General features: G+C 39.7%; 1 protein-coding gene across 2 annotated transcripts; it reads right to left on the minus strand.

Moving 5' to 3' along the window:
* Nucleotides 1-15736: 15736 nt before the first annotated feature.
* On the minus strand, nt 15737-103655 carry Cnksr3 (CNKSR family member 3). 2 transcript variants are annotated; one of them, XM_063232924.1, is made up of 14 exons: nt 103127-103655; nt 102098-102208; nt 51781-51944; nt 44598-44800; nt 43989-44076; nt 38711-38752; nt 36028-36147; nt 33999-34058; nt 30161-30229; nt 29130-29276; nt 22836-22960; nt 20478-20686; nt 19911-20000; nt 15737-17189 (listed from the first exon to the last, which is right to left on the minus strand). In XM_063232924.1, the coding sequence occupies exons 4-14, from the start codon at nt 44774-44776 to the stop codon at nt 16912-16914; spliced, it is 1407 nt and encodes a 468-aa protein (XP_063088994.1). In that variant the 5' UTR covers nt 44777-44800; nt 51781-51944; nt 102098-102208; nt 103127-103655; the 3' UTR covers nt 15737-16911. The 2 variants fall into 2 exon arrangements, with proteins under 2 accessions (XP_063088994.1, XP_003468538.2); XM_003468490.5 differs by lacking the exon at nt 102098-102208.
* Nucleotides 103656-144179: the final 40524 nt, after the last annotated feature.

Here is a 144179-nt window from a genome sequence, read left to right on the forward strand (position 1 = left end):
GTTAACATGAGAACTGCTCCCATAATAAATGTCTTGAACCGCAATATTATTGACTGCAGGTACAATATTATAAGCGAGTTTTAGAACTTAACTTACTTGTCATTTCCCATGTCAGCCTCTGGCAGCCACCATCACTCTGTGATTCTAAGAATTTGACTGTCTTAAGGGTCACATATAAATAGAATCACACAGTGACTCTGGTTTATCTAACTTAGCATAATGCCCTCAAGATTCACCCACGTTGCTGCATACTGCAGACTTTCCTCTTTTGGAGCAGAATGGTGTTATACCATATCTAAACACACATTTTCTTTATCTAGACATCTGCTGATGAATTTATGTTGTTACTGCGTCTGGGGTATATAACACTGTTTACCACTGTGACTAGTGCTGCAATGACATGAGAGTGAGATCCCTTCAGGATCCTGATTGTAAGTCTTTTGGATAAATATCCAAAAATAGGATTGTTGGCTCACAACACTCGTCTTAAATTTTTAAGGATCTTCCATATTGTTTTCCATGACTGTACTATTTTGCAATCTTGCCAGCAGTGTACAAGAGTTCCAATTTGCCCACATCTTCATCGTTTCTTGTCTTGTTTTCTTTAAGAAAGGGTCATCCTGATAGCTGTGAGTTGATATCTCACTGAGGTTTTGATTTGCATTTCCCTGATCATTGTTAAGGATTATGAGCATCTTTGGAGTTTGTTTTGCTTTGTTTTGAGACAGGATCTCACTATGCAACTCAGGCTGGTCTCAACCACATGGTGATCCTCCTGCCTCTGTCTCCCAAATACTGGGATTTTAGGCCTGTGCCACCACACCAAGCTGATTAATGAGCACCTTTGTACATAACTGTTGCCTTTGTGTATCTTGTTTGGAAAAATGTCCTTTAAAGCCCTTCTTTGTCTCATTTATTAACCAAGTTTTTGTTGATTGCTATTGAATTGCTTGTATTTCTTGTATATGTTAGATGTCAGCCTCTTATCAGGTAATGGTTTGTAATTATTCTCTCCGGTTCCGTAAGCTGCCTATTGTTTTTTTTTTTTTTCTTCTTTGCTCTGCAGAATTTTTTAGTTTGATGTACTTCTGCTTATTTCTTTTTGTGTCTTTGGTGTAGTATACATACAATCATTTCCAAAACCACTGTTAGGAAGCTTTTCTGCTACTTTCTTATAAGCTGTCACAGCTTCAGGTCTTACATTGGAATATTTAATGCATTTTGAGTTGATGTTGTGTATGCTATAGCTAAGGGTCCAGTTTGATTCTTTTGCACAATGTTTCTTACTGTGTATTCTTGGCTCTCTATTGAAGATCAGTTTACCTTATATATGTATTTTTTTTCTGCGCTTTCTAGTCTGTTCCTTTAGTTGCTATGTCTGTCTTCATGACAGTATATCCCTGTTTTGATTCTGTAGCTTTGTAATATCTTTTGATATCTTTTGATATGGTGGCTCCAGTTTTATTTTTCTTAATATTGGTATGGTTATTCATGGTAATTTGTGATTCCATATGAATCACAGAATTGCTACATCCCTGTTTGCAGATGACATGATCTTGTACACTTCATTTTTTAAAGCTTAAAACTAATAAGTGAAGTAAGTAAAACTCCAGGATATAAAATAAGCATATAAAAATAAGTTGTGTTTCTGTCCACAAACAATAAAGTATCTAAAAGGGTATACAGAAAATCACCTCATATGTAAAAGTGCTAAGAGAACTAACATATTTAGGAATAAATTTAGACAAGGGGGTAAAACAATTATGTGCTGAAAGTTCAAGACTTTAAAAAAAGAAATTAAAGGATGACATTTAATGTTCATGGCATGGAAGACAACATTGCACTCAGTGGGAAAACAAAAGCTCGGGTATAAAGAACTGAGTCAAATATAGTTTAATCTTTGATACGCTAGGTCTTATGCACCATCCTCCATTTATCCATCCACCTGCATTTGTCCTTCTAATGTATTTGTTTCACTTTGAAAAGAGTAAAATGAACACCCTGATACTTCCTACCCTAATGAGAACTAGGAAATTATTAGGCTAGTTGGTCACATATTTCTTATGCCTCTTTCCCCACATCTACTGCTTCTTTTTCTGAGAGTGTCCCCAAGAAATGATCTCCGGTAGATCTTGCATGTGTGCTGCTTGGCCACCTGAGTTTGATCAACAACACAGCCCAGTGGCAGCCTGGCAACTGTGTGAGGTTAGTGAAGCCCTCTGCTGAGGTCTGATTAAGGTGCATCATCCCTTGACTGTTCACCATGGACCCAGGCTGGCCAATTGCACATCTAGAATTTCTAACTCTGTCATTTCTAGGCTTGAGTGAAGGGCTGCACTATGACATAAAGATTCTGGCATCCTGAGTGGTCACCACAAGAGGCAAGATGACATGAAAATACAGGGACATTAACTCTCCAAGAGCGAACTCACCAACATGAGACAGGAAAAGGGAAGCTATGTCCTTTTCCTCCTCCCTCTCTCCTTGTAGACGTCCAGAGAAATCCCACTGGTAGAACACAGTTACCTGGAGACCTGCTGTGTCTCTATAGGCCTCCTTCTGAAGTCATACTCCATAAGGCTGTGCATTATGTTGTGTATTTGTTTGCTACAGCTACCATGACAAAGTGCCATGGACTGAAGTATGGCTTTAAAAAGAAATTTATTTCTCATTGTTCTGGAGGCTGGAAGTCCAAAATCAAGGTGCCAATAAGGCTAATTTTCTCTGAAGTTTCTCTCTTTAATCTATAGCTAGTCATTTCTTCCTTTTCCCTTCAGGTCTTTGAATGTGCACCTATGTATATACAAATAAATATTTGCGCACCAATCTGTACCTGTATCCTCCTCTTATAAGGAAATAATTGTATCAGATTGAGCCCACACTAATGATTTCATTTTAACTTATGTACCTCTTTAAAGACAATCTCCAAATGTGGTTACATTTCAGTTATTGGATTTAAGATTTCAGCTTACAATTTAGATCTCAACACTTTTCTTTTCTCTTCTTTTCTTTCTCACCCTAGTTGTCCTGAGTTTGTATCTTCCAAGTAAAGCATCAATAGTTTTATGCTAACACCAGCTCTGGCTTTATACATTTGGACTTATAAAACTACCCATTACAGATTGGTGGATTCCTTCTCACTGGCCGTTTCTGTCTCACTATGGGCATTAACATCCTGAATATGTTCTCTCTCTTACTTTTTGTATCTAACTAATACACGTTTTCGGTTTTTAAAGTTTAAAAAGAATACAGCAAAGCTATATGCTATCTTCTGGCACTTATTCTTTCTACACAACACCGTGGTAACACAAGTCCTTCACACAAGCAGCTATGATTCATTCATTTTCTCTTGCTGTGGAATAGTCCATTATAACAATACACCACAAAGTAATCCTTTTGTTCATGGACACTGGGCTGTGTTGTGTGATCAAACTCAGGTGGCCAAGCAGCACACATGCAAGATCTACCGGAGATCATTTCTTGGGGACACTCTCAGAAAAAGAAGCAGTAGACGTGGGGAAGTTTCACTGTGGTCAGTGTCATCTAGGACACTAAACAGAGGTGTAACAGGGCCAGCTTCAGAACACAAGGAGTCCCTAAACCAGTAGACATTTTAAGCTGGGTGATGTAGGAAGTACCACCCTTTCTTCTGGCATGATCTGGGGTTGACTTTGTGAATGAATGGTACGGCCAACTAACAGGAGTGTTTGCTTTATCAGCCTATGTAGTTGGGGAACGCCTAGCCCTTCATTCCCCCTGAGAATATCAGCAAAATGGGGACTAAGCTAGGTAAGCTTTGCATTGGATCAGATTTGATAATCTGAAGTAATAAATCACAGCTGGTTTCCAAGGGGCTCTGCAGGAGTCCACCTCCTTCTCTGGGAGACCAGTTGTAAAAGAACTTAAATTGCAGCATTTATGTTTCACTTTATTTTGTAATATATCTGTACCTAGAAGTAAGATTGCTAGGTCATAGTGTATTTGGATATTCAACGCTAGTTTAACCTCAGGCCTGAATAAGAGGTCCCACGAGGCTTCTAGTACATCCTAAAAGTATTTTCAAATCATTTAACTTTTTCCAGTCCGTTTGGCATAGAATAGTATCTCCCTACGGTTTTGATATAGATGTAACTCTCTAAATGCATATGCTCACCCATTTTACAAAATGTTTTTGGCTTAGCAAGGCATGGTGGCTCATGTCTGTAATCCCAGCACTCGGGAGGCTGAAGTGGGAGGATCGTTGGGAGTTTGAGACCAGCCTGGGCTACAAAGTGAGCTCAAGGCCAGCCTGAACTGCACAGTGAGACCCTATCTCAAAAAAGACCAAAAAAAATTGTTTTTGGCTCTTTTTCTTTTTGTTTTCAGTGCTGGGGATTGAACCCAGGGTCTTTGTATGGAACTATATCCCACTCCAAACCCATATTTGAAATAAGGTCTCACTAGGTTGCCCATATTGGGCTCAAACTTGCGGTCTTCCTGCCTCAGCTTCCCTGAGAGCTAGGATTACAAGCACGTGCCCAGCTGTTTTCTTGTTTTGTTTTTTTTTTTTTAGTACCTGGAATTGAACTCAGGACTGCACTTTCCAGGCAGGCGCTGTGCCGCTGAGCTACATTCCCAGCATTTGCCTCACTTTCGTATTGATTTGTCTTTCTCTTGTTTATTTGTAAGAATTATTTAAATTGGTAAGAATTAGCTACACAGTACATTCTTGATGCTAATCTTTAGGTTGTTTATCCCCTCACCTTCATCCCACACTGCGGCTTTACTTTCATTTTCCTTCAGGTTATGTTTTGAAGAAAAGGTTAAGCAGTCTTTTCCACTATATTCAGCCCTTTTATTGCCCTGTATTTTTTAAAATTTTTCGCTATCCCAAGATAATAAAAAGTACAAAACTTTTAAATGATGCATAAATCAAAGAAATCATAATAAAAATTTAAAGTTAGTTAGAATGCAATGATAATAAAAACATTACAAACCAAACTTTATGAAATATGATAAAAGTAACATATCAAGGGAAACTTGTAGTCTTGGGTATTAATACTGGGAAAGTAAATCCATATATTAACGGTTAACTATCCAATTTAAGAAACATGGCAGGGATGATTAATCCCTACCAATATCCCTTTTCCAAACTTCCTTGCAGTTAGATAAGGCTGTGTGCTTTGGTTGATATTGTGTCAACTTGAAAAGTTTGGAAGTTCTAACTGACTCAGCAAGAAACCAGAATCTTTACTTTGTAAATATTCTCACCCTGTTCAAGAGGATGATGCAGAGATTTTGTGAGCTCTGCACTCACCCTGAGAAAGTGAGTGGCCTGTGACCAATACAGGGGAGGAAAAGAGGTTTGTTTTCCCCCTTTTGGCTCTGGCTGCTACCTTAAAGTGCTGCCCCAGTGCTATGCCATTCTGCCTTGCAGTCAGCTGATTATTGGAAGCCTGAAACTTCCAAAAACTGTAAGCTAAATGAACCTTTCCTTCCTTCCTTTTGGGTGTCAGGTGTTTGTCCCAGCAATGAGAGAAAAGTAACCAAGACACCAGGACTGACATTTCTAAGCCAGGTTGACTGAGTTCTTACTTTCCCATCTAGTTGACTACACGAAAATCCCAGGGTAACCTTGAAGCCTCAAACTAGAGAAATCATAGGACAGGATCAACCCAGGCCTCTTGGTCACTAACTGAAGTATGGCCACTTCAGATATACAAAGTGGAAACTGCCTAAGGAGCCTGTGACCTCCCAGTGCGTGAAGCATTGAGATTTTGAGATGCTTTGTTATAACATGAGCCAAATATACAATGTTTTTTAAAGGAAATAGATAAAAGGGAAATTAAAGCACCAAAAACAATGAAAGAAAAAACAAACAACAGAGAAGCCCAACAAAGGGACAGCTGTGCTTTCCTGAACTTCGGGAAATCATCGGATGGCTGCGCAACGCCATTCTTGGTGGTCCCTCTGCCAAGCGTATTTTCTCTCCCTGTGCTACTCAAAAGAACAGAAGAAAAACCTGGAAAGCTCCATCCTAGATTCTTTGTTCTTATTCCTCCAGTTGCCAAATAAAATTTTTCCATCAGACAGCCAAAGGTAAAGGTGACAGATGCTTTGCACACAGAGATCATATTTTTTGCAAATGGAAAGAAGACCAAGGGATGGAGGGATGGAAGAAGGAGAGGAAAGAAAGGGAAAATAGGTAGAATTATGATCGATGTGTCATACACATGTACCAATTCCCCTTGTGAATGTAATCATTATGTACTGTAAACATGTACTAATAAAAAGTTTAAAAAGCTTTAAAAAGAGAAATAGAAGTGGCTTCTTTGAACTGCATCAGGAAAACAGAAAGGCTAAAAAACAGAGTAAAAGACCAAACATCAAGAAGCACAGATAGAAAAGGACAAATGGAATACAGACACTCAGAACAGGGTGTGTGATGCTTCCTAGGAGGTTTAGGATGAGTGTTTCCCGTTGCATGCACCAAGTATTTACCATTGCCAAGAATAGAATTCAATCTCATTTCCCACGTAATGAGTGAGGAGTAGTCTACATTTTCAGTTAATTCTAAAGGAGTGCTTTTGATAACTGTTTTTCTTCCAAAGTATTAATTGGGAGAAAATAACCATATGGAGCCCCAGTAATAGTCACCATCATTAAGTGCTGTTTGCAAAGCAGTCTCTTTATTATCTAGCATCTCTTCCTTTTAATTATTTTTCTTTGTTGAACTGCAATATTTTTCAACATCTCCTGCTACTTGTCTCTTTTGGAAGCAGATTTATTTTACATCAACAGAATCACTGACATGGAATCATTCCTTGTAAAACTGCCAGGCCTTGAAGGCTTAGGCAGAGAGTTTTACGGGGTTTGCAAGCAAGAAGCAGAGAACATGGGTATCTTTGTTTGGTTTTTACGATATGCATCACAGTGACCAGCTGTTTCTAAAAAACAGAGGTAACAGGAACTTGTAACAGGAGCTGTTACCTGGGCAACCAACAGAAACAGAAGTATACTGGCTGGGGGAGGCATTTTTCTGCCTCCTTCAATGGTTTTAGCACTCAGTCCCTCAAGATAAAAGCTTAATGATATTTCACTGTTTAGCTTATATTTGTGCCCTTGGTTTTCTTGGGATCAAATTGCACTCCTTCAGCTGAACATTCCACCACTGGAATTGTACTCCATCTTGCCTAAATTTATAAGACCATTCTTTTTCCTTAACTCGATCATTAATTTTTCCCCAGCTAAATTGAAGCTGCCTACATAAACCTTAAACTAGCTCTTTGTAGAGTTCTGAAACTGCTTGATCCTCAACAGTTAGTATAGTCCTGCAAACAAATAAGTTTTTGTTGATGGTGAAGGTTTATTCTAACTAAAAATATAATTGAGTTCTGATTGCTGTTATAATATTTTCTGTAAAATGACAGCCAATATAATGAAATTCTACATGTAGTCATTTGCAAAAATCTTAAAATTAGTATTTTTGTCATAGAAACTTTTTTTCTGACTACACAGTCATTAACTTCATCCTCTAGTTACTTCATTAGTTCTGCCTACTGTATGAGTAGAAAGACTCATAATTCAAGTTAGAATGCTACATAACAGGATGTGTCAGTGCTCTGAAAAAAGGAAACCATTTAATAATTCTATGCAAGCAGACTCAAAGACAATTTCAGAGATAACCTTGGGACTCACTCAGTGACCAGAGTCCATCATTCAGATGAGTGCATCATCAGGATTTAATAATCCAGAGATGAGTGTTAAGTAATGGTTTAAGAGGAAACATCAGCTAAAATTCATTAGTGGTACTTAAAATTAATGCCAAAACATACACCCTTATCTAAAAAGTATAATTCAGTTAAAATCATTGAATCCCCTTTACAGTGGCTGCAGGAGCATTCCCTCATTCATAACTACCAGCCACACTTCCAAGTAAACTACAGTACTCTAAGCAAGGTTAGCTTGTGTTCTTCCATTTATTTAAATGCCCCTAGAGTAAAAGAGAGAAGTAAAATGTTGAAAGTTTTGGTTTTGTTTCTTCTTTTTAAAAACAGCAGAGTTCTAGCTGTGAAAGAGTTTTAATGACACTTCTGATCTAAAGGCCACATGCATCCTATGTTTATCCTTGCCATTGCATAAGCAGAGATAATACAAAATGCAAATTTAACATTCCACCATGACTGTTCGCTCTGAGTTTTGGGACTTAACCATTGCAGGCCCAGAAATGAACAGATAAACAAGACTAGCCTTGAGATCATCATTACATGACTCTGGGACTGAGGATTTCATAAAGGCAGACAATTAGTACAAAATGCAACTGGAAACAGAATGCAGAACACATGTGGCTCGTGCTGAAAGGTCAAAGAAAAAAACATGATCTCCGTCCTCAGAGCATTTGTAATCTGTTAAGTAAAATCACCCAAATTATTGATGGTAGAGGTGATTTCAGTGTTTGAATGTGCTGTTAGGAGTCAGGGCCTGGTTGAAAGAGGTGGGTCACTGGGGGTTTTGTGGACCAGATTATGTAAGGATTAAGTTACTGACCACAAAGGAATCTCTGATTGTGCTGGAAAAATTCATATTCACATTGCTCTGAAGTCAAGATGACACCACAGCTGAGACAGCCAAGGGCACAGGCTGCTGATGCTCCTTATTCCAAAGCAATAAAGCTGCCAACCCTAGAGATTAGAGTTCTTTTAACTGGCAAGACTTACTGCCTTTGTTTCTCAGGCCCCTGGTCATTTTCATGGACTTTTGCCTCCAATGTACCCTTCTCTTCCCACACTGGCACCTCTCCCACCCAAAACTGAAAATCTAATCAATAAGGGTGACCTAGAAAACGTGTGGTCTTTACATCCAGAAAGTCTCTACTCCCAGAGTGCCGGCCTTCCTAGATCCCCCAGAACCACACCACTTGTCTCTTTATTCAAGCCTTTGCTATAACTTGTCTTAGGCAGCTGGGGCCTGATCAGTCTCCAGTAACTGGGAAGTGTCCTGAAAGAGTGTGCTTTCGTCACCTGCGCTTCCCTTCTCTGCTTCCTGGATGCCACATAGTGAAAAACTTTCTTCCACTATGCTGTCTGCCACACTGCTTCTGCCTTGGAGCTAGCCAACCATGAACTGAATTCACTAAAACTGAGAGCCAAAATAAACCTTTACACTGCAAGTGTTGGGTATTTTGTCCTAGTGACAGAAAACTAACAAATGTAAGTACTCAAGCATGGAAGGATTGAGAAATTCACCCTTTAAAAAAAAAAAAAACTATATCCATGGCCCACCCAAGACGAGTAGAATCAATAAACTACAATTTATGAGCGATTCCTGTTCATATAAGTCCTTGCAGAAAGATCTATAACCACTATATCTGTATCAGCTAAGCACTGGAGTGCTCTGTGCCAATCTGGCTAATATCCTTCAAGTGCCTAAATGTTTGAACATCACATACAACCCAGAGCACCAAAAAGCCCAATCTAATGGCCATTTCTCAGTTTCTTTGTCTCTTTCATAGTTCTTCTTTCCCCACCTTCTCTACACTATTCTTTTAAAAAAAAGAGAGAGAAAAGAAAAAAGAAAACATAGAAATTACCTGGTGCTATATCTATCCAGCCCTTGGGAAGCTGAGACAGAAAGATCATGAATTTGAGATCAGCCTGGGAAACTTAGTAAAACACCATCTAAAAACACACACACACAAACAGAACAGCAACAACAAAAATCAACCATAGACATGAGTTTTGGCATGCCACTTTAAGACAAGGATAAAGGGTAAAAATATCTTTCAGTCCACTAGGAGATGGGAACCCACGTTCAGCTTTGTTTTCATTTTGCTGAAGGAAAGTGGGGACAGTAAAGATAGAAGTTATACTAATGATAAGTCAACCCAATGTTGAAATAAAACTCTATTATTCTGCAAATGTCCAATCATAGACTTTCATCATTTTTTGGATTCTGACTCACCAAAATATCTGAGTAACTGAAATTTACAACAGTAAAACCACATTGGCAGGCCACAGATTCCACAGCATTCTTTTGACGGTGGTATATTTTGCTGATTGTGGACAGAAGAATGTGCAGCTTCCTGTTGACCAGTTCTAGAGGCTTTATTTAGTAGAGGTCTAAGTGGAGTAACTACTGCTACTGTTTTATGATAAGAGTCAGTGTCTATTACGTGCTGTGCTAGGCTACAGTGAAGAAGGGTCTTCCATTCTCCCATTTGGTCACCATGAGCCTCTATTTCTCCATTTCATACATAACTGAGTAGCAAAGACTTAAGTCACTTGCCTCAGACCACAGAAATGGTAAGCAGATTTCAAAAGCTCAGTCCCAATTGATCTAACTACTTGATGCTAATTTCAAAAATCAAAGACTTCCAAGTCAGTACTAATTCCCCAAATCTCTCCTCTCTGATCCTGACACAGCCTCAGTTGGAATGACAGAGAGTGAATTTATGAGTAAGAAAACAGAACCTGACATTCACTAAATTAAAACAATCTCCTCCTTCAGAGACAATATTACTTGGTATTGAACTTCATTTTTAATGTTCTCTCATGATTCTCTAAAATAATCAAAATGTTCCAACCAATATATGTCAAAATGATGGAAGAAATGTCTTTAAATAAAATCCCATCTTCCTCCACTGAAAATAAAGTTGAACTATAAATCCCTTCTAACAAGTCTAGTCAGTAAAACAATTTCCTTCATTTTAATCATGTTGCTCTTGATATTCTCCCTCCTTATCATCCCTTCACAAAAATTTCAGTGTTTGCAATGCTCTGGCCAAAGGGAGAAAAATAACAAGAATATTGTTACTCCTAGATGCAAGCAGCAATTAACCTTTTTCCTTTTTTAATAGCCTTGAAGTTGATTTCTTAATTTTCTTCTAGAACTTCAGTTTCACAACTTTCCGAAAAAACACAAAGCTCAGAAAAGGAGACTACTGTATAAGAAGCTGAATGCAAGTATGATCAAGAGCTCAAGCCGGGAGCTGTCTTCCTCAGGGTATGAAGTCCAAGATGGCCTGTGAGGGGTTAACACTTACCTCCTCCACACGAAGCCTTAGGTGTTTGCATCCCTACATCAGCTGTCAATTAGGAGTAAAACAACAGGTAATTGGCTCAAAAGATGACCTTTATCAAAGGTACAATAGATTTTAGAAAGGGCTGATGGACAATCAGGATGCACCTGGAACCTAGTACTTTATAACTGCACCAGGTATATTTCTTTTGTAAAGGGAGTAGAGTGTGCACCCAAAAGTTCAGAAGACTCCACTACTGCCTCTCACATAAGGGATTTGACTTAGTTATGGAAAAAAGTCTTTCTTCTCTCTAAGTCTCTAAGGTCATAGACCATTATCTCTGCAGGACTTTGTACTGAAAATTTTCTTGTGTGCATGAGCACATGAACAGTTTGGGACTCTGCTCCCTAAAAGAGAGAAAAACAAAGAGCTTCAGCGAGCCAGAAAGTGGCGCATTTTCCTTTCCATATGTTAAGACTCATAGTGAGAGTTCTTTTTGTCAAATCAGCACACTTCAAGCAGTAACTCTGACCCAAAGTAAAGAGAACCCCTGAGGCAAAACAGCAAGTGAAAATGTTCCAAATAACGATAAGGTAAATTTCACAGTAGTGATTTTGTTCCAGCTACATAACCTACAAGTTTAGGGAGCCAAACAATAAAGCCCAACCTAACAATCACTTCTCAGTCTGAAACACAAACGAGTCTGAACCACAAAGGAGTCTGAACACGGTTCCCTACCTCCCAGAGGGTTGAAAGATGTTTTTACCCTTCATCCCTGTCTTAAAGTGTGTGCCAAAACTCATGTCTATGGTTGGTTTTTATTGTTGTTTTGTTGGGAGTGTGGGGGGGAGGGGTTAATTTTTGTTTGTTTTTAGATAGGGTCTTGGTATTTCCATAACCTACCAAGTTTATTTTCTAAAGAAGTCCCTGTAAGTCACCAAAAATGAACTGCAGTCATACTAGGTTTCATGCATCATATAAGACCTTCCACACGTTTTCCATATATTTGAACCAATACCAAAAATGTGAGTATTTGAGTATTTTCTAGGCCAGGTTTTCAAAGGAAAAGACTTTAAAATCTTTGTCTTCTGTTTGATTACCACGAAATAATAAATATGAAAGGAGAGTAATATAGGTTAAATGTTTGAGTCCTTCCAAAGTTGTAGGTCCCAGTATAAAGGCACTGGGAGACAGAGCTTTGGGGAAGTAATTAGGTTATAAGGAGGGGGTCATCATGAGATTATAAGAGAGCTCCCTAGTACTCACTTCTCTCTTTTTCTCTTCTTATAGTAAGATTGTTACATGCAAAGATAAGACCTTCCCTAGGAATATACAGCCAGCACTTCAATCCGGACCTCTCAGCCTTCAGAACTGTGAGAAATGTTTTCAACATTCAAGTCATGGAGTCTACTGTATTTTTATTATAGCAACACAAGCTGATTAAGCCACAGTGACTTCAAAATTTAATAAACTCGGGTTGCACTGCCCAAACCAGTGTGACTATACTAAAAGCAGTTTAATTCTTTTTTTAACATGCAAACAATTCTTGTTTAACATGTTCACCTTTCACATAATCTTCAAGGAAGTAGCTTGTGGTAGTTTCATCCCAAAGGAAATGATGTCATGCACTTATTATCAAGGATGGGAAGAAAATGTGAACCAGTGGTCTGTGAAAACTAATCACATTACAAGAGCTAAGAACACCCAAGTGAGGCCTAAATCTCTACCCCATTCATGTTCACTGTGTAAAATGCACTGTGAGGTTTTTCTTTGCTGGTAAAATTCCAGTGTTACACAGAGATTGATTTATTTCAACTCTTGAGGGATGAAAGCTATAAGTGTTTACCTCCTAAGATTTTTTGAAGTCAATGAAACTTGGGGCTGTTGATGGTCATTAGGCCAGAGGAGGCAACAAGTACCAGTGGCAGTCACGGGGAATTAAAACAGCAAAACCCCACAAAACAGACTCTAAAATTTCAAAGCTTAGTGGGGTAAAAAAAAATCTGAACAAACAGAAGTAGTGACAGGAAATGGACAGTATATAAATTGTAATCCAGCTTAAACTGACACAGGATTTCTTTCAGAACATCTGTTCTAAAATAGATGATACAGCCCCCTAGAGGCAGTTTTGGAAATAGAGGCATATTGGAGGTCAGGGTAATGGGAGGCCACTACCTGCATTTATTAGGTGGGGTCAGGGGTACTGCAGAAACCCTACAGATTAGACTCATCACTGCAAAGAATTAGCCCAATTAGTCAGGAATGGTGACACGTGCTTGTAATCCCAGCACTTTGGGATTCTGTGCAGGGGAACTGAAGCCCAACCTGGAAAACTTAGTGAGTCCTTTTTTCAAAATAAAAGGACAGGAACACACACACACACACACACACACACACACACACACACAAGCACAGCTTTCAACTGTCCCCAAATACTCATGAAGATGGAAATCTAGTTTAAAAATATCTAAATGAGGTATACAATTCCATTTTTATACAAAGAGAATTTTTAGATCCCTTTCAAAATGCTTCGGATTTTTCAGGAATGCAATCAGTGTTCCTGTGCAGCAGGGGTGATGAGCACAGAAGTCAAAACCAGACTCCACCTTCCTCCAAGCTTGGCTGCTACCGTATTAGCCGTGTGGCTCGGGATAACTCCCTCTCACGTGCAACAGGCAAACAGCAGTACTCATCTCATGGAGACAGCACTGGAAACACTGCTAAGCACACAGCTAACACTGTAAGTGAAGCAATCATGGACATCTGTTTTGTCTTGAGTTTTATCAGGAATTAACCACATTTTAGAAAATCCGTCTAGGTACAAGTATCCAGTACCATCACTCTGGATACTGTTACCAAATAGCAATGTAAGCAGGTCTGCATTGGTCTGCATTTATAGCTACCATATGTGTGTGCTACATACAGCTACCATATACATGTGTAATGCACACATGTGTATACACATACACACATATATATATATACATGTATATATACAGTACTTAGTTATATGGAGTAATTACAAGTGTTTACATTTTTAAACATTTATTACAGTAAAAACATGGCCATTCATCACCCTCAGACTACCCCCCCTTGCTGTGCACACCCATGCCACCACACTTGCCTCGTTCTGAAGCAGCTCTGGAAGTCTTTTTGGTATGATCAAAAATACAGTGAATGCTGCTGTGGAGTGCCATCCAACAGAAAGGCAGGCTTATAAAAAGACAGTGATTCACTTTATTCACTTGGTCTGGCACTGTGCAACTTCTGGCTCTTGCACTCAGCATCAAAACGACCATGAAAGGAAGGTAAACAGTTTGAGGCAATGTAGGACATAGAGGAAGTCATAACAGGACAACTAAAGATACGAAGTAGGTTTTCCAGAACTGCTTGAAAGTGTCAAGAACAGCGGGGTATGTTTGAAGCAAGGGAGAGTACTTAGAAGGTAACGTGTCTTTCACTGTAATATGTCTTTTAATTTAAAAACACCATATTAAAAAAACACTGTATTTTTATGACACCTCACATATACACACTTGTTTCATTATTTCATAACTTGTAATATAATATGCCAGAACATTTACATATTAAAATAATGTTGCTGTAAATCCTTATAGTTGTTTCTGTCTCAGTTAGGACATGACATTGGTGTAGGTTCTATTACCTGCTTTTATATGTGAATATCTTATCACCGAATTTTCTTTTGATGATAAAGAGATGTTATAAAACATTTATTATTTTTAAAAGTGAGACTCAAATAGGGCTGGGAGGTTTGAAAGACCTCTGATTTAAATTATTATTTCATCCTGCATCTTCATATGTTAACATGTGTACACCATTAACCTGGACTAATACTGAGCAACTTCCACTCATCTCTAAGAAACTCATGTTAACTATTACTTACGTATTTCAAAAATAGATTTGTACAGATTTTTTTAGCAGCAATATATTTTTCAAACACAATTCAGGAAAGGATCCCAGCTAAAAGTACAAATAAAAACAAAACTAAAGAGACTAACTATAGATAGATGAAGTCAGAACCTTCTCGGACCTCCTTTCCCGCAGGGCTTCAGGAAAGGTCTAAGTACGATTTGATGCTGTACAGAGTTAAGAGTGAGTTTTGAAAATTCAGCTTCGATTTACAAGTGGTATTTTTCCCACAGACAAGGGACACCATGCCAGATAAGACCTCCAAAGCTTTTTAGTCATCTCCCCTAAATCCAGGAGCAAAACGCAGCGGGGCCACTCCACTTGTTGGGCACAGAGCCAGCTCAGTGAACAGTAAAACTAGCAAGCGAGGCTCCCCTTTTCCACAGCTCCCTTCTCACCACCAGTGTCCTGTGAGTACACTCTGCCCTGTCACACAGAAGGCACTCAATGAATCTTGCCATCAGATTTTCCTTCCCAATCTGCATAGCACACTTGGGTCCCCCATGGAACACACTATCTTCCCTCCGAGGCTGACAGGACAGTAGACTTTGTGATTTTAGTCACACTCACGTGAGTGACTGCTTGCTCCTTGAACCCCACTAGAGTAGACGATTTTTAGAGAAAAGAGTTTCACTAACCAACATGAGTTTCTCATGGGCTGAATTTCAGGAATGTTAGCAAAACAAACAATTCCATAGTGTGAGACAGTGTATTTAAAGTAGGGGATACCAGTTATGCTTAGGAATATACCTTGGAGAATTCCCCTACTGTAATTTTACTTTATATATGGTTCCTTCAGCTCCTCCACTATTAATTCATAAAATCCCAAAATGCTTGGGCGGCTTTATTATGTTTGTTTTTTTAATATTAGTGCCCAAACTGGTAACCACCAGGTTGGTCACTTGTAAATCTGAAAACACCTTCAACAGTCAGTTTCATTAGCTTCGCAAATGACGCAAAACAAATATTTCAATTACATGTGACTAAGAGTAAGAAAAATATACAACTATATTTAAAACACTTAAATTAACAAGATAGTACTTTTCCATTCTAACAAAATATCATACATTCAGTTTAAACAAGAGTTAATATTCAGATGCACTTTTTCCAAATACCTGAAGCTAGTTGAAAGTTAGTGACCACAAGTCTTTCCAAGACATTTCTAGTTAGCAACATGTGTCCAATTTTGAAGAGCTGTGGTTCTTTCTAGAAGACAGACATCGAAAAGGCCAAAAAATGCAAACTGATGTGACTCTCACAAACTTAAATCTGGTTGCTTTAACTTTTCTGAATGATACTTTGGCTTTCAGCAAATCTTATAGCTTCTTTTCCCTTAAAGACAATAATACATAACGACTACGACAATTCCTCTCACGAGTAACCATAAACTGCTTTCCTGTCCACACACGCTCCTGCGTCTCTGCATTAATAGACACAGGCTAAGCTTACAAGCAAGGGGATTAACCACATGGAACAGATTCACACCTAAACCTCTGCTCAGAAGAGCACACACTTACCACGTATCCTTTCCATGCCAAAGCCTCTGTGCTTACAAATAATGGTACATACACTTTAAAAATCTTTTCTCCAACTGGCTTTTTCAGGTAGGTGGACCACAGCCACATATCTGTACAACAGCCACCCAACTGAGTCCCCTCACTCAAGAAAACAACAGCAGTAGATGTTGCCAGTTCGGGAGAATGACCACCATCTGTCTGGCCAGCTCCCAATGTATAGATGCGCCTCCACGTGCTGTCCTGGAAGGGGTGGACCATGTCCTCTTCCTGCTTCCATGAGTGGCCCCTAGGATCCCCTGGGTCTGCTGCCATCCAATCATGAAGGTCCAAGAAGGGCAGTACACAACTTTCTAGGAAATACAAAGGAAATGATGCAAGGTCACTAGGGAAGCCTGCGGTGAAGTCCGGGGAGATTGTCCCCAAGGACAAGGCACTTAAGAGCAGGCGACCGCAGGCCCTCGGGCAGCCTCAGTGAGTCAACAGCTTCAGGCGCGTGAGCCAGCTGACCAGCAGGGACGGCTCCGCGGAGGCGGCCTTCTTCTTGGTCCCTTCCTCCGGGAACGGGATGGTGGCGCTGCTGTGCAGGTCAGCATTGATGTAGCACCTGCTCCCACGGATGTAGTCAGCACCGCGCACCAGCTGCCTCTCAGCTGCAGGCCTGGAGAACCTGCATCCTGCAGAAGCGCTCTCTTCGATGATGGGTGGGATCCGCTCGTTACTGAAGTACCGGCAAAGGGCATCTTCCCCTGTGTCCAGACAAAGCCCACGAGTCCGTTAAAACAGCTATCCACAGCAAGTCATCATGTGGGAAAAAACAGACACCAAGGCCACAGGCATGCATGTGGCACCCAGCTCATGCTTGAAAACAGAAGAAAGAGGTCTGACATGATTCAGGCTGCTTTCACACTTAAGCGCTAACAAAGAGTCCAACAGATCCAGAGAACCTATGCTTCTTTACCAATGGAAGAATTTTCATAATTCACTTAAAATAAAAAACCAAAGACAGTGCCCTGTGGCATGGTGCATGCCTACAATGCTATAGCCTGCCTACAGGCAATATAGGAGGCTGAGGCAGGAAGACCACAAATTTGATCCCAAATTGGGTAACTCACCAACTTAGGGAAAACCTGTCTCAAAATTTAAAAACTTAAAATAGGGCTGGGAAATGTAGCTCAGTATGAAAGCCCCAAGTTCAGTGCTCAGCACAGGAGAAAAGAAAATGAAAACCACAAAGAGAGAGAAAGAGGTATGACTCTATCACTCTTTCCCCAGCTGTTCTTGCTCAGAGCTGCAGCACCAAGTGTGCGCCCCCAGGGCAGTGTCTCTCGTCATGGATCATGTGTCCAGGGACACTTAGGAAGGTCTGGGCCATCAGGCAAAGATTCAAAGATTTTAATGTCCCGCACTACGGAGACATTCCTGAAAAGAAAAGGGATCTTGCTTTATACAGCAGCTAACTTTCCAAGGAATTTGTGATATTTATGAAACTGAATCAAAACGTAAAATGCAGGACACACTGGTAACATGTGGCCTTCTTTGGAAATCCCACTCCCCAAAATGTGCAAAGATCTACAAGGGTGCTTACTGAAATGTTATTCATACTAGGGGGAAAGGCACAGAAATAACCTAGCAGCAGCAGCAAACTGAATAGATACATGCTCCAGCAAAGACATGCAAAACTATTACAGCTACATTAAGAAATTACATGTTCTAGATAATGTTCCCATTACATGGCGTTTCTGAACCTCTATTTCTTCTACTTTCCATGTTTTTCTTCAGTGTGTAATACATAAATATAAGAACTGGAAGATGCACCAAACATTCACAGTGATTGTTCCTAATTTTTAGAAGCACATTTCAGCCAACTTTTGTCTTCTTTCCTTTTTTGCCTTACTGTGAATGGAATTCAGGGTCTTCACACTGAGCCACATTCCCACCTAACCCCTTTCAAATTCTGAGGCACTGCCTCACTGAGTCCTGAGTCTCGGTTTGTGAGACTCTATCTCTGCCTCCCACACAGTTGACAGGACAGGCACATGCCACCAAGCTTGATCTAAGTTTTACTTTCTCTTGTCTTCTAGATGTTTTTTTTAAAATATATGTTTCACTTTTGTAATCAAAAGAGAAAACTCACCTTTCCAAAGTGTTCCTTGTCAAAAAGCTAGTCAAAAAGCTATTCTATGAGTCTATTTATATGAAATGTCCAGAATAGACAATGGACATAAAGTCAATTAGTGACTGTCAGGGGAAGGCTGGATTTCAGAGTGCCTTGGTGACAGTACAGAAGATGACGGAAATGTTTTGAGGTGATGAAAATGTTTGGAAATAGGTCATGGTGACTAAGGTATAGCTCTGAATAGACTAAAATGCATGGTACATTTTTAAAAGATGAACTCTATGCTACATGAGTTATGTCCCCAAAACACTGTTACTCCTTTAACATGGCCATATGCAGATAAATACCTTAGATTCTGAGGCAAGAAATGCAGAAGAAAGAATAGAGGGACAATCTTTTTTCCATTTTCTTCATTCACCCTCCCCCAATATATTCCATCTCTCAATATATAAAAGAAGGAAATTCATACTCAGAAGACTGGCAGTGAAGATGCTACCATTTCTAACTCTAAACAAAGGACAGCCCTGCCACCTGCTGACTGCTCCACAAATTTTCATGTGTAACTAAGGGTATACTGAACTACAGACTGGCATCCTGTCCCTCTGTCACTTTAGTATATTCAAGGTGAAACAGGTACTTGAGTGCAAAATTTATCAAGTCACTAGTAGAGGTGAAGGACTGATCACTTTGGAGGGGCAGGCCTCCAGAATTTTTTTACTTTCGTTTACTACCTAAGAGTTATTGTACTTCATTTAACTTTTCAAGTGCTCTTTGCTTCAACTCTGCAGAAGCAATGTTATATCTTGCCATGATAATTAAATTCAATCTGGCAAAAAAAAAAATAAGTATTCATAAGCACTTCTCTCTGGACTAGACAAGTAACTAGTAACTTTGGTTACAGGGTGAATGAAACATATATTTCTTTCAGATAGTAGTTACTCAAATACTATTTATCCTTTAACCCAAGAAGGACCGGGGAGGAAAAAATTCATGTTTGTAATCAAATGGACTCTACTAACAGCTACAAAACTTAGAATCAGATTATTTAATGAATAATTTATTTCTGCTTGTTTAAAATCAAGCCATTTATGTCTACAGCCTTTCTACAGTCTACAGTGTTCATTAGGAGATTTACAAGCACTAACTCTGATTACATAATTTTGCCATTCTAGATCTAAACAGGATCTTACAGTTCTTTAGCAGGCCTAATCTAACACATGACAAATGGCACTCAAAAAAGTTAAATTCTCTCTCCACTTCTTGTAAACACCTCTAGGAGCAGAATGGAGGCATGGAGCTGGATCTTTTGGCTTTGCATGGCACTTTTTTAATCAGCTTAGATGAAATATACCTTTCCTCCCATGCCCTCGAGGTCTGGCGAAAGGGTCCACAATCCCCATCCAGTTCCCATCCGCAGGCATGGACAAAGGCCGGGGTTTGCCTACAGAGTGAGGAAAAGGAAGACAACTCAGTAAGTCTGCAGACTGTACACAATCTTTTCCTTTATTTATAACTTAGATCCCATACTAACACACTCACTTATGCAGAAGCAATAACAAGTTTTAAAATAAGGAAAGTATTTTAATGTACCATGTTTCCATAGCAATTAGGACAGAAGCATGCCAAACCTGAACCTTTGGTCTATAATTCCACAGTTAAAACCCAGGCCCTGAAAGTTAAAACTGTAATGTGAGCTCATCCAGCTGGGCTTTGATGCCAGGCAGAGTAATGACTCAACAAGGCTTTGCTTTAGAGAGAGATGAATAAAGGTCTCATACTTAGAATTTCATTGTGGTTTATGTTTTCCTCAGATTACCCCATCAGTCTGCCAAATTCACCCATCAGTTCCAAGCAAGGAAGGGGGTGGGGAAGAGAAGTAAAAGGTAGCGACAGAACAAGACAAACACAGGGAACTTACCGTATGATGGTGTTTTCTCTCTCATTTTTGTGGGTAGGACATTGGTTTCCACTGAATACCCAGGCAACTGATCAGAATCAGCAATGGTGAACCTTCGTCTTCGGCTCTCCTGATCCAAGAAGGAATTTGGGGACTCTGAACCCTTAGGTCTAGGCAGTGGTTGTTTACACTTACTGAATCCTCCATAAACAAAACTCCCATTCTCGTCCCTGGAAAACAATGTGCAGTAAATACACAGCTCATAAGCATTCTCTCCTACTGAACAATTCTAGGACCCGTGCTCCTTGTAACACATGTAACATTTACTTTCTCCTTTTCCAATGAAGGAAAAGCATTATTTTAATTCAACCCTAATTACTACTAAATTATATACAGACCCTGTTAACAAAGAGCAAACACCATCACTCTATTAAATCAAAGGAAACGCAGACTTTCCACATACGTCTCAATAGTAAATATATGCCTCGGCAAACACAGCTCTAGCTTTCCTTTGCTTAATCTTGTAATTGAATCTCATATTTACAACAGGAATCAGACACTAAGGTGTGAGTTATTGAAATGTTTTTCTCAAGCCAAAGCAGCACTTTTGCCAAGATCCAGTAAAGAAGACTTTTGATGCATAATGAAGTTGGATTTGAAAATTATGCCAACTATACAAAGGGCTCTTTATAATAACCAATGAAGAGTGATTATTGCTGAATTCAGTAAAGAAACTGGAGAAAGCTGGATACTGATTCCATCTTAATTCTATATAAATGTCAGTTTATAATAAAACCTAGTATTTGTTGAATCCAAGCTACCAGATGTTTGTGTTGGGTTTTTTGGTTTGTTTTAGTTTTTGCCTTTAGAAAATTCCATTAGGTAGTCACCACAAACACTGCTGGACCAAACCCAGAATGAAGTGAGTCCCAAAGCGATCTCCTGATGAGCTCTGCCTGTGTAGCAATCCCAGGTGCCCAGTGTCTTCTTATTCCTCTCATCCAAGAATCGATCTCATGCTCCACTTTCTAACCTGGCATCTAACTTCCCCACTCATAAAGCTTTCATGACTCTACTCATTTCTCTCCAATCCATTTGCATTTTTATTACTCAGAAAATATCCCTCATTAATGTGAGTGTATGTGAATACACAAGTACAGTCTCCCCAGATGGTCAAAAGCCCCACTCACCTTGTCCCTTTTCCTTACTCTGTGACCTACCAAAAGGCCCAGAGAAAAATATTCAGGGTCTCAGAGTCTCCCAAGCGCTGGGCAAGTGTTCTCCCACTGAGCCACATCCTGGCACACCCTACAGTTTCTGATACAACACTCCACACCTTGGCTGTCAGTGAAACTGTGCTATGTACACAGCCAGGGTCTACCTTGCAGCCTTAAACTTCCTTCAGGTGCTGTGGCCACATGACTCTGGCTTGTAACTTCATGGCAGAGGGCTGTCTACAGGCAGAATGCCCCTGGTCACTTAGGGGAAATCCTCCACATGCTGTCATTCATTCCACATAAAACCATGTGAATCTTCCCTGACTCCAGGCAAGAAGCGCAAAAGAAACAAATAGCTCAAAACAAGTCAATGGAAAATTCCAGTGTGGAGAAAAATGCCACTACAAAAAAATGCAGCCTGAACTTGTCTTATGAAATATAGCACGTATTCCTCAATTTCTTCTTAAACAGCTGGATGACACACTGGCAGGTTTGTGGGGCGCAGGTGTGTTCTGTGGTTGGTGGTCACCTAGACTCCTCTATCATTAAGTGTATGCTGAGGAAATGATCCAGACTGTCTGGTCTTATCATGTTAAGATATGTGAGTTGACATAAATAAGCCTAGAGTGTGCATAAGTCATCACCTATCTCCGCTGTACCAACAGTATGACCACTCTCAATGTGCAATATACATTTAAGATAGCCAAAAGGAAAGAATTAGCTTTAAGTTATTACCCCTCATACACAAAAACACATATTTACAGACTAAACTACCCTCATCTAGTTTTGTGAAAATGCCAGGAAGAACACCTTCCTCAGCAAAATCAAGCTACAATATTCTTGATGGAGTTCATGAAACTGCAGAGTTCTCCAAACAGCCCTTTCTGAGGTCCCAGGAGGAACACATACTTTTGTAAATTTTTCAGAAGTAAAATATTTCAATATTCTTTTCTGAAAAGGTCCCTTTCCAGCAAATTTCATAATGCCTTGTAACATAGGCCTCCCACTACATTTCCTGTGCGTTTCCTGCTGGACTCATCCCCTCCTCCTGCAGCCCAGCAACCTCCTCCCTTAGATCTGGAGGGGAGGGCGGTCTTCACACCACCATTCAGAATGTACATGCACAGGAGCTGCACACACCATGAAAATGGGAGTGACTTACCGGGGAGAGTAGGGGACTGTGGGTGGAGGAGGAATGTACAGATCCAAGATGGCTGGCTTCTCCTTCTTCAGTGAGGCATCCATGGTACTTTCGGGGGACTGGGTTGTCATGGGTGGGGATGAGGTCTGCAACAGGACCACACAGAGAGCAACAGTGGAGGTCAGCACAGAGACTATCTTGAGTGCAACTTCACCTGCCTAGATTCAAAACCAGCGCCATGCGAAAGCAGAGACTGAAGTCATTCACCTCTTACAGCTACTGAGAAGACTCAACATGTACACCTCTTGGAGACATTCAGAGTTAAGTAAGGGTGTTCAGGAGTCAGGTGGCAAGATTACAATTCTAGCTCTGGGAGCATCAACACTCATGCTTCCCTTTTCTCCTCTACAATACAGTGATACTGACAATAGGGCTTGCAGATAGGTGCAGCATGGATCTAGTTCATGAAAAGCACTAATAGTACTACCAGAAACAAGGAGGGTAGCTTGTCACTCTGTCCAGGGTAACCCTACAGATCCTGCTGATTAGTTCTATGTCACTGAGCCACTGACTCAGCTCCCCTGTGCCTCCTCTGCAAAAAGGAAACTGATGGAAGCAAGAATAGTACTCAAGAGCTTAGCTCTGAAAAGTAAGTGACACCATACACATAAAGGGCCGAGGACACTGCTTTTCACATAGATGAACATACAACCTTCTGCTACATTTAACTTAGAAATGCACATGTAACACACACATGCTATAGATATAGACTCAAAACCACAAATTAATTAAAACATTTTAAATCCATACAACTTAATTGCAGTTGAGTTTAGTGGTCTCAAGTGACCAGTTTTTAAAATCTTGTGTGAGACCTTCATTCTTACTCTTGTACAGTTGAACAACAGTAATGACGATAACCTTTCTCCTGATTGGTGAAAGGCCAGCACAGAGGTTACATGAGCATTTGGCAAAGGCCAGTGAGAACTGTGCTAGACCTGGCGCCTGTCTGCCCGGGCAATGACAGAAGCTCCCACCAGAGTGGGACCGTGAGCTGCCTTCCAAGCACTGGAGGTAGTGCCAGGGTCAGAAAGCTATAAGCAGCTCCAGGATAGTCACAGAAAGACAGCTACTTTCATGAGATCCCTTGAGGAACAAGGAGATGGGGCTCAGTGTTCAGTCTCCTATAACATAATCCCCACATTGCTGCTTTTGGCCCCTAACACATAAATCTGTCACTTCCACTCCAGATGGAATGATGACCTTCTCCATATGGCCATCTTAGACGCTACCTAAAGGCTCAGGGCCAGGATTCAGCCCCTCAGAACCTTGGAAGCAAAATGAATTGGAGCATTCCTACAGAACAGTTATTCCCTAAAAACTCCAACAAAGATGACAACTTCCATTTCAGCAGCATTCATTTAATAGTACTGTGGTGTTAAAAACAGAATGATCACTGAATGTCCTTTCGGTGACAGGACAATACTAAGAATATTGAAAAGAATGAAATAGCTCTATGGCTCACACTTGGACATAAAGAACACAGAAAAATGACAGACAGAGAAATGCCCAGGGTTGGGGGCTGAACTAGTCTATAGTCTTTGCCTAATAGTGTTCATATTTAGAAAATATCATGGACACATTGAGAACATTTCACAGCTGAGCTGTACAGTGACCTCTGTGGTAGTTATCACCCTAGGTCAGATTCAGAATGAGGTATCCCTGTGTCTCCCTATCAGCTCTTGACGAATTGCAATTAGTGAAATTTGGCAAGAAGGTAGGCAAAAGCAGAAAAAATGGAAATGTGTCCCTTCCAAAGTGAGCTTCCAGAGGTCAAGAGATAAACCGCCCTGTTACGAAAACATAATCTTCTCTTATGTTTTGAACACATCCAGGTGGATTTTCCTCTGACTCAATCGGACTGAAGATGCCCTCCCTTCCTTCCTTCCTGGCTTCTATTACCACCAGGTTGCCCATCACATTTGATCACCTGCTTCTTCTTCCTCGCTTTGCTGGCCTTCCTTATTGCTTCCCCTAAAGCCATCACTAGTAGGACAGTGATGCTCAGGGAATCCAATGCCTGGCCAGAGGTCCACTGCCAGCAAGTGGCAGAGCTGGGATTTGTGCTCCAGTGCCCCAGCTTGTACCATCCTCATAACCACAGGTTGGGTTGTTGTGTGAGCCCTTGCTAGGCTTCCTCCCAGTAGGCTCTTGCATTGTTAGTCTTTCATCTGTTCTCCCCAGCATCAGTGGGGCCACACAGGCCACATCCAACTTACACAACAGTCTCCCACCTGGTGCTCTGGTATTGTTTCAGGCTCAACTGGATCCCCTAAAATTCATATGTTGAAGTCGTAATCCCAGTACTTTTGAATGTAACTGTATTTCAAGATTAGGTCCTTAAAGAGGTTAAAATAAGGTGCTCAAGTAAGACTCAATGCAGCATGACTCGTGTCCCCTAAAGAATAGATTAGGATACAGATATAAAGTGAAGAACGTGAGAAAAGAGGGGAGAAAGGCAGCTATTCTTAAGGCACAAGCATTTGGGCTGCCAATTCCTTGACTTTATTTTTTTTTTTTTTTTCTTTTTGGTATTTTGAGACAGTCTCACTATATAGTTCAGGCTAGCCTTGAACTCATTATGTAACCCAGGCTGGTCTCAAACTCATGGCACTCCTCCTGTCTCAGTCTCCTAAGTACTGGGATTACAGGTGTGTATCACCATGCCTGGCTGTGGTGACCATAGAAAAGTACACAGATGCTAATGTGAAACCAGGAATCAAACTGCCACCTATGGGACGAAGTCCACACCCCTTAGCCTGCCATTCAGGATCTCCAGGGAGTGTGAGTTCTCATGACTTGCAGTAAGAGCTTGGAGCCTACCCAGAACCCCATTTCACCATGACACCCCTAAATGCCTTTGATGTTGCTACGGAAGGCTCAGAGCTGCCTCTTTCTCCAGAGTGTGGCGCTCCATGGACATATGCCTCCCTTGAGCAGGAGGCTACCAAGGCTAGCCGCTGTTTGACTATATCAGGTCCCCTTCAGGATAGCCAGCTAAGGCTAGACCTGACCTGAGGTCACTTATTCTGCCTATTTTTCTCTCTTACAAATTTATTTGAAACACACCCTTAAAAACTGCTTTTGTAAGACTCTCAGGGCTGCTTCCAGGAAAACCTCACCTAAGACACTGCCCTTCCCTTAAGGCAGCACACCCACACTGCGTGGGGTAAGAGTGTTTAAAGTACAGCATTATTCTCCTTCGCGGAACAAATGCTCCTCTGCCAATGTAGCTTCCACCTACCCTTCCACGCTACAGCAGCACAGCCCATATTATCTCTTCTTCCCAAAAGCTCAACATTTCCTGTGCATCAATTAGCTGGCAGAGCTAACAAGTGGTAGGCAGTGCATCAATGATCTATAATGAATTAAGCACCTCTAAGATGAGATCATGCTTTGAGAAGTCAAGAACATTCAAATTTAAATGTATCTAAATTTTAGCCTAAGCAATGCAAACAGTGCAGCTGAGATCAATATTCTGAGATGCAGAGAATGACTTCTAGGCTATGACCCCCATAGCATACAACCAAAGGTAAAACAGACAACAGGTTACAGCAAACTAAAAAGCTTCTACACAGCAAAACAATGAGTATAATGAAAAGACAAACTATATCATGGGAGAAAATATTTGCAAAATATCTGATGAAGGTTTAACATCTAAAATATAGAAGGAACTCAATGCAATAGTGAGAAAACAAAGAGATCAATTTAAAAATGGACAGAGGACCTAAACAGACATCTCTGTAAAATCAGACATACAAAATGGCCAAAAGGTGTATGAAAAAAGATCAATATCACTAATGATCAGGTAAATGGAAATCGAATCTCCAAGGATATAACACCTCATACCTGCTATAGTGGCTACTACCAAAGAGAAGAAAAACAACAAGGGCTGGGAAGGAATGGAGAAAAGGAAACCAGGTATGCTGTTAGTAGGAATGTAAATCAGTATCTCCATTAGTTGAAAACAGTATTGAGAGGCCTCAAAAGTTTAAAATTAGAGTTACCATATCATGCAGCAATCCTACCACTGGACATATATCCAAAGGAAATGACATCAGTGTGTCAAAGAGACATCTGCACTCCCATAATCATGGCAGGATTATTCAAAAGCACCAAAATATGGACTCCTCTTCTGTGTCCACTGATAGATAAATAAATGAATAATAAAATGTAATGTACACATAAGCTAGAACACTGTTAGTCTTAGAAAAGAAGGAAACGCTGCAATTTGTGACCAGATGGGTGAGTGTGGTGAACATTTGGTCAAGTAAAAGAAGTGAGACACAGAAAGATAAATACTGCATGATCTCACTGATATGTGGAATCTAAAAAATGTCAAATACAAAAGCAAGGAGCAGAGTAATAGTTATTATCAACTCAGGAAAAAGGAGGATTGAAGAGATGTTCACTGAAAGAGAAAGGTTCAGTTAGCCAGGAGAAAATAAGTTTGTGAGTTTGATCCCTGGTACCAAAAAAAAAATAAATAAATAAAAAAAAATAGTTCTATTGTGCAACATGGTGACTATATTTAATAACAATGTATGAAATGCTCAAACATTGCGGAGAAAATAGATTTTAAGTATTCACACCAAGAAAAATGTATGTCCAGTAGGGCAGATTTTAGCATGATTTAGCCAATCCACAGTGCATATATATTTCAAAATACTGTATTGTAACCATAAATGTATATGTATTTTAGAAAATTAAATGTAGTATATAAATTTTAGAAAATTAAAAGTATGCTCACTTATTCTTTGAAAAGTGAGTTTAATTCTTGCCCTCTACTTCATGCTCTTTAACTTCTGCCTTCCTGAGCTGTACTTTGGATATATTTATAGTACTTTACAAAGTGTCCACATTGATGGTCCGAAACCACTACAAATTCCAAGTGAAGATAAATTATAAAATCACAGACAGCTACTTAGAGATTAATTTTGATAAAAAGGGCCTTAAAATCACCCTCGTGGCTAGGAAGTAACACTAAGGAGCAATGGTTGTAACAGGAGAGGCAGTCAGTGAGCACCACAGGCCACGTGGAGACAAGGAGGACATGCAGTGTTTGAAGAGAAAGTAAATGGAAAAATCACTTCCAGATGGTTTGCCTTTTACTATCACCAGAGACTGGCAATTCCAAACAACGCATAAATCATGGTAGATACTATTACCAAATAGCTGAAGTCTCACCTGACCTCCATGTGCTTTGTATTCCAAACAAACAACTGAACATTTGTGTAGGACACACAGAAGCAGCAAGAAATGCAAAGACTCACTAAAGGAAAGTATATTCGACAGGTCAGGATCAGGCAGATAAAAAGAGTGACACAGAGTCCCATCTGCTGCCGGTTCTTAGGTATAGTATTTATTTAGACCTTTCTGAGGTCTTGGAGTCTGGGGTAGCACCTAAGAGAACTCTGACTAATTAACAGAAATCAGGAGGGAGCATTTTTACTGATACTTTATATGAGCCTGGACTCAACCAGCATGGCTATCAAAGGCCATGGTGTTGGGTGGGGGGTCACACTGCAGTGATAATGACATTGTAATGACTTCAGAGTTACACTCAGTCCCTCCGAAGCAACTGGTGCACATGTTCTGCAGCCTCATGCCAGAGGTCAAGAAAGTATGATATGGGCCTGAGCATATTTCCCGGGCTCACGATGGTAAGGAAACATGAGGAGACTAGGACACTCTTGTGGTCTCGCAGAGCTAGAAAGCACCCTGCCTGTTGGGAGCCTAAGTTCAGGATGTCACCCACACCATCTCCTGCCTCCATGTGGCTCTCCACTGGCTGGGCTATATCCTCCACCCTTGCCTCTGCGCTGCTGCTGAGAACTCAACCCCATGCGGACTATATATGGTGCTGAGGTTGTGTACAGTTACACAAGCCTGAAATGGCAGAAGACCCAGAGTGAATGTTGTGCAGTGATGGAAATGTCTCTACCTGGCTGTCCACTGTGCTAGCACTAGTGACATGTGGTCATTCAGCACTGAATGGAGGACTTGAACTTTGCATTATTTTACTGTTTCAAACAGTTATCTACCTAACAGCTATCATACAGTTCACTGTTCAGACCTTGGTTATCTTTTCATACAAGCAGGATTATGGAATAAGCATACACAAACCAATTCCTGAAACCAACCTCCTTCATATTTTAATCTGAGTTTTATTTTGCTTTCTCTTCTTTTATGAGACAAGCCAAGTCCTGACCCTGTTTACACCCTGATGCTAAAACATCCTACAAAAATGACAGGTACCTGCACGAGAGGTGGCTTCCACCGCAGGTTCTTCAAAGGGGCAGGGGTGAACTTGAACGAACCCGTAGGCCTCTTCTTCAGCAGTAACACAACTCCAGTGGGATTCTCTCTCAATTTCCTCACCAGGTTCTTTAGCTGCCATCCCACCTACACGGGGAGGTAACAAGTTAGGTGGGCTTGTTCATGAATAAAGAAAAATCAAGTCTGTGTATTTATCGCAAGGAAATGAGAGTTGTGAGCAAATAAACAGGTCGTACAAGTTTGTCTTGGCACTTCTGAAGATAGCAGAAAAATCAGACAAAAATTGCACATTTGTATCAGGTTCGAAAGTTTAGGCATCAGCTGAGAAGATAATGAGATTCATTATAACGCCCATTCTCGTTGACTTTTATCTACTTTTGAAGACCTACAATGTCTCCAATGTTTTGGTTTTGTCGGTTTTGTTCTTTACTGTTTTGTTCAATTGTATTACAACTAATGATATAGGCAATTCTATTAGAGATAGCGGGAGGCATTATGGTAACCATTGTTGATCACCTTGTATTATGTTTTTATATTATCTATTATGTCCACCCTTTTGACTTGACCGATTCTGTTCTGTTATGTCACATTTGGTTTTACTCTCTTCCAAAAAAGCAATAAGAACCGTGGGAGCAATGAAACCCAAAATGTGTAATAGTCATTGTACAAAAGAGAGGAAAAGAAAGTGCTCTAAACTATATAACTGCATGTATATTTAAGTGTATAAGATAGAAAATGATATCACAGAGTTTTATTGGATCATTGAACAGAACTGTTTGCAGTATCATTGTTGGAATGTCCACTCTACAAGCTTTAATTTTGTGACTTGAACAATTATTTCTAAGATGGCAATATGTAATCCATTAACTAGTGATTTCCTACTGCGCATTTTTTTTCTTCTGTAAATCTGTATAACTTGTTAAAAAAAATTGCACATTTTAAAAATTTCAACCAAAGGATTTTAGATTTAGTTAGAAGAGGAAAAGTTAGGCCTCAAGAAACAAACTCACCACAGTTTGCCGATTAACTTGAATGACTTCATCACCAGCATGAATTTTCTGAGATCTGTCTGCAGGAGACTATATAGAAATAAAGACACTTGTTTTAGTTTTTTAAACCTTCTATTACTTTCTGCTTCTGTTCTTTCTTCTGTAGGCAACTACATAAACATTTTCTCAGAAAAAAATAAGATATGTATTAGTCTCTTGAGATTACATAGTCCATGGAAATCAGCATATAAAGACTGTGTTCTCTATTTTATTGGTGTCTGTTGTATTAAATAATCTGCTGTTATAACAGTTAGGTTTATTTAACCTAAGGAAAGTCTACACACTCTGCTGAAATGGTCAGTTGCTAAAAAATGGTCATTGGATCACCCAAAAATATGTCTCAAAAATATCTCTGTCAGAATTAATCATGTAAAAGCTGACATACTGTTTGACATGTAAGGATTATCTCTGTAACTCTGCCATCTCGTTTCCTTATTAAACTTAAATCTTCTCTTCCTACAGCCCTTTACATGTTATCATAATGCTATTAAAATAGAAAGTTGATAGCAAAGAAGAAATTTGAAGAAAATGAATATAATTCTTTAATTTCCAGCTAAATTCAATGTGAATGAGCATTCAGTATCAAGACAAAGTCCAAACATTATTTCTCCCCAACAGTACATTGCTATTAATTTGCAACAACAAAAATACATACAAAGGGTTCTAATCCATTTGCCAACTATGTTGCTCAGAGAATTCCTGTGGAAATAAGCAACCTAGCATTCTTCATGTCTAAGAACTCTCATATAAGACAGAGAAAGGAAAAAACTTTGATTTCAGAGATTCCAATTAAATATTACATAAGTCAAAATAGTTAATTTTTTAACTTTTATAAATGGATAGAATCATCAAACAATGTACAGCTCTCCTAAAACAAAAGAGCACCTTTGAATATGGGGAGAGGGTCAACAAGAAACAGGCTGAATGTTTTCATGCCACTGCTATACTAAGCTCCACCAGAAAAGAACAAGCAGCACCAAACTGCAGAAAGGTCTGCTTTGCCTAATCCAGGCTCAGCCAACACAAGGCACGGCTAGCAGTGCTGGCTATATTTGAAAACACTCAGTTCCTCATCACAAAACCAGCACTGCCTTACCTGAGACTCCGAACACAGGTACCAGAGAGAGATGTCAATCTAGAATCTCTTCCTTATGAGTCACTCTTCTAAAAAATATGAATTTATCTCTGCTGCTTTTTGTGCCTGTGTCAGATACTTAACCCAGTTCCTGATGAGCACAGTGTGTTTCATCTTTCTAAGCAGAGTCATTTAATCTAGGTACTATTAAAACATGGCCCCAAGGCCAAGAAGTCCCGGTTAATAGACCTATAATCATAAAACACAAGCACTCGTGTCCTCAACTGACTTCCTTCCTAAGGACATCCATGCATTCATGTCTCAAATGTTCCACCAAGCAATCAGGAGTCATGTATTGGCAGAACACTGGTAAAGAGAGAGCTTGATACCAATACTCCCTAGGGCAGTTACTTCTGTTTATCTTCACTATGAGTTGGACTGCTGAAAAATGATGCTTGTTCTGGTTTGCTGCAGAAGGGTGATGACCTGAAGAAGAATGCCGTCACTTCAGAAGCTAATCTATTTTCCACCTCATCTCAGAGTGGAGGATAGGAATACGGATAGGGTAGTGTCATGACTCCATTCCAGATTCAGAATTACATCAAAAAAGAAGTCAGGTAGAGAATCACTGTGGAACAATCCTGACCTCTGAAGTAACCTCCAAAAAACTAGACTGGTGCTCTGAGAATGGTCTGCTGGAATTGTGTATCAGTCTGGAGCCCAAGAGAAGGACATGGAGATGATCCAGTTGGGAAAGCAATAGGGGACTTCTGCTCACTGCCATTCATCCTTTAAAACAGTCTGATTCTGAAATCCTAAGTATAAAATGTCTACAAGTAAGTATAAAACATCCAGGTTAAGCCCTAGGAAAATGGCTCTTCCTACTTCCCAGCCTCAGCTACAAGATTTAGCTCAGTGTCTAGCACATGTCAGGCATTCAAAAATGCAACTGACAGACTGAAACAATAAATGATATTTTAAATGGATTAATAGATAAAAGACACACTGCCTTTTTTTAATCTGTAGCAACATGTTAACTTCTTTTTGGGATGATGTCCATACAGTCCATACATGTGAATGCCAGAATGGACTACATCTAGGGGAACCCTGGAGCTGTCAACTGAGTATTCTGATTCTTTTAGGATTTTTGGAAGATATATATCATCGATGATATTTGACATTGCATTTGAATAAAAGGCAATTTTGTTTCATTCTCTCATCCATCTCTCATCTTAAAACAAAAATGGGAGGAGCAGAAGAGAAGGGCCTATGCCGCCTGGTGGTAATGCTATAGTGTTTCTTGTGTTTATTCGGGAATGAAATTGCTTCAAGAACACCAGGTAAGGTTAGAAACCATGTCTGGTTATATCAAATGGCACAGTCACCAAATTGCATGATTGTAAAACTCCAACTCTTTAAAAACTGAAATGACATTCTCTATCCTTCTGAATTCACCCAACTCCAAAATGAAGTGCTCAGTGGTACGTGAAAAAGCTGTTACTGTGGTGGAGCCACAGCCTCCTGAGTCTCCAGCATGAATTATGCAAAGCATCGCACTTTTCTTTAACACCATCCCTAACCTAAAAGCGTGAAGCTCTCTTCCTGTGTTATTATTACCTGTTAGGTGAGATGGTACAAAAATTCTTAGTGATTCTCAGTGTTAGGTCTCAATCTAGAATGCTTAAAGACATTACTATCTTCCACTCACCTGTCTACAAGAACCACGCGATTGATTTATAATCCAGTGATCACCTTAAACAATGTCATTTTCTTACATCAAAAATCAAGCACCTATTTCAAACACTCCCGAAACATTATGCCACTTTCTTTGATTAAAAAACCTAACAATTGAAGCATAAAATGAGACACGCATTGCACCAAACAGATTAGAAAGTAGTCATCAAAATTTCTCCTACTTTTTGGAGTTATTCTCTCTTCCCTTAATTCTTAGATAATAAATTAATTCATCAGACACATGCTACTTTTACACAGACTGAGGGGAGCTATTCAAACATTTTTAGCTTCAGGTCAAGGTCATTCAATCATTCAGTAGCTGGCCATGCTGTAAGGTGCAAGAAGAACAGGCAACTAGCTCTCATTTTTTGCAAATTCAAAACACTTGAGGCAATAAGAACCCTCCTACATACAGCAAAATTTCCAGAATAAACAGTATATAAAAGTCTGTTACAGTAGAAACAGACCTGCTTTTTCTATTCAAAGGACTAGAAAGGCGGGACTAAACATCATGACAATTTCAGTATCATGACAAATATTATGAAATGTAACTACAGAAAGAATTTGGCTCATGCAAGAAACTCAAAATGACTACTCTGGAGACACATAAAATTTCTGTTAAACAAAAAATAAATTTTACACATATAGCCACCAATCCCTTTTTTTATATGAGCAACTCACAATAACAAAGAGAATAGTGTTTATGTATTTATGGTTTAACATTTCCATGGTGTAAAAGTAACAAGTAACACAAGGGTGAAGGTAAAAACTCAGCATGATATCTGAACAGGACTGATAAAAGACAATTTAAATAATAAATTGACAACAGCTGGTGATAAGCAGTACAGCAATCTATCAATAGACAAAACAGGCACCCACGCTGCTTCTCCCTACAGATGACAGCATGTACATATTTAAATGAAAAGAACAAAGCCTGTGTCAAATTTGTTTAAATACACAATGGCTTCTACATTTAAAGGATACACTTACATTTTCTGTTGTTCCAGTAATCACATGCAATCCATCATACGTTGATTTGATGTACATGCCCTAGAATGAATCACAAACACATTAACTCATTACATAGAGAGAAGAGCCACAAGGGAGACTTGAACTTATGAAACATTCAGTACAGTCCCTTCATAACAATGCTCATTTTTAATCCTCCTGAAACACCCATGAAACAAGATCCCAGGGCCAGTGAAGGAGAACTAAACAAGCCGAAAGCTCAGGGAAAGAAATCAGATGTGCAATCTCTTTGATATTATAATTTGTGTACAGGGTACATAGAAATTTGCCACAACTCTTCAGGATGTAGGAATTTTCTCAGACCTGTTCAACAAGTGAGGAGGTATTTCAAACAAGGACTCTACTTTTCTGACCATCTCTTTGTCTAGGGACACAATACAGTCTGTTAAATTTGGTATCAGCAGTAATTGTAGGGCCACTTATTTAAGCCGACAGTAAGGCAGTCTGGGATGTACAAATGAATACTGTTCTATAATACAGTTCAGTTGGCAAATCAGAACAGGCAGTGTTCCATTTTTAGGGAAGGAGGAGGATGAGGCTGTCTCTTCTAAAAAGCCTGTGGGCCAAGTCAGAGGTGAACACTGTATCATTCAGGAAATATTCCTGCAGTTGGACAATCACGTGGAAAATATTTTTATTAAGCTACTATAATATGGGGAAAGAACCAAAAGAGAAAAAAAAAAAGAGTTGCTCATCCCAGTCTCTAGATTATAATACTAAGTCATTTTGACCCTGATCTTGCACTGCTCAGTAAGCTAAACCACTCTACAAAGAGAATCTCATCTGACACGAAGGCTCTCAGGGTTTCTCCCACTCCTCTCAAATGGTTATGTTCATTTGCAGAACTATAAGATCCCCACACACAGCAATTGCCTCTTTCCAGACCACACCTACATACTGGGAAAGGGCAACCCACCATGACCGGCACTGGGAAACCCATCTGCTTCCCTCTTTAACTATAAACTCACTTCCCAGAATGTCTCCCTGTTCACTCTGTTATAATCGTATCACTTACACTGACTCCAAGTGTCATATATAGATTTCTGCTCACTAAGAATTTGAGTATATTGGCATTTGATTTTTTTTTTTTAAATTTCCAGGCAGGGGCTTGCTACATGTCCAAGGCTGGGCTCAAACAGCTATCCTCCTGCCTCAGTCTTCCAGAGTGCTAGGATTTCGGCACTACTACATCAAGATTTTGTTTTCTTATCTAAGGAGAGAGACTTAGAGACTTACTGATGTCCCACATGGCTGTCTACACCCCGGGCACCTCTGCCCTCCTCTTCTCCTTCCTTCTCTTCATCATTTGCACCATCACCAGCAATATAAGTAACTCAAGTTACAGCCACTAATTAATGGACATTCTCTATGCTTTCAGCATTGGACATCTGTCATTTACCATCTAATTCAATGTTTTCAACAGCCTTAGGAAGAAACTGACATGTGTAAGCTCTCTCTGACTCAAAAGCTCTAAGCTAATTCAGTGGCCCTACTGTTGTTTAAATTCCAGCAGATTAATCCTATGGGATATATACTGCAAACTGAGAAATCACATATCTCAGAGTCATATCTTACACATGGCTTATAAGATACTTTAAATGGGAATCATTTCCTTCCCCAGTCTCTTCTCACTTTCATCATAAGTGCTAATAGACACTTTCAGAACAGATGTTGTTTTTGTACCCAGAGACCATCTCTTCTTTGTGTAAATGTTTCATATTTCCTTGCATTGCTAAGTCCTAAAAATAAAACCATTAAGATAGTACACAGCTTTTAAATTATATTTATTTTTATATAGGAAGACAAAAACAAATCAACATAGTTTAAGATCGCAAATTCCTAACTGTACAACAGTAATCTAATTTAATTCCACTATTCAGAATTACAGTAAAAGCAACAAAAATATTTAAAGAAAACTTCAGTAAATGCAGGTATGTTATTATTTGAAAAATGATTATCTGAAAAACAAAACAAGCGTTAGAATTCTTACCAAGCCTTCACCAGGCTTAACATTGGGTAAGTGAACCTCCTCTAGGCATGCGCACTGGCTCATAACAGGGTCGGTGGCAGATCGAATTGTTTTGTCACAGATGCCATTTAAAACTTTGACCTAAAATTGGAGAAGCAAATAGTCAGGAGAGTGCAACTGCTAACCAGCTTTATCTCAAGCTGGGTTTTAAAGAAATGCACTTCACTTACAACCTTTAGCACTGGTCAGCAACCGTTTTTGGTAATTCTGTTCAGTGAATACAAAGCACTTGGGCCTCCCTATTTGCAGTCTTGGGAATGGTGCCCCTAGTTCAGCTTTGTTTAAAAGCTATGCTTTTATATTAACTCCTTTCCAAGCCCTCAAGAGCATAAGCCATGAGCAACACTCTTTCTTCTGTTAAGGGGAAGCATGACAGCTCACATTCTCTGAATACCAAATATTAACAAGGTTTTAAAAAATAACTTTGGGGGCCTGAAACATTTTTAAATAGACTACTTTTTAAAATAGTTTTACATTTATAGAGAAACTGAACAAGTATACTGTGTTTCCAAATACTCCCTCTCCCAGCCCATCTTCCTCCACCAGTAAAGTCAAGTCTTTCTCTAGTAAGGCACCTTTCTTTGTCATAAGGGATACCAATATTGAGACACTTTTACTAACCCTACAAATGTAACAGATCAGATGTTTACCCCTTAATAATATGTAAGAAAAGTCTGTATCTCTCACATCAACCATGCCTTCTGAAAGGTTAACTGAAGTCTATAATTTACACAAGTGTTTACTCTTTGTGATGTACATTCTATGGATTTCGACGGATGCTCAATCTAATGTATCCATCATTACAGTATCACATAGACTTTCACTGCCATAAGTATCCCGTCCTCAGCCTAATCATCTACCTCCTACTTCCTTGCCAAGAAACCTTAGGGATTAGAATTTTAAATAGTTGGGATTATATAGCATACAGTCTTTTCAACTGGCTTATTTCTGCTAATAACATGCATTTAAACTTCCTCCTTATTTTCTCATGACTTGATAGTCCATTTTTAATTGCTGAATAATATTCTGTTTTACAGATGTGCCATATTTTTCTACCCATTTACCTATGAAATGGTATTGTGACTGTTTTCAATTTTTAGCAGTTATGAATAAAGCTGCTATAAATGCTCTGTACAGTTCAGTGTAAAATTTTGTGAATGTAAGTTTTTAACTTTTCTGGGTATATACCTTGTCATCAGAACATATTTAGTTTTGCAAGAAGATGCCAAATTGTCCCCTAACGTGTGCCACTTTGTATTTCCAGCAGTGAGCCGGATCTTCACCATCATTTTGGTTGTCAATGTTTTGAATCTTAGCAACCCCAAAGGTCTGCAATGTTATCTCATTCTTTCAATTTGAAACTCCCTAATTACAAACGATGTTGACCACTTTTCATATACATAATAGAGTGTCTACTTTGGTAAAGTGACTGTTCAGATTTTTTATTCACTTCTTAATTAGGTTATCTTCTTATTTTTAAGAGTTCTTTGCATATTTTGGGTATGTCTTTAGTGTTTTGAAAGTATTTTCTCCCAGTCTGTGGCTTGTCGTTCCATTCTCTTGGCATTGTATATCCTAGAGCAGGCTTTTTCATTGTAAAGACATCCATATTATCTACTTTTTTATGAACTGTGCTTTTGATTTTCAATCTAAAAACTCACTACTAAGGCTGTCTAAATTTTTCCTATGATAGCTCCTAGAAGATGTGAAGCCTTCATTTTTGCATTTAGATGTATGATTTGGTGGGGGGGGGGGGAATCGAACTCAGTACTTTGTTCTTTCCAGGCAGGTGCTGTGCCACTGAGCTATCTCCCTGTCCTATGATCATTTTAGTGATAGTTCATATTTTCTGAATGCCAAACACCAACAAGATCAAACACTATAGATACAAGATAGAGTACCTATTAAGAGGTCTCCTTGTAAAAACCACGGTCCTATTTGGTCCAATCAAATCCATCTAATCTTTCAAAATTGAACAACTAATGAAATCAGGAAATTCCAAAGAGAGTATTTTTTTTCTTTCTAAGGGGGAGAATCTAAGAAATGACACTTTTTTTTAAACATTCCTCCAATTTGTTTAGCCTGCCTATTTATGGAAAATATATTTATAGCAGTTTCATTGCTAAATTTCTCAACATCAGTAGGAGGAAGACCTTATCAAAAGAGCACAGGCTGGCTTATGTCAAAAGGAGGAAGTGCTGATGAATAGTTTCAAAATGCTCTTTAAACAGTCATAGTACACCCCTCCTCCCACATCATAAAATTTTGCCAAGAATTTTTTTTAATCAAAATGGTCCTAAAGTTAACTCTGCAAATCAGTTTAACCCAGATTAGCACACTAAACTAGCAATTTATGTTCAATAAAACACTGATGAATTGTTCAGAAAAAAAAAAAAAAAACAAAGCAAACAAAAGCAGAAACCCGCAAAATAGCTAATTTAAACTCAGAATTCTTACGATTCTGGGTCTTGTTAAATAATTTTATCTTTCCTCCTTTAGGTAAATTAATAGACTTGTATCCTAAAAGCAAATATTTGAAATTACAGTGCTTGGTAATTAGCCATACTGCATTTACTTTAATTAATGCGATTCTCACCACCTTTGGAAAAGGAATTTTATAGTAAGTTTTAGAAAGTATACTTACCACAGATAAAACTTTATCCTCCATTTCTGCTACAAGGCAATCCTAAAGAAAAAATAAAATGGAAACTGAGAAAGAGAAAACTTGTTAAAAAAAAAAAATACTGGCTTAGCCTTATATATGTTTCCAGGAATTCATGCAATCCTTGACATATATATATCCTGCCCATCTCCCACAGCATGAGCATCTTCCCCGTGTGGAGAGAGAGAGAGGGACAGAATGGGAACAAAGCTGACATCTATCATTTCCTAAAGTCCTGCTCGTCTCCTTATCTAAGGAGCTTATCATTCAAGCAACCCATCTACCAGTTATTTCATTAAAAACCCACAAAAATCCCTGAGCAGAAATCCATGTACTATCTAGACTGTTTAGAGAACACAGTATCAAGTTAGAAGTCCAAGTTCAATGGCTCCCCAGCTAAAGTAGCAGCAGCCCAACCAGCCAGCAGTCCTAAATTCTGGCCTGCCTTATAAGAAGAGATTTCCACAGGGCTTGAGTAAACTTAGTCACAAAAAGTTTATTTTAAGCAGCACTAAGATTAAATCAGATATTTCAGTCTGTGGTAGATGAAAAAAGTTTAACAAAACATTCATTAAGACTCTGCCAAAAAAGTGGTCTTGAGGTATGCTATTGATATAAAGGGCTGGAATGCAAAGCATTATTTACTCAGCTTAAGAACAAAAGACCCAAGACACAGTACACACTACGAACAGAGTTAGAAAACACCACTGTCCCGTCCAGAAGGAACCAAAGTGAGACTGCCAATGTGAAAGATTCATAGTTAACCTTCAAGGACCATCCATAGCTGTAGATTTCAACCCACACTGCAGGGAGTGTGCAGAAGTAAAGTAAGCCAGATTAGTTTATCCAGAATCAGTAAGCACAATCCAAACTGGGATAATCTTAAGGATAATAATGATAAGAATTTTAGACACATGCAAAATATTGCCTCTGTTGAACTAAAAAGATAAACAATAGTTTATTGTTTATTTACTGGCAAAGAGAATGGAATGGATACCAACTTCTTCTACCATAGGAAAATTAACCAGACTTTCACTGTTTTAATTTTTTAATTGTCTCTACTAGATAAAAATGTAGAAAATAATAGCAACTTCTATACTGCTCCTAAAACTTATATCTGCTTCTTAAGAAAAGAGTAGCCTAAGAAAAACAATTAAGAAAAAATTGAGAAATTTCCTATTGGCAATTTTGACGTATTTGAATCTGATATAAATAAAAATCCAGGAGCAACTTATATAAAATACAAACAACTGTAGGTCAAAAATGTGCCTTTCTACCCTATCTTATGCTTGGAACTAAGTCATCAACTACTATAACAGTTCATTCCCTATTATGATTGACTGAGGGCTACCATGTAAGTATCAACTCCAGAAAATAGTATATTCATATGGTCATATGATGGAAATATAACTCATAATATGTGTCTGTGATCTTTCAATAGAAATCACAAAATGCTATCAGCACTGTCATCTTCAAAGACTGTCACCTAGAAGCAGAGAACTCTCAATTTACTAAGGCTCAAGGGTCAGGGTCATGATGTGACCACATGGTTCCTAGTACTTGATTTTCTGACAGATCTAAAAAGCTACCAAGAAAATGGCCCTTGATGTAGCAGCTGAGCCAACAGAGGCGCAGGTTTGCCTCCTAACTATTCAACTGGCGTGTGAAAGGGCTGTCTTTCTACCTCCCACCATGGTGAACATGGGTTCCCACACCCATCCTCACTGAGAGGAAGCAGCTGCGATGTGACTTCACAGTGTTTGGCATAAAGCAACAGAATGGAAAAGAGGTACTGGAACAAGTCACCCCCTCATGAGTCAGACAGTGAGGCAGAGCTTCCTTACTGTCCCAGATCACCTGGACTGGCAGTCACGGCCTAACCTAGCAGCCAGGAACACTGCCCTGGCTGCTCTCTCCTGCCCCCAGCTTCCATTCCGTAATGTACCTTCTGAAGAACTGAGACATTAGGCAATATGTTTAGTACCTCTGTCCCTCTATTTCCTTCTCTAAACAATAGGGCAATAACCAAGCCTACCTTGAAGAACTGCTGAGAACCCATGTTCTTTCATTACTATAGAAAACAAACACTGACCAAGAGCTAAACATCCTTGTGAGTTTAAACCCATAAAACAATGCCACTGAATATACTTAAATATCTTCAAGCTTCATTCTTTAAAAATTCTTCAAATTTAAATTTTTTCAGAAAATAAGAACAATTATTTGTTCTATTCTTTTTGACTATCAAATTTGCTTCCAAAAAACCAATACAGAGCAAATTTTTTAATTTCCTCTTGTATAATTTTTTAAGTGGGAGCTGTGGTTTTAATATGATATAGTTTAAGTAATCTCCAAAATAATATTTTGAAGGAGACATTTTGCTTTAAAAATCTTGTATTTTGGCTGGAGCAAAAGCTTGGTGGCAGAGCACTTGCCTAAAAGGGCTTAGGTTCAATCCCCAGGTCCACACATGAACAGATATCATTTATCTATACCTAATTTTCTATGACTGCATAAATGTACGCATGTATATGATTTCTGTAAATGAAAATGTTTTGTCTCTTTTCTGTTGTTGTATGTTTTTATTTATTTTAATTTTATTTTTGGTTGGTTCCTACTTTGTCTTTTACTGCAGTAAATCAAATTTTTCTTCCAAATTGCTCATTCCATGACTTCATAAACTGTTCTGTTCTGCTTTTCTTTGTTCTGTTTTGTTTTGGTTTATTCTCTTTAAAATAAAAGTTTAAAAAGAATTGTGGATATATATCTATGTGTATATTATAAATACATAATGACAAACACATTTTTTGTCACCATTTCTCGTTACTTCTCCCTAATTTCCTCTCTTTTTTTTTTTTAACTCAACAATAACTTGTAGAAATCCTACCAAGTCATCTGGAAAGATAAATATTACTATTTCCATCTTACAGATGAGAAAATAGAGTGGAGACTCATAAATTTTAATTAAATTATTCAATGACTAAAGATTGATAGAAGTTTCAAACCTATGACTGACTCTAAAAAGAACATGCTCTTACCTCATACCTATTATAAACTCCCTCAATAAGCACCACAAGGCAAAATTTACAAAATGAACACCTACACTAATAATACTTGCAGTGTTCCTAGAGTTTGGGTTCACTTTCTCTTGCTAAAAGATGAGTTTCTATCAGCTCCTTTATCAGAAATACAGACTCAGTCCTTAAAACGCAGTCTAGAATGTGTACCATTAACTGTCTACCAGGTATCGTGAGCCACCAGTAAGCAGTGACAGGTACCCAGCAGGAATCCTTCTAATGTGACCAGATCAGTGCTGCACCTCTCATGGGAAGACTTTTTTCTTTAACACCAGTTCATAAATGATCAAAACTCTAGCCATGGAAAAGACCACTTAACGTGATATATTAGCTCATCCATCACAGTGAGCAGAGAATTTTTCTGATCCAAGTACTCCATCATTATCTTCTCAATGAGGGTGACTGTCACCAAGTATTACAATTATATTTCACTTTCAACCTTCCAGTGTCCCTTTCCTTCTTAGCACTCACCTAATGTTATACAACTGTGCATACATAGTGCCAGAGTGTGTGTGTGTGTGTGTGTGTGTGTGTGTGTGTGTGTGTGATTTAGTTCTTAGTTTTTAGTTCCTAGTTCTCTTACCATCCCAGAGACTGTACGCTCCATTAATCAGGGACTTTATATTCATTTCTTTACTCTGGCACCTTAGCAGCTAAAAGAGTAAGAATTAGTAAATATTTATGGAAGGAACTGTCCAACTACCTGCAATGCCAAACATCAACCTGCGTAGGCAAAGCAGAGTCACCTTATGAAGACACATACAACTACTCTGCCCTCTGCTTGGTCACTTCCTGCCTCTGCTTACCCCACAGCACAGACAGCCTGAGTCAGGCTCATGACCTAGGACCCTTCACAAGAAAGCACGGGCATACCTATGGGAAAAATGTACCGACTTGCTAATTACTAGGTTCACTCTAACACTTTAATTTAGCTGATGGCATGTAAAATTGGCTAACCATCAAAAGAAGAAGCAAAATATGATGGGAAGAGGGAAGCAGGAAGAAAAAGAGCACTAAAGGAAAGTATCAGGGAAATGCCTTCCACCACCAGCATAAGACCTCCGAGACTGTACGATTCACGGGTAAAGGTTACTGTCAAGACGGCCAAAGTTACCTTGTGCACCATAAACTTAGCAAACCATTTAATAGCTCTGGGCACCTTTCTCAGATCATAGTCTCAAAAGTACATGGCCTAAAATTCAACGGCTGCTCAGAACTGGATCTCAAACACTTTCCATGGGCAGAGCCAAACTTAATTCCTCATTTTACAGAGACCACATAGCTTTTCACAATTGCATCTCTGTTACACCACAGTCAGGACTGAGGAAAAGATGTTCTTTATTTTTTGCCAAATGAGCTGTGGAAACAAACTTTGAAATCATAGAATTTTAGAACCAAGTATGACATGAAGGAAAAAGACACTTGCTCTTAATTTACCACATTTATTCAATTAAAAATATGTGTTGGATATGCCAAGTAATATGGCAGGAGGTGGTCTTCAGTGCCGACAGACTGACAATTTTTGTTAGTATCACAGAAGCTAGGTAAGTCAAAGACAGATATAAAATTTCTTGGGCTCTTGCTAAAATACCTAGAACCAGACAATGAGCCCTGAGTGAAATTGACATGTGTCACTTCCAGACCAGAAGATACATCGATGTGGCAACCTTCAAAGTTCTTTTTCTCTCTCTCATGAGGACACACAACATTAGATACTAGTTATTCTATGTCCAGAAATAAGGAGAATCACAGCATGTCTTCTAGTTGACCATTAGGATATAAATGAGGTGTAAACTGCTGGCATTTAGAAGTTGTTACGACCTTGTAACTTAGCCTACTGTGTTTGGTAAATCTAACAACTAGAGGTCACAGTGAAAGATCAGAATCAACACATTTAATAAAGTACCAAGAACAAAGATTATAGCGAGCCTTTCTATTTAAATTAAGCTTGAATATTTGAGAGGAAGCACAAGACAGCCCAACTATTTTAAAACAAAAGAAGATAAAGGCCACAGGTCATTCTTCACAGAAGTTAACTGTATAATGCATCTAAAATAAAGTCTTTCATCTCTCCCCAGTTCTGATGGAAAAAAGCTGGGGTGGGGGTATTTCATACCTTCATGGAAACACTTTGAAAAAAATAGGGAAAAGACAATTTTAGAAACCCATAATGATTTACTACTGACCTTCTGGACTGTAGTGGTCAGGTCTAAGCAAAGCTGAATGATTTTGTTCTTTGTTACTGAGAAGTCAGTGATCCCTGTAAATGGAGCCCTGGAAAGAAACAAAAAATTCTCTTTTAAAAAAAGGAGGAATCCACCAGGACCCAACACTATATGTTGGCAGGCATAGCTACACAATAAGCTAGCTTAAAATCATTTTTTTATATTACTGTTTTGTTTCAAGCAAAACATCAAATAGGAATCTGAACAGGAAATGGACAGAGATATGCTAGATAAAAACACATACAAAAATGAGCCAAGAGTTAATGTCCCTTCAGAAGTGAACTAAGTCTTCATACCAACCAATACTCCAACATTAATGTTTAATCTCAGTAGCACACAACCTTTAGCACAATTTCACTCTTTTTCAAGCTGAGGTTAAATTCTTCCCATTATTAACCTTTTAAGTAACATCCACAGGAACCCTAACATCCACCTGCAATCCAGGATTCCTAAGTCCTAGTGAAAAGGGGCAAAAGGAACAATGATTTGTTTTCTTAAGACATCGAGTTGGCCTTGATACATCTCAGATCCTCTTCTTGGAACACAGCAAAACGCATGTGGGCTACTTACCGGTCCAGCCAAGCCAGCAAAGCCTTGGCAGCGCCTATGAGCTCCACCACCGACGTTAGCAGCTCATTGGGTGGCTTGTGGGATGTGTTCCCATCATAAGCTGGACTCTTCCGCCGGCTGCTTATGTGATTCTGTAAATTGTTGGAAGATGCCCGTAGCTTCAAAACCAAATTCTTCATATTATCAGTTTCAAGGCCATAATTCTGTAGGAAAGGGAAGAATTCAAAACAATCAACAAGTTCTGAACTCTCCCAGTAACTCATGAGCTCACTGGGTAACTGGAATAACTTTATGAGCCACAAAAAAATCCTGCCTGATCCACCGAGAGCTTACTCCCTCCCAGTCACCACCACCATCCTGGTTTTCTCTCTGCTCCTTCCACAGCTGGCTCCTGGCTCTCAGGGAATTTGTTCTTGCTGGCTCCTCTTCCCAAAATCCTCTTTGCATAGATCTTGGCATAGACAGCAATTCTTACACTTAGGTGCTGGCCCAAAGGTCTCCTCATATTATCTGGGAGAACTGGTGATCACTTAATCAATCATAGGCTTTCTCATCCTGGGCTTTACTGGCTAATTTTGTTGTGGGGGTGAAGTTCCTATGCATTCTAAGATCATCAGTGGCACCTCTGCATCTCCTTCCCAGCTGGGACAATCAAAAATGTTTCCTGATATTGCCACACATCCCCTGGGAGTAGAATCATGCCTCAAGTCATCCTCTAGCACATTACCTACTTCTATCCCTCTTAGGGTCACAGTGCTTACTATCTTCTCCCATGAGATGCAAAGTCTGCGGGAACAGGGCTCTGTATGTTGCTCACACGGTTTCCAATTTAGCGGGTAAGATATTTCACAGCAGATACATAAAGTCATCTTAGATTAACACTCACAGAAAAGAGCCATAATGGCTAAATGTCAGTTCACCTGAAATATAATTCCTCTCTGTGGAGCTTCTGATGTGTTTTAGGGGTTTTTGGTGGTTGTTTTTACTTTTATTTTGTTTTAACAATGTTCAACATACTTGATTGCTTTTAAAACTTCAATTTCACCTGACAGTATTGCCCTACACCAGTGGTGGCATACTTATGGTGCCACAGTGTGTATCTATGCTGCCACAGTGGGCTGTTTGTTGTCACTGGAAGTTCTAAAAGGCTCACCATCAGTGCCCTACACTCTTTTTCAGATTAAGAACCAATTCCATGAAACAACTCATATATCTGAGGCAGAGTATGAATTTCTGTATTGACTTATATACATGTCCTAAATTAGTGTTTGATTTTTGTGTGGGGGGGTGTCTTTTTGAGACAAAATCTCACTATGTAGTTCAGGCTGGTCTTGAGCTTGCAACAATCCTGCCTCAGCCTCCCAAGTGCTGGAATTACAGGAACGAACCACTACTCCTGGCTGGTGTTTGGTCGTTTTAAAGAAAAGGAAGATATTTCTGGGGGTATAATATACTGTCTCACTAGTATCCCAAAGGAAGAGCCTAACACCATATTAAAACTAGGAATAAAATAACAGTGAACATTACTGGATATTAACTCAAAGTCAGAAACTGAGTGAAGTACTCAATACATATTAATCTCAGGGAAACCATTCACAAGGGTACAGATTGAGTACACCTGTACAAAGCGCTGTGACCAAAAGTATTTTATCTTTTGAAATATTTGCACATAAAACCCAAGTGTAAACACAGAATTCACTTTTGTTTCTATATACATAACTTGAAGGTAATTTTAATTTTTCTTGGTGTTTTGTTTTAGTGGTACAGGAGGTTGAAACCAGAGCCTCTGTACTGAGCTACTACATCCCCAAACCTTTTTTTCTTGCTTTGAGACAGAGGCTCATTAAGCTACACAAGATGAGCTTGAACTTGCAGGTCCTCTTTCCCCAGACTCCTGGGGACTGGTATTACAGGCTTCTGCCACCGCATCTGGCATCCACTCAGTATACTCAGCATGCCTGTGCTTTGACTGTCATCTGTCACACAAGGTCAGATATGGAGTTTTCCACTTGTATTTCAATGGCTCTCAAAATATTTTGGACTTTGGAGCACTATAGATTTATGATTTTCAGATTAAGAATGAGATATTCAACCTTATCTCTGTCTCACAGGTAAGGAAACGGTAAATTCCCCAAAGTTATACTGTTAATCAGTGGTAAGATAAAGATTCTATTCAAGGCAATCTGCATCCAGCAGATCAACATATTGGGATCAATATATTGTATACTCCCCCTTTCCATCCACCCTGCCCAAGAAAGGGCCAAGGGACTGGATTGGGACAAGGAAAGACATTAGACAAAAACAAGGAAAAGTAGCCAGTGACCCTGGATCTAACACAATATGCTGTGTTGCTCCAACATCCTGACATGCTCTATCCCTTCTAAAATGTTAGGAGCTTCATTTAGCTAGTTCTATCCAGCCAGTCATCTAGGCCAAAAAGGGACTATCATGGCACACTCGCCCCAAAATCTCATGCTGTCACAGGTGGGGTCAGAGGCAGCTGGATCTAGAATGTGTGATGCTGGGATGAAGGTACATTGTGATGCTAGGATCAAGGGCACCAGGATTACTCTAAGTAGCCTGGATAAGATACAAGGGGTAGAAAGGCTATGGTTGTCCCTTGCTCGCCTGCTTTGCTAAGTTCTGCCCACCATGACCTATTTCTCCTCTGCAATGCCTGTCTGACACGCTATCCTGTCTTGGAGCCAGCTAATCTTGGACTGAAACTACTATAAATAGTGAGCTAATAAACCCTTCCTCCTTTAACTTTGGTTGTCAGGTATTTTGTCTCAGCAATAATAAAACTAAGACAGGAATCATGTTTAAAAAAATGAAGAAAGCATAAATACATTAAGAGTTTTGTAAGAACTTCTTTTTGACAAGATGAACAATATTAACAAAAAAAGCTTTGGCATTAATATAAACAATTTAATATCAAATACATTTTATTTAAAGTTCAAATTTGTGTTGCTTATTACTAAAATAAAACATCAGTTTTAAAAGCTCAGATAGAAATGTTGAAAGGGTATAAGTACAAGCTAACTGAAAACAGTCTTTCACAAGCTTTAAGGGAACTGTAAATTTCAAAGTATAAATGTGTTCTGTATTAACAGCAGTGTTCCATCTAAATCTCACATGTATTCATTTTTTCCTTCACTGTTATTTTCTACAGATGAAAATATAATATGTTCCTTCAAAAGAGAATACACCAAAAAGATGGATTTTCATCATGGCTTCTTAAATTCAAAGAATCAAAGACTTACAAGTGAATAGATAAAGAGCCCACAAGACACAGCTTGTTTTGAAGGACTCACGACTGTGATTAGAGAAAAATGTCCCCTCGTTTAGTCAATTACTCAGCCTGCCAACTTATATCAAGGGTGTTCAAAAAAGCAGGAAAACTGGCTTTCTACAATGAATGCCACCACAAATTACTTCCAATTTTTATTCCTGTACACATTTACTTCTTGAACATAAAAAGGATTAAATACATTGTATTCCTGCAAGAAATTTTAAACCTCTATCTTCAATAAACCCATCACTTTTAATACTAAAATAAAGGGGGAGGGTAGCTTTTTTAACAGATTTTCTTCATTTTCCACACAATTTGCTCTGATTATTTTTTTCCAAAATGAATTATGCAAGTGGAAAGCTGTAGCTAAAATTGAGTATAATTGTTTTTTTAAAAAAGGAAGGAGGATATTTCCTTCTCTTTTGACTCTACTCCACAGCAGTGAGAATAAGAAATTAATGATACTAGCTCCAAAGAATCTCTGCCATAGAAATATAATCAGGAAAAGATTACTGACTTCAGTGCCCCACAATAAAAGATGAAAAATGATAATTTCTCAAACTAGATTTGATTATTTTCATGAATCTTTCCCCTAAATCCTGTCTCCTCCTGACATTGATTTAATACAAGCATTAAGAGGAATGGACTAGGCGCCAGGGGTTGCCTAGAAGTAGAGCATGTGAAAGGCTCTGGAGAAGAGGAAGAGGAAGCAGAGCAAACAGAAGCAGATGAGGAAGAGGAAGAACAATAACAACCACCACCACCACCAAGTTAATAAAAGAAATGAGCCTCTGAAAAAAATCTAAACACAAGTATTAAAACACTTCCATTGAGATCGCAGTTCATTAAGTGAAACGCTGCCTGATCTGGCTGGGAAATACACTTGGCAGGCAGAAACGAAAGAGACCAGGTTCAGTTCTTCTGGCTCTGTTCATAATCTAACATACACGATAAAGAGGTGTCAGAGACACACAAGCAAAGCCATTTTATTGACTTAGGTCAATTAAGTGACAACCTAAGAAATATAATTCAGTTTTCTTAGAGGCACATGATAAGCTCTCAAGCAAAACCAAATTAAATACAAATTCTTGGCAAAGATTCTTGTTTTGCATGATACTTCCCCACTGACAAAGAAAAAGAAAAAAAAACTTCAATGATTTGCCATGAGTGAATGATGAACAACATCGTTCAAGGGCATGGCAAGGTGTACAAGCTGCAGATAGGTTCGCTACAGGTTATTTCATTTAGCCATAAACTAGGTGGCATCCATTTAACACATGTAGCAATTCCAACTTCATTCACTTTCAGACTATTTCAACTTTAAAAGCACACTATCCCTACCTTGGTCTTCAGGGCTTTAGGGCTTGACTCACCAAGCAAAGAATCCAGGTCACTATTATGTTTTGTTGCTATCCACCACACACTCTCAACCAGTGCTGTCCAACAGAGCTATCTGTAGGGATGGCAAAGCTCCTATCAGCGGTCCAGTGCAATAGGCACAAGCCACATATGACTACTGAGCACTTGCATTGTAGCTGGTGCAACTGAGGAACTCATCTTTATTTCATTGTAAGTAATTGTTATTTAAACAGCCACACAGTATATCACTCTCCAAAGTCACTTCTGCCAGCAGGCTCAATGTTTACGACGCAGTCTCTCTCCTGGCTGCCTCATCATGACTAGTCATTTATGAGCCACTGCTCACCAGTTTTAAAATACTGATCAATAGCTGTTCCCTATTTTAGGTCACTGTCCATTCCATCTGCCCTTCTTTTGCTCCAAAACTTTCCAGTCAATTTGTTGTATTCACTCTTCTTCCTTCTATTCACTTCCTGTCCACCAGAAAATCAACATGCATTAAACTCAGCTTACATAGAAACTCCTTTTATAACACCAGGGCTGACCACAGTTACACATTAACAGCCCAGGAGATGAACTAGTCATAGTAGAAAGTTATCACTAATTTATAAATCCAAAGATCTATGTGGAACTGGATTGAATAGATAAGGTAATTAACACGTAGATTAAAATAAGAGTAGTGGAAAAGAAGGTTATGTAAAGACCAGAGATATTTCAGTAAAACCCTCCAATGGTGTGCAACCCTCAAGGGACCCTTCCTGTGCAAAGCAGCCTGGGCCCCTCTGCCATACACAGCAGGTTCAGAGTGAGTCTGAGGTCAAAGCCTGGTCTGCAGAGGAAATTAGAAGGAAATTGTAGGAGATAAAACACAGCTTCAGGTTCTGGCATTTGTCCAGCTTTGTTCATTTTAGTCTAATATTTTAAGAGGCAGGAAAGAGGAACAAGCCAAAAGATTGCCCAGGGCAGCTGCTATGTCGTGTCCCCCGCCGCCACCACCATGTATACATCTGCCTCAGTGCTCCCTTTCTTCTCGCCTCTCAGACTGTGGATTTCAAACTAATTTCCTTGTCCTCAAAGTATTGCTGCAAAGTGAAAGTGACAATTCCAATGCAAAAAGTACCTCAAGGAAAAGATTGAAAAGCCATGTTCCCGGAAAGTATAATATAAGTAAACCCAAATATGTCTGACTACAAAAATAAGTATTAATAAAAAACAGAATGGTTCGTTAGCAGCAAAAAACATGCATGAGAACACAGCTACATCAAAGGTGAGTGTCACTGTACAGATAGGGAAAACAGATACTACTGTTTCCTGGGAGGTCACAGAGGCAGTAGCGTGGAGCAGAGCCAGGATTCAAATGTAAAAATCCTGCCTCCCAGGCCAACACTCAGACCACTTGGCCATAGTGTCTCCCTTGTGGCAGCTCATTTATCAACCACAAATAATTTCCCCATTACTTTCCTAAACAAGAGCAGTGCGTCTCAGCACACAAGACAAGGCTCTGTCCATTTTAAGAAGAAGAATACGCACAATGTGGCAAGTGTTATATAATGGACGGAATGCAGACCAGCAATGGCAAAATCATTGCAAGCCCATCTTTTCCCACCATTCTCGGTGATGTAATTGTATATATCCCTGGCTCGAGTTCAGAACATTACTAATCCAACTTGAATGCTGGCAAATGTGTCCAAATGCTGACAGTCCAACTGCATCCTTAGCGTGGCACCACGATGGGCAAACGTGAATCTCACTCATGCCAACTGATTTGTAAACAAAATGTTCTTACAGATGTTTTAGTCCACATGTAAAGGAACTACCCAGGTAGCTTCAGGTGATATTGAAGCACCAGGACCAGGCAGGATTCTATTCACTCACTTATAGCAAAACCCAAGCATCTGCAAAATATAATAAAGGTCACATTTTTCCCCATCTAGCTGCCATTTCTTACGTTATTTCAAGCATAAACATCAGTTACTTAAACAGCATGAATATCTGTGAAATTCAAAATTCTTTTTTTAGTAACAAAAAACAGACATGAAAACTGGCACAGTTTTCATTTCAATTTAGAAGATGACATGACATTTCCATTCAGGATTGTCTCCCCCACCCTTTCACTCCTTATAAAAGATAAGAAAATAAGACTAATCATAGCCATTTTCGGTAAATGGTAAGTTTTTTGTGAATATTTCAGGCTTTTCAGGATCATATGGTCCCTGCTACAATGACTCAACTCTCACTGCAACACAAAAGCAGTCACCAACCATGTCGTTGAATAAATAAGGCTGTGCTGCAATAAAACTTTATTTACAAAAGTAGACAGTGGGCCAGATTTAACTCACAGGCCTTAGTTTGCCAGCCGTAATACAGAAAGTGATTTATTCTCTTTCCTTCTTCCATTATCTTCAACACATGCTACATTCACTTCAGTGGGTCATTAAGAAAATGATCACATGCTAAATCACAATGAAGACTTAGAAGAATGCGGTTCTAAAGAATGTCATGGCAGTACAGATCACCTTTTCCTGAACTAACCAGTGCACAGAGAAGGTCGACAGCCTCCAACACCAGCTCCTGATGTCCAATTCGTGTGACTCCCAGCTCCTCCAGATCCTGGTGGGAAATTCGCAGCAGCTGCTCTCCATCTATCTTCTCACGCTCAAACTTGTGGACGTACGGCTGCAGGCAGTCATCTAAGCCTACCAAAAAAATAAGAAACCCATTATTGTGATTCTGTTCTTTATGCCACCCCCCAAATTACTCGCTTAAATCAGTTTCAGCAATCATCAAATCTACTAGTATTATTTGATTATTTCTATAATGTATATTCTATTTTGTATGAAATCATCTCATCTCAGATTTCAAATGTTCAGTGCAAAATACTACATTCAAATGGGCCCAGAACTATTTGATGGTACCTTCTCAATCCCTATAAACTAAAGGAATAAATACTAACCCTCAGCTGGTTTGAAATGCTAGTACCAGACACATGTGCTTTGTTTGCTAATCAAGTCCTCATTTGGGACACTGTCCCTCTCCCAGTGGCTTGCAAATCAAGATGCTTTGCCATGGCCAAGTACACATGGCCAAGCTGTACTCCACAGTACTCCATATACCAGCCAGTCATGACTTCGGGGGCAGCCATGTGACTTGGATAGAACCAATAAAAATCTTCCTTGCTATTTGATATGTGGATTCAAGAAGACAGAAAGTCTCTTTTTTTTTTTCCAATAGAAAGTCATAGGATACACTCTCAATGATCCTGACAATCATTTTTCTGATTATTTTTCTGAGAATAAATCCATTTGAGAGAGAGAGATAATCTCTGACAATGTTCTATAACCACCCTGAATCTACCCTTTTAGAGATACTTCTACCCCTGGAATTTCCCCCTTAAATTGAAGTTCCCCTTCTAGCTTAACCTTGAGTGTCTGTCCCTTGCAACTGAAAAAGTTCTGATGAATACAAACCTGAAAGAGAAGGTACCAAGAGTGGTAAATGGATGAGCTTATGAGACTTTTTCCAGGTCAAATACTACTGCCAATGACATTGTACTTTTGTGACCTTACAGAATGACTAAAATGAACAAACCAAGTAGAACTTTGGAATCTTTAGTCACATTCAAAGAACTCTCCAGCCAACTTCTTATAAGGATTTTAATGGAATAAAATCTTACCCTAAAGCAATTGTTGTATTAAACCTAATAATAATAAAATCACTTTAGTTCTTTAAGACTAGATTACTTACATTCAATGCCAACATGAAGGATGCAGACTCAATTTAACCTAAACAAAGCATGTGGAAGCCATGCTGCACCCTCAGTGCCCACACCTCTATTCCATTAAACAATCTCAATCTTGGAGTCATCTGGGTGGGTAATTCTCTGGGCGGGAAAAAGTAGACACAAGGTCCAGCACTTATTTGTATCTATACTAAAGTCTAATAATCTTAAAATCTGCTGTGTGATTTTAAACTACATCTCTGTCCCACAAACTTTTACCATTTGATAAGACATAGGAAAATGAGGAGTTTCTTGATAATTATTTGGATCTATCAAATGTAGGAAAAAAATTAAGTCTGTAGTAAACATTTGGAACTTAGCCATCCTTCCTTAGCTGAGTCTTCCCTAGCAGAGGGGCTCTGTCACATGGCGAGCAAGGGTGAAGACACTGATAAAAGCCCAGTCCACTCCACCAGTCTCACGCCCCAAGTGGTCCCTGTGGCATGTGACTAAGAGGCCTAGACGGTCAGCAGGTGGAGACTAAGGCTATCACAGCACCAGCTGCCCAGAGTCCATCATCTATGGCAGGGCAGTGTCTCTAGCAGCAGGCAGTAGTGACAAAGGACAAGATTAGAAGGAGCCCAGCCACTCTGCCCTGTTTTATGGATGAGAAACTAAGGCTCCTAATGTACAACTCAGCCACAGTATGGCAAGATGCCAAGAGAAGGATGTTCTGCTGTTTTGTTCAAGAGACCAAAAGATAGAATTCTGTCCTGGATACAGAACCAAAAGACGAATCCAAGTCAAGATCTATTGCTCACAAGCCTCCTCTTTTGAATTCTACCTGGTAAACACAGGATTTTAGCATGAGATTATTAAATTCCTCTCCAGGAGCTATGCTCAGTAAATGAAGTCTAGTTACAAAACAATTATTAAAACAAAATCAAGAATCTCAGAGGTCTTTAGAAGGTACTTCAAATGTCACAAAGTCAAAAAGAACCAGTCAGCATGTCCCGAGATCCGGCCATGGTGGAACTTAGGCACCTGGACAATAAAGCAATTCGTCTCCCTTCCTGGTAAGCATCCCGCACGAGCCAGGCAGAGAACCAGCCAATGTCTCCCATAAGCCTAGCATCACGCGGGCTATTAGAATCAAGGATCCCATCCGTCCCTCACCTTCCCAGTAGCATGTGGGGGCAGAGGTCTGAGCATCTCTAGGGAGGATGACCGTATACAAATATGGGGGATTTCCTTCTATCTTCTGTTTGAAGGGAAATGTTCTTTTCACTGTTTTGCTTTGTTATGATTAATTGTTATGCTCTATTCAATATTCTCTTTTGATTGGTTTTATAATGTCCTGGTTTGGTCTGATTTCGCTATACCTAGTTGAATGGACAACTATTGTGAAGATAACGAGATATACTATGGTACCTATTACTGTTATCCTGGTATCCTGCTGTGAAGTTCTGTACCAGTTTCACTGCTTTGTTCTATCTTGTTCTTCTGTAGTTTTACTACCTTCAAAATAAATTTTTTTTAAAAAGTCACTGAGTCCAAAAATTACAAAAATGCAGACCAAAGATGAGTTACTTCAAAACTTACCCTAAATCATTTAGCCAGCTCTAAGCAACACTGATTTAACTTATCATAAAAACTTCAGACTGCTATGTCACATACTTAAGCCCTGTTACTGATAAATTGCATCCTTTCAAAATTCTTATGTTCTAGTCCTAATCCTCAGTACCTTGGAAAATATTTGAAGAGAGTCTTTAAAGATGTAATTAAGTTAAAATGACATCATTAGGATGATTTCAATCCACATGACTTATGTCAAGACAAGACAGTCACAGATAGAGAGGACCATGTGAACACATCAGAAAGAGATGCTCATCTATAAGCCAAGGAGAAGCCAACACTCCTAACACTTTGGTCTTAGAGTTTCAGCCTCTAGAATTATAGTAAGATAAATTTTTGTTGTTTCAGCCACCAAGTCTATGGTACTATGTTACGGCAGGTCCTAGCAAATGAGTACAATACACAGTTTAGCTCATACTTAACCAAACATGGTGAACTCTTTCCCAAATAAAATAAACAAAGCCCAGGCACTGGTAAAATTTAACTTGAAGTTTCCCATGCTAAGCAAGCTCACTGCTCAAAATACAAGCACAAAAATGAGATGGGCATTGGTCTCCATGTGTTGAATTTAGTCCATTAAAATTTCAGTGAAGAAATCATGTACCACGGCTATACAGTAATCTTCATCCCTGAATGATAAATAGAACTGAGTACAAGGCTAGAGTTCTCCTTAATCAAAAAACACTAAGGATCCTGGATTTCAGAAAAGCCCTGGACCAGTTAGGAAATTTTTGGGGCACAGCATAGAAGGTAGAGGATGGGTGTATGGTGAAGGTTCTAGAGAGTACTGACTGCAAATGATCAGAGATTAGGAACTGAGGTGAACAGAATAGATGAGAATTGCCTGGAATAGTATAACTCCAAATAATCAAAAGTTCCCACAAAACAGGGGAATTATCAAGTAGAAACATCATGCTTCTATCTACGTGAAGGCAGAACTTATTGTAGTTTACATACTTTCCTCTTGAGATACACAAATATTGAATATTCTAGGTTTTAAATAGTACTGCCCCCAGAGTTTTATTATTCCAACACATTATGACCTATTGTTCAGTGATCATATTGTTTAGAATACAATTAGGCATTTCTAAGAGGCTAATTTAAACTATTACACAGTTCCAAAATGGAGGGGGAAATCCCCAGCCTTGTGTAAAATGACCAACAATTTTAGAATCTGCAGTAAACCATTTTTCTTTTGCTTATTTAACAAGTGTACTTATTTGCCAGCTTCTTATAGAAAGTCTAGCAGGACTAAGAAAATATACAATTAAGTGAAACCCATTCTATTTATATAAATTAAACACAATAAAATGCAAAGGAATGGAGGGGCACCCACAGAATGGGGGCCACAGGCCAATATGGGCCCTAAATCTGTAAATAATCTTAAAATTTCAAACAAGTTTCAAATGCAAGAAGGCAAAAGCACATCTCTTTCCTCTTATCTGAAGGTGACAGGCAGGTAGTTAAAAGCTTGAGTTCCAAACCCTGCCCCCCACTACTGGCCTCATAAGTAGAGGTGACTTTTTCAGTGCCTCGCTTGTAATAGAACTACAATGAAAATCGAACATCATATAGAGCCTACAACACAGTGGCACACATAGTAAACATAAATTTTGTTAAATACAAAAAGTAATTTATGCAGACAGATCCAAGCACTCAGAAGAAACAGTGCTGCAGACTGAGAAACTCCCAAATGTTGAGGTGAACCCTAATGATGAAATGTCAACAGCCTTAGCTATTACCTTTCCCAGAAAATGCTCCCAGATTTGAGCACCTGTAATAATTAATCATTGGTTTCACCAAAAAGTATTTTACGATTTATATCAACATATGCGCACCATAAAAGAAGAGAACTCATTTGCTCATGGCTCATTCTTTGGGCACGTAGGACATCCTGTATTTTGGCCAGTGACAGTATTTCATCCTTTTTATGGCTGAATATTATTTCACTTTATGTGTATTATATTTTTTGTCCACTAAAGATACTCGAAGATGATTTTTGTTTTGTTTTTAAGGAAATACTTTAATTCAGAAATATGTTTAGCCAAATCTTGCAGACTCCTATCTCATTTGGAACTTTCAAGGGTTGCTGGTGACGTATGATGCAAAAGTTGTGCTCCAATAGGATTTGAAGAAACGCAGGCATAACTTAATGCGCACAGACCTCCATGATGAAGGAGACCAGGGCTTAGCAGAAGTCCAACTTGTTGATCTCAACCAGAGGAAAGGAATCAAGGCTAAACAGATACATTTGTGCATGATGACAGCATTCTCAGAATTTGCAATACTCCTGAAAACTCTGAACAAGTACTTCACAGTCCTGCCATCAAAGCTCTTCTGTCTTCCCAACTTGCAGACTCCCCAGTTAGTGTGTTATAAATGGACATTTGCTAAAAATAAAAGCATCAGCTTTGCAAACTAATGCTCAATATGTTTTGGCTCCTGTACAAGTATAAGATCATTAACTGAATAAAACAGATTTCAGAGCACACAATTCAGAAGCGAGGGACTTCCCAGTGACCTCTCACTCCAATTTGTATCACTTTGGAGTGCTTTTCTTTTATCACTCTTGGTTTGAGGGTGTCTGTATTTCTTCATTTTAACTAGCCTAGAATACTGATATAAATACAGCAATTTGAGTTTAGGCAGTAACATGTTTGAAACACAGAAATCCTTGATTTTCAGCTGCACAATTTTAAAGGCCTGAGGAATTCTTTTGCCAAGAATTGACTGCCCTTTCCAGGGAACCCAAACTCAAGGCAGAACCTCTAGGCAGTAAGGTAGAGGAGACTCAGGACCGCCTCTCAGGACAGCATGAGAGAAAAGAACATGGGCTGAGACCAGGTGGAAACACAACTCTTCTTCCGGACATGGAAGACTTTGTTTCCCTAGAAGCCTGAAGCCTGTTGGAACAGTCCCATCCTCTAACCCCCATCAGAATATCTTACACCTGCTCTCAGTGGCCATACCATGTCTCCTTTGGCTCAGAATCCAATTTCACTACAGATCTCAAGAGGACACAGCTTAGCAGGAAATCTCAGCTTTTGCATTCTTTCTTCCTATAGATGGAGTCAGTAGTCACAGCTTGGGGAGAAATAAAACCTCTGTGACCTTCATCTGACTCACAGCTCATAGGAGTATTTATGCTCTGTAGAAGAGCTTCAGATAGGGAACTTCAAGAGTGCCCAACAGGTGGACCAATGCTGCCCACTCTCAGCCAGGCATCGAGGGCTGCATGGAGCCTGCACTGGCTGGCCACCTCCTGTGCTATACAATGACCGTGTTCAACCTCACTGCTTTCTTCAAGCCCATCTTCTAAGCGCCTACACAGCCACCCCAAGACATCCTGCTACAAAATTCTTCTATATATTTCAGTGATAAATTAAGATCATTTCGTCTCCCACTTCAAATTTTTCACTTTAAATTTTCAAACCCATTTGCTCCCTCTTCCTTTTGGACCTAAATTACTTGTCACTGATTCTTGCATTTCAACGTTCCATCTCTTCCACTGTTTCTGCAACCTCCCTTCTTAAAAAAAAAAAAAAAAAAAGAACATAAAACTAAAAAGCATCAAAAAGGATCCTCCCTTCTCTAGTTGACTTCTGAAGAGTAATTCATATTATCTGGATTCCACCACCAACCTTCCAGGTTGGCTAAACTCACCACATTCCAGCCCCTGCTACTCCAAAGAAAGCTCTCTGTACTGGTTTCCAAGGACCCAGTGACTGTCAAATCCCACGGATAATTTGCAGACCTTCTCACAACTGTCTTTAATAGCATTTTGCTGCCGACTTCTTCATTCTGGAAAGTCTCCTCTCATCACCCCCATATGGTCTCTCCCAACTTTCTTAACAGAGCTATGACAATTTTCCTCTGTTCCTTCACTGACTGACCTTCCTGCAACCATCCCTTGAATTGTAAAATAGCTAGTTTAATCCTTGGATCATCTGTTCTCTCCTCTGAAAAAGAAAATGTTTTTGTCAACTAGTAAGGACCTAATCAAGCTCTATAGCAGGGTATACCAGGGAGTAGGACAAGGTTTGCTAGTAGGCACAGGAAGAAAGAACAAGACTGTTATTTTATTACTTCACCTAAAAATGTGAGAGAGAAAGGACCTTAAGTCTGCAGCTCACTCACTGGGCTGTGATAGCTCACTTAGTGTCCTGAATCAATTAAAAATATTTACAATTCATGATCATTTTGACTTGGGGAACAGCCAGAAGTCTCACAGTGCCAGATCCAGTGCTAAGTGGGTGAGGACACACCACAATGTTTTTGTGAGTCTTTCTGTTGGATGGCACTTGGCACTAGCATTAGTTGTATTTTTATCTCCCCTCATAAAGACAGTCATGAAATAAGACTTCCTGAACTGTTTCAGTAATGGCAAGAATAATGAGGTAATGTAGCCAAAGTGAAAGGGAGTATTTCAAGGGGGGTCAATGGCAGTTTGTCTTTTACTATAAAAATTTTTAAACTTTAAACATTTATTGTGTATTTTGATCATCCCTCGTGTACTTAAAAGTGTGATTTTCATCAAAGAGGACTTGCAGAACTGCTTCATAAAGTGGCAAGGATGATGAGTGGGATCAAAGCAGGGGGAGGGGGTATTTGGATGGGTATTAATGGCAATGTCTTTCGCTGTAATAAATTTTTTTAAATTTAAAAGCACAGCGTTTTTCAATCATACATTTTACACACCTTAGGATTTTAAAAATATTTTAAACCTTTATCTCATCTTTCAAAAATATTTACACTGATACAGTAGAATATGGATATTACTTAGACAAATGCCTATTTATTATGGCTAAGTGCATGCAAATTATTTACTAATGGGAAAGCACAATCACAAATCTGTAGGTTGCAGACCTGCCCAATGACAGCGGCCAACTGCCCTCTAGTCTAAAACTCAAACCTGAACTCTCCTTCTTTCTAATCAAGCCTCCCTCTGTCCTGTTGGCCTTACTTTTGTTAGCGATCCTAAGATTTACAGAGTCTCCTAAGGAACTCATTCTTCATCCTAGAGGACCAATCTTTACATTCTTTCAATTGTACCTGCTGAGCACCCTTCTCTACTGCTGTGGTTGGACAATGTATGTTCCCCAGGCTCAAAATGTTAAAGGCTTAGTTCTCAGCTGTGGCACTGGTAGGAAGTGGTAGAACCTTTAGCAGTTGGGGCCAGGTGGCAAGAAGCTGGCTCACTGGAAGTGTGCTCTTGAAGGAGGGACTGGGACCCTAGATCCTCCTCTTTCTCTTTCCATCCAGCTGCAACGAGGTAACCAGCTTCCTCCTCTACCTCTCTGCACCCTAATTTAATGCCTTATCACAGGCCAACTGAGCATGGACTAAACCTGTGAGCTGAATACCTTTTTTCTCTTTTAAAGTTAGTTTTCCCAGGTATTCTGTTATATAGGAAAACTAACACAACCTTCTCCCCTCTCCACCTGCACTGTCATAGCTGAACTCATCCTCTGCCCAGGTTTCTATCACAATCTAGAAATGGGCTACCATGCCATTTCTCCTTCCTCTTACCTGATCCTTTAATTCCATATCAGCAAACCCACCCATCCTCCCCAGATCCCACTCCATGAGCCTAGCATGGTATTCCAACCCCCTTAGGGCCCACGCTTTTCCAAATTTCCTACAGTCCCACCTTCCTAGCACTTTCCCCCTACTGGCGAACCTGCCCAATTTGATAAATTTCTCCAAAATCAGCAAGTGTCCCTCACAAGGTAAACAGAGCTCACAGGACAAGCGCAGTCTGTGTCTATTTCTGTAGGTAAAGTCTCATAGGAATGTGATCACCACTCTTCCATTTGCACAGTCTCTGGCTACTTTGGTATCACACCGGAAGCACTAGGTGATTGTAACAGAGAAAGTATGGCTTGCAAAGCCTAAATACCCTCTGGCCCTTTACAAAAAAGATTTACAGATCATTTGAATGGCTTGATGCAGGGATGAATACAAAGTAATGACACATCTGCCAATCAGTGAAACAGAGTGTATCTGTCTGATTTTAAATAAAATGAACCTATTTTTCTTTCTACATATTTGAACATAACTATCAGTAATTACACTGAACTTAACAGCAGAGAAAATATTATCTCTCTACCCCCCAGTAAATGATCTAAATGTGTTTTGGGAGACTCTTTTTAGCTTATCATACATTTTATTACTTTCTTTTGGTCAGTTTTGTCAAAGTTTAGTTCATGCCCAGTAAAATCAAACAATTTTCTGTGTATAATCTGATGAGTTTTGACAAATGTATACAGTTGTGTAACCACATCACAATCAAATAAGCACAAAAAAGTTCGTTCATGGCTCTCTGCTGTTTACTTGTACCCACTTTCTGTGGAAATGAACTCAATTTCTTCTTATCCTGAGGAACTCCACACAGGTAACTCTGTTACCTGGTAACAGAGTAATCATGGCCCACAAACAGCTGTCACCCCCACACTCTACTGGGGACAACATGGATTTTACTGATCATACTGTAATGTGCTTGTTAATGCAATTTGAAGACAGAGAACCAGAGCTAAGCACAATACTTAAGTGCTGTACTGAAAAATCTTCCACTCTTCTTGCAGATCTAAGAATCTACATTTGGCATCATGTCTGAAATTTGTACGTTATCTTCACTTAGAAAAGGAAAGAAGCTGCCCAGAAATCTAAAATTCTGAAGTCCTCAGAGAAAAAAAACTAATTAAAAAATAAAATAACTAGCAAATGAATGAACCCATGTACAAATATGAGGAAAACCACATACAAATCTCTCTACTCAAGTCAGGATTTCTATCCTGACCAGAGCTGTGCGCTGATGAAACCCAAGGAGTTCACTGCTCCCCTTAAAAGCAGACACTATGTAAATACCTAACACATAATTAAGATGGAGCCAACAAAGATCCTGAGAAGCACAACTAAAAGCCATCAAAGTTCTTTCCCTTTGTTTATGGTCTGGAAGAGAAAGAGAAACACCACTGGCTATTTCTTCAGGTACCAAGCTATAGAAACAGTTAATACTGAAAATAAAACTCTGGACCCTTAACCATTTGGGAAAAGCCAGCTTACACGTCACTTAGGAGCCATCAGATGCATAGCAAGTTTATATTTCTTCTAAGAAACAACACTGGACAGAGCAGAAGGACAGTCAATATTAAACATTTGCAAATTCCACTTTCTTGCTAGTAACTGCTGTGCCCTCAAGGCTGATGTTAGACTGAAGACTTCAGCAGATGTAACCAAGAAACAATAATCCTTTCAGGTTTGCTTCATAAGAAGACACATCACTCACACAAAACTTGGAACCAGCAGATATCCACACTAGATGACTTAAAGGAAAATGGAGCTCAAGGATTCAATCTATCCAAGACCACAACAGTCAGATACAACAGCTTTGGTAAAGGTTTCTGAACTGGTAGGCAATGCATGCTCACTGCAAATTTTAATCAAGAAACACTGACTTCAAAGTTGCTGGCTTCCCAAGCCTGACCTACCCCACCCCCAACATATGCTGCCCAACCTGTGACCACTGTCAAAGAGACTCACCCTGGAACCCACCCTCCACTCTCCCAGCACAGTTGGCTGTGATCAAAGCCTACTCATGGAGGGAAACATACCCAGAATGGAGACAGTGGAAAGAGCAGAAGCTGGTACTATCTCAAATCATTTTGGAGCTAGAAATTTATGCTACTCTAGATTACTAAAAAAGAGCTAACATGCAAATTACAGTCAATGGTCAAAAGAGATGGTCAGAATCAAAACAGAACTGGAGTCCTCCTTATGCAGTGGTGGGCACTCTTGCTTTTCCATCCAAAATTATGATGCCCTCCAAAATGTGCGATAAATTTGAAAGATAATACTGAAGACACAGAAAAAATATAAATGGATTTCATTTGTAGATGTGTATATGGTGTGCATGTATACCTAGCTAATCTCATAGAGATACCTACATATATCTCATAGAGATGCCCAACCAAAAAAGGAAAAATGAACTTCAGATTCTAAAAGCAAAAAGGAGATTCTGAAGAAGAATACAAAGCATACTACAACACTCTGGTGAAAGAAGTATGTACTTTCCAAGGTTGTTTGTTGCAACTCAGTAACCAAACCATTGTATCCAGTTTTGCAATACTTAGACTAAAGAGGAGGAGGGAAGAGAAAAAAGAAAAAGCAGCCTGTTTAAAAAAAAAATGTACTTTACCTATTAACTTGTGCTTTTGCCTCTCTCATATAGCTTATTTTGCCAAAACTACAAATTAAATTGGATCTAAAAAAAAATAAACATTGGCTACAATTTTCACTGGCAATTCTTGTGAATCCAGGGAAGCATTAAACAGTCACACACACACACACACACACACACACACACACACACACACGGCCACAGCAAGCCTGGGATATGGGCCTCAGCTTCACACTATCTCTATCGTGTGGGCATCCTTGCTGCCCAGTGGAAAGTTCTACACGTGACCATCCACCACCTCCAGTCCACCAGAGCCATCAGATTTCCATGGAAAACTGCCACTCAACAGTCCTCTACCAACATGGCCAATGTTATTTCAAAGTAAGTGCACATTCCAAATGGCCCAGCTATGTAGTAAACTGAACTCTCACATCAAAGGGGGCCTATAATTGATGGTAGCTCATTGTCCTTGCCCTGGCCCTGGGGAGAATAACAGCCAGGTTATTACCATCTCAAATTTACTTAGGTGGTCAGCATAGAGGTGCACACCTGTAATCCCAGAACTTGGCAGGTTGAGCCTGGAGGATCGCTGCAAGTTCAAGGCTTGAGAGCATAAGGTACTTAGTGAGTTCAAGGCCAACACCAACTACAGAGTGAGACACTGTCTCGAAAAACAAAACAAAAATCAACTTACCTGATGAAGAAAGAAAAACACCAACTACCAATTAAAAGGCAAAGCATAGATAGAACCTCAAATTCTTGAAGGGCCTGGAGTGGTCAATGAAGCATGGAAATCCTTAGCTAAGTATAGTAATTCATGGTACTCTAAATCCTCAGTACTCTAACACTGAGTACTTACTATGTCTCAGGCATGATGCAGAGTACTATGTGAATAATTTAAAATATAGGTCATTGTCAAGAAATTGAGGGTAACAGAACTGTCAATAAAACAAGGAGGAGCCATGAAGCCTGTTATATTGGCCAGAAGAGGCAGGACGGCCTCTGGAGCTGGTGTGCTGGATTCAGCTCTACCATTTCCTCGCCCATGACCCTGTGCAGGTTACCTCTCCATGCCTCTTCTCATCTGCTGCAAAATGGAGAGGGTAACAGTGCCTACCTCATGACGTTAAATGTGTTAAAACTTCTAGGTGAGTTGGTTCTCTCAAAATCATTTAGCTCCGTCAGGTACATCATAAGTTCTTAATTTAAGTGTTTGTCAAAACAAAAAATTAAAAGTTTTAGAAAAGAAAAAGGAAACTGGATTCTCAGGGAACATTTTAGTAACTGGCCTCGAGTCACGCAACCACTAAAAGCCACGTCAGGTGTGGGTTAGGAGATCTAGAGGTTTGATGGCAGGAACCTGACGCTCCCAGCAGCTGCTGCCTTGCACTATTTGAAGCAGCAGTAGGTGGAAGCAGACGAGGAGGCTCAGACAGAGCAGAGCGGAGAAAGGCCGAAGAAACAGGTGCTCATTCAGCAGCTGCCTGGGACAACAGGCATGTCAGAAAGCACCATAACGCCCAATTCACCTTTTTAAAGTACACAATTCAGTGCGGTTTAGTATATTTACAGAGTTGTGCTGCCATAACCACAATCAGTTTTACACCATTTTTAACAGCTCCTCCTAAACCTTGCACCCTTTCGCAGTCTCTCTCAACTCAGCACCGAGCAACCACTAACCTACAGTGGATTTGCCTGCATATTGCACACAATGGGCTCTACATATTTTACCTAAGTGAAATCATGTAATATGAACTTCTTTCATTTCATATAATGTATTCAAGATGCAGTAAAAGCCCTCCTGACACACAGCTTAAAATGTCACTATTTTGCTTTAATTCCTACTGGCTTTCCACTGCCCTTGGGATGAAATTCAAGGCCAAGGAAGTTCAGAGTGAACTGCAAGGCTGTGGTCTCCTCTCCATGTTATCGTACGCCACATTCACTCTGACCACTATGCAGGATACTGGCCAATCCCCATCAGCTCCTCTCTATCCTAGAAATAATGTTTTATCTATTTGGAATACCCCTGTGTCTTTATCCCTCACCCTGAGCTCTGATTTCAGCTCCATAGGGAGACCTCAGCTGATCACACTCCCTGTCATTCACTCTATGTCTTGATGTCTCCTTTCCAAAACTCAGTTGTGAGTATTCATGCTCAGTAGAAGCCTGTATCTGCCTTTCTCCTGGGACACACATCCTGCACTAGTCATCACCAGCCTTGTGTATTGCCTGGCAAAAAGGAAGCACTTAAATATAGACTGAATGAACAACAAAAAGAAAAGAAAGAAAATCCTGATGTCCATACTTTCAAGAAGTCTAAACTTATACATAGCTCCCATCTGTCTGGATGCTTCCTGGTGATCTTGTCTGACTCCCTCCATTCTCCCTTTCTTTTACTCACTTACTGGCCAAATGTGCATCCCAAAACCCCTGGTACCCGACTGTGGATATATAAATAACAAATTAGAAAGACAAAGTCCCAGCTCTTGTAGCTAGCTGACCGTGTGACAGGGAGTATGTTTTAGGTTCTTCAATGCAAAATTCCCATACGCTTGCCATCACTGTTGCCAGAGAGGATGTGTTAGCTTTCATTATGACTGTCAACTGACTGATGATGTAAGAGGCTCCTGGAGAGGTGACTAGATCAGAAGGACACTATATTCAGTATATTCATCCACTGACATTCACAGCTGAGTGTGTTAGGAGGTGGGGCCCAGTTGGGGAGTGTGGTCACTCTGCCTTTGGAGGGTAAATCTCCATTGGTACTCCCTTCCCTGTAGTCTGCTTCACTATGATCTGCTTCTTTGTCACCATGAACCAAGGAGCTTTGCTGTACCACACACTTATGCCATGATGTTCCTATCCTGGGGCCAGCTGACCATGGACTGAAACTTCTGAAACAGTAAACCAAATAAACCTCTCCTCCCCTAAATTGCAAGTAGCACAGGCCGGGAATACGACTCAGTGGCACAGTTCCTGCTGGAAAGCGTGAGGTCATGAGTTCAATTCCTGGTACCAAAAAAAAAAAAAAGAAAGGAAGAAAGGAAGGAAGAGAGGGAAGAAGGAAAAAAAAGAAATTGCAAGTAGCAGGTACTTTGCCCAGGAATAAGGAAGCTGCCCAATACAAGTTGTGACTAGTTACTGACATGACTTCAGTGACATCACACTTGTTCTCCAAGTGTACGGTTAATCTTGACTGTCAACTTGTTTGGCTTGAGTGAGGTCTAGAAGATTAGTAAAGTACACTTCTAGGTGTGTCTGGTTGGGTGGTGCAGCTCAATCTTGGGACTGTATCTGTTCTCTCTGGCTCTTCCCTCTTCTCTCTGCTTCCCAGTCACCGTGACCTGAGCAGCTTTCCTCTGCCAAGCTTTTCTGCCTTGTTTCTGCTAGCCATGGACTACTGGAAACTGTAAAAGTACAAGCCAAATATAGCTCTCCTCTGTTTAAATTGTGTATATCAAGTATTTTGTTCCAGTAGTAGAAAGGTCATGAATATACCAGGAAACCCAGTTTTTACTATACTCTGATGACCACACAGATGCTCTTTGTCCTGTGCTACTTGCATGATATTAATCTCAAAGGTCTTCTCCTCTTATGCAGTCACCATTTACTGACAAGGTATGAGGGTCCAAGCCTATGCTTCTAACTCTTCACTACTGTAGGTAAGGGACCTGGAGCAGATCACTTGTCCTCTTTACTAACCTGCAAAATGCAGGAGCTAACAGACGATCTGTAGCCCACCCAACACTCCATTTCTGAACTTCTCAGGGAATTAACTTCTTCTGTCTTTAAATCAATAAGGTATCACCTTCCCCCAAACCCATGTGAACAGAAGAGTCAAGTCCTCTCAGTTCAAAGACAGTTCACATTAATATGGCAGATAATTGACACTATTTCCATATAGTTAATTAACATGTGAAGAAGCAGTACTTCTGAATTCATTAAGTTGCAAGATCTTGCAAGCTCAGAATAAGGGCAGAATTTTAAAGCATTGTGTACTCCTGGGTTGTACATGGTACTTCACAGCTGTGTGCACGGTGCATTTGATTTAGAGAAAACTTGTGTTGGCTCAGCTGGGACTGCCAGGACGCACAGCCATCACGGTGTCTAAGATTGCGACTTTATGAACACACCCCTCTCCCGTCCTTTCCTCTAAGTGAAAGAACAGATGAGACCAAGTTTAAGGAGCTGAGCATCACCAAAGGAAAGGGAAAAAAAAACTCTCTACACATGAAACATTCACACTGATGCACAACCCATACAGCAGATTTGTGTGCCCAAAAGGAAGTCAAAGGCACAGTGCCCAGGCCCCAGCACCCTGTCCTGAGCAATTGCACAGCTCAAGGTGCATACAGATGAGAAATCTGGGGACAGTCTAGGTCCAGTGAACAGACTTAAGAGGTTCTATCACAAGATCAAAAAAAGTGATGGCCTAAATCAAGTCCTAAAACCTTTCATACAAAATACAACTGGATTAATCCATCTTACCAAATACTTTTTTTAAAAAAAAATGGTTAAGAAGAATTCCCCAAGATGAAGTTCAAAAGTATAAAGTAGAAAAGTTGGGAAAAATCAGTGCATAAAATTATAGATAGAATGACAGCAAACAGTTCAGTGACTACAGGTGCTTTTCTAGGACTTAACATACATAAACCCCTTAATCCTTCCATCGTTTACCCCCTTCTCTGCCAACTGTGTACCATCGTTGCCCTTCTTCAGAAACAAAAAACTGAGACACTCAGCAAGTGGTGACTTGTCCACCTGGACTGCCTGTCTCCTCCAATACAGACATCCCTGTAGCTGATCTAAGGAAAAGAGCCGAACAGGAAATTATACACATCATTTAAGCTGACTTAGTTTATTATCTCTGGCTCCATGAGAAATTTTAATGGCCATGGATACAGAAATGCTTTTCCCATTCAGACAGGTCAGACAAAAAAATTCTAAACTGAAAGATTATCAAAACCCAGGCTGCAGTGAGTTGGATAGCCCAAGTTTCTTAATCACACTCTAAAATGCAGGAGATGGGGACTTTATAGATTTTTCTCCAGGAACTCTGACTCAGATTCTTCTCTAATTGTTTCCCTTTTGAAGGTGTCTCTAGAATCTGAGGTGTTAGCCAGCAGAGACCTAAGTAGAGAGAGACACACAAAATGAACTACCCTACCAGGACGAAATACACATACACATAGCTCCCAAACTTATGTTTTCCCTTAGAAAAAGCCATGTTATCCTGGAACCAAAAAAATTTAAAAATGCAATTTTAGGCTGTGAACTTCATATTTTCTGTGTGTCCCTAGCAGCCTAGGTAAACACAATGACAGAAAACAACAATACTACCAAAAAAATAAAAAGAAGATGACAAGCAGCTGTCAGCCCAGGTCAACATCTTCCTGCATGTCCTGAAGGTTACAGAAACCAGATCCCATCAATGGAGACTCCTAAGTAGAAAATACCACAGCTCACTGGCTCAGGTGGTGACGTGTGCCTCAGCATGTAAATAAAAACAAAGAGAGCATCTGCCCTCCAGAGACAGACATGAACAGGAGCTTCAGTGCTGGCAAAATCTGGACACACCATGAAGGTGGGAAGCTGGGTCTATCATTGCCTAGGACTAGTTGGGATCTCAGGGAACAGCTGGCAATCCAGAAAGCAAACATGGTGAGTGGGAGGAGGGGGAGGAAGAGTGAACACAGACAAATCTATCTCTTCTCCCATGAAAAAGAGCTAAACAAAGAGGACAAAGAGCACAGGAAAAAGGGAGGCAGCAAAGAGGGGGCTGGAACTTTGGGAAAGCAAAGTAACAGATTAGATGGCAACCCTATTTCCATTTAGAGACAGCCATAATCAAGACCCATCCTTGGTCTGGAACAACAGCTCCTGAAAACATTCTCAGGAATCTCCTGCTCCCTCCTCCCTAAACCCACAGAAACTCCTGTGAAATCACCTCATCCTTCCTTTCCTTTGCTTGCTTCTTGTTTGGCATTGCCACACCTGAGAGCCCTAAAAGAATGGCATTCTCTCGCAGATGAAGACTTGATTCCATACTCAATTCAACAAAGATTTATATCATCAGGAAAGATGCTACAAGCAGACTATCCATGACACAGGTCTGTGCAGGCTTACCAGCAACTTCAGGGTTCTCACAAATACACAGCGACAGATGGTCCTGAAGACAAGGATACTGTCTTCCTAAAATCCTCATGACAACTGTTCGGTCACCCTGGAAAATCCACAGGTCGCATTCTTAAGAGGTCAACCCTCAAAGTGAATTTGCATGAGGTTTATATCTTCATAGGAAAATCACGTATCTAGAATGTGAATTCACTAATGAAAAAGAGGTATTTAATTTCAAATTTATTTTGATATATCTATGAACTATTTTATGATATATGTTTTCTCTATTATAAATACATACATAATAGTACATACAGTCACATGCAGAGGTACTCCCCATCATTTAACCTAAAAAGTTCATCCTCCTATACAGCCACTTCTATCACACCAACTGCTGTCTTTTTTCTTCTGGAGACATCACTATTTGAAATTACTCTTCTCAGGAGGCTAGTGGCTTCCTGTCTGTGCCCTCCTTGTAAAGCCACGCAACCAGCAGCATAGAACACAGATTTCACCTGTCCTATAATTTGCAGCATCTCAGTGGACGCAGCACGCATTTCTGCTCACAGGAAGCACCCAGGAAGAGACTAGTAAAGAAATGAACACTAAATGGATCTGCATGTACCAAAACTACAGGAAGGCATCAGAGGAAAATAAAAACAGAACGAACACAGAGCCAGACTACTTAGGGGTGGGGCTTGGTTTCCAATGTACCTCGGAATCGTTACCTTGAGACCTCAGTGCCCTCATCCGTAAACTAAGAAGCCATGAAGTAATGAGTTTGAGAGTGCATTGTAACTTATAAAATATTTTACTGTTGCAGTTAAACACATTTTGAGTCACTGCTTATAGTGGTATCAATGAAGATTCATTAAAATAAACCTTTAAGTGAGTAAGTTCATGGATAAGTGAATGTCCTCTCTATCGGCCCCATGTAGAACTCTAGCTCCCTCCCAGTGTGTGACACTGTCTTTGCAAACAATAGTAAACAATGTAAATACCTGGGCCAAGTCGTACTTTACCGCTCAACTTCTTTAAATCTCATCCTGCTCATTAAATACGAGTAATGTATGAGCGATGAGTCCACAGGCCTCAGAGTGCTCCAATGAGAACACCACTCGGTTATAATCTGCTGTCTCTCTGCGTTAGGATTCTAACTCCTAATGCCACATGGGCACCACTGCTATGAAAAAGAAGAAGCATCCTAATAACAGCGGGATGATGATAAAAGTCCTACCCCATTGGCAATGACAATGCACAAAAAGCCTTCTGTGAGCAGCCACATGATTTTTGGCTACCAGATCTCTCTTACTAAGATACAGCTGATACACTATAAGAGTGACCCTTTTAATGTATACAATTCAGTGGGTTTTACTATATGCACAAGGTTATGCAACCACCACCACTGAGAACATTCTTCACCCACAAAAGAAACACTCTTCCATTAGCAGTCACTTTTCAGTCCCTCTTCCTTTCATCCCCTGCAATCACTAATCTACCTTCTATCTCTATAGATTTGCCTGTTATGAACACTCCATAATATAGAATCATATGCCCATGGGACTAATAGCAAGGTGTCTCTTACTGTAATAAATTTTTAATAATTTAAATCATAATGTATTTTTTATCACATCTCATACAATAAAACCATATAAGTAAGCTACATGTAAATGTCTCCCAAAGCCAGACTCTTTATTGTAAAAGGGAGATTTGCTAGTGACAGGTGCTGAGGAAATGATGTCCACAAACACACTCTTCCCTAGAGCATCAGGCTGACCAAAAAGTGGAAACACACTTCTTGGAAGTGTGGTTGCGGCAGGACTCACGCCTCTGCCTGGACCTTCCAACATCAGCTTTCATTCTGTCACTGGCTCCTCATTCTGGGAGACCTTGCCTTAAACTTTAGGGGATGCCACTCCTGAAAGAGAAGATCAGCAAACAAGCCCCACATTCACAACTCCCCTGAGGGCTTTAATGGACGGGCCCCTAATACACGCTCCTATTTTGACAGTCCATTACACTTGGCTGAGGGGCGTCCCTTTGTTTATCAACTTTGTTCAGCAAATTTCCAATGCGCCTGACCATACTCTAGCTGCAAGCACCTGCCTGGCCTTTCAAGTTTCAACAAAAACAACTTTAACAGCAAATACACGTAATATAAATTAAAGTAAAGAGCACCTGCCCTGAGCAGGCAAGCCCAGACAGCACTATGCATATGGTGACAAAGTACCTGGATGGGCTTTACTAACAGAACTGGCCCCAAGTGTAATAAAAAACACAATGTGCTGGTTGTGCTGAAATATAATTCAGCCTCCCTCACCCTACCCAAAAAACATATATTTATACACATGTTAGATAAAAACACCCAGTGACAGCATATTTGAGTACATCAAAAATTTAAAACTAATTATCAGCTGTCATCATCCAAGCTTAATAAAATACTAAACAGTATATTACATTAAAAGCAAAAGAGTGATGATTAAATCTGAAGGTATTCCACTGCCTTTTTACCTGGGTGTTCCCACTCAGTTCTCAGATCCCAGCTCAGTCGACCCCTTCTAATGGAACTATTTCCCTGGCCCTCAGCACTAAATTGCCCCTTCCTATGTCTCAGGCACCTTTACTTTCCTTTCATAGCACATATTGCCACTTAATGTAATATTTGAATGGTTGGTGTGGACATGTCTTTCCCATACAATAAGCTTCATGAAAACGGGCGCCATGATTCTTCTGCTCACCATTGTTCCCCCAACATCTTGGACAGTTCTAGGGACAGAGTGACATTCAAGAATTATTTGTTGAATAAGTGAGTTCAAGGGCTATCAAAACTTTCATAGGCTTTACACAAAGCTTGGCCAGTACTAAGGTCTGAATATGCTTTGTCTCCTCCAAAACTGTTGCTAGAATCTGATTGTCACTATCGTGGTGATGAAAGGTGGGGCTTCCAAGAAGTGATTAGGTTGTTGGAAGGGATTAATGCAATTCTCATGGGACTGGATTAGTTACCAAAACAGCAGGTTGTTAGAAAGTGGGGACACCTCTCTCTGCTTTGTCTCTTCCACACATGCCTACTTGCCCTTCCAGTTTTCTGCCAAGTTTATAGTACAACCTGAGGACCTTGACAGATGTAACTACACAATCATATATTTCCAGCCTCCAACACCATGAGCTAAATAAACCTGGTTCCTTTATAAAGAAGTATTCTGCTATAGTAGAAAACGGACTTAAAACCACCAGTATAAAGCTTGTCTATATTTAGAGATACGAAAATGGATATGTTTCCAAAAAGCAAAAGGATGCAAGATAAGGACTTTATAACTTCTTAAAGGTTGACAGCAAATTCAAGCTATCTCACACAATAAAACTTCTCCTTCTTCTAATATAACTTCCAAACAACTGCTTTAGATACTTGTATCTACCAATAAGCTATATGAAAGGAGAAGCTGGTGATGAGGGAGGGAGAGATGGGAAGAATATCAAAATTTACTGAGTGCTTATCATAACACACATATTCCTCATTTAACACACAAAGAACTCTGTGTTATCACCATGATGCCAATTTTTTACTGAATGTACTGCTGAAGCAAGAACAGCCACAATATAACTGAAACTTCTTAAATTCAGTAGCTTGTTCAAAGCCACACAGCTAACAAGTGGTCAGACAGGAACAAGTATCTAGTTTTTTACATACAAGCTGAAGAATCTAGATAAACACCAGTGAACACATACAAGTTGAAACTGCATAGAAAGAATGAACAAGTCAGATTAAGGAGCCTCTTTTTGTAGAGGAGCTAATGTTATAGACCATTTGGCATGTGGTGGGCAAAGGACTAAAAGCATTTGCCTCTATTTCATTTACTCTTCATATAAAGTCTATGGGGTGGGCACTATTATTCACATCATTTTACAGGCTAAAACTGGGACTCAAGAGAAGTCACCAGGGCAGTGTAATCAACAGGGGTAGGTGCCAGAAATCTGAACCCCAACCCACACAAGCTCATGTTCCTCTACTTCTAGCCATCACATTGGGAGAAAAATGGCATGAACAAGTCACTACGGGGGGAAATGAAGCAACTCTATGCATTTCCAGTGTCTGATGTATGCCTAGACGGCACAGAGCAGACTGAGCAGAGCTGAGTGGTGTAGTCTTTGCTCTCCAGGAGCTTCTGTGACAGGATAGAAGAGACTGAAGACACAGGAGGTCTTACTAGTGCAGGGAATTGAGCCAGGTCACCTGATCCTAGCACCTACTAGATGTGCAAGTCCAGGCAATCACTTAATTTCTCTGCACTATAGTTTCTTCCACTACAAAATAGTAGCAATGACACTACCAACATCTCATGGATCTGTTATAAGGAAAATGAGCAAAGATAAATGTGCCTTTGAATGTGCCTGGCACAAAATAAGCACAAATAGTATTAGCCTTATGCTCTGAATGAATGGAGGGAAAAAAAAGGTTCACTGGAAAATTATGGCCAAATCAGAAGACTGTGGAAAGACAGAGTCTTACAGTATCTGAAGAATATGCAAGATAATAGGGACCAGCTCAAGTCAGAGACATCCTCAGCAAAGCAGCTAAGCCACCATGAGAAGAGGCACCAGTCCATTGATTTAGATGTGCACAGTGGCACTGTGAGAGAAAGAAATAGAAGGAACCAATGACAGACTCGAACCACCACATGAAACATAAAAATCAATCAAAAATGATGATGCCAAAGGTTTGGAGCAAATCCAGACTTTATGCTAGGCAGACAATGGTGACATGGAACAGAGGGGAAAGTGTAGGACGAGGATGAGGTAATGCCTTTCCTCCCGCACCTGCTGAGTTAACAGTGACTGTAAGTGGGTCAAGAATGAACAGAGCCTGCAGGCTTCAGGAGGATCTGGACCAGGGCCCTCAAGAAGGGCTGGCCACAACTGCACACATACTGTTTCTACAGGACGTGGCTATGTAGAAGTCTCCACTATTCTTCAGGGCAGCCACAAGATCAGCCTTACCATCTTCCTTTTACTCATGAAGAAACTAATGTAGAAGGACTAGGAAAAGTGCTGAAGTCACACAACTAGAAAGTGGCAGAACAGGTCTCACTCCACCAGGTTCACCCAGTCCCAGAGCACACTGACTTGCCTGGGAGGCTCAGACTCTGTAGCCAAGGGAATGACACTGACACGCTGTCTACATCAGAGTTGCGACACATACCTGACCCTTCCACCATCCCTTTCGACAGCCCTCTGCTGGGCCACCCTCCTCACCACCCCTCATTCAGGGACTGTCCTCATCAGAAAGCAGCAGCATTCATCCTCCTCCACCCAGCGAGCTTTTGAGCCCCTCTGCCCAAGTGGAGCTGCATACCTCCCCCAGTTCCTGCAGCTCTGCTGTCCCCCACCTGCCTGGCATGCACGGACAAGCTTTAACTCCAGAACAGCGATCTGGCCACAAGTCCCAGCCCTCAAACAGAGAGGGCTGATCCTGCTAGAGGCCTGTGTCTTCTCCTGGGCCATCTAAGCCATTGTGGAAGCTGTATGCTCAGTCCAATGCCAGCTCACTGGAGAACAGAAGACTCCGCCTCAGTCATGGCTGGTGGAGAAGGTAAGCCAAGGGGCTTCATGGCACACAGTGTTAGGAATTAGTGATTCTTTTTTTTCACTCTATAAAGCCCACAATACTGCTGGTAGAAAAAATACTATTACAATCTTTTTTTTCCAAATATGAATATTTGAATGTTAGACAGACCTGAAAAACCATGGGTCCTCCTCCTTTAAAATGTCAAGATACAATAATATCTATGCATAAAGGATTCATTTCCTTAACCAAGGACCTTCCAGATCATCAGCCTATTTACTCTTGTTTTTAAAAGTGAATGAGTTATTTTGCTTTCTAGTTTTCAAGAGTAACAAACAGGTTACTTTTATATCCAGTTCAACAAGAGCTGACATGCAGTTTGTCTCTCATTGAAAAATGTTAGAGGTATTTTTAACCACAAATAGTTAGATGCAAATGTGACTTTAAAAAATTATCCTGTATACTCGAGTCCTCTTTAAGATCTTATTTATGTTAGAATAAAAATAAAATTGTTCATCAATTTAAAAAGAGAGAAAAGTAGAGATGGCAATGCTACTAGAAATAGCTAAAAAAAACAAGGAGAATTACTTGGAAACATGACATTCTAGGGTCACTCAGCAAAACAGTCATACAAGTATCAGCAGGCCCTAACATTACAATAATAACGTAGTTCAATGGTTGGGAATAATTCATTGTTTCTCATAAACTAGGAGTGAAGAAATTATTAACTCATGAGCATTCTGAATATACTTTGTGAACTTGATAAAGTTAAAAAAATTTAGGAAGATTCTCATGTACAATTGAAGGGAAAAATAAAAATATCTGGACTTTCGTGATGAGGTCTAAAAATCAGAGAAAATTCCTGAATACAAAACATGAACAGAACAGTTCATTCCCTCACTAAGCCCAGTACATAGGATAAAACAGCATATCAAGTTCCTCCAAAGACTTACAGTATGTCTGTTTTATCTTTTTTAACTCTGCAAACAACCCAACTACAAAATTCCCTGGGTATGAGATCAGCTATTTTGATACAAATTCAAGAACCAAAAAAAAAAAAAAAAAAAAAAAAAAAACATCTATTTTAGCATAAAGAATTTTAATTCAATGCATTCAGGGCATTTCAAACAAAGACAATTCCTTAAAAATTTTTTTGTCAGGCTAGGCATGGTGGCTCATGCCTGTAATTCTAGTACTTGGGAAAGCTGAGGCAGGAGGATTGTTTTCGAGTTCGAGACCAGCCTGGGCTACAAAGTGAGTTCAAGGCCAGGCTGAACTGCACAGCGAGACCCTGTCTCAAAAAGACAAAAAAAAAAATTTTTTTTTGTCAATAAACTATCAAAAATGACTACAGTATAACATCATGACTTTTTGGAATACCTGGGCGGCTATTTGCTTGGGAGAATGAAAACAAAGCAGCAATAACAACAACAAAAGCCCAAAAATTCCTTATAGTTTGTAATTTTCAGTACGATTTCCAAGTATGGAATGACATGATACTATAATTCACTGACTCAGCAACATTGGGCTCACCCAAAGCAGTCCAAAGAACAACACTGTTCCTTTCCTTCAATCTGCAGCAAGGGGCACCTTTCCTCCAGGTCTGTCATTGCCTTTCCTTGGCATTCACACTGCTCCTCCTGCTGCCCAAATGTACTTACAAGACTGCAATCTGGACCCTTCAATGGCTCCCCAGGCATTGTGAGAATGAAGTACAAACTCCCTAACACCACTGAATACCAGACACGGGTGGAACCATAACAGATCATCCCACTTTCCTGGGGCTCCTGTTCAGACAACAGAAGACAGGAAACACACACACTGCTAACAGGTCAGAGACTTCCCAACAGCTGCCCTAACAGCACTGCCAAGCTCCCCTCCTATCTCTCCTCCTTGTGCCTTCTATATGCCAACCCCACTGAATTACAATTCCCTCTCCTAGAACATTTTGGACTACACACTTTCATGAACTTGCATTTGCTCTTTTTCTGTCTGCAATGTTGCCTATCCTCCCATCTGGCCTGGCAAATTCCTCCAAATTCTTCTCCCCTGATTCTTCCTTTCCTTTCATGAGGCCTTCTCTAGATACCACCACCATCCTAGCTCCCTCCCAGCAAGGTCATCCCTCCTCCCTTCACCATCCTGGCCATCATGTTGGGTTGGATGCCTCCATAATGTGAAGCTTCTCCACAGCTGGAGCCATACACTCCCCACTGGGTCCTCAGCACCCAGTCCTTCAAGACAGCTGCACCTTGAGGAATTTAAAGGCAACATGAATGCATGGAATGCATATCCTCTCTTGTAAAACCATGTATGAAAAGATCTACCCAGGAAAAAAAGCACAAAGCCATGATGGCCTTTCTATTTAAAATTCCTTTTGTAAAAATAACTCACAACCCCCCACCCCCCAAAAATTTTCACATTTTAAATATCCATTTGGGTTATTTCCCGTATACAATGATCATGACAGCTAGCCATATATCATGGCATATGAAGCAGCTGGAACTCCGCAGTTGGAAAACATTATGCTGTGAAGGAAGAAACTCTATCTGCCAAGACACGAAAAGGATTGCTAAGGACAAGATGAGAACAACAGAGTGGATGCCATAAAAGCAGCTCCCACTCACCTTTACAGCCTGTGATCATTTTCCCAAACATCTCTTTAATCCTACAGATTAAAACTTTCTTTTTTAGGAAGATAAGTTGTTTAAAACATGGGAAGATTCCTTTTTCTGTAGCTAAACTCCAGTACTTTAACAATCCAAGCTACACCTTTCCCAGCCTTATGATTCCCAAGCAGAAGGTCAGCTGAAGGGGAAGAAATGAAAGCAGTGACCAGGACACAAGTCGTGGCTCCCAATAAAGGAGACAAATTCCAAGTAAATCCTCCCTCTGGAGATTCCACCATTACTCTACTTTCCTTCCCCTCCACTCCTCCCCACTGTTAGGCAAAAAAGAAAGGCACTCATTTCCCAGGGAGGTCAGAACTACACAACTGGTAGCCAGACATCGGGCAGACCTTCTGGGTCACAATGCCAGCTGTCCCCTCTCAAGCTCTACCCAGAGCTCAACACTGGAGACTCCTTAAAGGTAACAAAGAAGAGAGCTCAGCTGCCCCATCCTAACTCAAGCACAAAAGAAAGAAGAGGGGAAATCGTTTCCATATTTCACATAAACACAGATCTTACTGTGACACTCAGGAATGCATGAGTCAACCAAAGGCTGACAATGATTACCACACGAAACAAGCTCCTTGCTAAAACTAATGATGAGCATCTACAGCACAGAACTCACACTACGGATGTTCCAATTGGGAAATGTTTGTGTTTACCTATTTCAAAATGACTTTTAAAAAACTTTTATGTGGTGTTAATTTTGTTGTTGTTGCTGTTCCCAAAGAAGCACCTGGAAGAGGCTTCAAAATTGAAATTTTTGCCAAAGTAAGCTGAGATTTTCATACTAAAAACTTAATGTAACTGTATATTGTTAGACTCCCCCCAATCTGGAATCCTTTGCACTGTGGTAAAGATTAATTCTGCCCTTGAACAGATTCTGGGTTTATTGTACCACAGGGGTTATGATGGGGGTGGAATAGAGGGAAATAAATCACAGAATGCTGCAATTTCAAAAGGATAATTCAGGGGGAAGTAGATTTTTCTCTTTGTTGGCTATTAGCAACTGAAAGTTGTCCATAGTGAACATTAGTGAGGACCAAGCATCAGCTATCCAGTATTAGGACCATTCCATTTCATGACAAAAGAACACTAAAGAAAAAAAACTTTTAAATAACAAGTACTAAGTACTGAGGATTTCTTTAAATGAGTTTGGTACTGATTCCTGGTGATTCACCCATACTCATAACAATCCCATAGTATATTGTTATCCCCATGTTACAGGCATGAGCTCTAAAGAGTTGAATGTTCAAGGTCACACTACCAGTGAGTGCTAGAATGAGGATTCAGTACAGGGTTTTTAACTGGCTGCTCTTTCCCCATAATAGATGCTACAGTATGAATCTTAAGTGGTCCCCAAAGACCTCGGTGTTAAAGACTTGGTCCCAGCTTGGTGCCCCTGGGAAGTAGTGAAACCTTTAAAGGGGCTAACGGGAGCCCTTTTGGTCACTGGGGACATGCCTTCATAGGGAACTGTGGGGCCTCAGCCCCTGCTCCTTTCTCTCTATTGCTTCCTGGCCATATGGTAAACAAGTTTGCTCTCCCACATGTCCCTCACCACAGGCCCAAAAACAACAAGGTCCAAAGTTCTGAATCAAAATAAACCTCTTACAAACTGATTATCTTGCATATTTTATTATCATGACAGAAAGCTGGCCAGCACACAGAAAGCTGGCCAGCACACACGGGACAGTGGCTCCCGTCCTGGAGTGTGAATTCCCTTGGTAAGTAATGCATTGAAATGAGGCAGAGTCTCAAGAGGATGATAGATATAGGGACACAAAGCTGAAAGCTGCCTTTCTGGCTCTTTTCTCCACGTGATCAAATTGGTCTATGCTTAACAAATGTATGAATGCAGAATGTAAATCTAGTGTCTGAAGAACCCCTCTTAACCATAGTTTGAGCATGTCAAAGAAGTAATTCTGCTAAACCTTAAACAGATTTACATGCAACAGAAGATACACTGTTCTCATCCTCCTTATTTTTCACAAACCCTGGGTTTCCTTGAAAGCCACATTAAAATAATTAACTGTGTACGTGCTACTACATCTAGTGAAGCAGAATTTCTTTTAAACCCACAATGATCCCATATCTTGAAGAACTTTGAAGGTGCTTCCAGTGATTATTTGATAGCAATATTCCAATTAAATATGTGATATAATAGTTCTATTATAGTTCTAATGTAAGTGGTCACAAAAGTCTATCTCTCTTCAACAATTTCTGTTTGTGGTAGCAAGTGGCAATGTAAAATGTAACAGACCAGTTTACTTCAAGAGTTATGAACTTAGGCACATATTTCCAAGTCTCTTCCATAACTATAACATCCCTTTACTGTGCATAAATGTATTTTGTTAGTTTTTGAAGGCACCCTAACCACTAGGGTCTGGTCATCTACAGAGAAAGAAGAAAAAGTGACAGCAGGTGGGCTCACAAACTGTCAACTCAAGAAGGCATCTTCCCCTTTGTCTCAACAACTTGTATGAGGTCATAATGACAGCATTGGAATGGCAATTGTTGCTCCTGGACAATTGCTGCTATACCCCAGGGAGTAGCCAAAAATGTCAAGTTGAGTTCTGCTGGGGCTTGGCAAGCTCAAATGTACGAGACTATTTTAGCAATTTGTCATTGACTGCTCCCCGCAATGTCATCAGCCAGTGAATGTTATAGAACAATGACCTATAGAACCATGCTTTCCTTTCCAAAAGGTCTCCTTATCAATAGTAGGTCCAACACAGTATCAAATGCAAAGGCGCTACCTTGCCCTTTGGCTCAAAACTTGATCAACCTCTCCTACTAAGTAGACTTTGAAAAATCATGAAACAGGCTTTTAAGAAAGAGACAAGTTCCACATTCTTCCTCCATGTTGTCAAAAATCCAAAGGTTGTATATACTAGGCTACCTCTCATTTTATGATTCTGGCATAAAAATGACTAAGTGTTTGTTTTATACAGAACTGGTGTGATGGTAATAAACTCCCAGAGCAGGATATCAGTTCTCCTTGTCAGGCCAACCCAAGTATCTTTCTCCAGGTGCCAGCTGGCCTGCTATAAAGCACCCTGAATCCACCATCCAGCCCAGTATAAGTGGGCCATGGCACCCGCCTACTCCTAAGGAGGTAGAGCCAGGCTTTCTCACAGCCATTCCTAAATTACAGAAGAATTAACATTATAGAAAGATTCCTTCTGAAAAGTTTTAGATCTTCAAACTGTGTGTGACTATTTACATAAAAGAAAACAAGTATGTGTGAAATGTGTATAAACACATATGTCTAGGAAAGGTCTAGGAAGGATTCCAGGAGGAGCTGACACCCAAGTGAGAAAAAATAAGGAGTTAATAGGAAAGGGGCTGCCTTTTCCAATCTCTCTTGGAGTTATGGGGAGGGGGGTGGTGGTTGTTTGTGTGTTTTTTAATGTTATAAGAAATTATTTCTGTGATTTTGACAAGTAAAAGACAACAGGGAAGGGATAACTGTACAAAAGCAAATCGAAGCCCACGGTCCCCGAGGCCTGAATCAGAATGGATTTTCCACCACTGCTCTGACGATTACTAAACTGCTCCGTGCGGTTGCAGTTCTGTCCACCATGCCGGCAACAGCTGTTTCCTATCATTCATTCTGTTTCCTCCAAGGCCGTGGAAACTGAAGGCAGTCGTGTCTGGTTCCAGAAGCTGAACATGCAAAGCTGCATCCACACCTTCTCCCTAACAGCATCTTGGACGAAGGACAGGAAGGCTCTGCACAGAGGCTGTTTTCCGTGTCTTGAGTCTAAGACAAATCTTCCTATCTGATCTCGCCCGCGCTGTTGGGCCTCAAGGAACCCACCATGCACACAAGTGACCTCCACTCAATCACCCGTGCTGTCACACGTAAAGACAATTTACTGTTCCTCAGCCCAGAGGAAGATAGGCTTGGCAAGGAACCTCCAACCATCTCTCCATTTTGAACCAGGCTGAAAAATGTGGGCAACAACCTACTGATTTCTGTGACTTGCCATTAATGGGCTACTCACATGACTCTCTAACATTACTAAAATGCTGACTCGTTGTAGGATTCTAAGTCTGTGGGTGCTTAGACACAGACCAACACACATCTGTCTGGCAAAGTCCCCTCATTCTTCACAACTATCCTCAAACAACTGTCTCCTAAGCCACATAAACACAAAATTCACACACACACACACAATACTTTGTGCTCTTCTGAATAGCTCCTAGTCCTGTCAATATTGCTGAATATATCAGAACACATTGTGTTATCAGTGATATTGGCATATTTTCCCTGCAGGACAAAACAATCTAAGCACTGGACCCTCAAACCTGACACGGTAGCTGATCAGAACTACAGGAAAAAGGTTATGGTGTGCCACACTGCTACTGGATGGAGCCTCCAAAATAGTTTTACGGGATTTGGGAATGGGGTGCAAGCAGGGTAAGGTTAGAAAAATATAAGTATAATCAGGAATCTTCTGAACTGAGACTCTGGAGATTATGGTTCTAATCTAAGCTTCACCACCACATACCACTCATGAAACTCTCTGGGCCACAGATCCTTAACAATGATACATAAAACAAAACAACTGATTCGCTCAAAAGAACACGCATTTCAACTAAATGATGATCTAAAGTCCCCACCAACCTTCCTAATTATAGTCAGTGATGGTGGAAAAAAATATAAAACTATAAAAAATATATAAAACAGGAAAAACACCATCTCTCATATCCCCAGGAGAAGTCAAGAAATTCTCCAATATACCTAATACATAGGCTGTTTTCCAGATCGCAAAGCTATACTGTACAAAATTAGCAATTCAGCATTGCCTAATGTCTAAAATTTCTTCCTCCCAGGGCCATTCCTACCCTTACCTCAAATCTAAATAAGATTTTTCTCCTATATGCACTCCAAATAAATAAATACTTCAAAATAAAAATCAATTGCTACCATTTAACTGATGGCATGGCCTTTTTTTCAAATTTAACCTGCACAGCAATGCTGACAGCCAGGTCTATGAACAGACATCACACAATCAGCCACACAAGCTGGAGGCTGATCTTACCCTGTTTGTTTGGAGCCTAAGGAGAGTGGTTTTCAGCTAGATTCCTCACCCAAGTCCCTAATACTACATTAGTGAAATAATCAAGAAAATAAATTTAAGAAATCATTTACAATTAACCTTCTGCATCGTGATGTTTAAAATAAAGAGTTGGCTTCTGTCCTCAATGTCACTTATATCAACATATCCTACAAAAAACATATGAGATTCAGTTTTCTCTTTATCATTCCCCTCACTGATGTGTATGTCTATTTGCAAAAGGTGGAGTATCTTTGTATAATGTGAGGCTGAAAGTATCCTGTTGGAGAAGTGAAGTTTTTGTGTGTCTGTAGCCAGAAAATACTTGTAATCCATGCAATAGGCACAGCAGCTCGCATTGTATTAAGCACCTGCAGTATGGCAGGCATCATGGTAAAAGCTCCCTCTGCTTTAATTTCTTTAACACTAAGCAATGTGTACAGCCTACAGGAAGTCACACATCCAGGAAGTGACAGTAAAGGGTCCAAACTTCAGATCCAAACTCCACAGCCTTGGCTTTTAGCCACTGACAACACTGCATCAGCCACAGAAGTTTTAGAATGAGGAATAGCCCATATATGAAGTTGTACAGCCACGAGACAGACAGACAATGAATGCACGAATGCTTTTTCTCTCCAAGCAAAATATTTGTGAGTTATACAATTATTCCTCTTTTGTAGGCAATTACCATAGGCGTCTGCTCCCACCTTTACCCCAAACATATTCTGCTGAGAGCCAGGAGTTTTAAAAGCTGACTCCAGCTTTACACGAGAGGCTTTCAGGTCTTATCTTCCTCCCTATCAAGTGCTGATTAAAGCCCTTCACTGCCAGGTTTTAATAGGAGCAGATAAACAGAAAGCATGCTTGACCATCTCAAGAATGAACATTACTACTATGATTCTGGCTTTTGGATGAAAATGATCGTTGTTCAAAGAGAAAAGAGAACATTAACTCAGAGAACAAGAAATAAACCAAACAATTCAATTCCTCCCATATAACTTTATACTTACATGATTTCCACCAGGGATGATAATTATCTATCTTAAACCACAAAACTGTTTTGAGATCTCCTGATGACAATTAAGTCATTTTAAAAGATTGGCTGCACCTCACTTATCACTAATGGCAGGAAATCTGCCACAACTGCACTTAATAAAGATTTTTCTTACACTTCTCCATAAGGATGTTTATGGGTAATTAATTTTTTTACTCCTTTGTTATTAGTTACTCTTAGAAAATGCTTCCTTTCTCCTTAATTCATAAGACCATGATTTTAGGAGATGGAATTTCTTAGAGCACAGTTGGAACTTTACATAGCATCTCAAGTTAAAGTTAAATTTTAAACTGGAAAACATGAAAAGGTACCAATACACATACTTTATTTTGGCAACATCCATTATAGGATTTTTTTTTTTTTAAGATGAAGGAGAAAGCAAAAGCAACCTCAGAGTGTGAAATAAGCCCACTGGCACAAAAAGAAGACATAAAACGAAATTTCAAATTGCTAAAATGTACCGATACAGATGTTAAATTTACAGTTAAAATTACAATATATGCCTCCAAATGATCATATATTCAGAAATCATGTTGGGGGAATGAGGGAGCATGGAGAATGAAGCAGAAAAATTAGGGTTGATTTTTTTAAAACAGTAATAATAAAAACTAAGTTTGCTGTGTTAAATTACTTTAAAACCACATTCCATGGAATTATAATGTTGGCCTGCTGAAAATGGAAGCTTTCCCAGAATCAAGTATATGTTTAACCCTGGGAAAGAAGTGACAGTGTCAGCCACCGTAACAATCTAGAAAACAACGCAGAGCCAGAGAGAGAGAAAGAGAGAGGGTAGCCACACACTTTAGAGGTGGTTCTTGTGTTTTCTTTTCATCTTGCCATAATCAAGCCCCCTTCGTTTTAAGCATAAACTAGTGTTCTTATGAAGTTCAGGAACTCAGAAAGGAATACCCATGTGGCTGCCTCGAGAGCAAGTGTGTGATTCATCAGAGCCTGACACTGAAAGGCTCATAGTAGCTGTGTTCAAAAAACAAAATTTTTTTGGTGGTATTCAGGATTGAACTCAAGGCCTTTGCACTGAACTACATCCTGAGTCCTTCTGAGACAGTATCTCACTGCCTCAAAAGTTGCTAAATTGTCTAGGCTGGACCCAAACTCATAATCCTTCTGCCTCAGCCTCCCGGAGTATTGAGATCATAGGAACGCACCACCAAAGATTTAAGTATAAAGTCACTCTACTGTATGTAGCTAAAAGGATATCAAAATTAGGTAGAAAATGCAGCAAGTAGAAAGTGGGAAAGAAGGCAGCATTGGAGATACTAGATTATACTTCTTATCTTACATGCCAGAGGATTCCTTTCTTCGGTGAAGGTGGGAATCCTTTGCAATGCTTCCATATTTTCTTTTTTTTTTTAAGTACATATTTGCAATACATAATGATTATATTCATCATAGGGAATTTGCATCCTTACATCATACATCTTAACTTTTTTTTTCCGACTCCCCTCTCCTCCCTTCAATCCTTCTGGCCACTTCTAGAGACTAGATTCCAACAAGTGCTATGCTGCTTTGACTGACCCCACTACAGTGAAGTCTTTGAACACACAAAGACTACATTATATACTGAGCTAGAAACCATTATTAATCATTAATCAGCAGCGGGCAGCAGATCACAGGTGATAACACACGAAACGCCCACAGATCTAGGTGTGACCTCCGGGATACACCCCCTCCAACCTGACTCAGTCCAAGGCCTGGAGCCGCTCCCCCGCCCCCAGCTTCACTCCCTTCCACTGCCCGCTGGCTTCCCTTTTCAGTCTAATTCCCCATCAGTCCAAACGCATCTCTTCTTTTTAAGTTAAATCAATATTTAGTAGATCCTTCCTTTTTAACAAAATCTTGTTTCCTTAAAGTCAGATCAGTTTGTTTCATAGATCAAAGGAAATAAATACCCACTAAGTTCCTCCTTCACAGAGTCCTTAGTGATATTTCCCCTGGAGATTCAGGGGCTCACCCATAAGATGATGACACACCGCCATTAATCCCCCCAAAATACCTCCTCTCACTTCAAACACTTAACCCACAATTCTTGCCACTTTCTGAAGCAGTTCTGGAAATTTTCTTTCCTAAGTGTCTTTTTGTAGCTGCCTTGATGTCCTGAATCAATTCAAAAACATTCTGTCAAATAAGAACATTACGGGGCTGGGGATTTAGCTCAGCGGCATAAGCGCCTGCCTTGCAAGCAGGCAGTCGTGAGTTCGATCCCTGGTACCGATAAAAACGAAAAAGACCCAAAAAAAAAAAAAAAAAAAAAAAACAAATAAGAACATTACATACAGTCTGTTCGCATGCACTGTATTCACTGAGTCCGCTACTGTGTGACTTCTGGCTCTTCTCCAAAGTCGAAATGACCATGAAAGAGGTAATCAGTTCAGGACATCAAAGCAACTAAATATGACAGCTCAACTAAAAACTTGAATGAGGGACCCAGACCTGCTTCAGAAAATAGCAAGAAGGATGGGAGACACACACACACACACACACACACACTTCACCCACAAAGGAAGTTCACTGGAAGACATAAAATCCTTCACTGCTTTCCAGCTACTTAGAAGCATTTTAAAAGGGCCCTGGTAATCTCCATTGTCCTCCTTACAACTCTCCACCTCACAAGAGACCCAGCATAACTGAGTCCTTTCACTCGCCAGCAAACGTCATGCTGCCTCTTGCCTCCCAGATTTCTGCCAAGAACATTCCTTCCCCTGCTGTAGGCCTGGATACCTCTTCTGCATCCCACAGGTCTCAGTCTGGATGTTCCTTCCTTCCTTCCTTCCTTCCCTTGCAGCACCTTCCCTTGCAGGACCTATTCTGGGATCCTACAATGCTGCTGACTTTTCCGTACTCTACACCACTTGGTCAAACATTTACATAAAAGACACAGGGAGTTTGTCTGCTCTCATTGGACCTAGCAGAAAACATTACCAATGACAAGTGCTCAAAAATATTTGATGAATTATATTCAAAGTTGACCATTTTATCTCTAATTACATCAATTTTCCTGCTAACAAATTTGACCTACACTCATGGGCTACAACAGACATTATTTATGTACAGTTTCATGGCATTCTAGATGCTTCAGATAAACAAGACACAGTGGGAAATCATCACCAAAGAAAATCCTTCCAAGTTTTTGGATTCATCCATAAACCATCATCTTTTCATAACTAGGTAAGCTATGGAATAATACAGAATCCAGATGGAGAGCTATTCAACCTCATTTCCAAAGCAACGTGAGAAAAAAATGGACAGAGAACTCTTCTCTGTAGAAGCCACCAATACACAGCCATTCACTAAATGAATGGCTTTGTTAGCGTTAAAGTAAGAGATTGCATAATCTCCAGTGTCCTGTTACCCAGTTCAGGGAGGGCGTAGCATGTCCCAGTTTATCAAATATCTAGTTACCGAAGACTTATCTATTATAAAAGATAATTACAGATTTTAAAAGAATTAAAATTAAATGCACTTAGTGTTACGTCATCCTGAGAATACAACAGAACTACGTTCGTTCAGGGAGGGGCTTTTCAAGTGTTTAGTTCTAAAGCTTCCCTTTCTCTCCTCCCTTTATTCTTACATTCACTCTGCCATCGGGTTTGTTCCCATTCAGTCCATCAGCACTACCTTGGGAAGTTCATCAATGACTTCCCCATAGTTAAATACAAAGGTTATCATCAAGCCTCTTCTCACTGACCCAACAGCAGTATTTGCCCAGCTGGCCTCTACGCCAGCTCCCTCCTCTGACAACACCTTGCTCACTTGCCTTTGGCACACTGCTAGCTCCTGTGTTCTGCCTACCTGTGGGGCAACTTCACAACAGTCTTCGCTAGTTGCTCATCTCAAAGAAAGCTACAGGAGCTCTGCAAGGCCCCAGATCTCATCTCTCCTCCTCTCTCCCTGCACTCATTTATTTGGTAGTACTATTCAGTCTCAAATACCATCTATACTCTGATGACCACTCACTTCCTTTCTTTGGTAGCAATATCGTCCACTAATCCTTACTGGGTTAATCGCTATTGCAAATTTCAAATCCAGTTTCCCTCAACCCACTTCTCCCACATTCTTCCGTCTTCTATCCTTTAATTCCTCAAGCCAAACATTTTAGGAGTGTGTTCTCCTAAAAACATCCAGCCCCTCAGTGAAGCCTTCTGGCCTTTCGGAACACCCCAACCATGAGCTTTACATGAGAGAAAGTTACATGGTAACTTTACATGAGAGAAATGATGAAAGAAATCTCACCTGCTTCTAAAACTCAGTTGGGATAATGATGAATAAGAAAACAGGCTACCTCATGTCTGTTAAAGAAGTATCTTCTGACTCCCTTAGTGCCAATCCCTGCAAAGCCCTGCGCATCTTGGCTGGTCTTCTACTCACCAGGCACCCTAACTACGCAGTAATGTGAGGAAGCTGGTCACCCACTCAGGCAGCTGCTACAACCAGCAATGTCAGCCACCACTGCTTAGCTCACTACAGCCTGGACAAGAGTTTAGGGATTGCTCCAAGATACATTTTGCATTGACCAGCAATGCTTTTAGATCTTCACTCACCACTCCATAGCACTGTAATCCTCTGTACTTTTTTGTGCGGGTCTAAGACTTAGGGTGTGCTGCATAGGAAAGATTCAAAGTGTCACATTCATGTATATTGCACCGTTTCACACTCAAGCTTGAGAACCTGAACTTCATCTAACACTCCCCTATTTTAGCACATTGCATGTGCCAAAATGTATGATATTTGCACCTCATTAAAACATGAGACAATCAGAGAGCTGTAACAGGAGAGAGTGCTTTGTTTTCTTAACTGTTGAGATCAAGCAAGATGCTAGCATTACGCAAGATGCACCAGCTAAACCCCAGAACAGCATTTTTCACTTGTTTATTTGAAAATACATTTCATTAAAATATGAACATTCACAATATTAGAGTCTGACTTTTAAATGCAGTTTTACAATATAAATTATAAGAATGATATAGGGAGGCACAATAGGAAAATTAAATTTTAACAGGCACTTTAAAAATATAGGATAAAAGTGAAAATGTATGAAGGATAAAAGACAACCTTTTTATTTTTTACATTTTTAAAACTAATACATAATGGGGCATCACATGATGTTTTGATACACATATACATTGTATAATGTTTAAATGAGATGAAGCATTTATCTCAAACATTTATGATTTTTTATTCATTTTTTTACTGGTTATATAGATTATGGGGTTTTATTTTGGCAGACACAACTTTTGAGGTCAATATCAATAAAACACAAAAGGTGCTGCTCTTAAAAACACAAAGCAGATCTTTCCTAGAACCTAACACATTTCTGGTAATATGGCTTCGCCATCAGGAGACCCGGACCTCAAAGTTCCCATCTGAGGAAGGACCCCGCTGAGGCCCACAGAGTGCTCCTGGTTTGCCCTCTCTCTGCATCTTTCCCCTCCTTTCTAGCGGCCCCTGTGCCAGCATAGGGGCTCGTAGAGGACCTCCCGAGGGTCTTCCAGCTAGACTGTCACCCTCCACTCATGCTTCTCTCCAAAGCCCTCCTCACTCCCAATTCAGTCAGCCACACACCATCTTTCCAACCTCAGAGTCATCTCCCCATTAAATTACTCACTAAGTGAAGAACAAACTTCCTCAACTTCAAAGTCAGGAGTCAAAACAGTGATTCTCCCCCAACTACACTCACCAGATCATTGGTTAAACACACAGCCCTTTGAGTCCCATCAAAGCTGAAGACATCGCCAGAAGCTCTGAGGGTGAGGAACAGGCAATGTCCAGTCCTAACCAGAAACTATTACACCCCCTAACATCTGAGTGCTAACACCTTAAGTCTTGCATTCAGACAGCACAACTCAATACCGCTGGTTATAATGGATTAACATGTATCAAACCAACCCAGACACGATCCCCAAAGAAACAATCCAGACCAGCAAGCAGTTTGGAGGCAACAGCCAGCAGGCACAGCAGCTAGAACATGAGGGCCAATATACTGGATAGAAGACTTGAGGGTAAGTCCAAAAGCACCCATGTTTTCCTTCTGGCCCGTCTTATCCCCAAGCTTCCCAGACAAGAGGTCAAGTGGACAGCAGCCAGAGCTCCGGGTAGAGAAGAAACCAACTTGATTCCCTTAATACATACAAATAAGGGAACTAATGCTACTGACCGGTCTGCTACTTACAGAGGACCAGTGGACATTAGGATGTATTTCCTCCTAGTCTTTTTAACTTCAGAATTTATCTGTATGAGAGAACTAGAACCTAAAAATACTAAGCGACTTCCTGAAGGTTCTATAATTTTTGTTAAACATATTTAAGCCTGGCTTTTCCCACTTGCCATAATCTAATCAAATATTTAAAAGAAAAAAGAAACATAATAGCTTCTAAAATGTTTTCATTCACTTGCAAAATTACAGGTTATACTTAAGGGGATCAATTCAAAATGACACTGTTAATAATGTAACTTTTTTCCCTTGTTCTGAGAACTTACTACTAAACCAGATTTGTGGTCCCCACCAAAGAGCAGCTGAGAGAGGGGTCCAGCTCTAGAATCAAATGTTTCTTTATTTGACCCCATTTTCTTACTATGAAACCTCAGTTACATTAGAGATTGGCCTCTTTAACTCTAAAAAGAAGATGATAAAAGTGCCAGTGTCAAATAAGCATTGTGAGGACCGAATAAGAGAACTCAGAAAAGCCTTTACAAGGGCCAGACCCAGAGAGAATCTCAATAACTGTCCGCTGCTAACTGCTTGTCTCCCCGTGAAATTGCAGGCTTCCTAGAGACGGGCTCCAATTAAATCTAACCCATCTTCCTGTCCCTAGCACGAAGCAAAGTAACTAGTACAAAAGAAAAAGAAAATCTATACATTTTTAAAATTTTAAGCTTTTACAAGACATTAATGATTGAAATAAAAACCTAATGAACATTTAACAAAATGTCATTCATCATGAATATACATGCATGTGTGTATACAAATACAGATGTGTGTATAACCCCAATGTATGTATGTAACAGACACAGTCTACATACTCATAAAGCAAACTAAAAGCTTTAATTATCTTTTGGTTTTGGTGCAAAGTTTTGTACATTGTATTTTAGGATAAATGCTACTGTAGTTTCAAGTACTCAGGCTACTGTTTTTGTTAGTTTTGTTTGGTTTGCCAATTCAGAGCACAATGCAGATAGAAACAACTTGGAATCAAGTAACAACAAAAAAATTCAACTAGAAGTCACAGACAAGCACTAAAATTTGAACCCAGTCTCTATTTTTGGCCACACATGAAATCTGACTATTCAAAAAGAGCTCCTAAAATAAAGATAAAGAAATCATTTGTAGGAAATGGATGTACCTTGAGATCATAACATTAAGCAATATAAATCAGACACACAAGCTTAAAGACTAAATGGATTCTCATGAGAAACTCAAAATATAGATCAAGAGCAAAAGAAAAGACAGATCACAGGCAGTAAGGAGAGGGAGAGAGATCTTTCTCAAGGGGAAGAGGAGTAAGTAGGAAAAGGAGATGAAAAAGAAATTAAGCTGTGTGATGTACATGCTCCAACTCCACAAGAGGAATGTAAACACTGGGTGCTGCAAACAGGTACAAATAAAAATCAAAATAAAAAGGCACTCCCGCCAGAGGCCGGTACTCCACAGCCAACACTGCACAGGCAAACTCGATCAAGAGACTCCAAACCACTGTGTTCATACTGGAGAGAACCTAGTGGTCAGCTAGATCCTTCGGGGGATCAGAATTTGTGGCTTAGCAATCCCTGAATAGAAATGTACTTTGTAATTTTAGAAATAATGGAATTAAGCAAGTGGCAAAATGTGATTATAGGTTAATAAACAATCTACTGAAGATGAATTCTCATGTAGCCAATTTTATTCACATCTCACAGGTACATCTGTCACTAGGGTAACTAGCACCCATCCCTGGCTGTTGACCGAAGTATTATAACTGGCCTGTGGTATATTTTGTTTGATATAAGCCAAAAAAGGTATAGCCAGCTTGTCTAAAAACTGGGAAATATCACATAGAAACTCAGCTTCATTTGAAAATGTGAAACTCTAAGACCTGAAAACTTTAACGTGTATCTTTGGATTTGTGTCTCATCAACACCCTGTCTCACTTCCATTTCTGACATGCCTGACTGGCCCATCTAGCATCCAAGTCTGCTACCCCTATTCCAAGTCACAACACCATCCTGGCAGTCTGTGTCCACTTCCATAGTGTCCTCTCTATTCCCTTGCCTCTGGACAACTGTAGGGCTCTCACATTCTATTTGCCATGATTTCAGTATCCATGAACTGAGACAAAAAGAGTTTTTCACCTCAAAGTGCCACATAGTTGGCACTCCAGGCATTCTTCCTTTCTGGTTTTTCCCCTCTCATTTCTCTTTATGTCTCCCTACTACTTTGTTTAAAGCCAAACCTGAGAGCTAAGTGAGAAGGAACAACTGTCAACTCTCTTCTCAAAATGGAGGGGAAGGTGTTACATTCTGCTTCTCCATTTTAATAAGGTCTGGAAATTCCACCCGAAACCTAAAAAGACCCCTTCAGACCCATGAAACACGCTCCTCTCCCTGGGTTGTCCTGAGGCCAGGCACTTACAGAGGAACCAAATAAAAGGATGCCCTGGACCCGAGACTGAGCGGCTGGCCAGGAGCCCGGGGATAGCAGCTTTAACTCTTCCCTGCCTACCTGCTCATGAATGGAGCCATATTAACTCATTCATTTTAGTGACTCGCAACTGTCCCTATCAGAAAAGTTCTCTTTCCTACTTAGTCATCTTGCATTACCTACAAGTCAACTGTTGGCAAGATCTGTGGGGGGAGAGTCTGACTCCCATCATTAATTTCTGAATAGTCCGCATGAGCAATATAATAGACCCCTCGTCCTCCACTCTCAGCCTGCACCAGTATCATCTGAGGATCGTGTTAAAACACAGCTTCCCAGGTGGGTCCAAGCTCCTGTCTCCAAGGCTGGGCATCTGAGCTGGGGACCAAGCTCCATGCTTGCAGGTGATGCTGATGCTGGGGAAGGAAGCACAAAAGTGACAGAGACCATCTGTCACAAGGCACCAGCTGCATGTGGCTGGGAAAGGGTTTCTTGCAAAGTTCAGGCTAAACCATGAGGGCTCCATCCCCTATTTACAAGTGTCCCTTAGGGGCCAGCAGGTATCTATTCAGATCCCATCAAGAATGAAGACCTTGTCTATCTCCAGTTTTAGATGAAGTTCTTCAAGTTGGCCTGAGAGTGTTCATAACCAAATCACTTCATCTCATACATCTTTGGACACTTCACTAGCAAAGAATATTTCTGCTTACTATTTAGCTTTTTGCTGTCCTCAGATGGAACACAGGTTCTTGCACACTGCAAGCAAGTAATCTACCACAGAGACTTTTGCATTTTTTTGAGACAAGGTACCACTAAGTTGTCCAGCCAAGACTCAAACTTGTATCTCCTGCCTCAGCCTCCTAAGTAGCTGGATTTACAGGTGTGTGCCACCACGCCTGGCTCTTACGTTTTTCTGAATACTCATTATTAATTTTAAGCATCAGTGTACCACGGTCATATTTCAAAATGCTGCTCACAGACTTGTCATCTGTTCACGGTTAGTCAAGACTCCAGGTGGAATCCGTGTTAAGATGGTGCTGACAGCTCAACACGGGAGTCAGGTCCACCCCGCTAGCTTTCAGAGAGCTGGCCTTGTCTGACTCACAGGTCAGAACCAGCTGTACATCGACTTGATTCTTTTGAAGACACTGTGATTCTAAAAGTACTCTGAGAACACGCACAACTGTTCAAGTAATGCATACTTAGGGAAAGTTGGAAACACACAGTCATGCACACATGCACGTTCACTGCCCAGCCCTAAGATTTTCCCCTCTGCGGGTCTCTGAAAGTAGGAAATAGAATGTTTTCTTTCACTAAGAGACTTTCCTCAGGAAAGCATGACTCAGATGGTGATAATCACTGCTTTTTCTGATAGATAACACGTAGGGGGTTTCCTCCAAAGGGACTGATAGTCACCCAAAAGGGGGCCAGCAGCAGGTGTGCACAGTGGGAAAAACTTCGAGAAAATTCTGCCGTCCCCCACCTTCAATTCTCTCTCCCACTCGGTCCTCTACATTGAATGGTGACACATCAAGTGTTAACAAAAGTCTCCAGCCTTCCTCGCTGAGAATTTCCCAAAATATCATCCATTCCACCAAAATGGTTATATTTTCTAAAGTAAAAATTAGGACAGTCCTTCCATGGAGCCAAATATTTTAAGTCAAATCTGCCAGTTCTGGTTACTCAAATATTTTAAAAGTTTTCAGATACAAAGCTTCCTAATTTTACCACCTATTGATCTGCAATCAAAAGAACCGCTTTGTCCTCAAAAACACAACTGCATGTGCCCTTCTGGTCCCAGGTTAAAAACTGTTCAATTAGCCATTTGATGTCAAAGAAAACAAACCAGGCTAAGTTCACTTTCACAAAAACCCTATTCATAGATGAATGCGCAGCTTCAGAAACTGTAGCTCCAGCAAAAACTGCCAGAAAAGTACAATGACGTGAACGAAGCATGTGAAGGCAAAATGACAGAGTGCTCTCTATTTTAAACAATCATCACACATGGCCAGGAGGTAATCAGGAGGAGGGAGGGGCGGGCACTCTCCTGACCCTAGTTGGAAAGGAAGAAACAGGCACCCCAGTTTCAAATAGGATTTTAAATAACTCATTTTAAATAATGGATGAACCAGTTACCTAGGTCTTAGCCTCAGCAAGGCTGGAACCACCAGCATCTTGTCCAAGAACACTGTCACACCTTCCAGTCCTAGAGTCAAAATGACCTCCCAAAAACACAGATCAGATAATATCCTTTCTCTGCTTGCTATCAGAAAAAATAATTGCAAAGGCATGGCCATGACTCACAAGACCCTACATGATCTGGCTGCTTTGACTCTTCCACTCTTTCTCCACCCTACCATCCTTGGTCTACATGACTCACTCTTCCTTTCCTCAAACCCTTCAAGTTCTATCATACCACAGGGCCTTTGCGCAAGCTATTCTCTCTCCCACAATTCTGGTCTCCATACTTTTCCCATGCTGGTTTTTTCCTACCATTATATCATTATCTCAGAAACGCTTCCTTGTCACTACCTCCAAAGGAACCTCTGACCTCTGTACATCTCTGCTTCATTTTCTTTGTCATATGCATCAGTCACATATAGTTTTTTGTTCACTTGTGTTGTTGCCATTTGTCACTCTCCCCACACACATACACACATGTACTACACTAAAGCAAAGACCCAGCTAGATTGCTGCCTGCAGACCACTATTAGATACCTCGAACATCTGACACCTAGTAGGTCCTCCAGCACCAGTCAGCCCCTCATTTCCAGTTTCCTCATCAACAGATTCAACTGAGCATAGGTTATAAAAATTTAGAAAAAAAAACTGTGTCTGTACTGAATATGTACAGAATTTTTATTCCTGCCACTGTCCCCTAAACAATACAGTGGCAGCTGTTTACATAGCTGCCAGAGAATCTAGCGATGATTTAAAGTTTACAGGAGGATGCACATCAGTTACACACAAATACTTCACCACTTTGTATAACAAACTAGAGCATCCAAGGATGGCTGGCATCTGAGAGGGGTCCTGAGATCAACCCTCAAATACTGAGATGCTGCACCTGTTGCACAGATGAAGCTAAAGTCTTCTTTTTACTTTAGGGCAGAATTTGTTATCAAGGTAAATGCTCCTTTAAGCCCTTTTTAAAAGAGTCACTGCTAAACATCTGCATGGTACCATCTTCCTCTAGAACTTACAGGGTCCTCCAAAGAAAGGTGAGGAAGTGCCCATGGGAACCATGAGAAGACAGAAGATGAAGGTGATTAAATTCACTTCCTGCACACCAAGAATAGAAGGGTGGAATTGCCAGGAATTATTATCAGGCATGTGAAAAAGATACTCAGCCATAACAGTATTAAACATCTTTTAAAATAGTAATGTGATTATACCAGCAGCTTCCTTGAGATGTTAGGAGTAAATCAATAACACACTGAACATTTACACACCATGCATCAGACAAGGTGCTTTCCTGTACTACCTGGTCTATTTCTCTTTTGTTTTATTTGGGTTTGGGGGGGGGGGAGTTGTTTTTTGGTTTTTTGGAATCAAACTCACAACCACACATTTGCAAGGCTGGTGCTTATGCCACTGAGCTAAATCCCCGACCCCAGCCTGGTCTATTTCTAACTATAATCTTGTGAGTTGGATATGATCAGTTCCATTTTACAGATGAGAAAACTGCAAAGGCAAGTTCGAAGAAGGTATCCACTCAAGCTTTCAAACCCCTTTATATGAGACACAGAATTTGAATCCAGTTCTATATTTTTCCAGAGCTTTATGTACCACTCAAGACAGCCACCCCATCTTCCCTCCTAAAGTAATTGAATGAGTATGGTTGGAGGAACCAAACAAATGCAAGCAGGAAATGGGGCCACAAGAATTGCCAGGATTGTTTAAACAAATTAAATGTAGGCATGTGTATGTGTGTGATTCTGCCTAATAGAAATGCAAATTGTATCACAGAGACAAGGAATTTGCATTAAAAGTAAAAATACAAATTGGACTGAGAGAGTCAGAAAGATGATTCATTCCATCACTGAGCTGTTTTCTGAAACTATACCTCAAGAAATATCAATAAATATCACAGTCAATGTTCCAATTGCTGAAAGACCAAGTTCAAAACATCTAGGATCCTGCAGAAGATATATATTAAAGTAAGAAAAGGACTGTGACTATAGATTCTGAAGGCATGATCAGGAAAGACAAAGCTCCTTAAAGCTGCCCCTTCCCACACTTGCTGATCAGAAAGAAACCAGAAACACAAAAAGAAAAAGAATGCAGAAACAGAGGAGTTTAGTCCCAGCCCCACAACTCTGGTCTCGGACAACTCATTTCAAACACCTCAATTCTGCGCACGTGCAGTGGAAAGTAAAATGCTGGCAAACCCCAAAATGCCCCACCGAGCCAGTGGGGACAAAACTCCACTTAGTCACTTAAAGCCTAGATGATAAAAACTCCAGAAAGAGCAGGAAGGACAGTAAAAAGGAAAAATGGGTAAGAATACAAATGTCCCCAAGCACAACCAGCTAGGATGGGCACAGAGAGAGGTATGATACAGGCGTGACGAACTCAATGTAGTGAATGCAGAAATATCACATCTTCCAGATGAGGCCGGCAGGAGAAGGTCCCCGCCCCATAGCCATGATACAGGACTGGGCACCCCAGTTTGGCACAACACAAACTTCCAATTTTTGAGAATTGCCTGGGTATTACTCCTGAAAGGACTTCAGTGTCACTTCCCATTTGCAATGTAATCTCTTTCCAACTCAGCTAAACCTGATAAACCCCATGTAGTCACAGTCTATAGGACAATGGACTGGCCAAAGCCCATCCTGTCCTCCCAAGTGCAGCTGAGCATCCTGAACACAAGCTTCAACCATAGTGACCACTGACCTCCCCAACTCTTCTCCTTATAATCTCCCTTAAAGAATTTTGTAAGTTTTTTTTTAATTGTTATGAGAACTCTTCATGTCCTAAGGGACAGGTAGGACATCTCAGGGGAAATGTTTCATTTGGTTTGCTAAGAATTAACTGATGCTGTTGCTAGGTGGTGCTTATAAATATAAGCACACACCCTCAGATTGCTTTTCTGTTTTAATGAGTGGCCAAGTCAAGCATCCTCAAATTAAGTGCTACTACTCCTGAACTTCAGTAAAATAGATTTAGTGCACGTCAGAACACAGGCCACTATACAGTAGCAAGACCTCCCAGCAAAGTGTGAGACCATGTTTAAAGCTATGTACTAAAACAGGGCCTCTCAAACACTAATGGGTGCATGAATCACCAGGGGATCTTGTTAAAAGGCAGATGGTGATTTCACAGACCTTCTGAGTTTCTCATCTCTAACAAGCCCCCAGGTGAGGCCCAAGCTGCAAGTCATGGACCCAGTGCCTGAAAGAGGCCAGTGATGGATCTCAAGCGCCATTCTTAACTCTATGCTCACTTAAAAAAAAATTTGACAAACTGTGGTTGCATTAATTTATCAGAAGAAAGTTTATATGAGCAAAGCACATTTATAATCAAGAACCTTCCAGATCAAGTGCTAGTCCAGTCCTCTGACTGGTTGACAACCAGAAGAAAAATCTCTTTTCCAAGGACTAGTGCCCCAGGATGGTCAGAAGCTACCTCATGACAGACCTAACTGCTCAGCAAGAACAGTTCATGTCCAGGAGCTATAGGATAAAAGAAGAGGAAGCAATAAAAACATGAGTAGCCATTTATGGAGAGCTTACATCAGATCACACAGTCAGAGGCAGAACCGCGAGGCAAACCTACCCTAACTCCTAAGCCCGCGCTTCCAACCACCAAGCTGTTCGGTAGCAGGTCAGGCATGGCAGAGATGAAATGATGCACTAGGAGGGCACTTCCAGTTGCACCACTGCCCATGAATATGTGCCCCTGCGCTGATCCCCTCTCACCGTCTTGATTTTTGAATATGGGCTCACAATAGTACAAATATGCCATTTGGGTTTTCTGAGAATTAAGTAAAAGAGGCTAAAACAAGCACTTAGAACAGCATCTGCTTTAACAGCACATAAATTTTTCAAAGTTTTCCTGTTATTATGATTAAGAAAACTTGGGGTTGCAGATAGAGCACAGTGGTAGAGCACTTGTCTATCATTCTTGAGATCTACCCCAGCAACATACAAAAAAATTAAAAAATAAAATAACAAAAAAAGAAAGACAAAAAACTTTATCATTGAAGCTAGGACATGGAGCAGAACTAAGGACAGAATGAGATAGGGAGTTGTTTTTTCGTTTTGTTTTTTTTTTTTTTTTTTAATCTGTGGCCAAATGGTGAACCTACAAGAGCTAAAAGAAAAGGACCTTCCTTTTATCATGGCCATACAGCTAAAAGAAGCAGAATCCCTTGGCCAGGGATATAGCTCAGTAGCATAGCACTTGCCTGACAAGCATGTGGTTATGAGTTCAATTTCCGGTACCCAGAATAAAAAAAAAAAAAAAAAGACAAGGTATCCACTAAATTGGAATCAGGATGATGGAAAAACTGGCCCTGTATGAATAAGGGCACAAACAGCCTCATAGTATGTTATGGCTTGTATCAACACGTCCCCTCAAAGCCTCATGTGCTCCGAGATGAGGCTTTGGGAGTGACTGGACCATGAGTGTGTGATAGTTACTGGTTTAGTCCACTGATTGGTGCAGCGCAGTTCTGGGTATAAGTGATGGATTTACTGAAGAGGGAAGATCCACTCTGGGTATGGGTGGCATCAACCAGTATCTTGTAGCTTGGGTATAATAAAACAAAAAAGAAGAAAGCAGGCTCACTGCTTCCTGCCTGCCCATGCTGCCATGGCACCCTTCGTTAGAGCCAGCCGGCTATGGACTGAAACTTCTACACACTGTAAGCTAAAATACTATAAACGTTTCCTCATGTAACCTGTGAGTATCCCAGCAATGAGAAAAGTAACTAAGATAAGGCGGAAGGTAGTATACTGTAGGTGATCCACAGTGTACTCGATCTCTACAGTTAACTCAGAAATTCAGCCCCTCCAAGAGCACGCAATGAGGCATGTTAGGACTGCCAATGCATCATATCTTGGCTGAAAGTACAAGGAAAGAGCAGTGCCCATGACCAGTTAGGAGGCTCAAAGCCTTGAATCCAACAGGCTCCATCTTTGAAGAAAAAAAAAAAACCCTTATTATTGGTTGAAAACGAGGAAGGTCAGAAGCTGGCCAGACACTTGTGCTCCGGGTTTTACAGATGTGCTTACTCAGCAACACACCAACTGAGTGCTACCCACTCTGGATCGATCTGGGAAGACAGAGCTGCTGGGACAAAGTGGCTCCTCTTGCACTGGTCAACACTCCCCAACTGCCTGTAAGCAGAAATACAACTCGCACTAGCCAGAGTTTACAAAACTCCTGCTATTTCAATCAAGTTTAGAGGCACAAACCTTGGATGAGTTAAGGTTTTGCCGTGAGAAAACAGAAATAAAGATACAGCACTGCATTTCTACATCAGAGCTGGTTTTCTCCCACTGCAAATATAAAATTGTGGCACGCATCCTGCTTGGAAAGCTGATCTATGAAAATTACTCCTTGTAACCTCCTGTACAGGAGATCTTACCAACTTCACGCCAGTGTCTTTCTCTTCTTTTTCCTTACTCGCCAAACTCCAATTTTATCAAGGCCACAACATACCCAACCTAAAAAGGACAATGACCAGCTTCCCATGCAATATGAAATGGTCAGTTCTGACAAGAACAGTGGAGGCCACTCCATCTGACAGAGCTTCTCACAGAACTAATTAAAAGAGAAGGCTTGGCTGCCACCACTCTCCTGTCCTCTACGGTCTTCCATCATCTAAACAGAATGCAACACTGGGGTAGAGCAGCCATTTCATATCAAGGCCGATAGGATGCACATCGCATGTTTTGCCAGATACTAGGAATGATAGATCCGAATGACAGGAGTTATCCAGTCCTCCACTATCTGTCCTGATTCCTTTTCAAAAGAAAACTCAAACTACAATTTGGTTAATCCCAAGGGTTTTCCATTACGTGTGACTGAGTCCACATGTTGTAAAAGATCATTTATTCTACAAAGCTTTTACTGACTTATCTGGCTAAGTGCCATGAACTATGAATTAATTTGATTATAAATGATTTTGTGGCACACACAGAATATGAGGAAAAAGATATACATGCAATGATGTGTCTCCATGAAAGATAAAATCTGGAAGGTCTGTATATAATGCTGAAGATTCTCAGGGTAGTCCAGGCATGGCCTGAGAAGTGAGCCTGACATGAAACCTAACCACTTGGGGTCAAATGATACTCTACTGCTTGCCAGCTGGGTGACAATGGTCGAGGTACTCGACCTCTCTGTGCCTCAATTTACTTAACTGCAAACTGTAAATAACATCTCCTATCTCAAAGGGTAGTTACGTATATTATTTGTATAATGCTCAGGGTCTCAAGATACACTGAAAATATTTACGTCTGTTAACATTATGGTAAAACTGGTGACTGTAGCTAAAGACTAATCACAAGAGCCAGAGAAATGAATCCACCCTGCACACAGCAACTTTTCCAATACATGAATCTGTCTTATAACATCAACATGAGCTCAGGCTAGAGACGTGGTCAGGTTCCATTAATTTTTAACCTCAGGCTTCCTACAAATCATTTTAAATCTCAAGCTCATAATTACTGTACACATATTCATGCAACACCAAGAGTGGAAAATCTACATGAAGAGCTGTTTATCATGGGGATGTATTTATAAAACGGGGTTGGGTAGAAACTAGCAAAGACTGCCAAAAATAGCCCTATAAGCTAATGGGCCTGCATAAGTCAATAGTTAAATAAAAGTCAATACCTGTACATTATGACGATGAGAAATTTTTAAGTAATATGTTATGCAATCTGGAAGAATACAGCCTCTTGTTATCTAAGAGTTAGCCATACATTTGCTCCTTTTATCTGTTTTTAGATTTTTCACACAGAAAGTCTCTTTCTAAGAAGCTGTGAGAGTCCAAAGGGCAATGGCATTTTGTGTGAAGCTGCCAAGCACTAGCCACAGGGAAGAAATCTACTATCAAAGGTACTGAGGCAACCATACTTGCTTCTTCAGGTCCACAGAAAACTTTTCCTAGATGAAAGTCATCTCAACTAAGCCACAACATTGAAGAAACTGGATACTAAAAACATGTTTTAATTTACTCTTCTTTTAAATGTTAAACAAATATAACAGGATGTGAATTTACACTTTCCTTCTCCCAATCCCAAGAGGGACCCAAAAAAAGACACAAATCTGGAGGGTGTGAAGATCTCACTCCATAATCTTCCTAATGCGCCTGTCACCATCTTTCTGGTTGTACATTATCAGCAGACCAGCAGAGCCTTGGAAAAGCCAAGGAGTGGAAGATGCAGTAACCTTTCCTTACGACACATAGTACTGTCCAGCACAACTAGAACAGAAGCTACAAAGTGACCGCTATGCAACTACAAACTTTTAGGGGCCATATTTAGAAGGGAAAAAGGAATAGGCGAAGTTAATCCGGATTACAAGGTTATTTTAACAAATACACCAAAACATAATTTTGACAAGTAACAAATGTAAAAATCACAACTATTTCACATTTTTTTTCACACCAAGTTTTCAAACGTCCTATGTATCTCATACTTAGAATATTTTGCAATTCTGACTAGTTGCATTTCAAAAACTCAAGAGTTAATGTGGGTAGCCACCACTGGACTGAGCAAAACAGCTGTGGAGCTCAACAGCTGCTAACTTGGTTTCTTCTGTGGCTTCACTGATGGGCTTACAGGTAACACAGATCGACTCAGCCTCAGCAGGTTGCTGGTTAGGGAAGACTTCGTTTTAATCCAGGGTACAGATATGGGTATCTTTTATGGCTACTGCTCACTGGCAATGTTATTTACTATTAACCCAGGCAAACTGAAACACCAATGCCCAAGTATTTGTGGCTTCATCACTGTTGTCCGTAAGAGTTCACGAAATTCTAGTTATTGGACACGGAGGGTCTATTCTTTCCTTTCCCCCAGAAGGACAGGAAATGGTCAGACATACCCATTGACACACATCCCACATGCCTGGGACATCCCATTCCAGTGGTTTATGAAAGGCACAGGCATGAGAAATGAGATGATTCGTTTTCATTATGCTGCAGCCATGGGTGAGACAGGTTGAAAGGTGACCTGCGCTTACCAGCATTACCTACCTCACAGGCCTACTGTGGTGACCAAGGGCAAGAACACACAGACAGCGCTTAGCAAACTGTGAAGACTACACAATTCTAGTTACAATTATTGACAAAGGACACCATCCTCACCTGAAAGAGCAGACAGAGGGGGAAAAAATAGCAACTTGAAACAGATGCTCAAGTGGGGAGGGGGAACCCCTGAAAATACATTCGTTGTTCTTGGTGGATTTTGATCCCCTGGAAGAGTACAAAAGTAGCCAGTAGCACCTTCCCTGGAAATCTTGGGAGACAATTAAAAAGCAAGCAAGACAGCTAGGAGCACAAAACTCCTCTCCAGGCTCCACCGCCCATCACCCACGGCCTTTCCTCCTCCCAAGTACTGTACAAACTCAAGACTGGTTCAAAACGCATTTCTCCTTCCCAGTGTTTAAATGTGGCCCGAAAAAGCTGCCCCCACCGGGGGTTCCCGCGACTACCCCCGGACTCCTGGCTCTCTCTAGGTTTCTCGCCGGCACAGATGCCACAGTGCCGGCACGCGTGGCGTGGAGCCTTCTCCAACCAAAACAGACAGGCTTGGCGAGCTGCTGAAGTCTCCCTCTACCTGTCCAACCGCCCGGTCACGCCTGCAGACTGCTCCGGCAGCTTGCATTTACGAGGTCCAGCGGGAGTCACCCACACAAAGGCTTCTTGTGCCTCTGCTCTAGCGAACTGGCAGCCAGGTCGCGGGGTACCGCACCGAGAAAGCGCGGGGAGGGCATCCCCTATCCCCAGAAACTGAGGCCCGAACACCGCCCCCCCCCCAGCTCTCAAACTCCACAAAAGGGACACCCTCACTCCCTGGCTTAAAGATAGGGCTTCCCTGAGCTTGTCACAAACCACACCCCAGGAAGGAACAACTCGGAGCAGGCACAGGACAGAGGGGCACACTCGCAGAAGTTTGCATTGTCCCCGCGCAGCTCGCAGGGAGGGCTGGACACCCCCTTCCGCAGCCCCAGCTCCCTCCGGCTCCGGGGCTGGAGGACGCCGGGGTGCCGAAGGCCCGCTCACCTCGAGTCCAGTCCACCACTTGTTTAGGGGTCCACTTGGTCACGGGTTCCATGGTAAACGGCTTCGTTTCCCGCTGGACTAGCGAGGTGGCGGTCAAGCGCTGGTCACCCCGTCAGGGCTGCATGGCCGCGGTCAGCGGGTCATCCTGGCCGGTCGCCCGCACACGGGACAGCTGTGTGGCTGCTCCTCCAGCTGCCAGCGTCCAGCTGCAGCTCGTCCTCCTCCTTCCCGGGCCGCCGCCGGACCCCGGCACAGCTGCGGCTCCCGGGCAAAAGCAGCTGCGAGTCGGCGCGGCTGCGACCCCAGAGCCCGGCTCCCCCGGACGGGGCGCTCTCCCAGCCCGGGACCCCTCGCCGGGCCCCCTCCTCTGCGCCCCGCGCTCTCCCGGGGACCCCGCTTCGCGCGCGCTGCACCCCTATGCTTCCCGCGCGGCCCCACCTTCTGCGCGACCGGCGGGAGGAGCGCAGAGCGTGCGCGCTCGGGCTGCAAAGTTCCAGCTCCGGCCTCGGCCGCCGAATAAAAGGGGGGGCGGGGCGGCCCCGAGCAGCCCGGGGAGGGGCGGCGCCGGCTCCGGTTACTTTCCCTCTTTCAGCCCGGCTGGCTCGCTCCGGGAGCGCCCGCCGCACTTTCCTTTTCAGGGGGCGGGCTGTGTGCACCCCGAGAGCCGGTTGGCTGGGGGGAGGCCCCGGTCCTGTTGGGAGCAGAACAGGCGCGCACACACTAGGACTAAAGCAGGGGCTGCCTGTTCTGTTTACTTCAAATGCAGTTAGTACTGTTTTGTGGTTCGGCCGTCCTCATTTTAAATTTCTTTTTTTTTTTTTTTTTTTTTTTTTTTTTTTTTTAATTTTATTTAAGGAGAAAAGAAAAAAAAAAGCAGGGAAAGGGTACATAATGGATTACATATTGTCATCTTAGAAATAATTGTTCAAGTCACAAAATTAAAGCTTGTAAAGTGGACATTCCATCAATGATACTGCAAACAGTTCTGTTCATTGATCCAATAAAACTCTGTGATATCATTTTCTATCTTATACACTTAAATATACATGCAGTTATATAGTTTAGAGCACTTTCTTTTCCTCTCTTTTGTACCATGACTATTACACATTTTGGGTTTCATTGCTCCCACGGTTCTTATTACTTTTTTGGAAGAGAGTAAAACCAAATGTGACATAACAGAACAGAATCGGTCAAGTCAAAAGGGTGGACATAATAGATAATGTAAAAACATAATACAGGTGATCAACAATGGTTACCATAATGTCTCCCGCTATCTCTAATAGAATTGCCTATATCATTAGTTATAATACAATTGAACAAAACAGTAAAGAATAAAACCGACAAAACCAAAACATTGGAGACATTGTAGGTCTTCAAAAGTAGCTAAAAGTCAGCAAGAATGGGCGTCATAATGAATCTCATTATCTTCACAGCTGATGCCTAAACTTTCGAACCTGATACTATCCAGCAAAACAGAATAGGGGAACATCAGTTAAAAACCAGATGGTGAGAGTAATACAGGGCTTTAAATCAAGGTAATGAAAAGTCAAAATGGGTTACTATAATATATCCTGCTATTTTTTTCCTTTAATTAAAAGGATAAAGATAAAAAAGTAAATAATGGAGTGGAGATTGAGATAAAAGAGGGCATAACAACGAAACAGTGCAGATCAAAACATAACCATTTAAGCAGAATAGTGTTTCACCACCAGATAATCCTAACCTAAAAGTAGTTACCATATTGTTTCTTTCTTTGAAATCCTTGAGTACAACTTCGTATACTGTAGCATTAAGTATATCAAAACAATGTAAAACCATTCAAGAGAATGACAGCATTACAGAGTATTTAGAATCGACTAACAGAAAATGAACAATGGTTTCTGTATAATCTCCTTGTCTTTAAGAGGTTTTTGCTTATACTATCGTACATAATAAAATCCAATAAGATACAGCCTATTTAGACCATTGGAGACAGAAGGACAAAAGCTAGATGAGACTTCAAAACAAGATGATACTAAATCAGTATTACCTATTAAGATGTCATTTTCTCCAAAATAGCTGTTCCTATCATCCAATCTTCTCTGCCTCATTTCTGTTAAGCTCTTTTTCTGTCAGTAGCTGTCAGTTTGTCTTCTTCATTTTGTTCTCTGCTCCATTTGTTGTGGCCTCCCCGCCACTATTTCTGGGTTCTTTGTATTTTTCTTTTTTTAGAATATCCTGCAATACTTTCTGTAGAGTTGAATTGGTGGTTGCAAATTCCCCCAGTTCCTCTTTATCCTGGAAGCACCTTGTTTTTCCATCAATTTCCAGGGACAGTTGTGCAGGATATCTCAATCTTGGCTGGAGATTATTATCTTTCAATGCTTGAATTATTTCCCCCCACGCTCTTCGTGATTTGATGGTTTGTGCAGAGAAATCTGCTGTAATTCTGATGGGTGTTCCCTTGTAAGTGGTCTGTTTCTTGTCTCTTACAGCTTTTAATATTCTGTTCTTGTATTGAATTTCTGGAATTTTTATTATTATATGCCTGGGTGTTGCTCTGTTTGGGTTGTAGGTAGCTGGGGTCCTGTATGCCTCATACATCTGAGTATCTTTACCTTTTGCTAAATTAGGAAAATTCTCCTGGATTATTTCTGTGAGTAGCTTTTGTAGTTCACTTGTTTGCATCCCTACTTCTTCTTTTATGTTCTTAATCCTTAAGTTATGGATCCTCTTATCATCTTCTTGTCTTTGTATTATTGCTGTTTGTTTCTTTGTTATTTTTAAGAAGTTTTTCATTTCATTCTCCCATATTACAAGTCTGCCCTCCAGTTCAGATAGTCTGTCCTTAGTTTCTTTCAAGCTGTTATGCCAGTCTTCGATAGACTTCTTAGTATCTTGGTAGTCCCTTTGAACCTGCTTCACGTATTCTATGCTTTCTCTGTTTTCTCCATCAAACAATTCTCCCCTTTTTTTCTGTTCTTCCATTCCACCACCTGTTTTTTCTTGGGTGGTGCTTAGCATTTCTCTAACTATTCTGCATACTTCTAGCTTCAGGTCGTTGATAACTTCATTCCTGAATTGGTCTATGAGGCTCTCTATATGGTGCCTTATGTGTATTGGTGCGGTGTCTGCTATTGCCTGTTTCTCAGAATTGGGGGCCGAGGAGCCTTTCTTGTTGCTGCCTCTTCCCATGCTGCCTCTTCTTCTCTGTTCCTTATATATGCAAGCTTATATAAGAGGCCCAGCTTCTCTCCCAGTCAGCCACAGCCTGATCGAATTGCACCAGTTAGGTGTTCCCGCTCACCGCTGCGCACCAGGGAGTTACGGACCAGGCAGCCTACGCGTCTCCCCTCCCGGCCACCGTCAGGCTCTGGGATCTGGGTTGGGACAGTCTACCAGGTCCGCCGGCAGCGTCACGCAGGCCAGGCACTTTTCACCAATCCCGCCCGAGAGGGGGATGTGTAGCTGGAGTCGCCACCGCGCCCTGCTCCCGCAGGACTGCTCGGGCCCATAAAGTCCTCTGCTGGAGTCAAACTGTGGTAGAGTGTCAGTTTCTCTCACTCACCTCACCATAAGTCAGTGCACGCCTCCCTGCCGTTCGCAGATTGCAGTTCTCAGAGCTTCTGCACGTCTCTCCCCTTGCCGAGCCGCTGTAGAGGCAGCCAGCCGCTGCGCGGCGGGAAACCCAAATCGCGGCTTACAATGGCGCGGTTCCAGCCTCCACACCGAGTCTTTTCTGTTCCTGTTTTAGCACCAGGACTGCATTCCAAGTTGGCTTCTCTCAGCCCAGTTCGTTCCTGAGTCAGCAGAGCATATCTCCACCTGCTTATGTCTCCTTAGTCCGCACCATTCCTGGCTTCTGAGCCGAGTCTTTCAGAGAGCCGCCGGTAGTTGCTGTTATCTGTCCGCCATGTTCTCCCGGAACCATTTTAAATTTCTTAAAGGGCAATGGTTTTATTTATGAAAGGGTGACAGGGTAACACATCGTCTTGTAACGCTGCTGCAATATTTCAACTTCTAAAATAACTCCTAACCGGTTGGCGGCTCTTTGCGTTATAGTTTCCCATATTGTAATACTCGTATCTGCAAAGTGAGTTAAGGCTCATTTGGATTACTTATTAACTCCGAGGGAAAAAAATTGTTTGCTAGCAAAAAAAAAAAAAAAAAAAAAAAAAAAAAAAAAAAAAAAAAAAGAGGTGAATGGGGCATGATGGCTTCTATGACTCCCAGAGAAAAGGACCTTTGCATTTGGCTCTTAATGATTCTTTCAATTAAGGTGATTAATTTACATTTGGCTACTGTTAACCCTTGGAGGGCAGAAACTGCTTGAGTTAGAGCTTTCTCTCCTCTACGCCCTACTGCCAACTAGCTCCCAGCATCTGGCGCCAGAGTAAGATTGCTATTTATTCACAAGTATCTGTAAATGCCTCCCCTGTGCCAGGCACTGCACTCATTCAATATTTGTTGAATTAGGATGATAGACTGGTTAGCACATGTGGGAAAGATGGCTAGCACCTAAGCATTTGTTGCGAGTGTAATTAGTGAGGTAATCAACCAGAAAAAAAAACATATAAAAGAAAGCAAAACAGTGTCAGACCTCATCCCGTGAGATTTATCTGTAAGACTAAAAAAACACAGCATCGCAAAGATACACAGCTTTCAAATACAGTGGCTTTTGTTTTGTTTTGTTTTGTTTTGTTTTGTTTTAGCAAATGTGATTGGCAGATCCAGAAATTTGGCAAAGGCAATGATAAATTCCTGGTAGAATAGTTATCCGACCAAAAAAAAAAAAAAAAACATGACCTTTGCAACCATCCCTTTTTAACCATTTTTATGGCAGTAAAAAAGACAAAGATCTTTGCTCACTGGCAAGTGTGACCAATCTTATCCACACCTTTAATCACAGCAATCACTATATGCTGAATCATCTGTGATTATGATTAGGTTGATTACAATAATTTATCTCCAAATCAAAACACTCCTGAGTATGAAAAGAGACACTATCAATAATTATGTTGGAGTAACATACCAGGTGATATGGTTCCTGTAACTGTAAAGAAAATTCAAGTGTTAATGATTTTGTCCGAGAACTCTATTTGATGTTTTCACAATATTTTCAAATTCATTTGCATTAGTTTTTACCAAACATTAGTTTTACCAAATTAAAAGCTAAAATTTCAGGGTCAAGAAAAATTTTACAAAATTTCATCCCATTAAAGTCAATACACTACTGTATCTGTAACTCAGTACATCATAGAGCATGGCCAAACAGGAAGGCCATGTTAAAATCTCTAACCCAAGACCAATTAACTCTAAATGAATTAGAGTTCTGTTTACCTTTCAAGTCCTGAATGCTAATTATTATTTAAATAAGACCTTTTACCTTAATTATAGCTCTTAGCATGTGAAAGTTTTAGGGAGACCTGACTTCCTTTCTGAAATACAAACTTGAAGACCATAGAAAGTCACTACTGGCAGATAATAAAGGTAAAGTTTTAGGTAAAAAGCTTTGTTTGGAAAGTAAACTGTATACAAAATGATCATTTATAAATTTGCCAGCTTTTCTTCTGTACTAACTCCACTCTGTAGTTACAGCATCACATTCTATATTCACACACAATAGCAAACTGCTGCAGCAAAATTTTCTGTTTTACATATTGATAATTCCTCACACATAAGAAAGAACTGAATAAATATTTAATTGCTGAGTGCGTAGAAAAAACAACACTGGCACCTAGGTCCATTTCTCTTTTCTTCTTCTTTTATTTTTTTCTTAAACTAACTTTGGGCCTGCTATACAACTAGGTTGATTATTCAGTCACTGCACAATGCAGTAAGTACTTGTAAGACACTAAAGTTAAAGTAGGCAGGAAGAAGATTCCAAAATGACTGCCTTGTGATTTATACAGATCAAAGGCATAATGTGACTTTCTGAAGAAGGGTTTTCCTCTGTGATCTTTAATCAGAGAAAGGTGCCCTAGGAAACTCAGGAAGGGACGTTTTCAGCATCAATATGATATTAACAAATTGAACCTGTCTAAAATTTATTATTTTTAATTCCATAGTAGGGATGGAGCAGTTGGATTAATGGCTATTACTATTATTGATAAAGACAGGAAAACCAAAACACCCACGCCCCTTCCCTGGTTCAAAATATATTTTCCAGAATAAAGAGACAAAAATAAAATAAATTATTCCAAACATTCAACTTCTCACAATTTAGGATAATTTTCTTGATAATTTTTCCCATCGCTTTGTTCTTTTACTATTTTAGAACATTCAAAATTATTTTGTGTTTTCACACAAATCATCTCATGTATGTCTCATGTTATCTTTGAACTTGAGAGACACCAAACAGTTCAGCAAATTGCTGCCTGGGAAGTATCCTAGAGCTGACGGTAAGCGTCCTTATCTATTACATTACCTCACTGCAAAGTCATCAGGTAACTAAATTATCCAGGCTACTGATGATCTTGTCTTCCACTCAATTCCATTTGGTTTGAATTCTTCATAGTAATCTAGTTATCTCCCTAAATATACCAGGTTCCCACAAGATAATTCAGGTAGTAAAGTTCTGGGACACACTGAGTAAGTGCTACCTTACTTATTTGAATTCTTTTGATCATCCAGGCAGCTTAATTAAGTCATTCTGCACTAGGAAAGTTGATATTTGATTTTCTTTTACTGAGCCCTAACTATAACTCAGAGATCAAGGTCACCTGAATAGATTCAGAAACCTCACGTATTTTAGATCACACTTGGGTATGATTAAAATTTTCTAATTAAAAGAGAAACATTGATGCAGTTAAATTCTATTTCCAAGAGTCTGTGGCTGTGTTTTAGAGGAGTTGCTCTAGGAAGGAGTAACCACGAAAAGGACTGAGCTTTCCCACCAGCAAGGGCTGAAGCAGCCAATAGGAAGCAAGCTGCATGGAGAACAATCCACCCTACATTTCTCCCCCATGGATTAGGCTACTTTGGGTCCAGCTATCAAGTTCCACAGTGTCCAAAAAGAACAACATGCTACGCCCTCCAGTTTTCTTGTAGTTTCAAGTTAACTTTGAGTCTTCTAATCTCTGGACAAGTAACACCAAGAACTTCAGACTCGATAATTTTTGTTTCAAACATCAGATCTATGTTGATAATGACAGAGGCTTAACAGTGAAAACTGATTAATGGAAGTCGTTCTAAACCTAAAGATAAAACAATAAATTATGCAAAGTAAACTTTGAGCCTTAAAAATAAAGCATAGATTTCACATCATAAACACACTAAGCTAATTTTTAAAAAATTCCTATTAACAAGAAAAACATAAAAGTAATTGTTTTATACTGCTTTGTATTTTTTTATGACGAGTTTGGCATAACAAATATTTTCTTATGCCACTTTAGATCAACTAAAAATATATATTCAAATGCTACAAACTATAAGTAAGCAGCTTACATGAACTTTTACTTTAGTTTAAAAGTTATTTCTTCTTTTAGCTAAAATTGCATGCAAAAAAAATTTTGTAGTTTCAGCCTGCCAAAGGTCTTCAAATTCTGCACCCACCACTAATGAACACACGGATTTTCACTAAAAGCACATTTATGTTTTTCCCATTTGGTATCTTTGGACATAGGGATCTGTAATAAGCCTCTATTGCTTAATTTTGTAAATTAGCCACTTGTATTTGGAAATACAGTCATGTCTTGGTACTTGACTGCTTTGAAACTTTGCAAATTTTGTACTCAAGGCATTTTGACACAAAAAGTTGGTCTTAATACTCTTTTGTTTGTTTCTTGACACACAAGCTAGAATCAGTGTTGATTACCTTGTGACTCACTACCTTTCCCAATCAAAACAATTTGGTATTTTTAGGTACCAATTCATGATGAGTACAAGGTACCATTGTAGCATAATCATTTAGGGTGGTGGGGAGATGAAAAGAAAAAGAACAGATTAGAAGAGCACGAAGTGTTTCAACCTACTTCAGCATCAAAAAGGAAAGGCTGAAAATTAATACCGATCAACGTTTTCCTGTAAAGACTCAGAGGATTCCACAGGATTTTTGGATTTATTCCCAAGGGTCTAGTTGAACAGGAAAACTTACATTTATTGCCAAAAAGCCAGTAAAATAGTGGTTGAGATCCACTACCAGTCCACAAAAATGATAGCAACTGTAATTGTTTACAATAAATGTTGTAACATATATGTGTTCCATTCTGGAAAAGCTCCCAAATCAAAACTTTTATCCAATTGAGCTCCATATAAGTTTTATCTTTAGTGACAGAGGAACAAGATTGTATTCATTACCTTTCTACTTTCTTCTTTTCCCAGATTTAGTCCCCTAAAAGCAGCTGGGCAGGATAGAGATGGGAAGGTACTGGAGAAGCCTCAGTTTAGGGAGCAACAGATTAAACCCATGTGCCCCAAGTTGCAGGAAATTCCTGCTGTAGGTAGAGAGAAGCCAGTGTGGTACCTGAATAACAGCAGGCAACTACAATGGTGTCTTCATCTGCGAAGACCCAGAAAATAATATCAGGAGATCGTCTTTGCTTGCTGTCTCCTTCCTCTTCCACAGTCACTTCCTTCGCTTTCGGGTCCATGTCCCTTTGTTAAGTCACTTCATCTCCAGTAAGGTGATGACCTATTATTTTCCCTTTCTCTGAATATTCGTTTTTTAGAAAGCAACTTTTTAAGAGCTCAACTAGCTTAACCAACCTACTCCCAGCATTTTAAATTTGAGCAAGGCGGGGCATGGTGGTGCATGCCTATAATCCCACCATTAGAGAAGCTGAAGCATTACAGCATTAGAGAGGCTGAGGCAGGAGGATTGTTGCAAATTTCATACCAATTTGAGTTACCAAATGAGCTCAAGACCAACCTGAACTGCAGAGTGAGACCTTGTCTCAAAAATAAATAAGTAAATTAAATAAATAAGTAAAAAAATAAATAAGTAAATTAACTCTAGCAAGTTAGCCTCTTTAGGCCTGTTGGAAGCAAAGGAATATTAACAATCCCTTTTGTTTTAAAATTATCTCTTCTCACAGTAGACACGAGATGTTCAGGGCAGCTGAGGGTGAAGGATTTTTGAATGAGGGATTCAACCAATTCCTTTCTATTAACACAACTTACTGTGATTTTATAAACTCCCTGAATTGGTATTGGAGGCATCACGTTTAAAAATAGGGAATGGGGCTGGGGGTTTAGCTCAGCAGCACTTGTTACCAAAAAAAGAAATGGCATAAAGGGCTAGAAAAAAAGATTTAAGATTCTATCTTCTGTCTTTTTTATACAGGTTGAAGACTTGAAATTTATCAGAAGCTACCAATAATGTAATGATAGCAAATCATACTTTGGATATCAAATTGCGGATTTTATCTCTGTTAGTATTAAAATGAAGTATTTATAATGCACAGAGAAACAGTACTATTACCAATTATGTGATATTAACTCTGGGTCTTCTTTGAGGGTCTGGCTCCTAAAAGAAATGTTATTTAGTTAAGTTTATGTGACAACTTAATAGGTTAAAGAATGTCCAGAGAACTGATAAACTTTACTTTTACAACTGTGAGGATTTTCCCAAAGAAATTAGCATTTGAATCTAGACTGAGAAAAGAAGATCTCCTCTCACAAATGTGGGAAGAAATTACATAATCTCTTGAGGGCTCAGATAGAGTAATAAGACACAGGAAAGGCACATTTTTCCTTAATAATTAGAAACATCCATTATCTCCTGCCATAAGATACCTAGACACTGGAACTCCCAGTTCTTGGGCCCACGCCTCACACTGAGTGTTTTCATTTGTTTGACACCATTATCAGAGAAATCACAGGCGGGATAAGTTATAAAAAACAATGTATATTGGCTCACAGTTCTGGGGGCCAACGAGTCCAAAATCGAGGTGCTGGCCAGGTAGGCCCCAGTTTCTTTGCTTCTAAGATGTACCTCACTGGTACATCCTCCAGAAGAGAGGATCATACCCTCACATGGCAGAAGGGCTGAAAGTCCATTCCAAAGAGCTCTTGTATTAAGCCATTAAAATGACCCACAAGTGACCAAATCCCCTTTCCTAATACTGTTACACTGCAATTGAATTTCAACATGACTTTGGGAAGGGACTCACATTCAAACACAACAGGAAGTTATACCATTCGATCACCTGATTCCCAGGCTTCTGGACTAAGACTGAATCATGTTACAGGCTTTGTTAGTTGTCTAGCACATTGTAGGACTTCTTGGCCTCCATAATCTTATGAGCCAATTCCCATAATTCCAAATGACTTGTTTTTTCTAGAAAACCCTGAGTAATGAAACTCGCGTAACATGAGATGCCCCAATTTCCCTTAGAACTCAGATTTCTACCTTACACTAAACCCCCTTCATCTATAGTCCCCACAACTCAGAGCTCCCACAAGAAAACAGTGTTTAAACTTTCATTTCATTGAATATTTTTAAAAACAATTTATAGTCTGTTTATCTCTGTGGTTCTTGTTCTTCCCTTCCCCTTCATACAAAAACATATCCACAAAGTGACCATTGGTTGAATTACTATTTTTACAAAGAGTGAAACTCCAAACTCATTGGTTTTGTTTCTCTAGAATAACGCACTGGAAGGATCAAATAGCTCTGCCCACATCCTTTCACCAAGAAATGATGCACTGAATCATTTCATTTCTCTGGAGTCAAAACAGACCAGCTATGAAGCCTTTCTAAGCTTTATGTCACCATAAATTTAACCATTGCAACACCCTGCTTACCATTATTTCAAAATCAACACAACTACTTGTATGGTTGCCTCCTCCTTCCCAAAAGAATTCCTGAATACAAGTATATCTTCAGGCACTTATTTACAAAATATCTTTCTGAGAGAAGCTGTGTCCATCCTGCTCAGTCTAGTTATCACTCTTTAACTAGAACTATCTCAGCATTCAGGATGTGAAACTCCCACCAAGGTGAAGGGAGCGAAAACTGCCTTTTTTATTCTCACTTTTCTCTTTAACATGTGACTCCATCAACAGGCTCCTAGAGGGAGAATGAAATCTCCACATAACTGACAAAGACTGATTTTGACAATTATCTCCTGTATGTTTTCTTCCCTGATTCTAGCGCTTCATTCAGGAGTTATTTTTTGTAAAAATTCAAGGAATGACATTATCTTAATTACTAATTAATCCACAGGGAACTTAAAAGCATTCCTTTTTAGGAAAAAGGAGTTATATGTAGTTGACAAGAGTCCTTTATCTTTAAAGGCCCAGGGGCTAAGTCATCCATCCTCAATCTCCAGTGCGGCTGCCATATTTTAAAAACTCCCTACAGCTTTCCATGGAAGACTGACCAAAGGGAAACCACTCATACACAAAAGGTGAGCCTGATGAACTCCAGATTTACCCTCTAGGTTGTTAAGACCTAGGCTTTGGCCCACATGTGTAAGTGCCAACACATATGGACCAAAGAGTAGGCCTCTCATCTGTTCAGTCATATATGCAAATAGTATATTCAAATATCCAAAGAATTACTCCTTCACCCACATTTCTTTATATACCATGTATATTCCATGAACAATCATGGATTATCTGCCCAACTGCCAGACTAAAATATAACTGACCAAAATTTTAAATTTTTATTACACATTACAGCATAAATGTGTAAACAACCCTCAGTAGATTCTGTATAAGAGCTGTACTTCTATAAACCACAGAGAATTAACTTACATAGGAACCAGAGGAGACTTTTAAATTGATAAGTAAAATTTAAATATATATATATATATATATATATATATATATGGATAGATGTATATATGGCACTCAAAATGCTGTTTTAATTACTATATGTTTTCATTGTAAAATAGCTAAATCAAGTCGAGTGGATTTCATTTTACTCTTGGACTATGTAATTCCAATATCCTTGTCATTCAGGCAAATCAAGTTCAATACAAATGTGAGTTAATAATAAGTGATCTGACATTTATCAACAAATCTAGAAATACAAAAGAAAAATCCCCAATGTTTTTGTTAAAGGAATTCTAACTAGTGCTGACAGCTTAAGTAAAATTAAAAGTAATGAGAAGAATAAAGCTCCATAGATCTATGATATTTTGTCCAACAATATAAATAATAAAACACAGCACATATAAAAAACAAGATATAACAAAGCATTATAAACAAACCAACAACAGGAGTAAAACAAGGCAGAGCTAATTTTAAGGTCTCAGAAGCACACCATCTAATTTGTTTTCAAATGCAGCACAGTGATTATTGTGGTTTTAAAATATGTCCACACATTCGTTGGTTCTCTGCTTTGAGAAGGAGATGCTAATTTCCTTCCCCCAGAGTGTGGAGTCCACATACAACAATAAAAACAGAATTTCAAACATCTGACTGCAAGAATGCATCACAGAGGACACTGTGGTTGCTGGCTGTCTTTCTCTTCCATCTCTCGCTGTTGGGGAATGGCCTCCTTGTTGGGGCACTCAAGCAGCCCTGGGGAGAGGTCCTCCCATTAGAAAATGAGGCCTCCTGCTGATCACTGGCTCTAAGAATCAGTGCCTGCCATTCCTTGGAAGCAGCTCCTCATTCTCATTCTGGCCTTTGGAGCCTGGTAGCCTGGCCGCCATCTTGAGTGCACCTGTGAAATGCCTTGGGATGAGGCAGTAAGCACATCATGGTACAGGACACACTAAGAACATCCACTAAATTCTAACTCCCATTAAGTTCTTCCTCTTTTATTTTTATTTATTTTTTTCGGTACTAAAGATTGAACCCAGGGGCTGGGGGTTTAGCTCAGCGGCATAAGCACCTGCCTTGCAAGCAGGCGGTCGTGAGTTCGATCCCCGGTACCGATAAAAATGAAAAAGACAAAAAAAAAAAAAAAAAGATTGAACCCAGAGCCTTCATAACATTACCAACCCATCCCCATTCCCTTTTTTTTTTTTTTTTTTTTTGCTGACAGATTCTCATTAAGTTGCTATAAATTTTCCAGGCTGGGCTCAAACTTGCTATTCTCCTGCCTCAGCCTCCTGAATACTGGAATTACAGGTATATGCCACAATGCTTGGTTTAGTTCTACCTCTTAAAGTTTCCACTATATTCCAGTAGCACCATTCTAGGGACCAAGCCATTAGATCCAAATTATAGAAACACATATTGTTTATAGCTTCCAAGTTTGGGGGTAAGTTACATAGCAATAGGTAACTAATATAGAATATTTCACTCATTCCTACCTTAAGATTTTTATCATTGGGGCTGGGGATTTAGCTCAGAGGCATAAACGCCCACCTTGCAAGCATGCAGTCATGAGTTCGATCCCCAGTACCAAAAAAAAGATTTTTATCATATAAATTTCCAATATGTCATTCCCCTAAACATTATATATTAACGTCTCAATCTCATCCTGATGGAACGGAAGCTATACACAGGCAGGGGCTTCTGTTTGATTTAGAGTTTTGCACTGTTCATGAAAAATGGTACACAGCACAGAACAGCTGTTCAATAAATATTGTTAAATTTATGAATCACTTTGTGAATGTGTCATACTCCTTATGAGATAAAGAAGTAAAAAATTTAATTAAAAAAAACCTTTCATTTATTCGTTTGGCTTTGATTTTCTGAGACAGGATCTCACTGTGCAGTCCAAGTTGCCTTTGAACTCTCAGTCCTCCTGCCTCAGCCCCCCAAATGCTGGTATTACGGGCATGTGCCACCATGCCCAGCATTTTACTGAAAATGCATTTTTGATCAGCTACCTGGCTGGATTATGTCACAGAGGGAAACTAGGGGAGTTCAATGAAAGCAGAAATAGCAAACATTTCAGAAGAAGAAAAATGCATTCTAACTCTTGAATAGATTATTTGAGCTAAAACCAGACTAACTGACATGTCCTGAAGGAAACACTCCTCTAAAATTAAAAAAAGAAAAAAGAAAGACAAAATGAACAGACAGAAAATGACAGTATATGAATAAATCAGCAGTAAAGTAAATAAACTTCAGCGAGGAAGCTAAATAATAATAAAATTGTGGCAAATGTTTTTAGAAATTAACCTTTCTGATATTGTGACAGTTTTATTTTAGAGTTACAGTATATGTAAACTCTGTTGTCAAAAGGGAAAGAACCCAAATGGAGATAAAGTCCTGTAATTTATCCACGTAGCATTAGCCAACAACCATGTATGAGAAGAGAGGGTGCTATAAGAAAGCAAATAAAAAACCAAAATAGTAACCAAACACACATACATGCACACACACAGCTCAGAAGCTAATCTGGAAGAAAGGACCAACCAATCCAACCATGATTAACTCTTATCAACAGCTTGAAAATGTGGAGGAACTGTAACAGTCACAGAGTGCAGTGCATCTTCCAAGAGCCACAACAAACAGCACACTGTACATTTTCAGCATTGCAGGACTGAGGCTTCCTGTGAGTGATGTGGATCAGGCTGATTAGTGTGTTCTCTTTGTTTCAGTAACTTCCTTATTTGCATCTAAAGACTCACCTAATCAATCTAATTACTTCCCACCATGTCCAACTGAATCCTTCTCTATTAAATCACTTCTTTATTCAGGCAACACAATTTCCTCTGTGTTCCTCCACAGCAGTAATCCGTCTCTTTCCTTTCTTTGCACTCACAGGACATTAAGGAAACGCTCACTAAATGGCTATACTGTGTTTCATCACTCAGATCTAAAACAGCTCTTAAAAGCCTGCGATTATCTTGTCATCTGTCCTATAAGGAGTTGAGTGTCTACCACTGGCTCCTACTATTCAAATGATGTCAGTGATATTACATTGTTTAAAAAATCATCTTTTCTAAAAGAAGATGTAATACACTCTAAAAGATGCTACTCTATAAAAGAGATCATCATATCAGACTTACATTAAGCAATTTAAGGAATTACATTTTTGATCAGCTACTTGGCTGGACTGTGTCACATGGGAAACTATGAGAGTTCAGTGAAAGCAGAAACAGCAAACATTTCAGAAGAAGAAAAATGAATTCCAGGTCTTGAATAGGTTATTTGAGCTAAAACCAGACAGACTGATGTGTTCTGAAGGAAACACTCCTCTAAAATTAAAAAGAAAAGAAACACAGAGTGAATAGAGAGAATACAGAGGACACCGAACCTGAATAGTAACAATGGCATTATACTTTTGATAGAAAAATAACAATTGAATTATTTATTGATGATCAGTGACTGGGTCAATAAAGAACTAGAATTACTGACACAGAGAAATGCTGGCTGCCTAAAAGCAAGGAAGGACATTTTCACAGCTCTGAAAAAGCAGCTACCTTAAAACATCTTAGGCACTGAGACAATACATCTGTTGTGGGTGCCAATCCATTTGTGATACTTTGTCATGACAACCGTAGGAAATAAATTCACTGCCTAAGCAGCCCAAGTCTGAGGTCAGTGCCCATGCCAGACTTCTCTTTGGGTTTGTATCCCAGAGGTGTGCAAGCTGTCCCGATACTCTCCCTCAGTCCCAGCACGTGGCTGTTTGTTATAGTTTCTGCGTGGATGTGTGCCGTCACGTTACTCATAGGTAGGCCTTTTAGGAGATGATTAGGTCATGGAGGCACGATACTCATCAGTGATTTTTTTCACTGATAAGTCCATAGCTAAATGTGATGGAAGGTAAAGGCTGGTGGAAATAGGTGAGTTACTGGAGGAATGGCCTGGAAAGGTCTATCTCTTTCTCTCCTCTCTTGATTGCTTCCTGTACTTTCTATCTGCCATGTCTTGAAATGTTTCTCCTCCACCATGCCACCTTACCTTAGAGCCAACTGCCTATGGACTGACCGCTCTACAAACATGAGCCAAGATAAACCTTTCCTCTACTGAAGAAGAGAGGGATTAATAGTAATAATAATAATAATAATAATAATAATAAAGAAGTTAAAAAGAATTATATTCTGGTAAGGGGACTGAAAAATAAAAATGCAAATTTAAAGTTATAATAATAAAATATCTTCATAAAAATAAAAAATTAAAGAAGGAAATTAAGTTTAATATTCTTTTTTTGCCTTTTTCCTTTTTATCAGTACCGGGGAATGAACTCACGACTGCCTGCTTGCAAGGCAGGCGCTTATGCCGCTGAGCTAAATCCCCAGCCCAAGTTTAATATTCTTATATCCATTTCACTAATCAATGAAAAACACCATTATGAATTTATAAAGATTATGCTAGTAGTCTTCAGTAGAGGGTGAATTTAACTCACAAAGGGCATATAGCAAGGGGTGAAGAAATTTTAACAGTCACAACTAAGGCGGTGCTACTAGCATTTGTAAGTACAGGCCAGAGGGTCTCAGAACATCCTATAATGTTCCTTTAAGACCACTATAAATTCACTATAATTTGTTTACTACAAATCTATAGAAAAGTAGATATATTTCCCAGTTCCTTTAGGACTACTATAAATCCACTATAATTTGTTTATTACAAATCTATAGAAAAGTAGATGTATTTCTTATTTCTTACCCAGTAAGGCCTTCTGTCTTCCTAATAATGTCATAGCTATTATTCCACACAGATATCTGGACTAGGTGAACTCATGATAATTACTATCAAGACTCTGGCAAAATCAAATGAATAATATCTTCTATAGAGTATTGTCTTAGCCAGATCCATTCCAGTAGACTACACTATATATTAAATATGCATCCAATAATGATGTTTCTGTTTTCTATCATTCATCAAGCCTAGTTAATTCTTTTTTAAATTTTTTAAAATTTTATTTTAAAGAGGATAAAACCAATAATAATAAAACAGAATAAAACCAATCAAAACAAACCAGTGCAAGTGATATAGGACTTCAAAACATTAAGAAATCAATAAAAGTTACCATAATGCCTTTTGCTATCTTCAAAATAGCTGCAGATACCTTTGGACATAGTAAAAATCAACCAGAACAGAATAGAATAGAAACAATAAAACAAAACAATGAATGCAATAAAGGACTTCAAAACAAGCCAATGGTAAATCCAAAATTGCTACCATAATGTACCTTGATCTTTGAAATAGCTGCTCATACCATCGAATTTAACATAATCAAATGAAACAAAAGAGAATAAAACCCATCCTCCAAAAAACAATGAAAATGTTACAGGACTTCAAAACAAGACAATAGGGAATCAACAATGGTTACAGCTATCAGAAGGAGATCCCCTCTAGATGCCACACTGTATACGGCTAACTTCTGAACCAATGATCAGAGCTTTGGCCCTAGACTTGCAAGGTCAGTGAAACACCAAAGTACCACAGGCATCCAATTGAATTTCACCTCTATAGTTATCATCACAGCCTGTGTGCCTCTGAATCAGCTGGTTGCTTATGATGGTGGTGGGGGACGATTCTTCTTGTTTGCCAAAGGGGCTGGGTGCTGGCTGCCCCCAGTCTGGTAGTGTCCTGCGCATAGCTCTGGTTCCCAGATGGGGCTTGCTTCCTGGTGTGGCCTTGTTCTCTCTCCCACAGTCTGTGAATGGTGCTGACTCACAGGGAAAGGCTTGGGTCTGGCAGTCCCCAGTCTGGCAGTGGCCTGCACATGGTGCTGGTTCCCAGACAGGGCTTACTTCCTGGTGTAGCCCAGTAATTCAGTTCTCATATAAATATATACATTACTGAGATGAGGAATTTAAGATTTGTTAGACACCAACAAAAAGCAGTCAGAGCCGAGATGAAAACCATGAGGTTGACCAACCAAAGATCAAACCCAAACAAGCGGATAAAAAACATGCGGTAAACAATTATAAGAACATTTGGTTTAAGTAGGACATAAATAATGCTTTCAGCACAAAACTGTACACACAACTAAACCAGAGGAACTAAAACTTGCACATCAAATTCAACTGAGTATAATAATTCGAGAAATAAGAAGTTCCCTAAAAAAATAGATAATTCAATAAAGAAATGACATGGGAGAATAAGGCATAATCAAGCATAAAAAGATAAGGAATACAGGCAATTCAGACCTCATCAGCTTGATACAGGGCTTCTGTCTTCTGGCAAAAAAAAAAAAAAAAAAAAAGAAAAGAAAAGAAAAGACATTCAAAATCACCCAGTAAAAAAGAAATTTTTAAAATGATCATTGATTTTCAAAGTAAGTCTTTTGGGCAGGGGATATAGCTTAGCAGTACAAGCATTTTCCTGGCAGGCACAAGGTTCTGAGTTTGATTCCCGGTACCAAAAGTAAAATATCTTTTAATTACAAAGTGTTGATAATTATGATAAGCAATGATAATAAATAAAACACGGGTATCTATGGATCAGGAACAGCATATTATTTTGTTTCATTTTCTCTTTTAATACTCACACTAGTTTTATAAAGTAAAGTGCTATTAATTATCATATTAATGAGGCAAAAATCTATGTAGCTGATTAATAGTAGACTAAGGTTCTCCCCTAAATCATTCAGATTCTCAAAACTTTGTTTGTTACTTGTCATGGAAGAATGAGCATCTCTAACCCTAAAACCCAAAATCTGAAATGCTCCCTAATCTAAAACCTTTTGAGAATATGACAGATTTTGGAGCATTTCAGATTTTAGATTTTCAGATTAAGGATGTTCAACTAGGAGAGCTATGAAAATATTCCAAAATTTGAAAAATTTCTAAATCTGAAACATTTTTGGTCCCAGGATTTCAAATAAAGGAATATTCCATTTGTAATAATTATATGTATAATATAGTTTATTAATCATGCATATAGTATAGTACACACATAATTCATACATACAGTATAACTATACATGTATATAAATATAACTATATGTATAAATATATGTATGAACTATACTATATGTATGATATATATACTATATATGTTAACTATATATTTTAATGGAGAAACTAACATATGCATCTGCTTAAAATCACAGAAAATAAATTGTTTAACTATAAATAGGTGAGAATCATTGTTTTCCACCCCAGATTTCCCATTCCCTGTTTCTTATTCTAAAAGGCACCACTGTTTTTGATTTACATATGTTCTTCTAAAATGTCTAGGATGCATCCTTTGCCCATTGTAATTATTTTCAACACAAATGATAGCATACAGCATATGTATATGGCACTTCATAAAGCCATTTTCAAATTACTTTATTACATTACTTCCTTCTAACCCTTAGACACTTCAGAAGATATGTAATTGACTGAAATTACAAAATAAAAATACTAAACACACAAAATGCTTAATGGCATAATCATGAAAGGCAATCTACAAATGTACCTGTTGAACATTTTTGCTGTGACCATGCCTATTAGTAGTGACCTCTTCAGATTCCTCTAAGCCTTGTCATGATGATTTAGTGTAGCAATTATCAAAGCATGGTTGGAGAACCCATAATGGTTCCTAAAGCCTTCTCAAGAGCTTCACAAGGTCAAAATCATTTTCTTAATAATAATATGATGATATCTGTCTGTTTTGCAGTGGGATTTTCCAGAGGCTGCATGATGAATGATACTGCAAAGACCAAAAGAAACAGGTATGAGAATCCAGCTGTCTTCTGTTAAGCCAGATATGTGACATTTGCAAACAATTAAAAATAATACCATTCTTCTCATAAATTCATTTTGTCTGGTACAGTTACTTGCATTTTTTAATGTCAGAGTTAACATTATCATTGCTATTTAAAATGAATTATAATAAATATTTCAAATTTTTGGTATTAATTTTTATTATGGTGATATTGGTAAATATAATCCACATAAACTCAACTAAGAGCTTTTTAGGTTCTTGATCACATTCAAAAATAAAGTGAGATCCTAAGACAAAAAGCTTGAAAACCAATGGTGTAGTGGTTCAGTCCTTCTTACTACAATGCTTATAGCATAATCTTGTCTCTAGTTATAGAAAAGTAAGCTGAACGTGGACGTCACATGGTAAGAGCAAGAAGGAAAAAAATCCCTGAGAATAACTCTTTCCTAAACACTGAGTGAAATGAAAAATGTTATCACTAAAAACAAGAGATTTCATTCCATTTAAAAAAAAAAAACTTTAATTTTAAAATTAGGAAAGAGGAGGATTAGTATAGAAGAAGTTTGATATTTAATAATCCATGGTAGCATATTTTCTAGGTGATAAGAAGACAAAAACAACAGAACTCGCTATTCTAGGTGAAAGAAAGTTTCCCAGGACTTCTTAGATAAGCAGCACTGGATACCAGATGTCAGTTTAGGTTTTTACAGCCCCTTTGAGTTCACTATACACAGATAGGACATTGTGACCATAGGACCAAAGGAAGGGATGTCCAAAAACAAGACAGATTATTTTCCAGGTTTTCAAAACTGCAGCTGATATTTCTTGCTGAGATGAAAAAGTAGCCCCTCTCTCAAAGGGCCCAATTTCCTCTGTGGCTAGGTTTTAACTGCTCAAAGATGCAGAGAAACTGAGTCCAGAGCAGCAAATAAAGGAAAGACATAGTTTTTCTTCTGGGTCTCCATCTTCTCTTTTATTTCTCTAGCTTTTTCTGCCATTCCATTCTCTTTTTTTCCTTCAGTCCACTGTCTATCCATGCCCCAGGGCTCTCTGATTTCTTGACCTGGATCAAGATCTGGCTTAACTACTGCTGATCGGTGAGATCCTGTTTGCCTATCCTCTGTTCACTCACAACATGGGAATAGTAATATGCTTACCACTCAAGGTTATTAAGATCAGATGAACATGCTCTTTGGAAAGAGAGAGAAAGACAGAGAGTAAGAAAGACAGAGAGACAGAGAGATAGAGACAGAAAGAGATCAACACCAAATTGGCCTATTAGTAACCCTTTAGAATTTGTATCAGTGTAGGCTATTTATACCTGGCAGATCTCAGACTGGGTAAGAGTGTCTGAGATATACTGACATTCTGGGTTCTAAGGATAAGCCACTTGGGAAGTCCAATAGCTTTGGGTGAAAATACCGGGCCAAGGTGATTATGGTGCTGTGACAGACACAGCGCTGCCCGCTCCTCTCCTTCAGCTACCTGATCAGGGCTCAAGGGTGCAAGGGCTCAAGGTCCTTAATCTTGGTGGATCCTCTCATTTCTATATGATTATCTCTGTATTTTGGTCTCGCTTCCCTTTTTCAGTATCAGATTGCTACCCTCTTACTTACTACTTGCTGCTGAGATCCACAACCTAACTTTCAGACCTACACAGCCAGCAGTCCTGTTCTCTGTGACCCTACCGGGCAGGATCCTGGGGAAAACACTGCAGAAGAGCAGCTTGAGGTAATGGAGGAGCAGGGTGTGGATAGGCGCACAGGCAGAACAGAGGCATGGTATGGAGAGGGATGTCATGGAAGGCAAGAGAACCCAAATAACCTGCAAGAAAATACTTTTAGATTGGCCATAAATTGTGAGGTTTGTGATGAGAACAGTTACAGAAAGAATAGGCTGATTCCAGATACATCAAGAAGTTAAAAATCTGTGGATCTTTTTTGTAAAAATATAATAATAATTACAGCAATTTATATAAAATGCCAACCATTTATGCTTAATTACCATGCATCTCAGTGCTTATTCTCCTGCTTATTAGGTAGGTGTGTGCTCACCCTAATTGTTTTCATTGACAACAACAACAAGCATACTCTTCTGGTGTGTGTATCATCACCACAGCTAGTTGTCCATTCCTGGTCTCCAGCAAGACAAGCAAAGACCATGTAACCTCAGCTGAGCCTGCAAGGCAGTCAGGGGTGTGTGTGTGTGTGTGTGTGTGTGTGTGTGTGTGTGTGTGTGTCTTCCTGGAGTCCTCCATCTTCTCCTTGTACTGAGCGGCCCCAGTTTAGAGAAAAGCAAATCCTGGCTGGTCTTGAACGCCCACCCTCAGGGACTGCATCTGGAGTAGTGATTTAACAGATCTGCAAACAGTGGCAAACTAAAACATTCAAACAATGGGGGCCTTGTGTGATTTTTAAAAAAACTGAAAAGGTTTTTTAGCTGTAAAGGAATCTAGAAAACCCTCCAGATTTTATATTTATTTTTTCTCAGTCTTTCATATCATTGAAATAAATAACTATTCAGCATAAATTTAACTTTGTTTCCCTGTGCAGGATGTACAATCATACTGCTTTTTATAAATCATCTTCGGGATGGGGGATGGTGAGACAGAATTTTTCTCCTAATAATTCATGTGACAAGGTAAAAGCCAGGATAAATAGAAAAAATTTAAAGCCCATGCCTGATTTCAAAGGCATTACAACATAGCACAGAGGCCAAGCTTCCATGAGTACCGGAGCTGTGGTACGGAGGGATGCTAGGGTCTTTGCCTGGAAATACTCTAGGAAATTGTGAAACAAAAGGCTTTGTATGTTCATGAAAGAAAGAAAGGGAAGACAAAGAATGCTTATGTTACAATATGTTATTCAAATCTACTGAACAGACTTAGCAATAATCAACAAGAATTTTTTAAGAAGCAAATCCTCTGTTAAGAAGCTAATTAAAATGACTTGTTTTGTTCAATGTGTTTGTTTGCTTTCAGGCTTTTAATATTAAATTCCTTTCTCAACCACAAGTTCTCTTATGCCAACTTCTATAGTGGATTTACTTGTGTGTAATAACAAAAGTGGATGCCATATGCATAAATTATGAAACATTCTTTAAGCCCAACACAGTGGGGCAAACCTTTAATATAGCCACTCAAGAAGTTAGATGAGATCAAAAGTTCAAGGCTAGCCTGGCCAATTCAGTGAGACCCTGCCTCAAAATTAAAATAAAAAAAAGGGCTGAGGGTGTAGTTGAGTGGTAAAGCAGCAGGATACATGAGGCCCTGGTTTCAATCCTTAGAACCGCAAATAAATAAATATGAAAATATTCTTTGTAAATAACTAGACAAATAGATACAGTGAGCTAGAGATAGAGAAAACAGGTAAAACAGAAGCTGGGGGAATTGTAATAAAGCCCTGTACAATCCTAGAAGGAAGGTGAAAGAACACGGGAACCCGCTCCTCCAAGCTGCCTTCCTCCAAGCAGGAGATGGAAGCAGCCAGAGAGACCCAGGCACAAAGTCACCACGGGCCAAAAAAAAAAAAAAAGTTACCACGGGCAGAGCTAAGGCTGCAGCGCCTTATGTCCCTGATGTAACTTAAGGCAGGACTTCAGGAAACTGAGAAATGCCTAACTGTATTGAATAGCCTAAGGAAAGGCTTCTCTGAACTTTTTCCATCTCAGGCATTCAGGGCTGCATTTCCTAAGACAAGGTTGGAATCTAAGAGACCAGATTAACAGTTCAGCATCACAAAGCCAGACAGCCACAGAGTCAACACATGGGGAACTAGAAAAGGGAAAAGAATTGCTCCAGTGTCTAGTTTTTATGAAGCAGAATGATTTTACCCAAGATCTTAGAAAAAGAAGAGAGAGCCTATGACACGGAATGGTTCAGCACTCATTAGTGTAATATGTTTATCACCAAAAACATTTTTATTTGTTATCTAATCTTAGTAAATGTAAAAATATGCATCAGCGATCTTGTAAATCCTAAATACATTTTTATTATGCAGAGCCTTTTACTTAATTGGATCTTTATTTGCTTTGCCCAGAATTAGTCTTGTGTACACAAAAGCCATTTCTTAGCACTTCTTATACAGATAGCAAACAGTGAAATTTCAGTTTCAACAGAATAATGTTGAAAATACCTCCACCGTTTGAGTTCAAAGCAGACACTTGGCTCCTTTGCTTAGAATTAGGCCTATGGGGGCTGGGGATTTAGCTCAGTGGCATAAGCGCCTGCCTTGCAAGCAGGCAGTCGTGAGTTCAATCCCTGGTACCAATAAAAAGGAAAAAGACAAAAAAAAAAAAAAAAAAAAAAAAAAAAAGAATTAGGCCTATGGAAAGAAACACACACACACACACACACACACACACACACACACAAATGGTAAGCTATTATCCAGACAGGCTGTAGTTATAGTGACTTTCTTAATAATAGCCAACCAACCTTTGCTTTAGGTGTTTCCCACAACAGGTTTCTTAAAATTTGCTAGTAAAAACCCACCCATGATCTCCTAATACCAGCCTTCTAAGAACTGAAGTGCTCTCTCCCCTACTTCCACCCTTTATCCCACGACAATCTCCCTTCTTTTAACTATGTTTCTGACACACACATTTCTTCTGTGGCTTAACAGACAAAAGGACACCCTAACCAGCAGATCTTACAATGATTTCATTTGCATCCCATTCAAAAACATCTGCACAACATCACAACCTTCTAAGGAAGTACAAAATATACTAATTAGCATTACTCAACTAGAAGTGTTATTGAAACTCCTGTGGAAATGGGATATTTGGGCTCCAATTATCCTTTCTAATTTGATTTGCATTAGCTTGAGTTGGTAAGTCCAAGAATATAACATAGTAAGTCATAGCCTAAGTTTACCATCTCTATTTTGTTTTCCTATGAGGTGTTAAATTTCTTAACAGCATATGTTTTAGTGCAATGTTTACGGAATTTAAGTCTAGAAGAAACTTTATGAGTAGCATAATTTTATAGAGCTATCAGTACATACAACCTCTTAGCAATGTGACGATCTAAGAGTAAGCCCCCCAAACACAGGGCCTGCCCAAGGCAGGTCCCAGAAGCACAGAAGAAAGTATTTCCACAGAACTCATGTAAAAGAAGAGTAGAAGACCAATAAAATTCCATCTTTAATATGTTCTAAAAGTTACGATCAATGTCATCACATTTATCTTTTTTGTAAATGAGGTAAGTTAGCTAGGCACGAAATAATATTTTCTGAAAATCAAGATTTATCCGGGTAAAATTAATAGGAATTTGTATTTCACACATAATACATTATTCTAGAAAAATTAATTCATTTTGAAATTGTGGTATCTCCTCTGGTTACTTTTGGAGATACGTAAAGTTTTGCTAATCTACATTTCCTGCTCTATTTGACTAATGTGATAGCTGTAGCGTGGTGTATTCTTCACAGACCTAGGCCTTTATTTGGGGCTGTCTGTCCTACTAGGGTGAAAATTCCTTATAACCTTGAGGCCAGAGACAACAACTTATTCTTCAATAGAGTTGATGCACCATTTTTCACAGTATAAAGTGTCATACAGTCAACTCTGAATAACACTTTATTAAGTTAGTTTTCTTCAAGTTTAATCATCTTTCACCAAATGCCTGTTTCTCAAAAATCTTACACATGCTACCACTCTCTCATTTCACAAATGAGTGCAATAAAGCTCAGAGAAGTTGAGTAACCAATACAAGTTTTCCTAAGAGCTGAACCAGAATTCACACTGAGGCGCAGTAACTCCAAAGCACACTCTCTTAATGACTTCACTTCTGCCTATGTCTCCTTATTTACTCAGCTAAATAAATGTTGAGCAAACTATGTGCCAAACTCTGTTCCTGATGGTGGAGACACAGCAGCAGCTACACAGCCCAGGCCTTATGGAGCTTACACTCTAGTGCAAAGGGTCTGAAGGAGGGAACCAGGAAGACGGGAAGAGAAGCGTGGAACTGCCTGGTCTGCTCTTTGGTAATTACGGTTAACCACTGAGAAACTGCCCAACTGCTCCAAAATGGCTACAGCCATTTAAATCCACTGATAACATATGCAGGGTCCAATCTCTCAATGTCCACAACAACACTCCTCATTCCCTGAACTGGTATTATAGCTACAACGAGTGCCACTTTTAGCTTCAGATATGTGATACACTTTCTTCTAAAACAAAACTACTGCATAATGTCATGAATCAGGCAGAATGCGGGGAGGGAGACAAAGCCCTAAGGTTTGGAGCCTTGACTGCCCTTCTCACCAGCTGTGGGGCTCCCTCTTTGTATTTTTGTGCGAACAATGAGCCACTTGGTGTCCTGCACACCCAGCAGCTATTTGGGGACAAGTTTCCCAGATGGTCTTTAAATGATCAATCAGGCTGGCTCAACCCCTCCTCACAAGTCTTCCTCCCTGCTGTGTCAGTGAAACCCAAGGTACAGCTCATCCTCTGTCATGCAGCGGACAGAAAGCCAAGGAAGGAATGCACTCATTTTCTTTCTTTTGCAAAAGTTTACATTTTACAAGGGTCATATCCTTTTAACACAAAAGAACATCAATAGTGTATTGGACTTTAACAAGAAAAAAGAAAGTCATTTCTTTTTAAGTGGCTTAAGTCACATTTGGGATCATTCTTAAGTTTAAAAAATGTAAAATGATAATTTACATACCTGGTGTATTTTTACATCTTAAATGCAAGTCTAAAGAAAGATTAAAAAAAAAAAAAAAAAAAAAAACATGTTCTAACTCAGGAATACTGATTTGAAAAATCTGTCCTAAAACAAATAAACGGTATAGAAAGTAAGTGATACATTCATTTAGCAATGAGATGACATACAGTACATGATGTCACTAACATCTAAAACCCCAGAATACCTAACCTCATAGAACATATGTTCCGGAAGAAAGTGCTACAGGCAAAACTGATTTCTAACAAGAACAAAGCACTGGCTATACATTTGGAATTCCCTGTTTTTCTTTGTTCTGATTAATGTATTGACTTTAACTCAGTAGAACATCCAAGTGTGTTTGTATTAAAGATCATGAAAAGAGTAAAGTGGAATTAAAACCATGGCTTCATGCCATTTTCAGTATGAAAGAACACCAACAAAATGTAACTGAAAATTCTTACGCGAATTCTTTAGATAAATGTCCCATAAAATTCTTGTGTGTGTGTGTTTTTTTTTTTACTTAGTGCTTTTGTTTTACAACTATTTTTTTTTTCTTGGAAACTCCCGCCAACCCTAATTTAAACAAATAAGGCTTGTTTTGAGATTCGCTACCATGGGAAGGCAGTACTGAAAAGCCTCAGTACAATAGTTTTTCCACATTTGGATATGTAAAATACATCACAACTTTTACAACTTTGTAGCTTTCAATTTAATACTATATTAAAATAATACTTGAAATAACTTACATCTTTCATCTGAAGATCTCACAAAACTTGGAGTCATGAATAAAGTAGCTTCTGGCCCTACCTCTTCCAAGGGCGATAAAAGTATACACTTCTCTTTGCTGAAAAGATTAAGGGAAGAAGATTAAGAATTTTTTATACAGGAAAGGACATTTAAGATAATCTCTGGGCCACCAGTTATCAAAATGTGATTTTCAACAACATGCAAACTTAGAAATGCAAATTCTTAGGCCCCTCCTGGAATAACTTCACCAGAATCTTAGGGAGGGAGATAAATCTTTTTAACAAGCTCCCCAGGTGATCCCAAAGCACGGTAAATGTTAAGATCAACAGATTCGGGGCTGGGTATTTACTTCAGCAGTATAAGCACCTACCTGGCAGGCAGGAGGTGGTGAGTTCCATTCCCAGAACCAAAAAAAAAAAAAAAGAAAAAGAAGAAGACCAACAGATTCAGGCCCATGCTCTTGTTTTGCAGATGAAGCATCTAAGTCACAGGTTAAGATTTGCTTAAAATTGGTAAGGTCAAACTGTAATTAGAGGGCCAGGGATTTAGCTCAGCAGGCAGAAGTGCCTGCTTGGCAAATGGGAGGTTGTGAGTTTGATCCCTGGTACCAAAACAAAACAAACGAACAAACAAAAAAATTGCAATTAGAATCCAAGTCACTTAATGTCCACTACAGTAACTCTGGTTTGCAGACTTTAAGGTGTAAAACAGCAAGGCAGCTCTCAGCTCTTTTTTCCTCCTTGATCTACCTTGATTAGCTATACCTGGTCTAGTTGTCTGCATTTCAAACATGACTGGAATCAACAAAGAGAATTCAGTGATATTTGCTTGCACAATTAATCCCCAATTCCCTTTATTATTTTTTTTTTTTAATTTTTTTTTGAGGCAGGGTCTCTCTATGCAGTTCAGGCTGGCTTTGAGCTCACTTTGTAGCCTAGCCTGGTCTCGATCCTCCTGCCTCAGTCTCCCAAATGCTGGGATTACAGGCATGAGCCACCACGCCCGGCTTCCAATTCCTTTTATTCCTTCTACCTCAAGCTGTGTGACTTGATACATGATAAAGTTTTGGACACTAGAGAGTTCAATTCTAGTCCTGGATCTAACCACTAAGTGCTTTCAAATACATCCTTTGCTTTTTATAAGCACAGGAGAGATAGATTCCATTGTATTAGAATTTAAGATTCTCTGTAGTTCAGAAGTTTCACTATTACCTGACCGTAACTTCTATATGAATTTTCTTTTTGTCTCCATGCCAGGTAGAATAAATTCAAATATCTGGATTCCAGTGCTTTTGTTTTACACTTTTCTTCCTTCCCAAATCTGTACTCGTTACAATGGTAAATGTGCTGTCATTGCTTAATAAGTGTAAAAGTTGTAATGATGAAAGCAGAACTTAAAGAATAAATCAAACTATTCAGGAGAAAAGGACCAAAAAAAAAAAAAAAAAAAAAAAAACCACTAAGCGTTTTAACTTTCTCAGGAATGGAAATTTAATACGCTTGGAAGTTCAGCCTGAATTAATATTCTCATAGTTCACTCTAGATCTGGCTATGATCTGCAAAACTCCTGGAGCATAAATTAAGTTGCCAAAGCAAAATAGTGTTATATTTTAAAACATTGGCAGGATTGACTGCTTTTGGATTTGTTCGTGTTTCATATACGTTTATAGACAGACTACTCAATGTAGATGCCATTTTATATCTATGTAAATAACTTACAAGTTCACTGTAACTGAAGAGAAAACACAATCAGGTGAACTGCCAAAGAGCACCCCAGCTCACTGGCAGGGAAGCCTACAAGCCAAGGACTGCAATCCTGGTGCTCTCTGATCAGATTCTCAAACCAAGAATCTGGCTGGAACATGGGCGTCCAGAGTGTGGATGCACTTCTGTACCTTCCACGAGAGAAACACCATCATTGATAAACTGTTGCTTTTCTGTCTTCTTAAAAATCATTATTAACACAAAAAGATCACTGTCTGAGGAAGATGGAAAATAAGTCCATTGCTGACAATCAATTTGTATCCATCAGTGATAAGCATTGCTTTCTAACTTACACACAGGTCCAAGGCCATTAGTTCCCTCTGGACTTTAAATTTTAGTGTAAGAAAGCTTTTCCAAGGATAAAAACCTTAGCGGATACTGAAATAAGTTAATGATGTCTCAAGCACCTAATTTAAAATGGAAAGCATGTGAGAGAAAGGAAAGCAAAATAGTGGTACTTAAGGAATTTTCATAAGTTGTTCCAATAACATGAACTATGGCAATTTATAGAAAACAAAGACTATGAAATCAGTATCCTGAAGGCCTAAATAAACGTCTTTTATTAACAGGGACATGAAAATACTTATACACTGTATTTTATTTTCTGTTTTGTTTTGAGACAATGCCTCATTATATGATTCAGGCTGGCCTTGAGCTCATGATAATCCTGAGTTAGTCTCCCTAGTGCTAGAATTGACAACATGAGCTACATTTTATTTTATTTTTTATTTCGAAGAGAAAAAATAACAATAAAACAGTTTCAAATTAGTTTAGTAGGAGAGTTACAACAATTAATACATTGCATATTGTTGTCTTCATAATAGTTACTCAAAATTCAAGATACAGGCATGGTATGCTGTCCAAACAATATTAGCACAAACCTTTCTCTTCAATGAACTAGAGAAACTAGCTGTATAACTATTTTAACTATTCTGTGTATAGATATATATTTTTTCTTTTTTCCTTTCTTTCTTTCTTCCCAATTCACAATGTCTGTTGTACATTTTGGATCTTATTTATTTATTTATTTGGCTTCTCACACTAGTAAGACTATGATGTTTATGCATATACACATACATACATATATTGGTTGATTTATTTCACTTATGAGTATGGTTTCTAGTTGCATCCATTTACCTATAAAAGTCTCCTCCTTCTTAGTGGCTGAAGAACTCCATTATATATTTTTTAAAAATACATCTTTTTTATCCATTCCTCAGTTGATGCCATTTTTTCCAAAATTTAGCTATTACAAATTGTACTGCTATAAACATGAGTGCACATATATCACTGTGGTATGATGTTTTAATTCTTCTGGGAAGATATTCAGAAAAGGAATAGTTGGGTTGAATGGGACCTCTAGTCCTCTTGTTTTAAGGAATCTCCACACTGATTTCCACAGTGATTGGACCAGTTGACACTCTGACCAACAGTGGAGAAGGGTTCTTTTTTCCCTAAACCCTTGCCAGCATTTGTTATCAGCTGATATTCTGATGATAACTATTCTTTCTGGGGAGAGATAGAATTGCAGTGTTGTATTAATTTGCATCTCTCTAAAGACCAATGATGTTGAACATTTTTTATGTGTATTTATTTGCCATTTGTATTTCTCCATTTGAGAAGTACATATTCATCTCAGATGCCTGTTTTTGGATTGGCTCTTTGAATTTAGGGGGTCTTAAAAGGACATAAGACTTTAAAGGACAACTAGTTATAAATTTATAAGTCATTGAAGGACAAATAGTTATAAATTTTTTCCCACTCTATGGGTTGTCTTTTCACTGTTAGTGATTTCTTTTGTTGTGCAGAAGCTTTTTAATAAAGCTTTCACTTTAAAATCAGGAACAAGACAAGGATATCCATTTTTACCACTCCTATTCAATATAGTTCTGGAAACATTAGCCAGAACAATTAGACAAAAGAAAAAAATAAAAGGAATAAAAATAGGGAAGAAAGCATTTAAATTATCATTATTTGCCAATGACATGACACTCTATATAGAAGACCCCAAAAACTCCATCAAAAAACTTATAGATTTAATATGCAAATTCAGTATCTAACAGGATAACAAAGGCAACACTCAAACATCAATAACAAAAACATTAATTAATTAAAATAAATATCAATAGCATTCTTCTATATAGTCTATTTTCTTACATAAACAAAGAGTTATAAAGTATGTTTAATTCTCGAAATCAGCATCCAAAAATATGGACATTGAGAAAATAATGCTACATATTGTGATGGTACTGTTATCTATGGTTATTGAGAGAGAAAATTACCTAGATGGAAAAATAAAAGTTTAAAGTAGATTTTCAGGATACAAATATTGTATGCATACTATAGGCTGTGAATATATTTTTAAATGGATAAAAAGTGAGAATGAGCTAGGTATTTCAGTCTCTCAAAATACATCCTCATGAGAACTGACGTTGAATAAACTGTACATAAATGTTCACTGCAGGCCATGCTAGCCACCATTCTTGTGAAACCCATGGCCCCCTAGGAAGGACATTGCACATGAATTGGGCCATGTGGCACAGGGACCTGCTCCATCCCTGTGTCCGTGGCCAGAGCAGCTCTGATGAGTGACCTTTCCCTTAGGACGCCTCTCCAATCCTGTCTGAGGCAGCGTCCTGAGTGCGGCTCGCTGTCAGCTCTCAGGACTGTAACATGACTTTTGTTTGCTTTTGTTTCTGTTTTCATGGAACTTTTGTTGTTTTTGGACTTGGTAAAGAGAGTTTTCAGTTTGGGATGAAACTTAGCTTTAAAAGAAAAAACACTTCAAGGGGATAAAAATCACTGAACCTCAGAAGTGAGAGTTCTCAACCCTCCTCAGCCTTCTAATGGCAGCTTTCTGAATGTTGTCGCTGGCCTACCGAGACCACGCCCACCACAGGGCCTTGCTCCTGGGTCATGGCATTTCCTGGATCATCTTGAAGACTATCATCCAGAGGAAGGAATCTCTTCAGCTACCTCTGATTCCATTTCAACAAGTGTTCTGCTCTCCTGTCCTTACCTGCTCTGGTACCAGCACGCCACCAGGCCCTGAGCGCACCTCTCCTGATTTCATCTCAACGATGCTCTTGTGTCTCCTGGAACTCAGAGAGGCTCAGAAATTTGCCAGTGTCTCATAACGCTTCTTTGTTTATGTATTTCTTCTCCCAGTTCTGAAGAGAAGCGTGCCTACCAGGTCTTACCCTCCTCACCGCACACTGCACAGAGAGCTGGTGCTCATGGGTGTGGGTGCATAGTTGTCCCCTGCCACATACCCTGGGCTCAGCTTAAGTATCCACCAGGGAGGGCCTGGTGTCCCAGACAATAGGAGATTCCCCAATATTTATTTTCTTTGTAGCATTTGCCAAGATAGAAGCACTTTTTTTTGAGGAACACTTTTATGTATATTCTTAATTCGCAGTATATCTGTCTCCTTCAACAAGAATGGCAGCCCCTTAAGGTCAATAAGGCTTCTGCTCCTGAATTCCCCTCCACTAATAATGTTACAGAAATACCCACTTATGCTGAACAAACATGCATAAACCAGGGGTCTATCCTGCTCAGCTTACTCATACACTCTCTTCCTCACACCACTGCTTTCTGATATAAATTTTTGTTTCCCCTCTGCTTTCCTGCATCTTACCACAGATTTCCTTAAGAGAAGATCCTCCCTTCCCTCTGGCCCCACAAGCCTTCACAGAGGCAGAACCGTAGTGTGCCCTCTGCAGGGTCAGATCCCATGGCCTCCTAACCAACTACTTTGCTGCCTTTGTCATTCAATCTTTGTATCCCCAGAGCCTAATACCAGAGGGTACATGGTAAGTACTTAATATCTGATAAATAAAATAATAATCAATTTGACCCAGATTACCACAGACTTTCTTGAAATTCTTTTGTCTTCTCCAACCCTGTCTTGCTTTTTCCCGACTGGTCATGTTATTAACACCCTTCTTGTCCAGTTTTTTTTTTTTTTTTTTTTTTATTGGCCTTTACTAACATTATATGTTCTTTCTACTCTCCATTGGAGGACACCTTGCCCATCCCAAGAGCTTCACTTGTCATTCATATATTGAAGACTTTTCCATCTATTCCTCCTGTCCCAATTTCTTACTTAAGGCCTATATACTTTGCCCCAAGTTCCAAGATATATCTTGAGATTAAGGTTGCATAATTAGATCAAGCTCAGTATGTCAAGAATGTATCTCATGATCGCATTCCCAGTTTCAAACCCACACCAATCTTGCATGTGATAACAGCAGCCACATCCCATCAGTTGCCCAAACTTAGAATCTCAGAATATAACCTTCTGTTCTCCACCAAATTTACAAAACATTATGAACAGAAGAAGGGGACATAGGAAAAAAGACATGAGAGTTTTGTGTGAAATCTTACACCATTGCTCTTCTTTGAAATTTACAAACATAACAGATTAGCAAAATGTCTCACACACTCCAACTGAGATGTTCAGGGGGAAAAAAGCAATTTCTTTATTTTAGTCTTTTTCCTAAGCCTCCAGCTGCTTGTTAAAAGGGAAAACACATTAAGTTAATGTTCAAGTCTGTTCAAAGCATAATAAAGTTCAATAATTTAAATAGACTATTTAGGGAGTACCAAGTCTCCCTTGGAAAAAAAGTGTTCAGCCTCTATGGAAGACCCTCTCCTCCACAGCTTTCCCAAGAGGTTGTCCAGATGTGTGGGAAGAAGACTGTATGATTCATGGGTCTGCAGTCTGGAAGAGGCAGGGTCAGGAGGCAAGGGGTGTTTTGATCTCACAGCATGACTCCAAAATCTGCTGTCAGGCTAGTTGTTGGTGGAGCCTGGGACCTGGTCCTCTTGGTTTGAGTAAGACCAAAGGGCTCCCTGACTGACCCCATCTCACTTTGGGCTGCGTTCACTTGAAGGTCTTGTCCTGACCTTCATTTAGCCCCTCCCACTGGATGACTTTTCCATGCCTCAGTGGGTCCCATGACTGACTTGGCTTCTGTCTTACACAGAAGCTATGGCAGAATCTTAGGAAGTATCCATGTTGCCGTGTATGTGTGAGCCTGCCCCTGGGGACACTATGGTAATAGCTCTCCTGACACTTGTCACCCAGATAACCCACTTATTAAACATGCTGCCACCCTCACAGGGACTGGGAAATGGCCCTGGCTCTCTTCCCCTTCCTCTCCCTTTGGACACATACTTTCTCTGATCTCCTCACAATCCCTAGGTTCCTAAGTGAGCTTTTGTTTTACTTCCCTTATGACTTACTGTCCACATACAATGAGAAGCAGGGATGTTCCCTCTATAATAAGGAAGAATGTTACAAGCTCACTATGCCAAGCCAAGTTCATGGCAAGTTAAAAAAGAATTAAAGGAATCTGGAAAATATTTTCTCATGTTGAGCCTCATCTAAATTAAAGCTGATGAAGTGAACATTATTTGTCAGGCTAAGGAATTTTGATTGACTTTAAAGAAACATAAGGAGCCACTGATAGTTAAAACAGTATTCCACTGTTAACTCTCAAAGTTCACTTTGACTAAAGTGTAATGAGTAGATTAAACACTAGTGCTTCCTAGTTTGTTTGCCCGTGATACTCATGAAACTCCTAAGACATGGCACAATGGAGGGTCAGAAGAAATGCAAGTCTGCAAGGCAAGAAGGTATTTTGATGAAAACTGTAATGCTTCATGCAAGGAAACATAATTGTCTAAAATTAGTTTCCTGTACAATAAATACAGGGAGAAATGAATGAATTTGAAGGATAGCCATTGGATGGAAGAAGGATACGTTTTTGATGGAACACTTGGACAAGAGGTGGTGCTGATTCACAATGCTTGGGAGGATTTCCCAAGGCAGTGGGAGAAGATGTTCTTGCAAAGTTTGAAGTAAGAAAGACAGTAATATGAAGCAAAGGAATTGCTATTAATATTAACTACAATTGTTTTCTAAGTTAAAAAATACCTTAGACATTACCTAACATCATTCTGCAGATAATAATAAATCTCCCTGTTTATTTGATACTTCTTGTTGGGCTGATGAATGTGTCTTCCCCAAAAATTTATACATTGGGCCCTAACTCCTAACCTGACAGAATTTGGACATAGGGTCTTTGGGAGATAATTAGGTTTACGGTAGATTATCAGTGTAGGCCCTCAAGATGGGACTAGTGTCCTTGTAAGAAGAGGAAGGCAGAAAGATATTTCTTTTTCCACAAGCGTGCACCAAAGAAAGGTCATATGAGGACACAGCAAGAAGGCAGCCATATTCACACCAGGAATCTGGTACTTCCCCGAAACCCAATTTTCTGGCACCTTGATCTTGGACTCCCCAGCTTCCAGAACTGTGAGAAATAAAGATCTGTGTTAAAGCCACCCTGTGTATGGCATTTTCTCATAGCAGCCCAAGCAAACTAAAATATTAGGCAATGAATGATCTGCTTGCACTACAAATATCATCTCATTAATTCACAGCTAACTCCGGGAGGTAGCTGTCATAATGTAAGAGTGAGGACATGGAATCTCTGAAAGACAGGTAACTTGCCTGGGCAATTCGGAAATTCAGAGCCAAGATTCAGATCCTAATCCCTCTTTTCCCAGAGCCAGTTGTTCCGTCAGTATGCTATACCTCTGTAAAGAGAGTACTCTGCAATTTATTTTCAAAAGTTGCAAGTCTATGTATGTTTTACAGCTTCTCTAATGCTTCCACTTCATGCCCAGAGCCATAGAGCTAGTTAATAGTGAGCCAGGATTAGACACAAGATTCTGCCTCACCTTCCAGTTCCAGTTTCTTTCTGTGCCCATCCCCTCATCTCTGTGGGCAAAATGCACCTGGGAAGCAGTGAAACTGTGTGGGTTTGTGGCCCTGGAGCCTCACTGACTGTACAGCCACAGACACACCTGTAAGACACACCTCCTCATTTCCCTCGTGTTGCTCTGTTCACTATTGCCACAAAGGCTTTGAGATTTGGGCTTTCTCCCTACTCTGTCACAGAAACCTCACAATTAGTCACCTTTACAATATTGTTCTTTGGAGGAAAAGAATAAGAGAAAACCATTTCACATCTTCTCTGTACCAGTTCAGACACAGGTATTTATTTCTTTGAGTCCAATTCTGTGAGTCACAGTTTTAAAAGTTTAAAAATGATTTGTGTTTAGTGCAATTTAACCTTGTTATCTTTTCCTTCTCATGGCAAAAGTCATAAGATAACTCTCCCCATTAAGGATGAATGAAATATACACTGCACATGTGGTCAAATACTCAAGCAAAGTCAAGATGAAGTCATTTCTGTGTTCAATTTAACCATGCCATAGCCCAAGGGGAATGACTCCTTACTCATTATACAAATAATAGCTTTATACCTGGGCTAAGATATGCTTTGTGATATGATTTCATTTTAGAACCATGATGTTTCTGATGCATTAGCTTCAGTTAGCTTGAGCTTCTTAATAGTGTGTGTTGTTGGTATAATCAAATGTCAACTCTACCACTGGCACTGTCAAATTCCTTAAATGCCTTAGCACAATTAAGAGAACTAAGTTGTTGCAAAGTAATTACTAGGATGGATTAATGTGTAATCCTAAAAAGCAATAACACCATGGCAAGTATGAACTCAATTTTATTAGTAAGGGGAGAGAAGTCAGGTGAACTGGGGGAAATTCCAAAGCAAAGATATTTACCTAGCTAAATGAGCATAGGTGCCTAGTTAGTGTTTAGGTAACTGAAGATATCTAGCACTGCTGACTTCTTCAGCTATGGCTGGAGCACACTGGGAAATCCACTCCATCCCTAAGCCTGGCATCACAGCTCAGAATATTGAGAAAGGAGATGGGTGTCCTTATGAAATTTCTCCTAGGGTTTAACTGGAAAATGTTCCCATGATTATCATTATTTATTTTCTGGAAAAGAGACAAGATTTTTTTCTACTTCTTTCTTCCCTATGGTAATAAACTGCTTTACAGATATTCTGACCATGTTTATAGAGGGCAAATTAGAGTTTTTAAAAAGTTATAATTATTGTTCTATTGAAATGTTCTCTTCTTACTACTATGTAAAGATTCTATGAAGGAGTCTAGGAAGATGAGGAACAGTAAGCAGCAGAGTAAATAGCCTCTCTGAGAGAATCAGTCCAGATGCTGGAATATAGCATTCTGGAGAAGACAAGAAGGAAAGAAGTGGGCCCCCTCAACCCAGGAAGAAACTAAAGTGAGAATTGAAGCCCACTGAGAGAACAAAAAAGAAAGAAAAATTTAAACAGAAAAAGGCAGTAGCTGGCGGTGTTTTCACCAGAGCCGGACCCACCACTCCAGAAGCGCTATTGGAACATGGTGACACATGGGCACAGTGAAGCTGGTGACTAGCAAGCCCAAGGGCCTTGGTGGGGAGATGCCTTGGTGGAGAGGAGCAGCAGACCAGAGAACTGCATTGGCTGGTGGTGAGTGTGGAGGACTCAGTCCTCCTGTGAGAATAGGCAATAGCCATTTTGGAGTTGGTCAGGTAAGTGTAGAGTCAGAACTGCAGCTGGCTTTGTTCAGCTTCTCCTAGCTCAGAGCAGACTGGTGGAAATTGCTTGGACTGAGTCCCACCTCTCTGCGTGGTCCAATAGCCACTGCCGAGGTTTCCCTAAAGCTATCCCTAACCAACCCTACACTCCCAGCGCACACTAATGTGAGGAAGACTCCCTGTGGTTAACCAGCTCAGAAGGGAGGGACCAGCCTGTCCTGCCCCTGCTTATACTCCAGAAGTCACTAGAAGACTGGGGAAAGCAGCAAACAGAAGAAATACCTATCCAACACACTTCAGAGTAATTATAACCAATACAGGAAGTGCCGGGGACCCCGCTACCCACTTGTTCAGAAGAAACCAGGAACATGACAAGAAGAAGAAGAAGCAAAAGGCAGTCTCTGGCCTCCAATCCAAGCAGTGCTGGTCCAGGAGATATAAACACAGAAGAGATTGGAGTTACACACCTGCAGTTTTTGAAGCAACAGCAACTGAAATAAAGAAACAACTCCATGAAGCTATAAAAGAACTTAGAACAGAAATATTATTACAGGCAAAAGAAGATATGAGAAACACAATAAAAGAATTGCTAAGCACCTCTAAAGAAGACACAGATGAAAAAATAGAGGAGCATAGAAAAAGGAGGGAAACCTTCAATGAAAAATATTAAAAAATTTAGAACACATGAAACAGATTCAAAGAGATTACCAGCAAATTAAAATTTCCATTCAAAACTGGCAAAACTGCTTGAAAGAAACTAAAGATAGACTCAAACCTTGAAGACAGGTTTTCAGCTTGTAATCGTGAAAGGAAAGATCTCGTAAAAATAACAAGGAACCAGGAAGTGACAATACAAAGGTTAGAAGATGACAAGAGGATCTATAACTTAAGAATAAAAAGTGTGAGTGAAGAAGCAGGGGTAAACTCAAATGAAATATAAAGGCTATTTACAGAAATAATTAAAGAGAAATTTCCAAGCATAGGAAAAGGAAATGATATTCAGATATATGAGGCATACAGAACTCCAGCCAGCTATAATCAAAATAGATCTACACCCAGACATATAATAATCAAGATCCCAGAAATTCAACAAAAAAACAGAATATTAAAAGCAGTCAGAGAAAAGAAAGAGATCACCTATAAAGGAAAACCCATCAGAATCACAGCAGACTTCTTGACACACACCATCAAATCAAGAAGAGCTTGGAGTGAAGTATTCCAAGTCCTGAAAAAAAATAACCTCCAAGCCAGATTGATTTACCTTGAAAAACTATCTCTCAAAATTAATGGAGAAACAAGATGTTTCCATGACAAAGAGAAACTGGGGGAGTTCATGACCACCAATCCAACCCTACAAAAAAATACTGAAGGACATTCTAGAGAGAGAAAAAAGACCACGGTTCAGGAACAGTGGTAGAGGGGGCTCACTGACCAGGACAGACAGGGAATAAAGAGGAAAAGTAGACCACCGATGATAGAAAAATAACACAGCAGAGATGAGGCAGAGAAGGTTGGCTATAACCACTAATATGGATGGCCTTGATTCACCAATGAAAAGAAACACAGGCAGAGTGGATCAGGAGATATGGTCTATCAGTATCCTCTGTATGAGAAATACAATTGACCCAAAAGAGGGTTTATAGACTGAAAGTGAAAAATGAGAAAACAATGCTCTGTGTGACAGGGAGCCAGATAAAAGTGGGGTAACATGCCCATCAGCTGCAGATTGGCTAGAAAGCCATAACACTTTTATGTAATGGAAAATTACTCAGCTATAAAGAAAAAAAACCTTGACGCTCTTATAGGTAAATGGATACACTTGAGATCATGCTCAGCGGTAAAAAGGTTCAGAATCACTTAGAGGAATAGTGGATTGCCTCCCTAATCTAAAAACTAAAGGCGTTAGTGGGATGCAAAATGTACAATGCACCCTGTGAAAGTGAAAGGGGAGGAATTGTCTAAAAAGGGAAGGCAGTGGCCATTGTTAAATCTTTTATCATGATTTGAAACCCATATTGTTTTCATCATTCTGTTTAGTTTGGTTTTATTCTGTTCTAGTTTGTCTACTTGTATTAGATTTGATGGCATGGAGAGCTATTCCAAAGATAGCAGGATATGTCATGGTAACCATTTTTGATTTCCTATTAACTTGATTGGAAGCCTTGTATTGTTTTCATTGCCTTGATTTGACTGATTTTACTATATTCTGTTTTGTTTGCTAGTATCAAGTCTGAGGGTATAGGCAACTACTTTGAAGACAATAAGATTCACTATGATACCTATTCTGGTTTCACTATTATCTTCTTTTGAAGTCCTGTAATGTCTCCAATGTTTCATTCTTATTTGTTTTGATTGGTACTGTTTTGTTCAATTTTATTATACCTGATGATATAGGCAATTCTTTTGAAGATAGCAAGAGACATTATGGTAACCATTGTTAATCACCTTGTATTTTGTTTTTACATCATGTACTATGTCCATCCTTTTGTTTTTACTGACTCTGTTTTGTTTTGTCACATTTGGTTTTATTCTTTTCAAAAAAAAGTAATAAGAACTCTAGGAATAATAAAACCCAAAAGATGTAATTGTTATTGTAAAAAAGAGGAAAAGAAAGTGCTCTAAAGGACATAACTGCATGTATGTTTAAGTGTGTAAGATAGATAACCATATTACCATTAGTTTTTGTTGGATCATTGAACACAACTGTTTGCAGTCTCACTATTTGAATGTTCACTTTGTATGCTTTAATTTTGTAACTTGAACAACTATTTCTAAAATGACAATATATAATCTATCAACTAGTGATTTCTTATTGTTTATTTTTTGATATTCTGTATTATTTCTACCCTTTTTCTGTTTTGCTTTTTTTTTTTAAATAAAAATTTTTAAAAAATATTCTATGAAAACAGGGTGTGGTGGCTCACGCCTGTAATCCCAGCACTCAGGAGGCTGAGGTGGGAGGATTGTTGCAAATTTGAGACCAGCCTGGGCTACAAAGTGAGCTCAAGGCCAGCCTGAACTGTGTAGCGAGACCCCATCTCAAAAAAAGACAAAAAAAAAAGAAAAAGATTCTATGAAGTACCAGTAAAATATGAAACACTCCCTACATTTAAAGATAAGGCTAATGTGAGAGAGAAAACAACAATCAGTATGATGTAAAACACATTATCAGCCATCCAGAATAACTGAAACTTTACATCTTTGTGTTCCATGAGAACTTTTAGAACCTGTAGAAGATGACCCTAGACTGGCATGCAGAATTGGTGGATCAAATTGTTGCAAGTTTCTTTGATAAGTATTGTTAATACAAACAGGAATGAAATTTACACATATAGAGTGGAAAAGGCAAATTGTAGAAATCTTTATACCTTTTTTGTTATAGTTTATAACAAGGAATCCCAACAATGGTTAGCTTAGTCATACACGCATTAGGGAAGTGAATGGAATTCAAGTGGGTATATAAGACAATTTCAACAGTATTGGTAAAGTCCTAATTCTTATGTTGGGACACATCTCTATGGATTTCATTGTGCTAAGTCAAAATGTCTAAGTGTGAGAGTACCGGCAGTGTTGTTTTGTTTTGATTGTTGTTGTTTTTTGTTTTGGTATCAGGAGTCAAACTCACAACCTCTCATTTGTCAGGCAGGTGCTTATGCCAGCAGCAGTGGTACTTTTCAGAATAAAAAATATAAAATCTCCCCAAGGGTTCTAATGCACAATCAGGTTTGCGGACCACAGATCTCAACTACTGACATCTGTGTCTGACCTTTGTCTACCATCAAGTTTACTGTCTGAAAAGTAGAGAGGCTATCACATCTGAAGCTCTAAGGACTGGCACATAGACTCAGTTTTGAGCCCATTGGAGAGTGTTTGAGCTCATTAGAAAATCTGCAGAGGCACAGAGAGCACTGTTGGAGCACAGCCACAGCCACCATGATATCCTCTTGTCTCTTC

Source organism: Cavia porcellus, unplaced genomic scaffold (genome assembly GCF_034190915.1).
Source record: "Cavia porcellus strain 051 isolate PalLab524CR breed Dunkin Hartley unplaced genomic scaffold, mCavPor4.1 scaffold_22, whole genome shotgun sequence".
Taxonomy (NCBI): domain Eukaryota; kingdom Metazoa; phylum Chordata; class Mammalia; order Rodentia; family Caviidae; genus Cavia; species Cavia porcellus.

Bases quoted from the DNA above. Each gene is read 5' to 3' on its own strand.
- Cnksr3 (XM_003468490.5), bottom strand. From the start codon at position 103,178: ATGGAACCCGTGACCAAGTGGACCCCTAAACAAGTGGTGGACTGGACT. The intron at 38,753-43,988 runs GTCAGTAGTAAA...TTTTTTCTTTAG, and splicing joins TGACCACTACAGTCCAGAAG to GATTGCCTTGTAGCAGAAAT. The intron at 22,961-29,129 runs GTACCTGTCATT...GTCCTGTTGCAG, and splicing joins GGAAGCCACCTCTCGTGCAG to ACCTCATCCCCACCCATGAC.